Source organism: Myxine glutinosa, chromosome 5 (assembly GCF_964187855.1).
Source record: "Myxine glutinosa chromosome 5, kmMyxGlut1.1, whole genome shotgun sequence".
Lineage (NCBI taxonomy): Eukaryota > Metazoa > Chordata > Myxini > Myxiniformes > Myxinidae > Myxine > Myxine glutinosa.
In genome coordinates, this window is record NC_136265.1 from 210406605 (window position 1) to 210550783 (window position 144179).

General features: G+C 48.0%; 1 protein-coding gene across 7 annotated transcripts; it reads right to left on the minus strand.

The window, feature by feature from the left end:
• Positions 1 to 25751: 25751 nt before the first annotated feature.
• On the minus strand, positions 25752 to 87329 carry EPN2 (epsin 2). Of its 7 annotated transcripts, none has more exons than XM_068114977.2 (12): positions 87193 to 87329; positions 86283 to 86661; positions 78446 to 78812; positions 78087 to 78175; positions 77761 to 77832; positions 72907 to 72981; positions 65618 to 65701; positions 63498 to 63645; positions 60809 to 61069; positions 37451 to 37546; positions 33127 to 33345; positions 25752 to 28802 (listed from the first exon to the last, which is right to left on the minus strand). In XM_068114977.2, exons 2-12 carry the CDS (start codon positions 86508 to 86510, stop codon positions 28507 to 28509), a joined length of 1935 nt encoding a protein of 644 aa, XP_067971078.1. In that variant the 5' UTR covers positions 86511 to 86661; positions 87193 to 87329; the 3' UTR covers positions 25752 to 28506. The 7 variants fall into 7 exon arrangements, with proteins under 7 accessions (XP_067971078.1, XP_067971083.1, XP_067971079.1 ...); XM_068114982.2 differs by having other exon boundaries at positions 78446 to 78861; XM_068114978.2 differs by lacking the exon at positions 72907 to 72981.
• Between the last annotated feature and the right edge of the window lie 56850 nt (positions 87330 to 144179).

Consider the following 144179-nt stretch of genomic DNA (forward strand, 5'->3'; position numbering starts at 1 on the left):
CCAGGGGTCGCTTCGGCCGGGTCATCCGGACCCCCCTTAAATTGACCCTGCCGGTGCAGGTCGATTCTGGAGGGGCGTGTGTAGTGGTTACCGCTGGATGCACACAATCGCCTTGCACCGGCCAGAACACGGCCAGACGGGCCTCTCCCGGGCATGCCCGGACTCACTGTTCCCGGGCACGCCCGAACCTCCCGGGCACGCCCGGACTCACTGTTCCCGGGCACGCCCAAACCTCCCGGGCACGCCCGGTCTCGTCTTTCCCCGGCATGCCCGCTCTCGCCTTTCCAGGGCTCGCCCAGAGCGTCCGGGCATGCCCGCTATCGCCTTTCCAGGGCTTGCCCAGAGCGTCCGGGCATGCCCGCTATCGCCTTTCCAGGGCTCGCCCAGAGCGTCCGGGCATGCCCGCTATCGCCTTTCCAGTGCTCGACCAGAGCGCCCGGGCATGCCCAGCCTCGACTTGCCAGGCCGCAGCCAAACACGCCCGGGCAGGTCCAGACTCGCCTTTCCAAGGCTCGCCCTTGACACCCGGGCATGCCCGGTATAGCTTTTGCCGGGCAAACTTCCCGACATAAATGTGTATATATATTGCTGCCTGATAAACGGGCTTTTGGTCAGAATACCTGAGCTGTTTTGTTTCAATAAAGCAACTCGGACGAATTCCATCTTTGGTCGCGTCACTTCTTTCGACTCGCGTTGGAGCGCAGCTCCTTCACTATGATATATTTCGCTCACAAGGTTCAGACATACATGGAGGCGGCCATCTTGCATTTTGACGTGGCGACCCAATTTTCAATAGCGTTCTTCCTTATGCCTAGATACACCCACACACCAGATTAGAAGTTGGTACTTCGCTTATTTTTCAAGATATTCAGCTCACAAGGTTCAGACATACATGGCATCAGACATACATGGCGGCGGCCATCTTGGATTTTGACGTGGCGACGCAATTTTCTATAGCGTTCTTCTTTATGCGTAGATACACCTACACACCAGATTAGAAGTTAGTAGTTCGTTTATTTTTCGAGATATTTCGCTCACAAGGTTCAGACATATATATGGTGGAGGCCATCTTGGATTTTGACGTGGCGACCCAATTTTCAATAGCGTTCTTCCTTATGCCTAGATACACCCACACATCAGATTAGAAGTTGGTACTTCGCTTATTTTTCAAGATATTCCGCTCACAAGGTTCAGACATACATGGCGGTGGCCATATTGGATTTTGACATGGCGACCCAATTTTCAATAGCCTTCTTCCTTGTGCCTAGATACACCCACACCAGATTAGAAGTTGGTACTCCGCTTATTTTTCAAGATATTCCGCTCACAAGTTTCAGACATACATGGCGGCGGCCATCTTGGATTTTGACGTGGGTTGCACACCAAATTCGAATGCGGTCCTTCGCTTACGCACATACGCATGCACGCCCGCACGCATGGACGGACACACGGATGGAGGGGAAAACCATAGTCCCCCTTTTCGCTCCGCGGTGCGACGGGGGACAATAAACATCATTCGTATATAAACATCGTTAAAAGTAGATAATGACCTCGGCCAAAGTTCAAACGACGTTTAATCTCTACATGAGAGAATTCCACATAGCTATTTGGGCGGTTGTTCGGGTTGTTAGAGATTTGGTAGTTTTTACAATGAAGGAAACACGTATCGGGAGTACATACGACATAGGGAGTACTAACTGCACATGTCTCCAGTCTCAAGCTTGAGTCTCTCATGGCGAATCTGAAGAGCGGAATGCTTGGAGAAGTGGTGGGCTACTTCGGCATGGAGGATCAGTAACCTGTATTCCCACATCCTGCTGATACTTGCTCCCGCATGACGTTATTTTCCCGGGTGCCGCACAAACGGCTGCACTGATCGAGATTTAACGGATGTTTATATAAATCGTTTAAAATAAAAAAAGCCTTCAGTTTCTGATATTTTACCTTTTCATTTAGACCTCCCAATTGAAGCCCCGCCCGTAGAGCGAAAACCATTGCTAGTTCACCAAATGTACGTCCGTCCATCTGTCTGTCTGTCTGTCTGTCTGTTCGAAGGTACCGCAAAAACGGCTGAACCGATCGCAACAATATTTTGGGTGGGTAATCCGATGACCCCCTGGAGTAAAATAGGCTATATTGTTTTTCCACTTTTTCCAAGTTTTCCAATTTTTCCAAACATAATGGAATAATATTTACCGATATGAACAGTGATGTGGCTTTTATTGAAATTCTACAAATACTGTTTAGATGTTGATGAGAATTACGAACCTGCCGTGAACGCGGAAGTGGACAGATGACGGCAATGCGCGGGTTTGATAATATCCCAATACAACCGTCATTCAATCGTAATGTTAAATCGTTAAATGTTAATCGTGTTAATCGTTTTGTTAAAGTATCAATTGATGATTGGAATTGAGTGAATACAATTAAGATTTTGAATTCGTAATTGTGTTCACCCAACCATACAGAACTTCACATCAGGATTTAAATATTTGTTTATGTCACGAATGTTGTTAAATGTTTATTTTTTATATTAATGTTATTTAATTTGTGATTGGAGTTGTCTCTTTTTTCATTCCAAACAGCATATCGAGTTCAAGTGAATGACAGAATGCCGTGATGGTTTCTACTTTCTAAATGTGACATTCGTGGATCGCCATATGCAGATTCACCATTGACTGGGTATGGAACATACGTACCTCTTTTTTGCGAACGGGTACGTTTTTCGTGGAAGTCCTTCACGAACTTGCTGTCCATGTCTGACGTGCGACTGAAGGTGCTACAGGAATGTGGAATTTATTGGTTTCATGCTTTAGGTTTCGCCGTTTCTGCATTGTCTGTTTGCTTCTGGCCTCCCACCCGTGCGTAGCACTGGTATCTCACTAGTATTACTAATGTCAGTTTACGAAATTGTTTATGTGGTCATGACTCAATCTATTTGCTGTACCCTCTGCCACCACCACCAGGTGGCATTACAAGGTACACATAAAAAAAAATTAACAAGGTCGAACAAGGGCCACATCTGGGCCACAAGATGCGATGACATGGACATGTCATCGCAAGATGCGACGGGCCACGTCGCAAGATGCGACGGGCCACAGACATGGACAGCAAGTTCGTGAACGTGAACAAGGGCAAGGCCACATCTGTACATATGATTAGTGAGATGTTCGGAAACAATTTTTTCCAAGACATTTACTGACTGAAAAGCTTATCAATGACCTTCTTTCTTCTACAAATAACCAAACGCATTCGTATGCTGATGACTCAACATTACATTCCTCCATGTTTTTCCCAACTGCCCCATATTCCGTCACTCGATCTACATCTCGTTTGATCACAGTCACCTCTTTAAATTCAGATTGGCACAAGATTTCCCAGTGGGGCAAATGTAATCAGGTTAAGTTTAGGGGTTCTAAAACTCAATTTCTTCCTATCTCTCTGTCTAAAACTCCTCTCAACTCTCCAATCAAATTAAAGCTCTCAAAAATAGTGGATGCTGAATCACAAGGTTTGTGACTTTCGCATCCTGCGTCTCGATATCAGCCATGATCTTTCTTGGGCAGACCACATTTCAAAAGTGTCCTCCACAGCCAGACAACGACTGGGCATCTTCCATCCGACATCCATCATTCAAAGTCCTTCCTTGGCACACCTGAACTCCTATCCACCTACAAGGCCTTCATCCGCAGCTTGATGGAGTACTGCTCTCTCCCTGGGCTGGCTCCCCTGCCTCACATATTGCTCTGCTTGACGCTGTTGAAACCAAAGCATTCAGAATCATTGGAATCTCCCGCGATGACGCTATCTCCGAGGGCCTTTCATTTACTCACCGCAGGCAGGTTGGTGGTCTTTCCAACTTCTACCGACTCCTCTCCGGCCTTGCTCCCCCAGCTCTCTCTGGGCTCTGTCCCCCAAATATTCCTACAGGTCGCACAAGATCTGCCTGCAACCCTCTTATGGTTAAACTGCCAAAATCAAGACTCTCTGCTCACCTTCACTCCTCTTTTCTCCCGCCTCTGGAACAAACTCCCTCACTCTCTTCAATCCCACTCCTCCCTCCAGGTCTTTAAAACGGCTGTTCACCACCATCTCTTATCTTCCCCAATCCAAAACCTTGATCTTTTCTACCCCCACTAATTTCACCCCAAATCCACTTTTTTGAAATACCAACTTCTTTCCTGGAAGTCCTTGGTGTCCTTGCGTTTTATACCTATCCTGCCTCCCCCCAGGCCCTCTCCCTCCCACACATCTCCCGATGTCCCTGCTCTCAAATGTTATGTTTGTGTGCTTCCTCCCCTTCTCTCCCCATCTTGTCGACCGCTCCCATTTTTATATACTTTGTTTGCTTGTTTGTTTAATTTGTTTGTTTGATAAATGTTAGCTCTTTCACGAGCCTCGACTCTGTATACAAAACAAAAAAACAAAAAAAAAAACTCCTTCAAAAACTCCACAATTACATGTGATTCAATAAACCTACTAGGTATTACCCAAACATCAAATCTATCCTGTAATCCACACATTACACAAATAGCTGAGACTGCCTCGAAGAAACTATGAGTCCTGTTCATATGTCGAAGATTCTTCTCCTCTCAACAGTTGCTTCAACAATATAAAGGATTGATTCGTCCATGTATAGAGTACTGCTCTCACATCTGGGGCGGTACAAGCTCCACATACTTACTGGACAGAATTTAATCCAAAGTAATCTGACTTATCAACTCTCCCAATGTGACCTCAAAACTCGACCCGCTCTGATTATGTCACAAAGTTGCTTCTCTTTCTCTTTTCCACAGATATTACTTACTTTCTGCTCCCAAGAACTTGCTGCTTGTATACCTCCACCATTAGCGAGACCACGGAATACTCGACAAGCCACGACATCGCATTATTATTGTGTGGCCATTGGCAACTCAAGGGTGGGCTGTTATGTTTGTTTCTTCCCCTCCCCTGCCAAACTATGAAACTCTTTACCTTCCCATGACTTTCCAAACACTTACCTTTCCCTTTTCAAATATCAGATTTTTTACTTCTTCAAAATTCTTAAACTATTCTCTTTCTTTACTTTTCTCTTTTATTTAAGGCCTGGCCTCGATGAGGATGATGTAGTCCATGATTGGAACCTTCAACATAAAAAAAAAAAAATATATATATATTGTTGTGGTTTTGGAATAAAGGTTAATTCCCCCTCGTCGGTAGACGCACCACAACATGAAGCCTCGCGATAGTTCAGTTATTTCTTAGTGAATGTAAGCGTAGTCCTTTCCTGTGTTTAGTTTTGGTTTAAGTAGGCCGTTGAGTAGGTCGAGAGGACGACCCGCGCCGGGCCACAGACGTGCAATTTCCTCCTTCCTGCCTTTGCCTGCATACATGCCGTGGACATCGGAGAGCCATGCCGGACGAGCTGCTCCAGAGCGACTGACGGCGAACAAAGCCGAACATTCTTCTCTTCTTCTCCCCGTGTGCATGAGTGAGCCCGTGTCCGGGTATAAGTAAGATTGATTAAGCTCTGCTCTGTGTCCCCTTTCCTCCTTCATTCTGAATCATTGTACATTGTGAATAAATTGTGTTCTTACTCTGATTTGACCGTCCTGTCCCTTCCATCCATTGGCTTCGCATGGTACGAATAAAACCGCTCGAATCGGGTTCCAATAAAAGTAACAGCACGAGTCACGTGATACGCATACCGCTCGGGCGTTCTCAATTAAGCATGGCTTGTGCGAGGCTCGATCCCCGCTTTCGGGGCAGCGTGGGTTAAAGGTACGTGCAAATTTGTCCCGATACCCTTTTTCACGTTTGCCCGGAAGTGGCGATTCGGCCTCGCGGACCCGAAGACCCAGGGGGGAAAAAGGGGTTTAATCCCCCCTTTGTAACGGGAACAGGCTTCGGGAGATCCGCAACAATATATATATATATTGTTGCGGATCTGCCGCCGGCCTTCTCCCCTTACCAAGGGGGGATTAGTCCCCTTGTCTTTGACTGGCCTGGCGGGACCCGGGACCTATGACGTCCCTCCCGGACAGCGCGAAATAGGGTATTAGGACTAGAATTCACTATTACCTAATTACTCGCGCTGCCCTGAAACGAGGAAATAAGCCTCGCACGAACCACGTGTGTTGAGACGCCAAGCGGTGCGTACACGCGATCCGTGCCGTTTATATGGTGAACCTGGTTCTAGCGGTCTTATTCGCACCACGCTTAGTCAATGGCGATATAACAGAGGCGATCAAATTGGAAAAAGGAAGAACAGATGTATTTACACTATACAATGGTTCATGAAAAAGGGGACACAGTGCAGCCTTATACAGTCTTACTTAATACCCAGGACAAACGGGCCCGTCTCACACACACTCACACGGGGCTTGCAGCTGCAGGATGATGGTCCACGCGTCCAGGGATGGCTCTCATGCAGCTCCCTCCGGTCTCCGGCTCATCCCATGCAGATGGTAAGAGGAGAAGGCAGGAGCTCGCTGCGTGTCGTCCTGTACGCACAGGGTTATTACGGGGCGAACGGTAGGGTGTGGGCTCTGGCGGTTAATCACTGGCGGCCATGGCCGCGTTTACTCGCGTGGCTGAAGTAGGCTATATTCGCCACCGGCGCGTCTGGCTGCAGCCGTGTACTCGTATCGCCAACGCCTCTTCTTCTTCCCCTCTGGCGCGCACGTAATATGGCGAGTTTACAGTTCAATGCCTCCAAAGCGAGCGAGTCCTCAAATCCTCAAAGACCTCTCGCGCTAGGGATGCGAATCAAGTCCTCCTGCCGACAAGTCCTTCCTCTCTCCTCTGCGAGTCCTCTTCAAGGGCTTTGTGCACCGCATTATATAGGCACGCCCCGCGAACCTTCTCGAACTCACCAGACGCGCCTCTCCACGCCATGCCGCTAGAGCCCTGATTGGCTGGTGGCTCTTACCGTCATCGCCTCTGACGCTCCGATCTCAACGCCGCCCCCACCCCGACCCCGCGCTCCTCCTTCTCAGGCCTACCTCGTGTTACTCGACTAGTGAGCGAGCAAAGGGCAGCAAACTGAGCGGGCAGCCAAAGCGTAACAAACTGAGCGGGCAGCCAAATGGGGCGCGGGATCAATTACGCCCATAGAGGTGGAATTGGAGGGTGGACGCAAAATGAACGGGACCTAATCTCATGTCTTTACACAACGCAGATATAAATAGGGGAAATGGCCTATACTTACACATACTATGACATAACTAATACTACAAGTGGGCCTACGTGTTGCTCGTGGAACTAACTATGGGGGGCAACCATTTAACCTTTAATGATCAATATGTGCAAATCTCAAAACCGTAGCACTGCCCCCCTCCCTTGCCAGACTCGTCCCCGAGTCGAACCCACACAGGTGAGAACGACCGGTTTTGAGAAAGGTTTGGGACTAGTATTAAAATTACGTGTGACACTTAGATGTGGTTTCCCTCTGCATTTAATCTAACACCCTGTATGTGTCAGTTTTACAACACTAGATATGTCCCACCTACTGCGTTGTGTGACTAACTAACAGACTCACACCCACAGCTAACCGAATTGCGGAATCGATTCTCAAACTAAACATAAAGCAGGTGGGTTATTTACAACAACAACCTAATTATTTACATTTCTATAACCCAGGACCTGTTCTTTTGTGGAAAGAAATTTGGAGGGGAGAAAACACAGCAATACACCAATACACCAATACACCAATACACAAAAATGCACAGTTCACCATTTCAAATGTCATATTAAATGTCACATTTGCTGCTTGGCTGCTGCTTGGCTGCTTCTTCTTGCTTCCTGCTTCGTCTTCGGTGTGCCATAACAAAAACTTAAAGGTCTTCTTTCCTGACACACCAGAAAAAAAATGTACAAACCGTGTCCGTTTTTATTTCCAGCAGGCCAATCTTATGGTCCATCTGCATGACATTGACGCCACTTAAAGCCAGTGGTCCGCAGGTGCAAGGTTACGTTTGCAGCAAATGACCGCTCAGCAAAGATGCCAGGCCACAGAACGTGTGGTCCATAAGGTGTATTGGTGCAGCAAAAGGTAGCAGGAGTGCCGCACAAGTGCAGCCAGGCGCAGCTGCACAGTTCCAGATTCCTGCACACTTCCCTCCAAAATGGGTCCATGGGTGGGGAGGAAGACAAAGCACAGTTAGCAAAGGAAAGGACGCAAAGGTACACCAGAACACAAGGTAATGCAACATGAGGCAGCAGAGAGAGCGAGCAGAGCAAGCTCGTCCCTAGCCGTTCGTAACCCCCCATGTCAGCTACACTACCGTACCTTTACCCCTCCCTGTATTTACACTTTACAAATCCGTCACTACGTCTTGTCTCCCATATCCCCCTCTACTCCAAATTCGTCATCCAATCCCTCCCAAGAAGGAAGAGATGGAATTAACACACAATGTCACACTTCCACGTCATGATGCGTCTCACCCACTCAAATAGTTCACAAAACTTGGTGTGGAGTTCCGTCTCCTTGGTGAGTGGATGTGGATGGTGCGAAGAGATTTCTCATCCGACCTATCTTCTAATAACATTAACTCGGTTACACTACCCGGGGTATTGCCCTGCCAATTCAATTGGCCATCGTTACACTATGCGGTTCTAAAAACCAATTCCCATTGACCCACCCTGTGGTGCCTTCCAATTTGGGTCTCACTCCCCAATTTTTCACTACTGTGCCTTCGCACAATTTTGGGGCTGGGTCGTGTGGCTCCACTAGCAGGTCTACCTACCTGTGCGCCTCCGCCACTGAAGTCGCCACCCGAGCTTACCTTGCTCCTTGCGACTACCCTAAATCGGGTAAGGCCCCTCCTGGCTCTCTCACCCCTCTGATGCCCTCTCTGGCATTGGGCTACCCGGGTCCTTCTCCTGGATCCTCGGGCCCCACTGAACACTACTCTGACTGGCTCCCAGAGCCTACCTGCGGCCTCACCTGGCCGACAGACTACCAGTGGCGGAGTGCCCCAATAACCATACGCACCAACAAAACCCACACACCCAGCCATTTCCACAGATTCATGCACCCATCCAAGCACTTCGCTGCTACTTCCTGCACCACAGATGTCAATATCCAACAATTTACCTAAACCCCCTCCCTAACTTTAAACTACCCTCCCCGGGTATTCGTGAAGGGGTCCATCTTCCCCCATTCACTCCTTCGCACCATGCATTCCACACCAGTCATTCCACACACCAAGTCCTCTTGCACACTTCTTGTGCTCACATTCCTCTTTCCATACACTCCAACACAACTCCATCTGTCCACAATACACCACTCATACACCACCTCTGGTCATCCCCGACCAATGCCTCATTTGCTCAAGCCCAAGCACACGGTGGTTCCCATTCAATTCCTCATTTGCTCAAGCCCAAGATGCACCCAGCCATTCCACACTACTACACACACACAGCATCATCTAACGAACTACTTCCCTCTAATACTCGTGCTTTCCCATCTTCCCTTACACTAAGCACACCCTCGTCATTATCATCCTTCTAATCTCTCTACGTCCCCTCTACCTGTACAAAAGTCACTACTTAAATCTCATGTCTCCTATTGTCATCTCTAAATCCCTAACAATATCCTAGCCCGCCCTCGGCTAGTTTACACTGCCACCCCATAATCTATTGCTCATGTGCCCCAATTTGGGGAATGGTAAAACTTCCATTCCCCCATGCCAGGTACCATTCCCCAATACTACTGCCATTTGTCCACTATACTTCAGCCTCTCGGTGTGGAAATACATCGTCGTCACAGCTCGGCTGCGAAAAGCCGAGCAATGCATTCGGGTGGTTGGTCTCCTGTTGGTTGGGTCCGTCCGGCATTTTCGATTCAGGGGAGGAGGTTTTGTTAGACCAAGGTTCCAGGCGCCATCCCTACGCGGAGCCTTTTGGTCCCCAGCACGATGGCCCAACCGCCCATGGTCGGAGCACCGCGGCTGCCAGGGGGCGAAGCTCCGACCTCTTCTACCCCCCCCTCGAACCGTGCCGATTGCCTTTCCCGCCAAGGCGCGGCACCGACCATACAGGGCGGGGCCCAGCCCGAATTGTGCACGCCGCCGCGGCAACGATCCCCGCCGGTCCCCGCAGCACACAAAGCGCACCACGCACCGAGGGTTCGCGTCGGCTATCCGTCGCACTACGCGTTAACCCCCCGGTCTGGGTCGATGCTCGAGTCGCATTCTCACACCCACACGCGACCCGCTCCACTCTCGCAAAACGCGGCGCTCCAGCGCCTCTCATACACTACCTGCATTCCGTTACTACACTCGCTCTCCGCACACAGTCCGGTGTGCACTCGTTTTCCACACACTCTGGTGCACACTCGTTCCCCGCACACTCCGGTGCACACTCGTTCCCTGCACACTCCGGTGCACACCACTCAGGTGCATTCATGCCATTCGCACACTCCATCATCACACACCCTCACGCACATCCTGGCGCACTCGTACTACTCGCACACTCCGTTACACACTCGGCCATCGCACACCCTCACGCACTCTTTTGTTACACACTCCGTAACAACCATGGGTGTGTACTCTCCCGGTACACACCCATTCAGCGCACACTTACCCACGGGTGTGCACTCTCTTGTTGCACACCCAATCACGCGCTCTGGTGTCACTCCCGCACACACTCCTCAACATGCTCTGGTGTGCATTCTCGCACACTCTCTTCGGCCATCGCACACTCTGTTTCACACTCTTCGCACATACAATCCGTTGTGCATTCGCTCCCACTCTCTGTAACACACTCTCCCGTTACACACTCGTGCTCCGGCGCAGTTCGCACACGTGCGCCATTCACTCTCGTACACCTCCCCACGGACCTTCCACGAGCGCCCGGGTGACGTCGTGATCCCAAGCGCGCCAAAAATCTTTTCACGCCAAACATTTTCGCGCCATACACGCTCCTGCTCACCTTTGGGATTCTCTTCTCCGCCAGCACCTGCAAACTCTCATTGGGGTAAGACAGCACGACATCACGATGTGAACACAGACTTTGGGTGCATTCCATTTCCTTCTCCCGTAATTCATTTTCTAACTCTGCCGTCTCTTCAGCCCCAATAGTCAGGCAGATAGGTGTAACAATTGTGGGTTTATACGTACAAGCATGAAATTTGGCACAGTCATAGATAATAGTCTAATGAATAATTCCAGATATGGACCCACCGTGAAAACGTCCTATGGTAGCCGTGGCGGCCATTTTACAAAATGGCCGCTTTTAGTCTAGTGGCTAGATAGGGGTCTCGTGCACCTCCCCGAAATATACTTCTCATTGGTGTCTATAGATGGTTCAGATGTGACGTGCATGTCACGGATGGTTCAGATGTGACGTGCATTCGCGCACGCGACACCAGTCATCTTGCCCCATGTGACAATGAGGAGGCTGATATACGAATGATGATACATCTCGCGGATGCAGTCCGTGATGGATTTCAGAAAATTCTTCTGCGTACGGTGGATACAGATATAGTGGTATTGGCTGTGGCAGCAACAACCAAACTCAAAATCCAGGAGCTTTGGGTGGCCTTTGGGACAGGCCAGCACTTCAGGTATATTCCAGCACATGAAATTGCAGCATTCCTCGGACCAGATAAGTCACAGGCCCTCCCGATGTTCCATGCATACACAGGGTGTGACACAGTCTCGTCATTTAATACACGGGGCAAGAATACAGCCTGGGATACCTGGAAAGTATTTGACGAATTGATGCCAGCGTTAGTTCATCTCTCCACGGGGACAGCAGACATCTCTGATGACGTTGTGGCAGTGCTCGAGCGGTTCACCATTCTTCTCTACGATCGCACCAGCAATCTCGTCAGCATAGACGAAGCTCGACAGGCACTCTTCACGAAGAAAGGACGAGCCATGCAAGCTATTCCCCCTACCAGAGGAGCCCTGGTACAACAAATCAAGAGGGCTGTGTACACGGGTGGCCACTGCTGGGGAAACATGCTCAAGGTTGTTATGGATCTGCCCTCACCTGGGGATTGGGGATGGATCGATCCCCACAACTGGAAACCCCTGTGGTCCATGCTTCCTGAAGCCAGCATTTCATCAAGGGAGCTGATTTGTTGTAAATGCAAAAAGGGTTGCAAGGGACGATGCAAGTGCAAACAAGCTAGTTTGAAATGTACCGCTTTGTGCCAGTGTGGTGGAGAAAATTGTGACGTATAAACAAGATCAAACTGGAACTATCTAGTAATATAAGTTACCGTTACAGTGCTTGGTGGGTTAATTGACATTGCTGGCAACACAAATGCAAATTGTGGTCATTTGGAGAATACAATTATGGCATATATGTGTATCTAGAGTCATTTCATTAGAACATAAAGAAGCATTTGTGTCGTCTGGTAAAAAATAATCGCAGTCAAAACGGCCATTTTGTAAAATGGCCGCCATGGCTACCATAGGACGTTTTCGCGGTGGGTCCATATCTGGAATTATTCATTCGATTATTATCTATGACTGTGCCAAATTTCATGCTTGTACGTCTAAACCCACAATTCTTATGATGGATACACCTATCTGCCTGACTACAATTTCCATTATAATTATTTCATTGTCCTCGACGACCGCCGGCGCCAATAAAATTTCATTTTCCAGCTCGGCGGCCGTCGGCTTTTCCATACCCTGAGTCGCGATTTCTATACCCTCGGTCAACTTGGCTGTGCTCTGCCCAAGCTCGCTTTCCACGCGTTCCTCACACCGCGTTACCTTGTCGCATACCAATGCGACTTTCCTGCTCAACCTGCGCCTTATGTCCTCCCCAATCTTTTTTATTAATTCCCCTCGGGTGTCCATTTTGTTTTCCAGCCCGTTTTTCACCTCTTCCAATTGACTCCCCATCTGTTTTCTGTACCGGGCAGATTTGTCCCCCATTTCCTTCAATTGGCCCCCCATTTTGTTTTCCAACCCTTTTATTTCCCAGGTGGATTTGTCACTTTGGGTGTCCATTTTGTTTTCCAACCCCAATAACCCATCTTTCATTTCTTTCATTTCTGCCCTTGATTTGTCCCCCTCTACTTTCAATCGACTGCCCATTTTTTCTATGTCCCGAGTGGATTTGTCACTGTTACGCCTTGCTTCGTCCCTCTGCATTTCTATAGATGCTCGTAGTTGCTCTACCAGTACATACAGGTCCCAACCCGCTGGCACCGCGGGCTCGGCTCTCACCGCCATCTGCGAGGTGCCGCCATTTTCTACCCCTACTGCCGGCCCCTCATTAATGTTCTCCCCTTCTTCCCATTCGTCCCGGGGGTCCTGGGTTATTAATCCTTCTCCCTCTACCTCATCATTTACCCCCACCGGCATTCGACCGTCTTGGCTAGCCATGGCACGAATTTCATTTAGATGTTAATAACTAAATTTCGGTCGCTCGTAATTTTCGAGTGCGTTAAGCGCACTTCGGGTCCCAATCCAAACTCCTGACACCAATTGTTGCGGATCTGCCGCCGGCCTTCTCCCCTTACCAAGGGGGGATTAGTCTCCTCGTCTTTGACTGGCCTGGTGGGACCCGGGACCTATGACGTTCCTCCCAGACAGCGCAAAATAGGGTATTAGGACTAGAATTCGCTATTACCTAATTACTCGCGCTGCCCTGAAACGAGGAAATAAGCCCCGCACAAACCACGTGTGTTGAGACGCCGAGCGGTGCGTACACGTGATCCGTGCCGTTTATATGGTGAACCCGGTTCTAGCGGTCTTATTCGTACCACGCTTAGTCAATGGCGAAATCACAGAGGCGATCGAATTGGAAAAAGGAAGAACAGATTTATTTACACTATACAATGGTTCAAGAAAAAGGGGACACAGTGCAGCCTTATACAGTCTTACTTAATACCCAGGACAAACGGGCCCGTCTCACACACACACACACACTCACACGGGGCTTGCAGCTGCAGGATGATGGTCCGCGCGTCCAGGGATGGCTCTCATGCAGCTCCCTCCGGTCTCCGGCTCGTCCCGTGCAGATGGTAAGAGGAGAAGGCAGGAGCTCTCCACGTGTCGTCTTGTACGCACAGGGTTATTACGGGGCGAACGGTAGGGTGTGGGCTCTGGCGGTTAATCACTGGCGGCCATGGCCGTGTTTACTCGCGTGGCTGAAGTAGGCTATATTCACCACCGGCGCGTCTGGCTGCAGCCGTGTACTCGTATCGCCAACGCCTCTTCTTCTTCCCCTCTGGCGCGCACGTAACATGGCGAGTTTACAGTTCAATGCCTCCAAAGCGAGCGAGTCCTCAAATCCTCAAAGTCCTCTTGCGCTCGGGATGCGAGTCAAGTCCTCCTGCCGACAAGTCCTTTCTCTCTCCTCTGCGAGTCCTCTTCAAGGGCTTTGTGCACCGCGTTATATAGGCACGCCCCGCGAACCTACTCGAACTCACCAGACGTGCCTCTCCACGCCCTCTCACGCCATGCCGCTAGAGCCCTGATTGGCTGGTGGCTCTTACCGTCATCGCCTCTGACGCTCCGATCTCAACGCCACCCCCACCCCACGCTCCTCCTTCTCAGGCCTACCCCGTGTTACTCGACTAGTGAGCGAGCAAAGGGCAGCAAACTGAGCGGGCAGCCAAATGGGGCGCGGGATCAATTGCACGTTGACACACGTTCTATTTTCAAGTTGACACACGTTCTATTTTCACGTTGACACACGTTCTATTTTCACGTTGACACACGTTCTATTTTCACGTTGACACAAGTTCTATTTTCACGTTGACACATGTTCTATATTCACGTTGACACATGTTCTATTTTCACGTTGACACATGTTCTATTTTCACGTTGACACACGTTCTATTTTCACGTTGACACACGTTCTATTTTCACGTTGACACACGTTCTATTTTCACGTTGACACAAGTTCTATTTTCACGTTGACACACGTTCTATTTTCACGTTGACACACGTTCTATTTTCACGTTGACACACGTTCTATTTTCACGTTGACACACAGTCTATTTTCACGTTGACACACGTTCTATTTTCACGTTGACACACGTTCTATTTTCACTTGGACACACGTTCTATTTTCACGTTGACACATGTTCTATTTTCATGTTGACACATGTTCTATTTTCACGTATTTTCATTATTTTCATAATCGTTTGCACACATATTTTCACATGTTTTTGGAAATGTTGCTTTTGGAATGTCAATTTTGGAAATCTAGCACATATTGCTCTTGGCAATTTTGGACTTAATGGGGAGGATGTCATGTATGAAGCTGCAAATATTCACCGTTGTATCCCTACACCGTGACCGCTGGTTTATTTCGGTTTCCGGGAGTTAGGGCCCAGCTCGGATGGCGCTGGGGTGAATCGGGCCTGTATCTGCAGAGTGAATAAATGTGCAACAATCAATCGTAGTCTGTCGAGATACCTTACATACTTCATCACGCTGTGAGCACCACCCTTGCATACATTCCAGCAATTCCTCCCGTATTTCATTCCCCGTTTCACCTCGTCTCTTTTGAATATTACTAATATCATTCCCCACCTCCCCCATTTTTTCCTTAACTCCCATTATTTCCCGATGCGCCTCAGCGATCTCACCTTCCAATGTTACCTTCGTCGTCTCTATCTGTATTCTAATTTCTCGTTCCTTCGTTCCCATCGTCTCTATTACGTCCTCCACTCTCTTCGTCAGTCCTTTGTGTACCATTTTACATTCTTTCTTTGTTGTTACCCCTTCCCGTTTTAATTCCGACTGCGCTGACTTATAACATCGGCATTCCTACTCACACGTTCCCGTAATTCCTGTTGTCCTAGTGTCAGCTTTTCTACCTCCCGCGTCAGTCCTTCTATTCCCTCATTCAGTTTGGCAGTGCTCTCCTTCAGCTCTTGCTGGACGCGTATCTCACACCGCTTTACCTCGTCACGCACCACCGCGACCTCCTCGCTCATCCTACGCCCAATGTCCGCCCCAATGGTATCCATCCGATCACCCATCTTTTTCATTTCACAGCTCGACTCTTCCCTCATGATGTCCATTCGATCACCCATTCTATACATTTCCATGGTTGATTTCTCACTCATCTTATCCATTTGCACCTCCAAATATGCGCTGAATTGCATCATGAATAAATTCATGTTAAACCCCGTTTCCACAGCGTGTTCAACCGCCACCGGCGGCCCTGCGCACGAAGCGCCGCCATTATCTCCAACCCTTGCTGCGTCCTTATTAACTCCAAGGTCAATCTGCGCGTTCAGGTCCTGAGCCATTAATTCATCCTCATTCTCACTATTTACACTTTCTATACCCACCGGAACCTCATCGTCTTGGCCCGCCATCGTCCAATTCAATTTAAATAAATAAATTTGTTTTAAACTAAATTTCCATCACGCTCGTCATTTCACAGTACGTGAAGCGTACTCCAGGTCCGAATATCCCAAACTCCTGACACCAATTTTGTTGCGGATCCCGCATTCGTCGACGTACTAAGGGGGGTTATGACCCCGTTCCTTCTCAAACTCCGGGTCCACAGGCCGCCGACCGCGACTAAACTCGTGATCGACGGGTTGCGAAGCAACTTCAACCGCCAATCTTCCAGCCACGCGCCGAAGAGTTCACTGGTCAAGGAATCCCAAATACCTTCAAGACACGCAGCCGAAGAAATCGGGGGTTAAACTCTCGCTTTCCACACACCTTATTGCGTGCCGAGCAGTCTACACGGTGCGGAAAGTGGCGTTACCTTGCGTGATTGTCGGGCCTGATTCAAGCCAAATTCGGTCTCGGATGATGCTCGGCCAATGTAGAAAAGACGATCCGACCAGGTTTGAAAGAAACAACACATACAACCTTTTATTTACAAGATAAAGAGAAAGAAACAGAGAGGCAGTCTTATTAATTCTTACCGACCTCAACCCAACAGGCACCTTCACACACACAGGGGATGACACACGGGTTGATTCGTACCGATGTACGTGTCGACGCCGACTTGGGTGCGCCCACGGCACCTCAGGACGCACAGCTTGAAGGTCCACACAACGACGAACTTCAGGGCATGAAAGGCGAACCAGCACGTCGGACAGCCAGCTTCAGGATCAATCAACAGATTCAGCAGCGAGCCAGCGAGGAACATCCAGTCAGCGAGGATTCAGCAACGAGCGAGCCAGGAATCAGCAATGGGCCAGCCAGGAATCAGCAACCAAACAGCCAAGCCGAAATGCGATGGGCATCGGCTTATATTGGGTCGTAAAAGCTCCCGAGAATGTTCAGTCCAGACCTGATTGGCTGTTCTGCCCGTCCTCAATCTCTCATTGGTCAAAGTTTGCCGGAGCAAGTTGCTGAGTTAAAGTCCAGACCTGATTGGTTGTTCTGCCCGTCATCGATCTCTCATTGGTCAAAGTTTGCCAGCGCAAGTTGCTGAGGTAAAGTCCAGACCTGATTGGTTGTTCTGCCCATCCTCAATCTCTCATTGGTCCTGCGTGCCCACGACCTGTCATTGGCTGCTTGCTGGTGATGTGGGTGGTTCCTTTAGCCACGCCTACCTGCACATCGTTTGGATTCCTGCCTACTCAACACATTGGTGTAGATGACTAAACATTGCGAGGGGAGTTAATCTTTACATTTAAAAAGAAATAACGAACTACTGCAGGCTACATGTTGTCATGCAATTAACTATAGGGGGTTTGCCTTTATGGCAAAACCGCAACAATATATATATATATATACATATACACTTGCTCCATTATATATAAAAGAAGTTTAGTAGGGTATTACTAGCTGGTGAGTGGCACCAATTTTCTTTTCTGGCATTACTCCGCAGACCGGTAGCTTTCCTTCCACGGACCGGCAGTTAAGAATCTGTGCTGTATAGTACAAGTTCCATTTCATTTCAGTTACCAGTGCATTTGCAGTTTCCTATTCAAAAACCTCTAAATTCCCTTATCTTACACATCACGACATGGATATTCCCTCCCAGTAGGGGGTGCTACTCTCACAATTTACTCCACACACTCCTCACACCAGATTGCACACCAAAAATTTGGTCACTCATACAAATTTTCATTCACACACGTCAGCAACATTAATGCAGCACTCACTCATCCCAAATCCTGTTGGAGCAAGAGAAGGGAGGAGGAGGAAGGCACATCCTCAAACTACATCTTCCAAATCTCAATCAATTCAACCCATGTAACATTTCCAAAGTCTTAAATTTCCCACACCTTCCACAAATTCCTGAAAATGCCAATTTGCCCAAATAATCACACCACGTCCTCTGGGCTGTCCAGCTGTCCTGACAGGCTGCCCACTTTCTTCACCTCAAAAAGGGAATAGGGGACCAAGAGCAAGAGAAATAGGGGAACATGGCAGCGGAGCAACAGGGGCAAGCTCACCATATGCTTGTTAAAGTGGACATCTCTCTGGCCATTCTCAGAGAGCCTCCTCAGCGTCGACGAGTCTGGCATTTCACTTAGTCCAACTGGCACGGTCTTCAAGCAGCCAGAAATCATCTGGACTGGTCTCCCATTTCTACTACCTCTGACATCAACTCATCCTGGGAATTCTTCCAAAGTAAATTGCTCTCTCTCATGCACAAATTTATCCCATCCCGTCTTCAGTTGTCATACCCTTCCTCCCATCCATGGTACATGGAATCTTGTGGTGTGGCAGTTACCCTGAAACAAATTGCCTTCGCCTCCTGGAAGGCAAATCCAACTGAAGGCAATCGCATTTCCTTTCACAAAGCCCAGAACAAGTGTGTGTCCACCCTAAGGAGACCCATGAAGCACGATCTCTCGACTCTCAAGACTGAACTCTCAACCCTGTCTCCCTCTTCCAAATCCTGGTGGTGTCTTGTCAAATCTGTTTCTGGTGTTTGTTCCCCCTCTATCCCCTCCCTTACCTCAAACGGCTACACAGTTGACACCGCACGTGAAAAAGCTGAATGCCTCAACTCTGTTTGCTTCAAAATCTTGTGTCCCAAACCCGACTCTCTCTGTACTCACCGTACCCAGTCGTACCCACCTGCTCCTGGACTCTGTGTCCTTCTCTCCTGACAAGGTGGAGAAGTTTCTGTCAATCCTCGACTGATTCTGCAACTGGGCCAGACGGCATCAGCCCACGTGTCCTAAAATCCTGCTCTGCTGCTCTTTCACACCCTCTCTCTGTTCTCTTCACCCTCTCTTTTCCTCAAGGTCATCTACCATCAGCTTGGAAATCTGCCAACATTACCGCTTTACACAAAAAATGTGCAAAAACAGATCCTTGCAACTACAGACCAATCAGCCTGCTCCCAGTTGTCAGCAAAGTCATGGAATCCATCATTGCTTCGGATATCAAATCCTTCCTCTTCTCCAATGGCTTGATCTCTGATCATCAATTTGGATTTAGACCAGGTCACTCTACTCTGGACATGCTGCTTCTGCTGTCTCAACAATGGATGGAGGTCCTAAATGCCAAACAGGAAATTAGAGCTGTCTCCCTTGACATATCACATGCCTTCGATACGGTCTGGCACCCCGCTCTGCTCACCAAACTCTCCTCCTATGGTATCCATGGAAATCTCCACGCATGGCTTGCGGACTTACTCTCTGGTCGTAGTCAGCGTGTGGCCTTGAATGGATTTCTCTCATCTCCCCTTCCTGTTCAGGCTGGAGTTCCCCAAGGCAATGTTCTGGGCCCTGTGATTTTTCTGGTCTTCATCAATGATCTCTCCGACTCTCTGGAAAATCCTCTCTATATCTTTGCTGATGACTCCACTCTCTGCCGCTCCATACCTCATATCGGCAGTCTGCAGCCTCCTCTCTCTCTGCAGACCTGGACAAAATCACAGACTGGTCAAACAAGTGGAACATGTCTTTCAATCCTGACAAATCTCACACTCTCACTATGTCTCTCCGAAAAGACCATCTGGCCAACCCTCCCATCTACTTTCTCAACAATCATCTCCAATAAGTTCTGTCACTCAAGCTCTTGGGTCTCACTATCTGCCATGATCTTTCCTGGGAAAACCACATTTCCAAGCTGGCCTCCAAAGCCAGTCGCCAACTGGGCATCCTCTGTCGTGCAAAGTCCTTCCTTGGCACACCTGAGCTCCTCACCACATACAATAATAATAATAATAATTCATTTATTTTGTATAGCGCTTTTCCAGAAGCCCAAAGGCGCTTTGACAGAGTGGAAAACATAATGCATAACAATACATGAAAACAACAATTGCAAAAAGACAAGAATCAATGGGGAAATATGTAAAGCAAAAGGAGGGAGAAGGAGAAGAGATAGTCAGGGGTTAAATGCTGTGGGTTGAATGTTGAATGCAGTGTTGAACAGGTAGGTCTTTAGTGATGTTTTGAATGTGGTGAGTGAGGAGGAGTCTCTGATGGTGTGAGGTAGTGAGTTCCAGAGGGTGGGAGCAGCGATGGAGAAGGCCCTGTCCCCCCAGGATCTGAATTTGGTCCGGATGGGGGGGGGGGGGGGGGGGGGGTCAGGAGGTTGGTACCAGCAGAGCGGAGGTTGCGGGTGGGAGTGTGTCTGGAGAGGAGGTCAGCCAGGTAGGATGGGGCCAGGTTATGGAGGGCTTTGTATGTCAAGAGGAGGATTTTGTACTGGATTCTCTGGGGGATGGGGAGCCAGTGAAGCTTGTAAAGGACGGGGGTGATGTGGTCATGGGTCCGGGAATGGGTGAGTAGACGGGCAGCGGAGTTCTGAATGTATTGGAGTTTATTGGTGATTTTTTAGGGTGAACCATAGAGGAGGCTATTGCAGTAGTCCAGACGGGAGGTGATGAAGGCGTGGATGACGGTTTCTGCAGCCGTGGAGGAGAGGGATGAGCGGAGACGGGCAATGTTTTTCAGGTGAAAGAAGGCTGACTTTGTGATCTGTTTAGTGTATTTGTCGAAGGAAAGGGTTTGGTCAAAGATGACGCCAAAGATGATGCCAGGTTTTTGCCATTCCGGATGTGAGGGGAGGTGGATACTGGGATACCGTCGATGTTGAGGGCAAAGTTATGGGTGGATTTTGTGAGCGTTTTTGGGCCAATGATGATTATTTCAGATTTATCACAGTTAAGCTTGAGGAAGTTGATTTGAAGCCAGGATTTTATTTCAGTGATGCAGTTTGTCAGGATAGAGTGGGTGTCGGTGGAGACGGACTTGGTGGAGATGAAAAGCTGGATGTCAACGGCGAAGCAGTGGAATTGGAGACCATGACGGCGGATTAAGTGACCGAGGGGGGACAGGTAGAGGATGAAGAGGAGGGGGCCAAGAACTGAACCTTGGGGGACACCTTGGGGGAGGGGAGCAGTGGGGGATTTGCAGTTATTGATGGAGATGAACTGGCATCTGTCAGAGAGGTATGATTTAATCCAAGAGAGGGCAGTGCCGGTAACGTTAAAGGTGGTTTCAAGTCGGGTGAGGAGGATGGTGTGATCGATGGTGTCAAAGGCAGCGCTGAGGTCGAGGAGGACGAGAATGTTGAGGTTGCCAGCATCAGAGGAGAGGAGAAGGTCGTTGGTGATTTTGAGGAGAGCAGTTTCAGTGCTGTGGTTGGAGCGGAATCCGGATTGGAATGTTTCATACAGGTTATTGGCAGAGAGATGATGTTTGAGTTGAGTGGCTACAGCGCGTTCCAAAACTTTTGACAGAAAGGGTAGGTTGGAGATGGGTCTGAAGTTGTTTAGGGTGTCAGGGTTTAGACCAGGTTTTTTTAGAATGGGGGTAACAGCAGCAATTTTGAGGGAAGGTGGGACGATGCCTGTAGACAGGGAGGAGTTTATTGTTGCAATGATAAGTGGAGAGAGAGCAGGGAGGGAGGCCTTGACAAAGCTGGAGGGGATGGGGTCAAGGGTGCAGGTGGCAGTTTTCTTTCCTATGAGGAGTTCAGAGAGGTCAGTAGGGGAGATTGGGGAGAACCGAGACAGGGGATGGCAGGACAAGGGGGGGGCAGGTGGTTGGAAGAGGAGCGGGTGCGGCGGTGGTCAAGCTGTTGTAGATGTTGTCAATTTTGCGTTGGAAGAAAGAGAGGAAGGAGATGCAGTTGTCTACTGTGAATGACTGGGTGGTGGTGTTCAGGGGGCGGAGGAGTTTGTTTATTGTCGAGAAGAGTGCTTTTGGGTTTCCGGAGCCAGAGTGGATAATTTGAGAGTAGTAGGCGGAGCGGGCGCAGGAGAGGGCATCTTTGTAGTGCTGTAGGTGGTCCTTCTGGCTTGGGAGTGAACTGTGAGACCCGTTTTATTGCGGAGTCTTTCAAGTTGGCGAGCACGAGTTTTCATCAGGCGGAGTTCAGGGGTAAACCAGGGAGCAGAATGGGTGAAAGAAACTGTTTTGGTTTTTACAGGCGCAAGCTGGTCAAGGCAGGAGGAGAGTGTGGTTGTAGTAGTCAGTGAGGTCGGAAGGGGTGTGGAGGTCAATGAAGGGAGAAGTGGACATTTTTTCAGAGAGGGTGGATGAGAATGAGGTAGGTGAAAGAGCGTTTAGCTTACGGAAGTTGATAGTGCGATAATGCCTTGGTGCTGGGGCGGGGATGTTGATGGTCAGAGTGATGGCTAAGTGGTCAGAGAGGGTGAGGTCGGAGCTAGAGAGATGGTGCAAATTTAATCCAGTGGAGCAGACAAGATCCAAAATGTGACCACGGATATGGGTAGGAAAGTCGACATGTTGAGTGAGGTTAAAGCAGGTGAGTAAATCAGTGGTCAGTGGTTATTGTGGAGTCAGTGGAGTCCATGTGGATATTGAAATCACCAAGGAGGAGGATTGAGGGGGAGAGGGAACATAGCTGGGTCAGAAAGTAGGAGAAGTCAGACAGGAATGATGGGTGTGGTTTGGGAGGGCGGTAGACGACAGCCATGACTGACTGCGTGCGACCAGGGAGTTTAAAAGCCAGGTGTTCAAATGATGGAGCAGATGAGATGGAGATGAGGTTGGTCTTGATGTCTTGACGGTGGATAACGGCAATTCCACCACCTCGGCCCTCCGAGCGTGGTTTATTGACGTAGGAATATCCATTGGGTGTGGTGAGGTTGAGTGTGTAGTAGTCCAGAGGTTTTTGCCAGGTTTCGGTGAGACAGAGAAAGTCCAGTTTGTTATCCAGGATGTATTCGTTCAGGATGAGGCATTTGTTGTTGAGGGACCGGGTGTTGAACAGGGTGAGCTTGATGTTGTTTTGAACAGCAGGGATGAATTCAGGTGATGTAGCCAGGGTTCGTAGGCAGGAGGTGCGATCGTGTGCGTTGCTGTGACCAGGTGCGCTGGGACGAAGAGTGAGAGTGCGCTGAGCCGACCAGAGGACGGGGATGGAGTGACCCGATTGCAAATAAACAAACTTACGACCGGAGCCACGGTGAATGTACCTGGGTCGTCGGAGGAGTCCATTTGATTTGATGGCAGAGATGCTTGATGGGGTGGAGCGGGTATTGAGCAGAAGGAGCCTTGCGGCGGAGTACCGCAGAGCCATGCCAGGCAGGAGCAGAGAGACGAGACGAGGCCAAGGTTGAGGAGGTGAAACAATGGTCCCAACCCACGAGGGCGGGCCCGAGGAAACGAAGGAGCCAGGTAGGTGAAGGCAGGAGCAGAGCCGGGACCAAGCAGAGGGCAGGCAGGAGCAAAGAGACGATCACGAGGCCAAGGTTGATCACGGCAAAGCGGCAAATGCAGCGGAAATCGACCGCCGCCGCTACAAGTCTAGATCACGGCGGGAAACCGCCACCAAACCGCTGGATGGTCACAACCCACGAGAGCGCGCCCGAGGAAACGGCGAGCAGGCGAAGGAGCCGGGCAGGCGAAGCAGGGAGCAGAGCCGGGCAGGCGAAGCAGGGAGCAGAGCCGGGACTATGCGGAGGGCAGACTCAATGGCCAAAAAATCCGCACGACCACCAAAAAAGCAAGCAACTGACAGTGGCCCGGTCGAAGAAGCGGCGAGCATGTGACGCCTGCGTCCTCTTCATACCGGACCGGAAGCGGAAAGGAGTCTTTCATCAAATAGGTTTGAGTATCTGGATGGAACAATGACTGGGGATGGTAAGTCAGAGGCAGAGGTGTGTAGGAGGATTCAGGTGGGTGAAATGCATGGAAGAGGGTGGAAGGTGTAATGGCAGACAAATATTTCAAATAGACTGAAAGGGAAGGTTCTGACGGCGTGTGCAACAACAGCATACCTTTATGGTCTGGAGACTGTGGCAATGACAGCAACAGAGGCTGCAGGTTTGTGAGAACTGGGTCAAGAGGATTGCGGGAGTGAAGAGGGTGGACAGAGGGAGAATGGATGAAATGAGGATGGAGATTGGTGTGCAGACGAGCTTGGACGATACAAGACTTTCATCCGCAGCTCAATGGAATACTGCTCTCCCCTCTCGGCTGGTGCTCCTGCCTCACACCTAGCTCGGCTTCACGCTGTTGAAACCAAAGCTTTCAGAATCATTGGAATCTCCCATGATAAAACTAACTTTGAGGGCCTTTCAGTCACTCACCACAGGCAGGTTGGTGGTCTTTCTGTCTTCTACAGACTCCTCTCTGGCCTAGCCCCCCCAGCCCTGTCTGTGCTCTGTCCCCCCAAATACTCCTGTAGGTCGCACAAGATCTGCCAGCAACCCTCTTCTGGTGAAACTGCCAAAATCAAGACTCTCTATTCATCTTGACTCCTTCATTCCTCTTTTCTCCTGCCTCAGGAACAAACTCCCTCACTCTCTTCATTCCCAATCCTCCCTCCAGGTCTTTAAAACAGCTGTTCACCACCATCTCATCTTCCCCCATCCAAAACCTTGATCTTTTATACCCCCGCTAATTCACCCCAGATCCACTTTTCTGCAATACCGACTTCTTTCCTGGAAGTCCTAGCTGTGTCCATGTGTTTTTTTCCTCTCCCACCCCCACCCCCCTTCCCACGCCTCCTCCCCCAAAGCCCTCTCCCTCCCACAGATCTCCCGATGTCCCTGCTCTCAAATGTTGTACTTGTGTGCTTCCCCTTCTCTCCCCATCTTGTCTCCCGCTCCCTTTATTTTGTCTTTTGTATCCGTTTGTTTTTTTGTCATTAATGTTAGCTCTTACACGAGCCTCGATCTTGTATACAAAAAAATAAATAATAATAATACTTCACCCAACTTCATCCGCACTGCGCGCCACCTTCTGCAATGGTGAATGGGCTGGTGTTCTTTCTTTTCTGGTCACTTTTCCTCAGTTCACTCAGGGGTTCTCATGGGCTCTCCTGGTTCGCTTGCTAACGTCACCCATGGTTCAGTATGGGCGTTGCCAATTGACCACCACTGTTGCTGGGTAGAGCTGGCACCTGCCCACGGTCAGGTGGGGGAACCACTGCTCATCATTAGACGAGTAGCGATTCTTCGGCCAAGTCTGTTCCAATTGGTCTCACTCCACTGCCAAAAAGGATGGTGGTTGGTTCAACGGGTTCATGGGCAGCGTTCATTGATCAATTTCTCCCTACACTGCTTTTGCACGCATGTAGGAAATAAAGAAAGAATACACGAACAAAGGACATTTTACGAAAGAAATAATGATGAACATAATGATGGGGATTTTTTGCCGATGGGAAGTGGGAGATTAGCAAGGTGCTGGCTAAACACGTGATTCTGGTAGCCGCTACTTTGGGGCGAGTACACATTTAAGCTACCTGCAATTATGAAATAACTACCTAACCAATTAACCCATTCTAATCCCATATAGGCGAGTTTTGTAACAATACTTCAAAATGCAACAGCAGGTTCCTTTTTTAATGCCATCAATTGCTCAAATTTGCCAGAAAGACAAAAAGAGCACCTTTAAAGTTGAAAAAAAAAGAATAAATAACCAGCACAGCCAGGCATTGTCCTACAATGTACATTTTTATTTTACCATAACAAAACATGTGATGGGACAGTAACTGATATAATGGCAAATTAGTAGCAAGTTCAAATCAGCACAAGTATACCATGGTAAAATCAAATATAATGTAACAAAAATGTATACACTTTCATACAAGCTAGAGATCATTATGCAGTTACTTCGCTGTATTGCAAGGAAAAAACAAAAACAGAAAATAAAAAAAATAAAAATAAAAAGCCCCTGAATAGATGGATACATTAACCGTACAATAAAAAATCCTTTTAAGGTTATATAATTATATACACACACACGCACGTCTTACAAAGCAGACATGAATCCTTTGGCTGACACACAGCTAATGGCAAATCCTTTTGAAGACGAACACATCGGTACGTAGGCCGAGTTCATACACACAGAGCCGGGTACCACTTAGAAGAAAAAAAAATCTCTGAAATCCTAAATTGATTGGGTTGTCAACCTGCCAATGAACACAGCCATACAAGAAAGTGGTTTTTATCAGGTATAGGGGTGTATCAAGCTCTAAAACTAGAAGTTCAAATTAATCCCACTGGAAGTGAGCATCCCAATCACTGGGGATTGAGTGTCCATGGCACATCGTAAAGCAATTCCTGGGTTATCTGGGGAGAGCGGACAAATCTGATGGCACGGTTAAGACGGACGGGGATTACGATGCCAATTTGTGTCGTGGGATTAGTTAAGAGTTGTGGGTGTTGAATGGAATTTCAATGCCTCATGCAAGCATGCAAGGTCATTTAAACACTGTCACTTTCCAAACGAGGCCAAACCAACAATCTTTCCTCTCTGATCATTTCAAGCAACCCCTAATTTCTTTTAAAATTTAAAAAGAAAAGAAAAAAGTTAAGGTTGGTGAAAGTGGCATTCATTATTGGCCTATAAAATACAAAATGTAGATTTATCTAAAAATAATAAATTACATAAATAGCCAGTTACAGGTAGTTTGGATGGGAACAACGGCTGTGAGGGAAAGTGGAAAAGTCCGTACAGCGAGGAAAAATAAAATAAAAGGAACCGATTTGTTAAAGTTATTTCAAACTAAACGTATTTTCCCCTTTCTCCACCCTCCCAAAAGAAAGAATACGTATCGTACGGGTGTCTCAAACAGGGTGTCTCAAAATAGATGGAACCCATTAACATGATAATAATTTATTACTCAGACAAGAAACTCCAAAAAAGATTACATTTCCTGGAAGCCGATATGATAACAATTTAAAAACTGAAGATTTGAGGTCTCGAGCTCAAAGGATACATTTATTAGAGCACATGTTCCAAATGACCGCCTTTGCGCCTTAGACACACTTGAAGCCGACGAGCGAAGTTGTCAATCACCCTGACACACTCTTCCTTCCTGATGGCACGAATCTTCTGGGTGATGGCCACTTTCAGTTCAGAAATGGATTGAGGAGGATTCTCATACACATGGTCCTTCAAGAACCCCCAGAGATAAAAATCTGGGGGATTCAGATCGGGTGGATGCGGAGACCACTCGGGTTCGCGGCGCCTGCTGATCAGCCGATCAGGGAATCGGTGGTCCAGCCACTCCATCGTGATGTTGGCTGTATGTGGAGTTGCCCCATCTTGTTGGAACCTTTGCACATCTCGATTCATGCCACGACATCTCCCAAGTCCCCTCCAGAACTTGTTGAGCACCACAATGTAACGCTCCTTTGTGACAGTGACTGCCTCCTCAAACCAAAACGGCCCGATTATGCCATGTTTTGAGATGGCCACCCAGGCCGTGCATTTCACAGAGTGCAAGGGCCTCTGAAGCACCTTGTCTGTGACTTGTGTGCCCCAGAACACATTGTTCTTGCTATTGACATGCCCACAGAGCAAGAAGTGTGCTTCGTCGCTGAACCAAACATCATCAAGAAAGTCAGGATCCTCTTCGATCTTGTTCTCGAACCACCGGCACATCACAACACGTTTTGCCATGTCAGCTGGTGTGAGTTTATGCTTGATCTGGATCTTGTATGGGTACAGCTGAAGATCCTTGATCAAGATTCTTTGCACTGACGCACGTGAAAGACCCAGCTCTTGGCTACGTCTTCGGATGGACTTTTTCGGGCTCCTTCCGACAGAATGTCTCACCGCATTCACATTGTCAGGAGATCTTGCAGTCAGCTTCCTGCCAGAACTGGGTGTTTCTGCCTTCTTGTTGAGGTTGTTTACTGATCCAGTGGCTTGAAATTTGTGTGCCCAACGATAAATTTGGTTTTTCTGGGGATAGTTGTTGAAGTTGAACTTCCTGCGAAATTTTGCTTGCACCGTTTTGAATGATTTAGTCTCCAAATAAGTAGTGACGCAAAATATTTTTCCTCCTTTGTCCAAGGCATTTTGATTGATAATTATTAGTTGTTATGGTCTCCTCTCTTCAAATCTGAAAAAAAAAGAACAAGAACATTAATATTGGCAGAATTATTAGCAGTGACATGGGTTCCATGTATTTTGAGACACCCTGTATATGAACCACACAACAGTACTTCCTACTTGTTACAAAGCACCCAAATAAATCTGTGTAAGCTCGATCGCTCATGGAAAACTTTTCTGCAAAGTAAAGTATTACAGCAGCCACATCTGAATGTTAGCAGCAAAGGCAAAAGACCTTCCCACTGGTGGGCATCAGGGTGGACTCCATGACAGAGGGATGTGGCATGTCCCTCACAGGATGCTACATGGGCACATTTTCTGTGGACGAATGGCAGATCTCTCTTGGTTCAGAGCAGGAAAGGGTTGTTTGTGGCTTGTGCCTGTACCGTGTCTGGCATCAATGGCTGTGCCGCGGTGCTGGGAACAAGTCCTGCGCCGATTGTCCCTGGCGCCGTTACTCCCGGTAGGGAAACCTCGGGAACCGTGGCTTGTGCAAAGGAAGGTGCGGCCCCCACGGAGGCAGCAATGGGCTGCATGGTCGTCAAACCTGGGCTGGAGCGTAGCTGATTCAGTGTGAGGGAGGGTGCCTGACCTAGGTGGAATGGATTTGTGGGTGATGGAGCTGCCTGAGTTGTGGTTGTTGCTAGAAATGGGAAGCAGATGGGGAAGTTAGAAAGAGAAATTGAGCAAAATCAAAACTGCACACATAAAAAAAAAACCATGAGGAAAAATTGCTCAATATGATGCTGGAACTGCAGGGTTTGATGAAAACATGCTGATGTCCAACATCCAGTTACTTGTTTGTCCTTTGAACGAGTGGTCGATAACACTGAAAGTCAAAAACATTTTCTCATAATGCTGTTTTTATGTTGCAAAGGCAACTGTGCCATATTTTGATTGCACAGCAAACGCAGTGTGAGAGACTGACTGTGAAAAGGACACACCCATTTGAAGTAGAAGAACCCAAATAGTTTTACACAAAGTTCTCGCATAAATAAAAAGGTGGTTTTTTTGTCATTTCGTGCTTTCGTTTTAAGATATGAATGTTAATGAAGGACTTGCTGACAGTGGTAACATGTAACCCAGTGCTACCTGCTGCATGGTCGTGTTGTCAGCGACTAATCACAACACCTGACAAAGGGTGGATGAGCTCCCTTCGGGAGCCAACCGCCATTCGGTATGGAGATAGAGTCTCCTAAAAAAAACACCCAATGGGGGTAGCAAAATTAATTTTTCTGCCGTGCTTAGTTACCCCATCCAGCACATTGGTCCTGTGAAGAGGGTTTCCTTGTTTCAGGATGAGTGAAGGTTCTGCCAGTTTTTCCTCTTCTTCCTTTTCTTCGCAGCCCTTCACATTTAGTGGCTCTCAGCCTTGCTTAGGGTGAATTTAAAAAAAAATAACGAGAAAGAGCAATCAGAGATGGCAGACCTTCGCCAGGACATGTTTTTAGTGGTTTTTAAGGCTTTTGTGTTTAAACAAATATGGCGGCCGAACCACGTGACCAATGACGTCATCATCATTATATATTTTTTTTCTCCACCAATTTATTCCTTGATGATGCTCACGAAATTTCATCTTGATCGGATGAAGTTTTATACTTGTCGAATTATGATGTCATAATGGAGGTACCTATGACATCATCATTAACATGTGTTATTCCCCATGGAGAGTTCTTTACAATGAGCCATGTCTCAATTTTTTCTGTGCAACGCTTTCAGAGATATAGAGGTGCAAAGTTTTTCGGTATTTCCAAGATGACGCCCATACCACGGGACCTTTAACAAATCGTGGCCAAAAATATTGGCACCCTTGCACTTTTTTCAAACAACTCACAATTTTCTCTAAAAAATAAGTTGAAATTGACAAAAGTATTTGGTCTCCACAATTCTTTATTTCACTGTTCATATTACAGAACCTTTGCTTTTGATTCAGAACTTAATATATCCTTTTAAATCAGAAAATAAAAAGAAATGGAATTGACAAAATTATTGACACCTGAGAATGTAGTGGTCTGAGAGGGTCATTAACCAGTGTGGCAGCTACATTCAAATGTAAGGTGTGCACAGAGGGAGCTGCAGATGGAGGAAATGTTGAGTTGGATCTTGGAGACGGCATGAAGCTGGAAGGTGTGAAAACATTTTGCTACCTCGGAGACATGCTGAATGGAGAAGGTGGATCAGACTCGGCAACGGTTGCTCGAGTGAGATGTGCATGGAAGAGGTTTCGGGAACTGAGTGGCGTGCTGATGATTAGGGGAGTGTCGTTGACGCTGAAGGGAAAGGTGTATGCTGCATGTGTGAGAAGTGTTATGATTTATGGGAGCGAGAGACGGGTAATGAACGTAGAGCAGCAACGAAGGTTGGAAAGGGTGGAAATGCGAATGGTTCGAAGGATGTGCGGAGTATCGTTGAGAGAGAGGAAGACAAATGATGATGGGAATAGAGCCTGTGATTGATGCTGTGAAGAGGAACAGGTTGAGATGGTTTGGTCATGTGTTGAGGAAGGATGAAAGTGACTGGTTGAGAAGAGTGATGGAAATGAATGTAGAAGGAAGTAGAGGACGGGGAAGACCGAGAAAGACTTGGCTGAAGATGGTGGAAGAAGAAATGGGGGCAAGGGGGTTAACAAGGAGAGATGCAGAAAATATGGCAAAATGGAGAAGATTGTCATGGGGACCGCAAGGCTAACCCCCGCTCTTGCAGGGAAAATGGCCTTTTAAAATGCATGTTGTTGTTGTTGTATTGACACCTGAGACTTAATATTTGGGAGTACAGCCTTGAACAAATTAACTGCAGTCAAGCGCTGTCTATAGCCATGAATGAGCTTCCTACACCTCTCTACTGGCAGTTTGGCCCACTCTTCTTGTGAAAACTGCTCCAGTTCTCACAGATTTGAAGGGTGCCTTCTCCCACCTGCTGTTTTCAGATCTCCCTACAGGTGTACAATGGGATTTAGATCTGGACTCATTGCTGGCCACTTCAGAACAGTCCAGCGTTTTGTCTTGAACCATTCCTGGGTGCTTTTTGAAGTGTGTTTGGGGTCATTGTCCTGTTGCAAGACCCATGACCTTCGACAAAGATCTTACTGACACTGGGTTGAACATTGTGCTACGAAATGCCTGACAATGTTCTGATTTCATGATGCCATGCACACATTCAAGGCACCCAGTGCCAGAGGCAGCACAGCAAACCCAAAACAAAACTGAATCTCTTCCATGTTTGACTGTGGGGAAGGTGTTATTTTCTTTGAAAGCTTCATTTTGTTTTCTATAAACATAGAGAAGATGTGCTCAACGAAAAAGCTCTAATTTGGTGTCATCTGTCCACAGGACATTCTCCCAGGATTTTGGCTTGTTCATGTGTGTTTTGGCAAACTCCCGTCGGGCTTTCTTGTGTGTCTCTTGTCTCGTCACACTCGACACACACACACACTCGACACACACACACACACTCGACACACACACACACACTCGACACACACACACACACACACACTCGACACACACACACACACACACACACACACACACACACACACACACACACACACACACACACACACACACACACACACACACCATTGGGGTCCTCCATTGAACCCCCATTCATCGAGTTGGCGACGGATGGTGCAAGTTTAAACTGTCATACCTTGTGTCAGAAGGTCAGCTTAAATCTGTTTCACAGTTGATCAAGGTGCTTTCTCCACCATTAGAACAATCCTCCGCTGCAATCTTCCATCAAGTTTTCTCTTGTGGCCACGTCCAGGGAGGTTGGCTACAGTGTCATGGGCCTTAAACTTCCTGATAACATTTTGTACGGTGGACACAGGAACATCAAGGTCACTGGAGATGGACTTGTAGCCTTGAGATTGTCCATGCTTGGCTAAAATCTTGTGTCTGGCCTCCTCAGACAATTATCCGGTTTTCTTTCTTTTCTCCATGCCCATTGCGGTACACAGAGAGACACAAAACAGCAGAATGACTTTTCTTTATTCAAACTGGTTGAGTGAATTATATATTGCAGGCACCTGCAACTCGCCATAGGTGAGTTAACTTCCAAAGTGAAGGAGAATCACCTGCTTGAAATCTAATTATTTCTAACAACTTCTAAAAGGTGCCAATAATATTGTCCAGGCCATTTTAGGATTTCTGTGTGGAATAAGCTAAGATTTAGTAACTTTTTCTGCATTTATTGTTTTATTCCACTGCAATCCAAAGAAATACATATGTGGATACCTAAAGATTTTTTTATTTCAACAACGTTCTGGAAGAAATGGTGCATTATTTGAAAAAAGGGCAAGGGTGCCAATATATTTGGCCACGACTGTATGACGTCATAATTATCATTTAAAAAATTATACAGGCGGAGTTGCACCTTTGGTGAAAATTTCCTGTCAATTGGACCAACAGTTGCAGAGAAAATCATATTTATTCTGTGTGGACAAACAAACAAACAAACAAGCAGACAAACAGAAAAACAAACAAGAAATATGTTGTGCATAGCACGATACTTGTGAAATCCCTAAAATAAGTTGTTGGCCTATGATGACCTCAAAAATAGTTGGTGGTTGAATTCAGTGACCAGATATGCAAATCCTCGTAAAATTTCAAGTCAATCGGATGAAAATTGAGGATTTTAGAAATCTGACCTATGTTCACCTTTTAGCCGATATTGACCTGAAAAATAATTGGGGGTTGAATTCCGTGACCAGATTTGCAAATCGTCTTAAAATTTCAAGTCAATCGGATGAAAATCGAGGATTTTAGAAATTTGGCCTATGTTGACCTCAAAAACAGTTGGTGGTTGGATTCAGTGACCATATATGCAAATCTATCTGATCAATCGATACACATTTGACATGCATGTTGGTTATATGAATGTTTTTTTTTCATGACAATCATGAAACAAGGTCATGGCTATAAAGTGGCAAAAAAAGAAACCGATTTAAATTCAAGTAGACTTCCTACCGAGGAATGGATTTTTGGTGGGTGGCACTGGCTGGCAGGGTCTTGAGATCAGCGAATCAAGATTGACGAGAGCTGCGTTGGGTCCCAGAAATGACTCCGGCGTTTTGCGCGCTTCTGGGAGCATGCACATGCGTGGAAGCGAATCCGTCAAGCCGGACAACTCGAAGGCATTGGGGCTTTTACTCCCACCGTTTTCATATCCCAGGAGATCGACAACCCCTGCCGGCCGAGGTGGAAGAAAACAGGTTCAACATAACATGCTATCGTTTCAAGGTAAGAAAATATCCACCCAAAATGAAAATGAAGTTACAAATGCTAAAGGAATAGACTTTTCAAAGCTTCCGGATGTCGTTACAGCTGCCAGATCTTGGGACATAAATAACTTTAATGGCAGCCACTTGTACGAGGGTAATCCTGAAACATTCTATCATATCCCTGACACAACAAACTCGATTTATCTCACATTGATAAAATATTCTGGAATTCCGGATAAAGTCTTCTGGAGAAGATAAAATCTTCTCACTCAAATCTTCTGGAATCTCAATCTCCAATGCACTTCCTTCAGGAAGATTGGAAAACTAGTCATCATCATGAAGGCTAGGTGTAGCTCCGCATCGGCAAATAGGAATTACAATGGATGGAATAAACAGAATATTGAGAGAAGTATGCTAACCACCTTGGGAAGTAAGCAGAAACTAAGTTTTTCTGGCATTCACCTTTCATAGGAGCAAAAGAAGGACATGGGGAAAAGGGTGAAGGGTGATTGGGTGGGAGTGAGTCAAGGATAGCGTGTCAGAGCTATGTGAGGGATCGGGTTACACGTGAGGTGGGAATGACTCATTTTGCACCCCACAAAAAGGGTCCGTTCAGGAGTTGGGACTGGCATAGAAAAAAAAATAGGGGAACAAACAACAAAAAAAGAGAGGGGCAGAGAAAGAGGTAATAAATAAATAAATGGAGGGTAAAGCAAGATGAGAAAAAGGGAAGAGAAGAAGAATAAAAAGTAAAAGGACAGGAAGGTTAGACAAAATGAAAAAAAAACAAAAAACACTCAATCCTGTTGGGGACCAACGTGTCAATCCTTAAGAGGAGTCTTTTCTTTCTCCACACTTTCGACTGTTCATGACGCCAAAATGAAGAAAATTACTGTACGCTGTCTTGTGATTGAAAGAACGCCTGGGAAGATTGAAATGTCAATCAACTGGCTTGGAGAGATCTGTGCTGTTGGTTCACACATCAAGGAAGTATTCACCAAAGCGATAACCCAGTCCTTTCCCAGACTCAAATCTTCCGGACAAAAGACAAATCTTGCTGTGCATCTTCAGGAGCAGAATTGTTGGTTCCCCCAAATGATTAATGATTGCTTTTCGTTCCCTTGTATCCTTTACCCCTCCCCTCTCACTCCCGTCCTTAACTCCTCCCCTCTCACTCCCGTCCTTAACTCCTCCCCCCCTCTCACTCCTCCCTCCCTCTCACTCACTCCATTCCCTAACTCCTCCCCTCTCTCTCGTCCTTTACCTCTCCTCTCTCACTCCGGTCCTTAACCCATCCCCTCTCACTCCCGTCCTTAACCTCTCCCCTCTCACTCCCGTCCTTAACCCCTCCCCTCTCACTCCCGTCCTTAACCCCTCCCCTCTCACTCCCGTCATTTACATAACCCCTCCCATCTCAATCCCATCCTTTACCTCTCCTCTCTCAATCCCGTCCTTAACTCCTCCCCTCTCACTCCCGTCCTTAACCCATCCCCTCTCACTCCGGTCATTTACATATCCCCTCTCACTCCCGTCCTTAACCCCTCCCATCTCAATCCCATCCTTTACCTCTCCTCTCTCAATCCCGTCCTTTACCTCTCCCCTCTCAATCCTGCCCTTAACCCCGCCCCTCACCTCTTCTCTCTCACTCCCGTCCTTAACTCCTCCCCTCTCACTCCTGTCCTTTTCCTCTCCCCTCTCACCCCCGTCCCTTACATCTCCCCTCTCACTCCCACTCTTTACCTCTCCCCCTCACTCCTGTCATTTCCCACTACACTCCACTTTCCTTTTTTTTTTCTTTGTTAAGATGTTGCAGTTTATTGTCTCTCTTCGCACTCCACTTTTTATTTTATTTCCCTATTATTCACCCTTATCTCCAGTCCCAATCCCCTTGACTTTCAACTCTTGAATCCTGGCCTTCCCTTTGGTGGGGTATCATAATGAGTCATTTCCACTCTACATGCCCCCATATCCCTAATGTATCTCTTCGCACACACGTGATACTACCACCCAAACAATCAACCATGCACCCTGTACAGTCTTGTTATTTTGCAACGCGAAGGGATAACTCCTGAAATGTTAGTTGCTTGCTTCACGTGGCAGTTCGCACACAGTACTTTGATCAACATTCTATGGATTCCATCCACTTCACCCAGGAGTCAACAAACTTTTTCAAAGCAGCTATTAAGCCATCCCTCTGAAAAGTTATAAATACAGGAGACATAGCTGTGTTAAACTTTTCAGTGGTTGCAAGATGTCTTACCCTAAAATTGATGGAATTTTTTTTCTTTGTTTCTGAATTGCTTAGTTGATTTCATATTGTCTACACCGACCAAGTTCTTGGTACGAGAACCATTATTTTAATTGCCAAAACAAAAATATTGTTAAAAAAAAAAAATTGTTAAGTTTGTGGGGGTAGGGATACTTTAGTCCAGGTAGATTGGTATATAGACCAACATGCTCCGATTGTCATGAAGAAGAAGAACCACCATGTAATGAGTAGGGAATTTGTTTAGCCCGGGTGTCGTGTAAGGTGTGTCTTCGTCCCCATTACGAGGAGTGGGGTATGTTAATTAGCTCAGGGATTATGGGTAATTTATCCCTTGTATGTCGTTAGCTCTAATTTATTTCCTATGTCCCTTTTGGCACCACACCATAGACACTAGCAGAAATCGTGCATTTAAGCACTAATTAAAAAGCTAACCGGAAGCCAGGACATTGAACGCTGCCGCTAATGACATTGACTTTGGAAGCGCACAGGACAGGCAGGCCGAGGGTCGCACCCAGAAGGGCAGTGATTGGTCAGGGTTTTGATTGGCACAAGGCCGGGGTAAGATGGGACTTGCTGATTGGCGAAGCACCCCAGATGACGTCAGAGCCTGGATGATAAAAGAATGCGCGAGCGGACATTTTCTCTCTCTTCGCTCTCTTTTATTCGAGTCTTCGTGGCTTTACGCGCAAGCGGACATTCTCTGTTCTCTTCTCCTTGGCTCCTCGCTCTGACCGATTCCCTCTTGCGCCTGCTCGTATTGAACTTTGTTGGTGAACGATCGCATTTTCATATCTCTCCGCATCAACACCCCTCTGGTTCTTTTCTGATTTTGTATCTCATCGCGGGTGGCCGTGTGCCGATATCTTGCTGGTGGTCGTGACGAGGAAGAGCCACGGCTTTCCAAGCAAGAGCGACGGGTGGACGAGCGCTGCTGGCTCGCTGCAGTGCAACACACAGCGAGGCCTGGGTTCTCGCCAACGAGTGTGTGGTTCCCGCCTACGCCCCGGACGATTTTGACGACCCCCTGACGAGACCCCACCAGCCGATTTGAGTTGAGTCCCCTACATAAATTACACATTTGTTTTCCAGTTATTTTATCCCATTGTCTGTAGACGAGTCTGGTTGTGGGAGTGCTCCAAATTAGGAACTTAGTTCATCATGCATTTTTTTTGTTTGCTGGCATTTACTTTCATTAAACCTGTTATTTTCGTACATTTTAAACCTGGGTTGTTTGAGTCGATTTATTGCAGGGTTGAAGAAGTTGGGTGGAAGCCGTTCAGGTAAGGCTCCGGTTTCCTCTCCCTCTCTTGCTCCCCCACGCATATTATCCACTATTTCATTGAACGCCTCGGAGTAACAGCTCCTTTGGTCATCCGTGCTACCCTACGGTGTTTACCACACAAGGTAGTCCCACGACAATATTTAAGGCACGCGTAAATAATGACAGTGTACATGCAATTTTGCACTAAACCTTTTGCTTAAAAAGTTGCAGGTGGGGTGACAACTTCTGGGGATGCCACACATAACACAGACGGTCCGATTTCCAAATTATGGTGTCAGAATCTCTTACTGAGCTACTCCATCCTTCCACTGCCAATGTTACAAAGGAATCGAGCAGCATGGTTCTATGCATGGGTTTAACGGGAGTTAAGATCTTCAAAAGTTAAGATCTTTAAAATTAAGACAAATGCCCTCTTTTCTGAGATATTAAGGGCGATAAGGGATAAGGCATTTGAGATATGGCCGAGATATGATCAATCGCAGATCAAACGTTGCGCTACAATAACACTAACCAAAATACCTGAAGGGCAGTGAGGGGCTGAGGAACGCAGAGTATCGAAGGCCGAGAGATCGTCATCGGTTGATCCATTCACAGCAGAGAAGGGATCACCTTTGCCTGGAGAACACACAGGAAGTGGGGTGGAAAAATGTGGTGTATGAGTATAATCTTATAAGTTATGTAAATTGTGTTTTTCAGGCTTTTCCCCAGAATTCTGATGGAGAGTAATAGAGGGGTTCTGAATACATGTTCGGGTAGAATGTGGAGAGTAGAGTTGAGGAGTGGAATCGAGATGGCATGATCAGATTACTTTTAAGGCATCACATTTCATTTATTTTATACACTTTTGTACAAACTTCAGTTCTTCCACAATTAAGTGTTCCACTCAACTTAATGTAACCTCTGAGGCGGTTTAGGTCACATACCACAAAAATAGTCATTTACTTATCTCTATACATGAGCAAAGTGGTTGGGGAGGGTGGTGCGGCGGGGAGAGGTAAGGAGGCAAATAAACTGAGAAAAGGGAATGTGCAAAAAGGGAAGGGAAGAAGTAAAGTGCGGAAGGAGGAAACGATTATGGAAGTTGAGGAAAACAGGGAAGGGAGAAGTTTTGGAAGAGATCGGAGCAAAGGAAGGAGAGGAAGAAGGTAGATCTGGAATGTATGGGGATCAAAAGGTTTTCCACTTTTGCATACATGGCCTTTAACTACGAAAAGTGAGCGAATAAACCCATCCTAATGTGCAGGAGAAATGCCACTAGAATTGGTGGATTTAGGTACGACTTGTAGTACTCGTTCACACTGGGAGCGGTACTATGACATACATATTTACCCTGCGGATGGGGGTAAGCAATTGGTGTGCCGAGAATTGAACTCGAGTGTGCCCGCTGACAATTTATTTGCACATGGACTAGTAACCATTTCCCAACCACAGTAATGATAAATAAACACGTGAATAAAACAACCAAGGAAGAGGGTAAAATAAACAACTGTAACAGAGAAAACCTTTCTATGTGCTTAGGAATCAGCCAACATCACTGGGTTACATTAACAAGGTACAAAAACAGACCCCTCAACTACACACCCATAAGCTTACATCCAATCATCAGCAAGGTCATGGCATCCATAATATCAAGTCGACAAAAAATAATTATTTTTCTCCAACAACCTCATATCAGATCACCAATTTGGATTCAGACCAGGTCACTCCACCTTGGACATTAGGGTGGTCCAAAAAACATCGATCTCTCCGATTTTGATGCTCTACTGGATTATTGTTAGAAATGGTCTAAAACATTCACCCACCAAATATTTTCGCTCAATTCCATTCTAGAAACTCATACACACTTCAATTGAAATATGGCGTTTTTCACCAAATTTGGCTATTTTCGGCCCTCACTAGCAACAATCCAATAGCAACCTAGGTGGAAAAAGTACATGCACTATTGTACTAAGCCATTTTGTGGTTCATGACTTTTTGCATGCGCCTGTGAGACGTGAGTGTGAAATCATCATGGTCGAAACATGTTTGACAATGCTTGAAACATGTTTGAAACATGTTCATACATGTCTGACTCGTGTTTCGACCATGAGGACTTCACAGGGGTATGTACCATCAATGACATTATTTAGGAAAAAAATATTTCTAAAGTCTTTGTAAGCCTCTCAACATGGACGATTTTCATTAAAATTGACCAAAATAACTAACTTATATGTTGAGTGTGTATGAGTTTATAGATGACTCAGATGCAAAATATTTTTTGGGTGAATGATTTAGACCATTTCTAACAATAATCCAATAGAGCATCAAAATCCAGATAAAAAAGTTTTTTTTTTTGCATTTTTGGACCACCCTATTGGACATGCTGCTTCTACTTTCCCAACAATGGATGGAGGCACTCAATGTCAGATATGAGATCAGGGCCTCTCTCTAGACATATCTCAAGCTTTTGATACAGTTTCGTATCCCAGGTTGTACTCCAAACTCTCTGCCAATGGCATCCAAGGCCAACTGCACTCTTCGGTTAATAACTTCCTCCACTCTCGTAGCCAACGTGTGGATCTCAACAGAGTCTTTTCATCTCCTCTCCTTGCCAACCTGGCGTGCTCCAAATGCAGTGTTCTAGGCCCAATCCGATTTCTAATCTTCATCAACGATCTCTCTGGAATATCCCCTTTATCTATTGGCTGATGACTCCACCCTCTGTCTCTCTTTCCACGGACCGTATGGGCAAACCCTTCCATATACTTTAACAACCTTCTCAAAGAAGTTCAGTCACTCAAATATAGTGCCGAAAGGATGGCCCAGAGGTATGCGCACACTCACCACTAAGCTGTCCAGCCTGGGTTTGAATCCCGACCGAACAACAAACTGTCATATTGGTGTTTCACAGGCAGGATGATTCATCAATGTGTGCCATCTCTCGGATGGATGTTGAATGGGCATCCCATCTGCCAACATTCATTGGTGAATGTTAAATATTCCACGGGGTCCTTCACAAAGAGTAGGCAAGCTATCGCCAGCACCATGGCCAAATTCCAAATTCCTGCCTTAACCAGCAGGGGGCGTTGTTATCAGCGAGGTTGTCATCAGCGGCGCAGACATGCCCTCATCCAATGATGCTACCCCACAGCTTTTTGCCATGTATGAGCGACACCAACAACGAACGATTTATCATTTTGCTGACGACTCCACTCTGCCACTCCATATCTCAACCCTCAGATCGGTAGCCAGCAGCCTCTTCACTCGCTACCGACCTGGATAAAAATCACAAACTAGTTAAACAAGTGGAACATGTCTTTCAATCCTGACAAATCTCACACTCACTTTGTTTCTCCGAAAATACCGTCTGAAAAACCCTCCCATCTACTTTCTCAACAATCCTCTCAAAGTTCTGTCACTCAAGCTTTTGGATCTCACTATCTGCCATGATCTTTCCTGGGAAAACCACATTTCCAAGCTGGCCTCCAAAGCCAGTCGCTGACTGTGCATCCTCTGTCGTGCGAAGTCCTTTCTGGGCTCTTCTGAGCTCCTCACGACATACAAAGCTTTCACCCTCAGCTTGATGAATACTACTCTCTCCCCTCTGGCCTGGTGCTCCTGCCTCCCACCGATTCCTGAAATTCCGAGTAGTGTCCATTTGTTTTATACTGTGCACGCACCGGTCGCACCCCTCCCTCCTCCTCCACCAGCCCTCCCTTCCACAGATCTACCGCTGTCCCTATTTTATACTGTTGTTGTGCTTGGGTGATATCCTCTCTCTCCCCCTCTTATCTCCCGCTCCCCTTATTGTATGTTTTATGGGTCCGTGCATGTTTTCGTGTTTAATGTGTTAGCTCTTACATGAGGCTAGACTCTGTGTACAAAAAAGTCATTCAAACTCTTTCATCTCACTCTCAACTATGATCTTTCTTGGGCAAACCACATTTCAAAGTTGGCCTCCAAAGCCAGCTGCCAACTGGGCATCCTCAGTCATACAACGTTCTTCTTTGGCACACCTGAACTCCTGTCCACCTACGAGGCCTTCATCCACAGCTTGATGGAGAACTGTTCTCACCTCTGGGCTCGCTCCACTACCTTACATTTTACTTAGCTGGGCACCAATGGAAACCAAGGCTTTCAAAATTTTTGGAACCTCCCATGACAAAGCTGTCTATGGACCTATTACTTTTCCATTGCTGACATGTTTCCCTTTCCTCTTCCGCCTCCTTCCTGGTCTTGCACCCTCTGCCCTTTCTGTGCTTGTCCCTCCCCCCCCCCCCCCCATCCCAAGTGTGCAAGCAGTCCACCAGCACCCATCTTCTAGTGCAGGAGTTGGCAACACGTCGATCATGAACGACTGCCAATGAGTGGCTCAAAATAAAACGTGGAAGGGGAAAATGCATTTCTTTGGGAAAAAAAAAACGTTCCCAGAAATTAACGTTTTCATGGAGTCAAGGAACGAATATACTGTTGCGGATATGGGATTTGGCCTCCATCCATATCCGCTTGTAAATATTCCCCTATTTCCCCAATACTTCCCAACTATCCCCAATCCCCCATTCCCTAGTCCCATTTTCTGTAAACAGCACTCTGTAGAACCGACCTTCCCCTATTTCCCCCCTTAAATGTCGTGCCCAGGTTCACCGCATCTCACGTAGACAACTTTCGGACATCTTGCTAGTTATTCTTAGTCTATGTCAGTTAAGGACTCGTTTCCATTAATTCTGACTCTTCGTTGCACCAGAATGTGATTGTATGGCACCATTAGTAAGTTTAGGACCTCCCCAATACCTCCCCGCATCTCTTCCTCATGGAACAACAACACCAACAACAACAACAGCGGCAGCGGCGCGGCGGCGGCGCGGGGAGTGCGCGTCCTCACTCCGGCTTGGTGAGCCGCCATTGAACATGTGCTCCGACGGGGTTACCACGCAGGGGCTCGCTGTCAGCTCCTCGTCAAGGGCGGAGCCCGGTAACCCCCCCGCACCCAATAGGAGCGGCGGACCGATTCCATCTGGGGCGGAGCTAACGAGCCGAGGGCGTGTCACTCCCCGCTGAGCATGCGCAGAAAGGGGGAGGTGACGTCAGATGCGCGCTGGACTGCAAGGAAGAGAGACGCCACCAACCGAGCGCTGCGATACCTCCCCGCATCTCTGGACTGGACCGAGCTGTATTCTGCCCCTGAGCCAAGGTGCACCTTGAGCTATCGACTGCCTGTCCTTCCCTGCCATCAATCTTGTCCCGTTTGTCCCGTAAGTCAGTCTTGTCCCGTTTGTCTGTGGTCTGTCGGGGATAAGATAAGACCGTGTCTAAGTGCCCATCTTTCTGTGCTTTACCTCTTACCGTGTAATCTACCCGTTTCTGCATCACCAATATTATATCCTCCTCCGGAGGTCTTGAGAACTGTACCCCTTGTGTCGTTGCATTTATCCCAGCCGTTGTGTCCTTTCCTTCATTGATTTAGCATAGCGCGACTTAGTCAACGTTCGAGTGGAATCGGGTAAACTGTGCGGACGCGGTAATACCAAACCGCTCGGTAAACTAACATCTAAAACCGCGTCTGTAACAATACCACCCAATTATCAAACATTGCGTGGCTGTTTGATTTGGCATTTCTGAAAGATATGACGAAAATTGAACGTCCTGAACTGTGGATTGCAAGGGAAGCAGAAGACAATTGCCAACATAATTAGTGCAAAGTCAAAACTTAACCTTCTTATACAGAAAGCGAGTCCAGAAAAGGAAAATGCAACATTTATGCAACAAAATGCAAACACCAGCAGAAAATGAGACTGCAGTCAAAATTGTGCACATTGAAAGTACAGTGATTTCCTGACCAGTCTTGGCCAAGAGTTCAACGAAAGATTTAATGATTTTGAGGAGATAGAGCCCAGTGTGAACAATTTTCCTTCACTTTAAATATGTATTTTTAAAATCTAACTGTAACAACTAAATTGGTACCCTTATCGATTCAGATATTTCAATTTATGTTTCAGTAGCTCTTGAAATATTTCATGAATCAAAACTAACTCACATTGGGGAAAACGATTGGTGACCCCTGGTCTAATGAAACTCCCAAAATCCAGGATCACAGCTCACCTCCGTTCATTTGTTCCTCTTTCCGCCCCCTCCCCCCCCCCCCCCCCACCTGTGGAACCTTTATCAGAATGTTTTATAACGCTCAGTTTCATCTCCAATGTCAAGGTTCTGCATTTCTTCATTGCAGGAATATCACTGCAACATTTATCAGCCATAATTAGGTTCCGTTGTGGCTAAAACGGTAAAAGGTGTGGCACTATGAATGAAATGTGCGTAATGAAAATAGCTGTTCAAAGTACAGTACTGTACAGTACACTGGATAATGTAGACCATGTGACATCTCAGACTCTACATCTCACAGAAGAAAGATTAATGCTCTGCCTAACCAATGGGAAGGGTGGGTACAGAGAGTGAGAGGGACAAAAGACTTAGAAGCAAACACAGAATCGAGGTATTACACCTTCTCATGAACAAAGTCGGGTGGGGTGCCAAATCAGAAGGGAGGGATGGAAGGAGAAGAGCATACACCAGAGACAGACTTAAAGTGTCACCATTCGTTTGCAAGTCGTGCGAAGTCCTTCCTTGGCACACCTGAGCTCCTCACCACATACAAGGCTTTCATCCGCAGCTCAATGGAATACTGCTCTCCCCTCTGGGCTGGTGCTCCTGCCCCACACCTAGCTCGACTTCACGCTGTTGAAACCAAAGCATTCAGAATCATTGGAATCTTCCGCGATGAAGCTAACTCCAAGGGCCTCTCACTCACTCACCGCAGGCAGGTTGGTGGTCTTTCCGTCTTCTACCGACTCCTCTCTGGCCTTGCCCCCCCCCCCCCCCCCAGCTCTCTCTGGGCTCTGTCCCGCAAATATTCCTACAGGTCGCACAAGATCTGCCTGCAACCCTCTTATGGTTAAACTGCCAAAAACAAGACACTCTGCTCACCTTCACTCCTCTTTTCTCCCGCCTCTGGAACAAACTCCCTCACTCTCTTCAATCCCACTCCACCCTCCAGGTCTTTAAAACAGCTGTTCACCACCATCTCTCATCTTCCCCCATCCAAAACCTTGATCTTTTTTACCCCCGCTAATTTCACCCAAAATCCTACACTTTTTTTTTTTTTTTGGAAATACCAACTTCTGTCCTGGAAGTCCTTGGTGTCCTTGTTGCTTTCTACTTCTCCCACCCCCCCCCCCCCTTTCCCACGCCTCCTCCCCCCATGCCCTCTACCTCCCACACATCTCCCTGCTCTCAAATGTTATGTTTGTGTGCTTCCCCTTCTCTTGTCTTCCGCTCCCTCTTTTTATATATTTTGTTTGTCTGGTTGATTTGTTTGTGAAGTAAATGTTAGCTCTTTCACGAGCCTCGATTCAGTATTAAAAAAAGAAAAAAAAAAAAGAAGTACGAGCGGACATTCATATCTCAGACACTGAAAAAAAAAAAAAAAAAAAGACCGAAAATCTAACAGCAGTGTAGCCGGGCTTGTTTGATACTTTAGTTGAAGAGTATAGTATGACCTGGGAGGGGATACAAGTTCGCAAATAATGTAAGTATTAAATTATTTTGAAGTACTGCACGTCTCTAAGCTGTCTGTCACCATGGAGGTGAAGAGATTGCATTGAGACACTGGTTTATTCTATATGTTTTGAGTCAACAATGAACCAACCATACACCGCATCATTCCAGAATTTTGCAGTCACGACAAAGGGATTCCAATGAATGAATGAACGAATGATCGTTTTAAGGCAATTTTCCCCACTAGAGTGGGGTTAGCCTTGTGAGCCCCATGACGACCATGGTTCCCTGTTTGAGGCAATGTTTTTATGGCCGGATGCCCTTCCTGACGCTAACCCTTAGTCGCCTCTTACGATGCGCAGGGATACGGTGTACCTAGATTCTAAATCGGGGTACACACCGGAATCATTCATCCCAGCATGCTGGTACTTAATTTGCCGACCTCGGAGGGATGACAGGCTGAGTCAACCCCCCTGGCGTTAATTCAGCGATCGACCGGGATTCGAACTCAGGATCCTAGGATCCCAAGCTGGCACCCTAACCGCTAAGACAACACCAGGCCAACATCCAATGTTATGATTATATTTACTACATTACTATTAACGTTATTATGATAATGAAAACGATACTACTGTATTAAGAAACCTGGGCTAATTTGTCCAAAGCGGTCTGAAGGTGAGGCGTGAAGGCATGAAGCCTAAGGCCTATACACACTGTGTCGTTGGAAGACCCGTAACACGCCTATGCTTTTGATATTTGATGGTCATTTTAACAATCGGTTTGTTTGTGTTTCACACTAATAAAAACATCAAGGTAGAGCATGGCGATAAGACAGGTTCGACGATATTGTCGTGTCCCCGGGGTTAAGACATCAAGAGGACGAATGGCCGAAACGAGCTTTGCTCCGAGGTGTATACCCAACTTGGCGGTAGTAACACGCGCAGGAAGGTTTGAAGCCTTACCTGATCGGAAACACATGCAGGGGTTAATCCAAACCAACAAACACAAAGACGGGACAGCAAAATCAACAATACAAGGAAAGTAAAATTTGACAAATAATGATTTAATGAAAACTAGGGCATGCCCGTACTATATATAAGCTAGGACGTGCCCGTACGTGGGTGCCCGTTCCTTGCCAAAAAAAAAAAAAAAAAAAAATTTGTGTAGGGGTGTGTGTGTGTAAACATCCTAGGGCGTGCCCGTACGTGGGTGCAAAAAAACATGCGTGCAAACAACAACAACAAAAAAAAACTTTGAAACCACGTGGCAGTAACGACCACAGAACCCCCCCCCCCCTCTATTTACATGAATGGTTTGGTCCATTCGCAACGACCACAGAACCCCCCCCCCTCTATTTACATGCAATGGTTTGGTCCATTCGCAACGCCAAAGCGAACGGCGAACGGCTAAATCGCCATAGCTCGGTAAGTACTTGTCCGATTAATTTCAAACCTTGAAAAGGCACATCCTCGGGTCCCCAGCAATATACCTGGCAAGTTTAAAGTATATCGGACCCGTGGTTGTCGAGAAACAGCGGTCACAGACAAACAAACGTACAAACGTACAAACAAACAAACACACAGAGATTACTGGAATTATAGATAGATAAACGCAAGTAACAATGAAAGGTGAGGTAAAAACTAAAATTCCTAATTGAGACGTCTCCACTCAGACTCGTATACAAACAAGGGGAAAACGAAAGCAGAAGAAAATAAATAATGCTTTGATAAATTGACCGGCACTCAGCTTTGCATCCCCCAATTTTTATTTATTTATTTATTTATTTTTGTATACTGAATCGAGGCTCGTTAAAGAGCTAACATTTACTTCACAAACAAATCGACCAGACAAACAAAATACACAAAAAGAGGGAGCGGAAGACAAGATGGGGAGAAAAGGGGAAGCACACAAACACAACATCCGAGAGCAGGGAGATGTGTGGAAGGGAGAGGGCCCGGGGGGAGGAGGCATGGGAAGGGGGGGGGGGGGGAGAAGTATAAAGCACAAGGACACCAAGGACTTCCAGGACAGAAGTTGGTATTTCAAAAAGGGGAATTGGGGTGAAATTAGCGGGGGTAGAAAAGATCAAGGTTTTGGATGGGGGAAGATAAGAGATGGTGGTGAACAGCTGTTTTAAAGACTTGGAGGGTGGAGTGGGATTGAAGAGAGTGAGGGAGTTTGTTCCAGAGGCGGGAGAAAAGAGGAATGAAGGAGTGAAGGTGAGCAGAGAGTCTTGATTTTGGCAGTTTAACCAAAAGAGGGTTGCAGGCAGATCTTGTGCGACCTGTAGGAAAATTTGCGGGACAGAGCCCAGAGAGAGCTGGGGGGGGGGGGGGGGGGGGGGCAAGGCCAGAGAGGAGTCGGTAGAAGACGGAAAGACCACCAACCTGCCTGCGGTGAGTGAGTGAGAGGCCCTTGGAGTTAGCTTCATCGCGGGAGATTCCAATGATTACCTTCGCAAAAGCGGAAGGTTATGTTTTGATCGCTGTGTATTTATTTGTATGTCTGTGTGTGTGTGTGTGTGTGTATGTTATTCGCATAACTCAAAAAGTATTCAACCGAATTGCATGAAATTTGGTGGGATGATTGGTTATTATACGGGACACATTTGATTAGATTTTGGGAGCAATCGGGTCAAAGGTCAAGGTCAAGGTCACGAAAAGGTCAAAATCGTATTTTTACCATAGCGCGGTCAATTTTTATCCAATTGGCATGCAACTAATGCCAAAATGTTCAGAATTCAATGCCCGATCTTGTGATATACGACATGACCCAGTGAAGACATTACCCTTGTTAGCGGTTGGGGGTCAAAGGTCAGGGGGGTCACGACCTTGCAAAATGTGCGTTTTTTGTCATAACTCGGTCAATTCTTATCCGATTTGCATGAAATCAGCACCAAACTGTTCACTGTTCTGTTCCCTACACTCCCATGCCAAGTACAGAACAGTAGCTGCGGCGAAGGTATGCGCTCTACCGAGTGCCCGTTCTAGTTCTGAATGCTTTGGTTTCAACAGCGCAAAGGCGAGCTAGGTGTGAGGCAGGAGCACCAGCCCAGAGGGGAGAGCAGTATTCCATTGAGCTGCGGATGAAAGCCTTGTATGTGGTGAGGAGCTCAGGTGTGCCAAGGAAGGACTTCGCACGACGGAGGATGCCCAGTCGGCAACTGGCTTTAGAGGCCAGATTTGAAATGTGGTTTTTCCAGGAAAGATCATGGCAGATAGTGAGACCCAAAAGCTTGAGTGACAGAACTTCTTGGAGAGGATTATTCAGAAAGTGGATGGGAGGGTTGTCCAGTCGGTCTTTTCGGAGAGACATCGTAAGACTTGGCTGGTAAGACTTGCCGGTCCCTCGTCACCTCCAAACCACAGCACGGGAAACGCACCAAGTGGCACGTAGTCGCGCTCTTCGACGTCCAGAGGAAACTCGACGCAGACCCAGTCCACTGCCAACGTCGATACTGTGCCTTGTAGTTCTGACTGTCCCGAACCACTGTTTCTCACCAGCCCTTTCCCACGGGCGCACACGGACCAAAGACCACACGCCGGAGCAAGGAGGAAATGCGACTGCCCACTATCAATGATGATGTCGAGTCTCCTCGGGCAATGATGGCGTGTGTGCCATCATATTTCCTTTCTATGGCTGGTACACACGAGTAAGTGTGTGGTATAGACGGGGGGTTGGGGAGGGGGTCGCCACTCCTCTCCATCCCTCTGCTGGCCGTTGGGGAATTCACCCTCTTCCGCCCATGTTGTTGGAGTCGACTTGACTCTCATCCACCATATGTGCAGAGCCATTTGCCATTTAAACCGCATGGCTGCAGACCGTTACCCTGGTAAGGGGGCTGACAGGTACTACACCTTGCCCACAGGTGACCTGGGGTTATGCAAGGCAGGGGCATCCATCTCCCTAAGGTATCAGAAGACACCTGCATGCTATCAAAGCCAGGACCAGAAGAGCAAGATGGCGTGACAACTTCTCTTTTCCTTCAGCTATCCAATCTTCCACGATGACTCACACTCTGTCCAATCACCGAGCTCACGAATCACCGAGCTCTCCAATCTTCCACGACCAATCACGAAGTCCAGGCGTGGCCTCCTCCTTACGAGTCATTGGGGGCGGAGTCTAATCTCCGTTCGGGTGATGTCGAAGGCCGTGAGATGGGGCTTGCGTGCCGAAAGGGCAAACGTGCTGGGTGTTGGTTAGCCATGGCGGCGTTGAGCAAATGAGTCCATTTGCAGTGCGATCATTGTTTTACTTAGCCTTTGATTTCCTGGCTGGCCTAAAGTAATACACACAGGTCATGTGGTATTCCTAATATTACACAGTAAATTAGTAATACACACACACACACACACACACACACACACACACACACACACACACACACACACACACACACACACACACACACACACACACACACACACACACACACACACACACACACACACACACACACACACACACACACACACACACACACACACACACACATATATATAGTTACGGTTTTCAGAATCGTCACTTGTAAATAATAATCCCTTGTAAATAACTCCCTGTAAATATTCCCATTTGGTAAAGGTCAAAGGTCACACCCTAGTTAGTCCATATTGCAACATGTAGGGCACCATAGGAACTTCTCTAGTTATTTCATTAGTATGTGTTTCAGGTAAGGCTCTGTTTCCAATAGTTTGACTCTGCGTTGCATTAATCAAATAACATAGGCCCCTTTTTCAATCCCGTTCATTTTGCGGCTTAGCCCTCTCCAAATTGGATTACGCGCCTCTGCTCGCCCAGCAACGATCGCTGCCTGGCCCAAACGCCATTAACCATGCGGTCAGAGCGGGGAAAAAGGGGGAGGAGTTATCGGAGCGAGGCGTAGCCCTGTTAAGGGCGGAGTCGGTGAGCCCTCGCGACCAACCAGGGCCGAGGCGAGCTCACCGGTGGGTGTGTCCGAAAAGCACACGGCTTGATACGCGAGCGCGTAATATAAGCGCTCGCGTGGGACTACTTCGAGAGTCGGGGAGACGGAGCCAGCGTCGGAGTCTGAGAGTCGGAGTCTGAGTCTGCCGGGGAGAGTGGCACCATTGGAGAGTCACGAGGCACGAGACACGATTCCTCCAATTCACGGACGCAATTCCTCCCCGATATATGAACCCCCCGCATGTAAGGTCCGCTCGCGCCGACAATACCAACCGCGCTGCCTGCCGGGTTTCGCCACGGAACCGGAGCCTGAACCGAGGTGGAGCGTGGACCGGAGTGGAGCGTGAACCGGGGCCGGAGCCAACGCTGGCCCATCTGCTTGGACCATCCTTCCTGCTATTCCCCTTTTGTGTAAGTCTGTTTGTGTTGTCCTGGGCGTGTTAATTAAGACTGTATAAGGTTGCCCTGTGTCTGCTTCTTCTTATTCCCTTGTACATGCCCTTCTTTCGTTTCCTCTTCGGGTTTTTGTACGTAATTAATAAATCTCTGTTCTTCCTACCTTTTGGTTTCCTCTCCATCCGATCGTTTTAGTGATTTCTCAATTGAGTATATGTGGCACGATTAGAACCGCTCAGAATCGGGTTAGTCTTTTTGCTAACGGCTCGAATCGCAGATTGCTAAACCGCTCGGCAATTTCCACCTGTCCGTGTGGTTCGAGCGGGAGTTATTTCCCTGCTTCGCGGAGGGATTGGCACGCAGGTATTTGGGAATCCATCTTGACCAATCACCCTGGCCAATCTCGACCGCGGAGGAGCGTTGTAACTCACAGAGGATCGGGGGACGGCCAGCTTAAAAGACAAGGGGACTAACCCCCCCCTTGGTAAGGGGAGCACCGACCCCCGGATCCGTAAATATATATATATATATATATATATATATATATATATATATATATATATATATATATATATATATATATATATCTATAATTCCAGTAATCTCTGTGTGTTTGTTTGTACGTTTGTACGTTTGTTTGTCTGTGACCGCTGTTTCTCGACAACCACGGGTCCGATATACTTTAAACTTGCCAGGTATATTGCTGGGGACCCGAGGATGTGCCTTTTCAAGGTTTCATATTAATCGGACAATTACTTACCGAGCTATGTCCAAAAAACGATTCAACCAATCAGAGAGCAGCGAGCTATCGCGTGTGCCGAACGTGGCGGACACACTCTGCCTCGGATGGCACATTTGAGAGCGTATTCATTTATTTCACGTTTGCAAACTATGTTGGCGCTATGTTGGCGTTAAACTATGTTTTAAAACTAATTAAAACCCCGGGGGGATTGTCACTGTACTCGCAAGCCGTTCGCCGTTCGCTTTGGCGTTGCGAATGGACCAAAACATTTCATGCACCAAACCATTTCATGTAAAGCGTTCGCCGTTCGCTTTGGCGTTGCGAATGAACCAAAACATTTCATGAACCAAACCATTTCATGTAAATAGAGGGGGGGATATAATTTTAGATATAGATATAGTACGGGCATGCCCTAGTATATATAATATATATATATATATATTATATCCGTAAATATATATATTATATATATATATGTATATATATATATATATATATATATATATATATATGTATATATATATACGTATATATATATATATACACGTGTGTATATATATATATATACGTGTATATATATATATATACACGTGTATATATATATATATACACACGTGTATATATATATATATATACACGTGTATATATATATATACGTGTATATATATATATACGTGTATATATATATATATATATTGTTACGGCTCTCAACGTCGGCCTTTTTCCCCTTAAGAAGGGGGGATTAATCCCCTTGTGTGCGATATATATATTCGGGTGGTCCAAAAATGCAAAAAAAATCACTTTTTTATCTGGATTTTGATGCTCTATTGGATTATTGTTAGAAATGGTCTAAATCATTCACCCAAAAAATATTTTGCATCCGAGTCATCTATAAACTCATACATACTCAACATATAAATTAGTCATTTTGGTCAATTTTAATGAAAATCGTCCATGTTGAGAGGCTTACAAAGACTTTAGAAATATTTTTTTCCTAAATAATGTCATCGATGGTACATACCCCTGTGAAGTCCTCATGGTCGAAACACGAGTCAGACATGTATGAACATGTTTCAAACATGTTTCAAGCATTGTCAAACATGTTTCGACCATGATGATTTCACACTCACGTCTCACAGGCGCATGCAAAAAGTCATGAACCACAAGATGGCTGAGTAAAATCTGCTCGGGCAAGAATCCCTCGTCCTCAATGATCTTCTTCAATGTGGCAGGAAATTCCTCGGCGGCTACGGTGTCGGCAGCTGCGGCTTCGCCCTGAATCTTGACGTTGTGCAAGCTGAAGCTCCGTTTAAAGCGTGCAAACCATCCAGATCTTGCAACGAAGGTTGTGTCCTTATCCTCCGGGTACGTCTTCAGAAGATCCTGGAACAAAGACTTCGCCTTCTCCTGTATCAGCAGCTGGCTCGTTGGTATGCGTTCGTATTGGTATGCGTTGGTATTATGATGTAGGAGTGACGTAAAGTCGCACATAATGACGTTTGCTGAACTGAAATTTACTCTAGAAGAGTGGCGTAAAGTCGGATTTGATGTAGGTCGAAATGGCGTAAAACGGGGTACGACTGTATATATATATTGTTGTGGATATGAGGATTGTGTTTTTTTATTGTGTTTTATTATTATTGCTTTATTCTGGACCCTCCTGCCTCCAGTCTGTTGTATAAAGGTCAAAGGGCGTTCCCGTAGTTAATTCCATAAAGCATACACGAAGGACACCATATATCCCTGTTCAGTAGTTATATCCTTATTATGTGTATTAGTGTAAGGCTGTGTCTCCCATTAATTTTAATACTCCATTGCACTGCATTAAATAAGAGTAGATCCCCTTTCATTCACATTCCCCTTCCAACAATTGCCAACTGTTCCCTCCGCGACTCCATTCGCCACGAGGTCGGCTTGGAGAAGAAGGGGGAGGAGCTGCCGACTCCTGGGCGTACCCGCCCATCGTCATCAAGGGTGGAGCCAGAGGGCCGTGCCGACCAATCAGGGCCGAGGCGAGCTGACCGATGGGCGTGTCCTGGACACCAGCGGCCTGATCGCCTGAGGCGCTATATAGAGCGCGCGCGAAAGCAAGAGAGGGGTTGTTGTTGGACTAAGCAAGAGAGGAAGAGTGGGACAGAGTTGGACTAAGCAAGAGAGGAAGTTGTTGGACTGGGTTGGACTAAGAAAGAGAGAAAGAGTCCTGGAGTTTGTGAGAGAGGGAGAGAGAACCCGTCACGCCAGACCCCCCACCAGCAGCGTTGGCTCCACCAAGCAGCTCCGACCCGTTTCCCCGCGCACACGACAGGATCGGTGGCATCGGCGGCCGTCGAGGTCCAGCCCGACGTCCCGTGCGGGATCAAGCTCCAGCCAGCTCCGTGCCTTCCTCCCCCTCCAGCCACCCACCTCCTGTCATTCCTGCCTGCAATTTCCCCATTCGTGTACGTGAGTTTGTTCTGTGTGTCTTGTCCCTGGGTATTAATTAAGCCTGTTTAGATAAGCTAGCGATTTCACTGTGTCTCTGATTCTTCTGTAAATTATTTTATTATCCTTCCTTCTCCTTGGTTTCTTTGATTGTGTAAATAGTAGGAATAAATTTAGTAGCATATCAAACCTTTTTGTCTCCTTCTTCTTCACATCCGTGTCGCCTTTGTCTTTTCCCTATTGAATATCTGTGGCGCGATTTTGGCCAACGTTCAGGAATCGGGTTAGTCGGGGTAACTGTTAGGGCCGCGGCGCCATCCGCTCGGCAAATTAACATCTTATCCGCGGTCCGTATCAATATATATATATATATTAGGGTGGTCCAAAAAACATCGATCTCCGATTTTGATGCTCTACTGGATTATTGTTAGAAATGGTCTAAAACATTCACCCACCAAATATTTTCGCTCAATTCCATCTAGAAACTCATACACACTTCAATTGAAATATGGCGTTTTTCACCAAATTTGGCTATTTTCGTGCCTCACTAGCAACAATCCAATAGCAACCTAGGTGGAAAAAGTACATGCACTATTGTACTAAGCCATTTTGTGGTTCATGACTTTTTGCATGCGCCTGTGAGACGTGAGTGTGAAATCATCATGGTCGAAACATGTTTGACAATGCTTGAAACATGTTCATACATGTCTGACTCATGTTTCGACCATGAGGACTTCACAGGGGTATGTACCATCAATGACATTATTTAGGAAAAAAATATTTCTAAAGTCTTTGTAAGCCTCTCAACATGGACGATTTTCATTAAAATTGACCAAAATGACAAATTTATATGTTGAGTGTGTATGAGTTTATAGATGACTCAGATGCAAAATATTTTTTGGGTGAATGATTTAGACCATTTCTAACAATAATCCAATAGAGCATCAAAATCCAGATAAAAAAGTGATTTTTTTTGCATTTTTGGACCACCCTAATATACATTCTTGACAAATGTTTCAGTTACACATGTTTAACATGCCTAAAAATAGTATGGATACTTCCCAAGTGGAGAAGAACTTGAAAACAAATCATAACTACAACAGCACTCTTTGATGTCGCGAGGTCGACTGACAGGCCTCCACCCACATTATTACATCATTATAAATACTTGTACATCATTATAAAATAAAGATGATGGGAATCGAGCCTGTGATGGATGCGGTGAATAGAAACTGGTTGAGATGGTTTGTTCATGTGTTGAGGAAGGATGAAAGTGACTGGTTGAGAAGAATGATAGAAATGAATGTAGAAGGAAGTAGAGTATGAGGAAGACCAAGAAAGACTTGGCTAAAGGTGGTGGAAGAAGAAATGCGGGCAAGGGGGTGAACAAGGGGAGATGCAGATGCAGATGGGCAAAATGGAGAAGATCGTCATGGGGCCCGCAAGGCTAAACCCCGCTCTAGCAGGGAAAATGCCTTAAAATGCCTGTTGTTGTTGTTGTTTGTATAAATACTTGTACCACGTTTGATTTAAATACCTTCAGCCATTGTCAAGTATCACATTTTTACCTGACATAACCTCTGACCTTTGATGCCGAAATCTAATCAGTTCATCTTTTCATCATAATATCTACTTGTAACAGATTTGGTCAAAATCCCCATCACTGGTTCAAAAGTTAGCGCAGCAACAAAATTTTTACCTGACGGGACCTCTGACCTTCGGCCTCTTGACCCATTCATCTAATCCATTTAGCTTCAAAACATCAGACATACTTGTTCCAAGTTTAACTTAGGTCCCTTCAGCCTGAACCACCAAAAGTGGGGATTTTCTTTTTACTGGCTCAAACCTTCCAGTGAACTCCCTGAGTACAGCCACCAGTTTTCATCTCTTTCTGTCCCGCAGTTGAGTGCATGCATACAAGTGAAACAAAAAACACGCAAACAAGTGGACACCTCTCGGATTATAGACTGGACTGCTGGTAGCTTGTAACTGTTGCTGCGTTTTTGCCTGAGGAAAAACTGCTGAAATCTTTGTCCGGGTTCTTCCCAACATCTTTGTTCCTTTAACATTTCTTTCTACTTTTTCATATTTCTCTTTATTCATTCCAATTCTTGTTTCTTCTTTATTTCTCTCTTTCTTTATTTATCTGTCTGTCTTAGGAGAAGTGAATTCTTGCAGTATTTTTTCTGGAAAGTTCACCTACCTGCGCCTGGATGGGTTTGAGGGTAGAGGAGTAGCAGCTGAAACCCGAATCCTATCCAGGTTCCTCCTGATGACTCCATCTTTGCTCCTTACTTCTTCTGGTTCCTCCTGATGACTCCATCTTTGCTCTTTACTTCCTCTGGTTCCTTCTGATGACGCCGATGCAGTATTTGGTTTTCCTTTTCATCAGTTTACCCACCGTTCGGGTCGGTAGAATTTGTGAATTATGTGCTGAATAAGGCATTAAACGGATCTTCATCAAACTTTCAGATGTTCACCAGTAAGTGTCGGGGAGCGTTTTAGGCAAAATATATAAAAATAAATAAATAAAACTTTAATAAAAAATTGAATTTTTTGAATTAGAAATATATATATATTTTTTTGCTCTATCGTGCCTCGGCCATTGGAGCTATGTGAAAGTAATATTAAATGATCCCTGACCCCATTCCTTAGGGAGTGTATGAAAGTGTTTTAGGCCCCCACAAAAAAAATAAAACAAAAAACAAATTAGATTACTTCAAAATGCCAGCAGGATTAGAACAGCACTGGACAATGCCGGGTACCCCTGCTGGTATGCTATAAATGCATTACACGCATTTAAAATGATGCACCTTTTTTAGTGATTCAAAACATTAACATGCATAAATACCATGAAATCCAAGGAAATTTATGAAGCAGGGAATCCCAGGAAATGAATGAGGTAGGGAATCCCAGAAATTTAACGAGGCAAGAAATCCCAGGAATTGAATGAGGTAGGGAACACCAGCATGGTACAGTACTCGTATAAAACACCCACTCTTTATGGGAGAGTCATACCCCCACCCTCTGGCAGGTAGGGGGTGAGAGGGGTTATTTGTAAAGCACTTGCACAATGCCACGTGTACAGTGCAAAATTGCAAGTCATATCCATAGCAGACTTGTAATACCGTTCCACACCAACACAAGGTGGCGCTATACAGTATGCATCACGGTAATATCAAACAAACTAAAGCGCGGCGTTACGCGCGCTGCTTGCGAGCAAGGAGGAAGCGGACAAGCGGTAACTTATAAGCGTCTTTATTTCAGGAGCTCACTGTAACACTCGCGCGCTCCGGGCTGCGCGCCCGGTGTATATCATGAGGCCACGCCTACCCCTCGGGCGTGGCCACCGCCCACTTGGTGCGCGGAATTATGTCACCACGCCAGTGGGCTTTTGTGTCCGCCACACGCGCCCCCCCAGAATTCCCGCGCACCTGGAGGGCCAGTTTGCGGGGCAGACGAATGACCCGGCCGAAGCGCCCCCTGGCGATCGGCGGCGTCCGGGGTGCAGGGATGCCAGGTGGGATGCCCCTGGCTGCCCCTGGGATGGGTGCAGGACCGGGGGGCGGCGTGGCGGCGGGGCTGGGCGGTGCCGGGGGTCCGTCCGCAGCGGGGCGGCCCCGACGTGGGAGTCGGGCCACTGGCGGTGGATGGTCCACGTCGAGGTGGGCCGGCTTGAGGCGGTCTACCGAAACGCGGTCAGGAGTACCGCCGATGTCCAGGGTGAAGTGCTTCGCCCCGGTCTCCATCACGCGGAAAGGCCCGTCGTACGGGGGCCGCAGTGGTGTCCGGTGGGCATCGTGGCTGACGAAGACGTACTCCGCCGTGCGAAGCTCCGGGGCGACGTGCGTCGGTGGGTGCCCGTGGCATGCCGTTGGCACCGGGGCGAACCTCTGGGCGGTCTGTTGCAGAGCGGAGCGCTGCTGTGCCGCGGACCATGGTGCCGTGGAGTCGGGGAGGAACTCGCCCGGCACCCGCAGCGGTTGCCCGAAGACCAACTCCGCCGCGGATGCGCGCAGGTCCTCCTTGGGCGCCGTCCGGAGGCCCAGCAGGACCCAGGGGAGCCTGTTGACCCAGCCGCCGTCGCGGAGGGTGGCCCGGAGCGCGGCCTTCAATGAGCGGTGAAATCGCTCACAGGCCGTTAGCCTGGGGGTGGTAGGCCGTGGTTCGGTGCAGCCGGACCCCGAGCCCCTGCGCGACCGCCCCCCAGAGCTCCGAGGTGAACTGGGGGCCGCGGTCGGACGAGATGTCTGAGGGGGCGCCGAACCGGGCGACCCAGGTGGTGATGAAAGCCTGCGCGACATCGGCCGCCGTTGTCGACGCCAAGGGCACAGCCTCCGGCCACCGGGTGGTGCGGTCCACCATGGTGAGGACGTAGGTGAAACCCCGCGAGGGGGGCAGAGGTCCCACCAGGTCCACGTGAACGTGGTCAAACCGGCGTTCCGGCACCGTGAACGGGGCCAACGGGGCCTGGGTGTGCCGGTGCACCTTGGCGCGCTGGCACGCGAGGCACGTCCTGGCCCAGCCGCGGACGGCCTTCCGGAGGCCATGCCAGACGAACTTGTCGGCGATCAGCCTTTGGGAGGCCCTCGCGCCCGGGTGGGACAGGCCGTGGATGGCGTCAAATACCTGGCGCTGCCAGCCCGCGGGCACGGTGGGGCGAGGACGCCCGAGGGAGACGTCGCACAAGAGGGCCGCGCCCGCGCCGTCGAACGGCACCTCGGTGACGCGGAGGCCCGTGACGGCGGTCCGCAAGGCCTGGACGTCAGGGTCAGCGGCCTGGTCCGCTGCCATCCGGGCATAGTCGATGCCGAGGTGGACTGCGTGGGCGACGGCCCGGGAAAGGCAATCCGCCACAAGGTTGTCCTTCCCCGCGACGTGCTGGATGTCCGTCGTGTACTCGGACACGGCCGAGAGGTGACGCTGCTGCCGGGCCGACCACGGCTCGGTGACCTTGCCCATCGCGAAGATCAGCGGCTTGTGGTCGACGAAGGCAGTGAACGCACGGCCCTCGAGCAGATGGCGGAAGTGCCTGACCGCCAAGTGAAGCCCGAGCAACTCGCGGTCGAAGGTACTGTAACGTTGTTCGGGCGGGCGAAGCTGCCGGCTAAAGAACGCCAGCGGTTGCCAAGCTCCACGCACCCATTGCTCGTGCACCGTGCCCACCGCGTAGTCCGAGGCATCGGGGGTGAGGGCGATCGGTGCATCAGGCGCCGGGTGCGCGAGCATGGTGGCGTTAGCCAAGGCGAGCTTCGCGCCCGTGAACGCCGTGTCCATCTGCTCGGTCCAGGTAACGTCGCCTTTGCCCGGCTTACCTCGGAGAGCTTCGTGCAGGGGGCGCAGGAGCTGGGCGATACGGGGCAGGAACCGATGGTAAAAGTTCACCATGCCCAGGAACTCCTGCAGCCCTCTGATCGTGCGGGGGCGCGGAAACCCCTTCACCGCCTCCACCTTGGCCGGCAGGGGGACGGCTCCGTGCCTGGTAATACGGTGCCCCAGAAAATCGATTATGGCGGCGCCGAACCGGCACTTTGCGGGGTTCACAATCAGGCCATGCTGGCCCAGGCGTTCGAAGAGCGTGCGGAGGTGGCGTAGGTGCTCTTCGCGGGACGCGCTGGCGACGAGGATATCGTCCAGGTAGACGTAGACAAAATCCAAGTCGCGCAGGATGCTGTCCATCAGTCGCTAGAACGCCTGAGCCGCATTCTTCAGACCGAAGGGCATGCGCAGGAACTCGAAGAGTCCGAATGGCGTGATGACCGCCGTCTTCGGGACGTCCTCCGGCCTGACAGGGACCTGATGGTAGCCACGTATGAGGTCCACCTTCGAGAAGGACCTGCCCGCCAAACGGGCGGAAAAGTCCTGAATGTGGGGGACGGGGTAGCGGTCGGGAGTCGTGGCGTCATTGAGACGGCGATAGTCCCCGCACGGTCGCCATCCCCCGCCGGGCTTCGGCACGATGTGCAGCGGCGACGCCCAAGCGCTCTCTGAGCGCCGATCGATGCCGAGTCGCTCCAGGGTAGCGAACTCCGCTTTTGCCACCGCCAGCTTCGTCGGCTCGAGGCGGCGTGCCCGGGCGTAGACCGGTGGCCCAACGGTGGGGATGTGATGGGCCACCCCGTGCTTGACGGCCCCCGCCGAGAAGGTGGGCCGCGTGAGGGCCGGGAAGCCGGCGAGGAGGCGGGTGAATGCGTCCGCTGCCGGAAGCGTACAGACCAACGTGGCCGGAACCGAACCGTTCGGCAAGCCGCTTGGCAAGCCGCTCGTTGAGCTGGGCAACGCACAAGCGAGCGAGCTGAACGTCTCGGCCTGGACAAGACGTCTGCGCTTGACGTCGACCAGGAGCCCATTAGCGCACAGGAAGTCCACGCCAAGCAGTGCCATGGGCACGTCGGCGGTGACGAACGTCCATCGGAAAACCTGCCATCCGAACCGCAGAGAGAGGCAGCGTTTTCCGTACGTACGGATGGGCGTCCCGTTCGCGGCAAGCAGCGCGGGGCCCCCACCCGCGGCGTGCTTGTCTGACGTGCCGGCGGGAACGACACACACCTGCGCTCCCGTGTCGCACAGGTAACGGCGCCCGGAGAAGGTGTCCGTTATGAACAGCAGGCTGCTCGAACGGCCGGCGCTCATCGCCACTATTGAGCGCCGGCCCGGGCGTTTCCCGACCTGTTGAAGGAGCATGGCGGATGACACTGCCGAGCTTCGTGGCCGAACTTGGCGTGGAACCAGCACCAGGTGGTGGAGCTGGAGGAGCGCGGCTGGCTCTGCCAGGCCGGTGGAGTTGGCGGGTTTCCCCGCGGTGGCGGTTTTCGCCGCGGCGGTGGGCGGGGCGTGACGGTGGTCACGAGGTGCGTATCAGCATGCTGCGTATGCTGTACAAGCTGATGCTGTGGAACAGCAGCATCAGCAGCATCAGCAGCATCAGCCTCGAGGGCCGTGACGGCCACGCCGACTCTCGCCCGCGTGTCCGAAGCGGCGAAGTACTTGTCCGCCTCGGCTGCCAATGCTCGGGGTTCCGTTAGCCCAGTCCCGGCCAACGCGAGGCGAACCTGCGCTGGAAGTTGGCGACGGAAAAGCGCCCGGAATAGAGAACCGGGGGCTTCGTCGCCCAACAGTGACAGCATATGGTCCATTCGGACCGACGGGCGCGTGTCACCGAGCTCGGGGAGATCCAGGAGGCGGTCGGCCCGTGCGTCGTCCGTGAGGCCGAACGTGGCTAGGAGTAGCCGCTTGAGTGCCTCGTACTTGTGGCCGTCCGGTGGGTGGCGAAGGACGGACACAACTCGAGCGGCCGTGCCGGGCCCGAGGGAGGCGACGACGTGGCAATAGCGCGTGTCATCGCCGGTGAGGCGCCGAAGCTGAAATTGGGCTTCGGCCTGGACGAACCAGACTTCGGCCTGAGCCTCCCAAAATTCGGGAAGTTTGATGAAGTTGGCCATGGCAATGGCGTCGCGTGTGGAAGGATCGCTCCGGCAGATCCAACGTCGAGGGGGTCACCAGTAAAGCGCAGCGTTACGCGCGCTGCTTGCGAGCAAGGAGGAAGCGGACAAGCGGTAACTTATAAGCGTCTTTATTTCAGGAGCTCACTGTAACACTCGCGCGCTCCGGGCTGCGCGCCCGGTGTATATCATGAGGCCAGGCCTATCCCTCGGGCGTGGCCACCGCCCACTTGGTGTGCGGAATTATGTCACCACGCCAGTGGGCTTTTGTGTCCGCCACAAAACCATGTTTTTTGGTTTTATTTTGTGAGGTTATACCATTCGGCAGAGCAAGTAACAAGTCAGAGCCAAGTTTTTTTTTTTTTTTTCCCATCACAATGGACAAAGAGACCCGTATCAATGTGAACAAAATCCAACACTCACCACCAGCTTTGGATGCAGGAGCCCAAGGGTCTGTGGTAGCTTTGCTGGGCTCTGACATAGTTGTCGATGCGGCAGGGGCCCATGGATCCACCACGTTTCCTAGGGTCTGCAAACTTGGTGAGGACTCTGTCCAGGGGTCAGACACTTTGGGTACTTGCATGGTGGCAGCAGGAGAGGTTTCCCAAGGGTCCACTGCCTTTGCAGACAAAGATGGATCCCATGGATCCAAATGCTTATCAAATGACGCCGCAGAAGGAGTAGCTGGGTGGCAGAGAAAAAAGTAGAGGTTTAAGCAGGTTTTTAAATGCTGAGATCACACTCTTCATGAAGTCTGTTTTGCAGTGAGGAATACTTTCTGGATAACTTGCATTATAAATAGGAAAGGGGGATAGGGGGGTATCGTGTAATGAGTTTCTCCCGTGGGTGTTTTTCTATACGCTGGTAAAGAAAGGAAATAATAGAACAAACATCTTTGAACTTCCGGTTCTGGGTGTGAGCAGGTTGAACGTTGGTTCTTACCTGCCTCCTTGAACCTCAACCAAGCTGAGTTTTGCATACGAGTTACGTCTCGTCTTTCCATTGTAAATTCATCAATGTGTTGCTAATCATTTTCATCCCATTTCCGTACCTTAATCATACCTTTTTGGGGCGTATTATCGAATTTCATGTCCTGAGTGTTGAGCCTCCACCCCAAGCCCTCAGCAAACGATTGTGCCCTTTCACTGATCTGACACGTGCCTCATTCGGCTTTCTTTCCCTGTCATGCTCAATGTTCTATTTTATTTCCCACTCATTGCTTCAAAATGTCATTTCAAACTAGAACAGCAAACACACTATGACGTCACGACGTCGACAAATGCACCTCTGCCCACATTATTAAATAATCACAAACTTGTAACAATTTTGATTGAAATCCCTTCAGCTGTTCTCAGGTAACACATTTTTACATGACATGACCTCTGACCTCTGACACTGAAATATAGTCAGTTCATCTTTGCAGCATAAGATATACTTGTAGCAAGTTTGGTCAAAATCCCATCACTTTGTCCACAGGTTAGTGAGGTAACATAATTTTATCAAACGGGACCTCTGACCTTTGCCCTCTTGACCCCATGATCTAATCAGTTCATCTTTGCATCCTTCTACATACTGGTACCAGGTTTGTCTTAGATCCCTTCAGCCATTCCTATGTTATCGTGGTAAGGCAAACCTATCATGGATGGAGGGCAGCCGGAAGAAACACAATATCATAGCCATGTGGCGAGAAATAAACCATTATTTGCCAAATGTCAAAAAATTATGCATGTGCACAGCATGTCTGGACTGTAACCCATTTTGATGTTACAGTCTCCTTCACTAATTTTGGCATTGCCTTGCAGCTTAACGACATGATGATGGGACCCGGCAGGCCATAGTCTCGTATGAATCCTTTCCATTTTGTACGAGACTCATACGATTTGCCTTTTGATTGGGTCAGAAGGTGTGCATTTTGGCCACTTTGCGCCCGCTGTCTCAACAGTCCCGATAGATTTGAGCACGATATCACCTGGTAAAGCTCACTCAACTCCTATATAAACAGCCCTAAAACAAATTCCCGATAAAAGCACTTTATGGCAATCCAACAGACTATAGCATAGCCGTATAGGCTGAGCAGATCATCGTAATAGCTTCACATGGCTGCATTCCATCAACTAGGAAGGCCGAGCCTTTATCTCCCTCCATAAATAAATTTAAACTTGAGCAAAGTCGATGATGCGCCGTCGCAAATCCACATGCTTGCCACCTAAAACAAAGTTAAAAGATTGCATAAAATTCCACCAGAAATGAGCAAATGTCAAATTTTAAGTTAAAATTTTTCCAGTTTTGACCCCTGTGACACGAGGTCCCAAGTGAAACATCGACCCCAGTGAAAACAAATCCCCAAAAAATCGTTATATATTTGACACATCCCCCAATGTTGAGTTCATACACAAAGTTTACTTTTAAACCGATTAAAATGTGTCCATCATTGCATTTTTCGTATTTGACCTTTTGACCTCGCCCCAGGGTGCAAGGCCAAAAATGATAGTGCTCTTGCACCTTATTTCCAAAAATGGTGGATTTCTGCACCGACGTGAGCACAACCTTTCAGGAGGAGATTGTGTGACGGACAGACAGCCAATTAGAATACTCCCCCGATATTTTTCAAAAAGCATGGAGATAAAAACCGTCAATGAAACCATCACACAAGGCAGAGTTCATTGCTGCGATTGCGATGTTTGGAACTGGAGCCAGATTATCTGGAACACAATTTTCAGCCATAACCGGCAGGCGCAACCAACTACTTGCAATGAAAAGCACTTGCTGCTAAGAGATTAAAATATTACAAAGTTTGGCCAAGGACACTGCCTCTCCAGTGAAAAACATTTTAGGGCTCTCACTGTTGCCATAATGTTATCACTTATCAGCATTAGTTCCAAGGCCGACGACACCTGAAAATAGCTCTGCTTTCCTTCAGTGTCTGGAACACATGTGGCGACCAGCACGGCAGTTGTTTCCACTAAAATTCGGTTCCATCAAGTTTTTGCCAGGCTCAGAATGCCGTGCTGGTGAAACGTTTTCTTCTTTAAAATGTCCATCAATTACGAAATAAGATCTGCTTTTATAATGCTGTGCAAAGCGGAGGGTAAGAAATGAAAGGACGTCTTACATCCTTGCCAAGGATCCGACTCCGGAACGGCAGAAGAACCACCCCAAGGGTCGGGCTGCACAATTGGTACACCCCATGGATCTGCGCCGACCGTTGCGGTTCCACCTCCAACAGGGCGGAATGCCTCCGCAATCTCGAGCAGTGAACTCTGCATGAAATAACAATTTACAAAACAACTCGTCACACGACATATTCGAGTTCTTTCAGGAGTCTAAATGCTTCACAAACGTCCAACCATACAAATTAACATCTTACGATACAAATATATGAAAATAAAAGACCAAATACTGCATTGGAATCATCAGGAGGAACCAAAGATGGAGTCATCAGGAGTATACAAAATGCACCAGTCAGCTTGCTTTGCAAAATGCGACAAATGCAAGCTGGTTGACTTGCCGAAACAAAACAAATTCTGAATGACATGTCAGCACTGTGCTAGATGTTCAAAAAACAACAGCCGAGAGATTGAGAGGACTGCATTGTGTTGGAAATAAAAATGCCAGCATCCCTGACAATTGAATCCGCAACTCTCCTCTCCCCAAGTACATAATTTCTTCCGCAGAACTACGTGAAACATGCTTCCGGTACGCCTGATAAGGTGTCCGCATGAACGTGCATAACATGAACCGTGATGCATATATTGAAGGGGGTGGGGGGAGGGTAAATGCACCTACACAGTTGGATGGAAAAGGTGAGTGAAATTTTCAACTTGATCTTCAAATTTTCAGCTAAACGATTCATCCCAACAACCCAAGCTTTTCCCTTCTGCAGTCAAAATTCCACCGATTGTTACCTTATCTCGCAGCCTTTGCGCATCATGATGGCAACACCTCAATTTGAACACAGCTAAAGAAGGCCTAATCACAGCTACTTTCAGATTACCCAGAAAAATATTATTTTGAATGAGGCCTTCAAGCATAACTAGTTTAGAAAAAAACAAGACTAACAAGTACAAAAAGTTTTAATTAAAACAAAAGCCGCGTCGATGTTACACAATGCCTAGATGCAGCTGTGCCTATAACGTCGATGTTATAGGCACAGGACATTCCTATTGATTCGATTACTTGATGTTATTTTTGTGCAAAGTGAAAATATATCTCGGCAATTTCCCGTGTGTGGCGACGAATTTTTAATATATCTCGGCATTTTCCCGTCTGTTATTTCAGGCGGTGTATGACTGACCATGCCGCGATTTAAAAAATATATATCTCGGAAATTTCCCGTGTGTGGCGAAACGTGAACGAAGCTATGCTCCTCTCTCCACATTATTGTGACGACGTATAAATTAAATATTTCATCGTGACGATTGTCATCAAATGGACGAATTTTTAATATATCTCGGCATTTTCCCGTCTGTTATTTCAGGCGGTGTATGACTGACCATGCCGCGATTTAAAAAAAATATATCTCGGCAATTTCCCGTATGTGGCGACACGTGAACGAAGCTATGCTCCTCTCTCCACATTATTGCGACGACGTATAAATTAAATATTTCATCGTGACGATTGTCATCAAATGGACGAATTTTTAATATATCTCGGCATTTTCCCGTCTCTTATTTCGGGCGGTGTATGACTGACCATGCCGCGATTTAAAGAAAATATATCTCAATGGACTTGAAGTTACAGGCCTTTGAGAATTCATTTAGTTCTATAAAGGGCAACTTTCATCGGATTTTCTTCCCGTTTTTTTTCAACCGAGTCTAAAACTATGTTAGCGACTGTGAAAAATGAAATGATATATCGAATTTGATTTGAAATAAAACTGTGTGAGAGAGGAAGACACCACGGGCCTACAAAACAGGCCTCAAAGCTATGCGAGTTAATAAAATGGTGGATATTTGTTTATATGAAGCCTCTCCCACAATGGGTGGAGCTATGGTTCCCAGAATGGGTGGAGCTTTGAGGTTTTGTCTTCTCTGCAAGAACAAGAAGAAGAAGAACAACAACAACAACAGCAGAGGGCACTCTATTAGCAGCGTCTGCGACGCGGCTAAAAATCCTTGTTAAAAAAAAAAAAGAAGCAATCGGTCAAATCGCAAAGGTTACCAATTATACGAAACACGAGAAGTTGAAAAATGCTTTGCACACAGTGGCGCACACTCGAGAACAGAACCGCACCTCGTCTTTCGATCGGTCGTTCCTGCTGCTTTCCTCAAGAGCCATCTGCAGACGAAGGTCGTCCCCACGCCTTAGACGCTCCTCCTAGGATAAGCCAGGGAAGGTGTCAGTCTGGGGAGCAAGAGCCAATGTGCGCAAATTATGGAGGCCGCCCGTTGCCTCCGCTGCTCAAGCCCAAGAAGATGGAAAGAAATTTAATAACAGGTTCTTCTTGATCTTACTCTGTGGTTAGTTGAGCCACTGGTTAGGCTTAACTAGCTAGATACTAGATAAAATTTCAAAGGAAAAACCTACAATTGATTATGCAACCTATTATTTGTTTTTTTCCCCTATGTGCCAGGTTTTTTTTTGGGTGAAAAACTAGGGAAGCGAGACCAGTACCTCACAAACAAATCCCTAAAGGTGCTCAAAATGTCGTAAAAAAGAAGTGTAGAAAAGTAAAAAAGAAATAAATAAAAAGCTATAAAGAATGGTACAAAATGAACAATACACCTAATGAGGGTAGTGTTGATAGCCTCGTTAGCATCTCAAGTGCATTAAGAAATGGGTTTCAAATTGATCGACATGGGATGGTGCACGTGCCAAACAGAAGGGCAGCAAACGAATGGTGCTTGGCAGAAGTGAAGTTTCATATCCAAATTTCCACTTCCTTTGCTCCATCTCGTGTACTCTCCATTGTTCATCATTTGTGTGCAAAGTTTGTATGAATACTAACGCACGAGGGCCATCTCAAAAGCTGTACAAATTTCCCTACAAAACGGATGTGGCATGCATACGCTAGTTAAAGTGCACGTGCTTGGAATGCACTTCCTCCGGCAAGTTATTCACACCAGCACAGAACCCTTCACACCAAAGTGTTTTTGGTGAACCGGGCATTGGTTGTTGGAGTTCCATTTCCGGGTTCCTTAGCGGTTATACGCATCTTCTCTGCTCTGAGAGGCTTTCTCTTAAGGCTGAGGTTACCTGCTCTGGAATGTTCTTATTACCCAACATTCGGTTGCAAACGTGTGGCGTGTCTGCATTAAAAAAAAAATATTTTCTCGGCAACCATTGGTCCGATTGACACGAAATTTTTATCACAACCCGCCTGTATAATTTTTCTATTCATAAGTATGATATGGTCACGTGGTATGGACGCCATCTTGGAAAAACGTTACCTATATATCTCCTTAACAGCCCAATGGAAAAACTTAAAACAAGGCTTATTGTCAAGGACTCCCCATGGGGAATAAGATATGTTAATGATGTCATCGGTGCCTTCGTTATGACATCATAAATCGACAAGTGTAACGCTACATTTGATCAGTATTAAAAAAAATTCTCTGCAACCGTTAGTCTGATGGCCAAAATTTGACAATAGGAGTGCCTCCTCTGGTAGAATTTTTTTTAATGACAATTTTTTTTTATGACGTCATCGGTCACGTGGTACCAGCATCAACTAGGAAAAATCGAAAAACATTGCACTTCTTAGATCTCCGAAACCGCTCCATGGAAAAAATTGAAACGTGGCTCAATGTAAAGAACTCCATATGGGGAATACGTGTTTTTAACGACGACGTCATTGGTGCCTTAAGTCTGACGTCATAATTCAACAGTGACAATGCTTAGTCTGATCAGTTTGAAATTTATTGAGCGTGATCTACGCAACAATTATATTAGAGAATATAAATTTATGATGTCATCGCTCATGTGGTCTGGCAGCCATATTGGATAAAATAAAAAACCCCTTCAAAAACAGAAGGGTTGGCTCACACAAAGTTGACTGCACTCCAAGTTTTGGGTAAGTATTATATGAATAGCATCTAGTTTAAGTCTGTTAATTTACGGTGTTAACTTGTTGAGTTCCTTGGCATGTGCTTTGGTGCTGGGTTTGTGTCCTTGTCTGTGTCGGATGCTTTTGTAGACCTCTTTTTGGTCAATTGCTGCATTTACTCCCTCATCTCCTCTTTGTTCATCTGCTCTGCTTGTTGTCCCACTCAGCATGCTGTCTTGTCCTTTTTCTTGACTTGCTCTTCAATGAGCCTCAATTTCACAAAGGGAGACGGAGGAATCATCTGATGTGTGCAAAGGTTTTTCCCATTGGAAAAAAACCCAACTGTTGTAATCAAGTGTCAAAACCCAAATCCCATTTGGCTGTGAGGAAAATTGAAGGGCATATACAGTGCATTCAGAAAGTATTCAGACCCCTTCACTTTTTTCACATTTTGTTATGTTGCAGCCTTATGCTGAAATCGTTTAAATTCATTTTTTCCCTCATCAATCTACACTCAATACCCCATAATGACAAAGAGAAAACAGGATTTTAGAAAGTTTTGCAAATTTATTAAAAATAAAAAACTGAAATATCACATTGAAATATGTATTCATACCCTTTGCTATGACACTTGAAATTTCTGGTCTGGCCACTCTGTCATAAAGCCCAGATCGGTGGAGTGTTGCAGTGTTGGTTGTCCTTCTGGAAGTTTCTTCCATCTCCACACAGGATCTCTGGAGCTCAGCCAGAGTGACCATCGGGTTCTTGGTCACCTCTCTTACCAAGGCCCTTCTCCCCCGATTGCTCAGTTTGGCCGGGCGGCCAGCTCTAGGAAGAGTCCTGGTTGTTCCAAACTTCTTCCATTTAAGAATTATGGAGGTCACTGTGCTCTTGGGAACCTTCAATGCAGCAGAGATTTTTTTTGTAGGCTTCCCCAGATATGTGCCTCGACACAATCCTGTCTCTGAGCTCTGTAGGCAGTTCCTTCGACTTCATGGGTTGGTTTTTGCTCTGATATGCATTGTCAGCTGTGAGACCTTATATAGACAGGTGTGTGCCTTTCCAAATCATGTCCAATCAATTGAATTTACCACAGGTGGACTCCAATCAAGGTGGCACCTGAGCTAAATTTCAAGTGTCATAGCAAAGGGTATGAATACTTATGCCAATGTGATATTTCAGTTTTTTCTTTTAAATAAATTTGCAAAACTTTCTAAAATCCTGTTTTCTCTTTGTCATTATGGGGTATTGAGTGGAGATTGATGAGGGAAAAAATGAATTTAAACGACTTCAACATAAGGCTGCAACATAACAAAATGTGAAAAAAGTGAAGGGGTCTGAATACTTACTGAATGCACTGTATATGCCATCGAGGCTTGGGAATGGGCCATTTTTGAATTTTTATGTGTTGTATTCAAGGACACACAATCTGCACACATTCCCCTCGAAAAAAGAAAAATAAAATACTCATTTTGCATTAGCACATCAAATCAATAAAGCCACATTCGATTCGCCGAGACACTTTTTGCACTGCAAGCGGACCCGTGCCATGCTAAATTCAATGTCTGATCTGAGAAGAGGTACAGTTTCTCGTCATCAAATATCACGCAACAATGACTAGAGAGATTTGTGGGGGAGAATCTACAGATAATGTGGTGGAAAAATTAACAACCAAAGACTCCATAGCACATCTTACACCCCCGTGCAGTAATGAGAAACAAGGACATGACTGGTGTCTGCGAGCGACAAATTTGATTGGTCGTGACGAAGCAAGATGCCGTAATATTTTATCCAAGTAATGCTAAACGGGGAAGGGTTTTTGGAAGTGGCAAAGGGTGATTTGTGTTCTACAGTGTTCAAGTACAGTCACGTGAAAAATTAAGTACACCCCATGTAAAGTTTTGACTTTTTCAACATATTTCAACATACAGCTATTTGATCTTCATTTCAACAATATTGATAGATAAAGGTGATATAATATAACAAATATCATGAAACATTTCCATTTTGTAGTCCATTGTATAATTTAAATAAACATAAATGCAAATTTTGCATGTGGAAAAAGTAAGTACACTCTTGGCTCTAATAGGTGGTATTGCCCCCTTTGGCAGAAACAACCTCAAGTAGGCATTTCTTATAACTGTCTACCAGTCTCTGACATCGACTGGGAGAAATTTTTGCCCACTCCTCCATGCAGAATTCTTTCAGCTGTGCGATGTTTGAGGGGTTTCTTGCATGCACAGCTCGTTTCAAATCCCCCCACAACATCTCGATGGGATTTAGATCCGGGCTTTGACTTGGCCATTCCAGAACCCTCCATTTCTTTCTTTTCAGCCATTCCTTGGTGGATTTACTGGTATATTTAGGGTCATTGTCATGTTGCAAGGTCCACCTTCGGTTGAGCTTCAACTTTCCGACAGATGGCCTCACATTATCCTCAAGCACCCTCTGGTACAATGAAGAATTCGTAGTGGATTCTATGATGGTGAGCTGCCCAGGCCCTGATGCAGCAAAGCTGCCCCAAACCATAATATTTCCACCACCATGCTTTACAGTTGGTATCAGGTTCTTGTGGTCAAATACTGTCTTTGGTTTTCGCCAAACATGTCTTCTGGTACTGTGGCCAAATAGCTCTACGTTTGACTCATCTGTCCAGAGCACATTGTTCCAGAAGTGCTGGTCTTTGCCTCGGTGTTCATTGGCAAACTTTAGTCTTGCCCTGATGTTCTTTCTGGACAGCAAATGTTTCCTCCTGGCACACCTCCCATGTAGATCAAATTTGTGCAGCCTCTTTCTAATGGTAGACTCGTGCACTTTGCACCTGAGCTGGTGCACCCGATTCTAATTTTAGGTATTTGAAGTAGTGATAAATGTAGGGGTGTACAGTGAAACCTTGACTTACGAGTTTAATTCGTTCTGTGACCGAGCTTGTAACTCAATTTGCTCGTTTCTCAAATTAAATTTCCCCATTAAAATGAATTGAAATGCTATTGATCCGTTCCAGCCCCCCAAAAACCACCCCAATTTTTTTTGAAATATATATATAAATATCTCGCGCTTTATATTTCACCTGTATGCAGCATTCAAGTTGGCAGGATGGCCTGGACTGGAGGTACGCACACTTGACTCTAAACTGTCCAGCCTGGGTTTGAATCCCGACCCAGCTATAACCTGTCATGTCGGTGTTTCACAGGCAGGGTGATTCATCAATGTGTGTACCGCTAAACTGGGCGCCCCGTTTGCGTCCCATTAGTTGTTGGATGTTAAGGATCTCACCGTGTCTTCCACAAAGAGAAGGCGAGCTATCGCCGGCACTCTGAACAAGTTGTGGCCTGGCATGCTCTTCTGCTCTGCCGTTATATACGTCCTCCTCGGCATCTTTTTCCAGAAGAGCCCTGTCTCGTCACAGTTGAAGATTTGCTGGGGGATGTATCCTTCGGCTTCTATCAGTTCGGCAAAAGTTATAATAAAATCTTCAGCTGCCTTCACATCCGAGCTTGCTGCCTCACCATGCCTGACGATGGAGTGAATGCCGGTCCTCTTCTTAAAATTATCAAACCATCCCCGACTGGCTTTGAATGACTTCCGATGCCTCGTCCGTTGATGTTCCCGCCGTCTGCTGCACCAAATCCCCGTAAATGTCTCGTGCCTTCTCACAGATGATGCTCTCGGTCACGGTATCTCCTGCGAGCTGCTTCTCCGTCAACCACACAAACAACAACTTCTCCATCTCTTCATGGACAGAGGTCCGGAGCTTTGAAATAATCTTAACGCCCTTGGCTGGCGTTATAGCCTTTATCGACTCCTTCTGCTTCAAAATCGTACATATCATAGAAGTACTACGATCGTACTGCCTCGCCAAGTCGACAACACGCACACCTCGCTCATGTTTTTCGACGATTACGTGTTTTATATCCAAGCTCGCTCGCTCGTAACTCAGATCTCGGCTCGCATCACAAAGCAAAAAACCGACCGAGCGACGGCTCATATCTCGGAAAACTCGTAATTTGGTGCACTCGTAAGTCAAGGTTTCACTGTACTTACTTTTTCCACATGCGAAATTTGCATTTATGTTCATTTAAATTATCCAATGGACTACAAAATGTAATGTTTCATGATATTTGTGATATTATATCACCTTTATCTATCAATATTGTTGAAATGAAGATCAAATAGCTGTATGTTGAAATATGTTGAAAAAGTCAAAACTTTACATGGGGTGTACTTACTTTTTCACGTGACTGTACATATAATTCAATTGAAACAAAATGAAGGTTTTAAAGGTGGTACAAAAAAAAAATTCCGGACATTTACAGCTGTTGATGCAGCATCTTTTACACTAACTTATTTAGCACGCCACATTAGTTATTCATGCCTGTTGTTTGTAGCCTTTATTAAGTCACTAAAAACAGCAAGTTTCCTGTTTGGAATGATTTTAAATTTTGTTCAACTGCCAGACAGGCCAAAAAATATTATCTCACTCCTCTCTTGCACACGCAATTGGCACAAATTCTGAGCCAAAGCACAGTACTGCTAAACTACAGGTTCGTTTTCTGATTCGCGCTCAAAATACAACATTAAATTGAAATCAAGTTGTTCTTCGATCATAAACGGACTTGTAGACAGACGAACAAAGCAAACCGATTGCTTAGAATCGCTTTTTGTTTCGTGAGCGCAGGGTAATCACGACGAAAGAGTACCAGATTCGGTGGCGTAATGGTTCGAGCGTCCGCTCTGATCTGAGCATGCGAGGTCGGCGGTTCAAACCCCAGCCGATCATACAAAAGACAAAAAATGGTACGTGCTGCTTGGTATCAAAACAAAGGAGGAATATAGTAACCTTTGTTTGAGATGGCCCTCAGTATCAGATAAAACGTTAAAAAAAATTAATTGGTGGGTGACAATTTGCTTCCTGGTTGAAAAGGGTTTGTAATGCAATCTTAGTAAGCCGAATAGTCAATGGTTGTTATTACATTTTTGCCAATACGTTATGTCACATTGTTGATAAAGAGCAAAATACAATTTAACTGGAATCCTAGTTTACCGCACTCAGGACGGTGTAATTACCACAAGTTTCATATCATCTCGTGCAGAGAAAAAGAAAGACAGAATCTTTGCCGTTGAATTTAAAACTCAACTTTTCAACTCAAATCACAACACTCAAGCAAACAAATTGATTTTTGACCGAAAACGCTGCCGGTGGATTAAACTTTGGATCGCAAATATAAAATTATTCAAAATCAATTGTACCATTCCCAACCGGAATTTTAACCCAACCAAACTTTGGAAAAAGGCAGCATGGATTGCCAGAACTCAAAATGCAGCAACATCTTTCCGGCAATTGTTTTTAAAAACATCACACACAGTACACAGCACAAAACAAATCGCATAAAAGGAACGACGTACTCCATGGGGAGGAAGCGACAGAAGAAAAAGAATAGGAGGAAGATAAAAAATGAGTAATCGGCATGATTCGGGCATTTGATTGGGTTATGGTGGAAAAGCGAGTCCATGAATCAGCGAAATAGAGATCTACCTTTGCATGCTCCTCCTTGCTCAAACTGAGTGCAAGCTGGAGCTGCAGGTCGTCCTCTCTCTTGGCCTTCGGATGCTATAAAAGCATTGGAAATGCATTAGCGTGCCAGGGAAGGAGTAGAGGAAGGGAGAGAAGAAGAGGGGGCTGGGGAGGGGGAAGGAAAGAAAAAGAAATACCAAGCAACCCTCTATTTGGGACTTTTCATCAACTTGGGAGTAGAACCCACAAAAACACCAAAGGAGATAACCCACCACAGAGCATTCAAGTGCACCACAAACCGAAGGTGGCTGGTGTGCAATGGCCAAGCAGATTTCGACAGGTTTATATTCCCACATTAATCACCTTTACCCTAATATTAACACCCCAAATATGAAGACAAGAAATGTTCGTTTGCTTTTTTTAACATAACTGGCAGCAGAAATGTAATCAGCTGCTTGTATCTCAAATGTAACCCCTTCCACGAAATAAAAAGGTCCTGCCCCAAGGTCAATAAAAGCAAAGCCAGGACCGATGTCGAGTTTCACTCGACACAATTCCATTCGCACAAGGATGCAATCAACGGCAATTCTCAGGACGAACAAATGCATTTAAAGGCCACGTCTCTTTGGTGGGTAAGCCTTCCACAAAACAACTTGCTTGCTTTTAGGAAACTAACCTCGACAGAATTGCCTTCTCGATAATAAAATAAACAAGGCACACGGGCAACAAGGCTCAAGTGCAAATGGCATGATAAATACGGGTACTTCCCATTTAGATAAGACCAATATTTAAGCTTGAGAAAAAGATACATTACCAATTTGGTGTGAAAATGTGAAGGAAAATGCATGGTTTCCTTAGCTAAGCAAAAAGCTGTTAGTTGTAAAATATCCATCCCCAAGCATCAATAGTTTTTGAAATGTCTTTACTCGAGGCTGGCCTAAAGGTATGCACACTCACCTCCAAGCTATCTGATTGTTTGAATCCAAGCTGTTGGAATTTTGACCAAGCTATAAACTATCACCCTGGTGTTTCACATGCAGAGCGATGCATCGGATGTGTGTGTTGCCCATCGGATACAAACAACAACACAACATGCATTTTAAGGCCATTTTCCCTGCAAGAGCAGGGGTTAGCCTTGCAGTCCCCATGACAATCTTCTCCATTTTGCCCTATTTTCTGCATCTCTCCTTGTTAACCCCCTTGCCCGCATGTCTTCTTCCACCGTCTTTAGCCAAGTCTTTCTCGGTCTTCCCTGTCCTCTACTTCCTTCTACATTCATTTCCATCACTCTTCTCAAACAGTCACTTTCATCCTTCCTCAACACATGACCAAACCATCTCAACCTGTTCCTCTTCACAGCATCAATCACAGGCTCTATTCCCATCATCTTTCGCAATTCATCATTTGTCTTCCTCTCTCTCAGCGACACTCCGCACATCCACCGAACCATTCGCATTTCCACCCTTTCCAGCCTTCGTTGCTGCTCTACATTCATGACCCATGTCTCGCTCCCATAAATCATAACACTTCTCACACATGCAGCATACACCTTTCCCTTCAGCTTCAACGACACTCCCCTCATCAGCACGCCACTCAGTTCCCGAAACTTCTTCCATGCACATCTCACTCGAGCAACCGTTGCCGAGTCTGATCCACCTTCTCCATTCAGCATGTCTCCGAGATAGCAAAATGTTTTCACACCTTCCAGCTTCACGCCGTCTCCAAGATCCAACTCAACATTTCCTCCATCTGCAGCTCCCTCTGTGCACACCTTACATTTGAATGTAGCTGCCACACTGGATAATGGCCCTCTCAGACCACTACATTTTTGATGAACCCACTCAGCGCACATTGTACATTGAATGGAGTTCACTCCGACACCCTTCCTGCACACAGCACAGGGCCACTTCCCAGTTCTTTCCACCTCACCACATGCTTTACCACTTGCCATCACCTTCGTCTTTCCTATATTCACCTTCAGACCTTTTGTCTCCATACTTTCCTTCCACTTGTTCATCTTTTCCTTCAGTCCATCCATACTTTCCGCAATCAACACCAGATAATCTGCATACAACAACTCCCACGGTAAACCCTCCTTTACGGTCTGAGCCAGCACCTCCATCACAGCTACAAATAGTAGTGGACTTAGTACCGACCCCTGATGCTCAAACTCACCACTGTTCCCGTCCTTCGTCCTTACAGCTGTGCGCACTCTTTTGTACATTGCCATCACAACTCTGATCAACCATTCCTCCACTTCTAACTTCCTCAATGCCCATGTCAATACTTTGCATGGACCAATTTTGACCAAGCTATAAACTATCACCCTGGTGTTTCACATGCAGAGCGATGCATCGGATGTGTGTGTTGCCCATCGGATGGACGTCAAATATCCCATGGTGCCCTTCACAAAGAGTAGGCGAGCTATCGCCAAGACCATGCATATATTACAAATTCATACACCCTCGACGAAGTATCCTGCGTTGGAGTGGTGACTATTGTAACCCCGAGCAACGAAACTGCTTTGGCAGAACAGACGCTCTGTATAGAGAATTTGCTTCACGTCATTTCACGAGCGATACTTAAGGGTTTACTGGAGCAAAGGGTGGGGGGATTAAATCTCTACAACCTCAATCGTGTGACCCGAAGCCCTCCTGTCAAGTTTGGTAGGGATTGGATAAGTTCATTACTGAATGCATCTCAGACAGACAGACAGAAGATGGTCAGATAATCAAGTTGCATATTTTAAGTACGATCGCGGTCAACCTCTTATGTACAAATTTAGTTCCTGTGGCGTATAATTTCGACCAATCGCGGTTTTCGAGATGAGTTGTGCCAGTTATCTTGCACCACAAGCCTTTTTGTTATTTCTCACGCACCGTTACGAGTGTAAAACAATGGGAAAAAAGTGATTTGTGTTAACCGTTTCAACTTTACACATATAATTGTAAATCATCGGCACTACTGCAGTGCAGGTGGCAACTGAGACACGCAGTGCATATTGTACTGTACCAGTCTCCGTGTCAACAACACGTTCCATTGAATCGTAATCACTTCCCTCGTTTTCGGTAATTATTGCCCTTGATGAAACCATGGATCCCAACAGGAAAACTTGCTAGTGGTGAATCAAGCGCAAAAAAGTCGAGGAAAGTGACGTCTGTTACTCAAAGTGGAGGTTTTTGACAAGAGTGCGAGGCAAAAGGGCATTTATTTCATGCAAAATCGAAGATTTTTCCAAGTATATTGGTCGGTTGCGTTTGTTATTCTGTTTGTCTGTCTCTCGCCTACAGGTCACAATTCCAAACTGATCGTGATGAAACTTCACCAAGTTGTAGATGTCGTCACAACTGAGAAGCCTATTGATTGAGGTCAAAGGTCATCTGGAGGTCCGATTTCTAAAATCGTCATTTTTAATCCGATTGACTTGAAAATAGAACAGCACTTGCACATTGATTCAATAAATAGAGAAACCAACTATTTTTGAGGTCAAATTATCAAAGTTCAACTCAAGGTCAAACTTCCAAAATCATCAATTCTCATCTGAAAAACTATTTTCATGCTATAGACTTGAAAATAGAACAGCATTTGCACATCGTCACTAAATAGGGAAACCAACTATTTGAGGGCAAAAGGTCAAAGGTCAACTCAAGGTCAAACTTCCAAAATCAAATTTCATCTGAAAAAAATCGTCACTTTTCATCCTATTGACCTGAACTTTGATCAAGATCAAGAACAGCAGACTTCATCAAAAAGCCAATTTATATTTATTTTACATGTTATTTCAATTGTGATGTTTATTTTTGGCTGCCGCCAACCTTCCTCCATATTTTCTCAAAGCCCAGGAACCTAACCCCTTTACTATCATACTAACTTGGTTTGAATGATAGCAGTTTTCAATATCAAGGCATCTACAAGGAACGTAACCCCCACAATGCTTAAAGGGTTTACTGTACTACAAACTAATGCACATGCATGTGAAATAACATTTGTAACTAAGAACCAACTGCATTTTACCAAATGCTCAAATAGGTTAAAGTCACACAATACAATGTAATGGTAAACCAGGTTGTGCTGGAGATTACAGTAATTGTGGCAAGAAATAATAATTGGAAACTACAGCACTTACAGCTACGTAAACATTAAAAACTAGAGGTTCCAGGGAACCTGAACTCAACTGGTCTATATCAATATGGTTAGAATATGCATAATAGAACCACAAACTATATAGTTTATATGTGCGTTTATATGTGTGTTTTCAAATATCTTTAAGTGGCAAAAGGCACAAGTTTCATCAAATTTTATCAGTATTTGTGACTTTTAGAGCTAGGAAGTCATCCAAACTGATGTTTATGGGTCAAGTCATGTCATAGGTCATGACGAGGTCATTTTTCGGACATCGTCAAAACCTGTAATATATGTGTTGAGGTTTGTTACATACTGTCTACACAGGTTCAGCCTTCTAGCTACATTAGGAAGTACCAGATTGACAAAAATTGATTTTTCAACATGGCCGCCCTGTCGCGCCCATTTTTGGGCATGCAACGCCCAAATGCAATCCCAAACTAGTTTATGTCTTAAAGATGCTGCATAACAAGTTCCATCCAATTTGATCAATATTTGTGACTTTTAGAGCGTAGACGTCGAATTGTTTAGACGACAGACAGACAGACAGACGACGGACACTGGGTGTCGACAAAAACTCAGCTGGACATAGTCCAGTTGAGTTAATAATCAAGTTTTACAAAAAGAATTTTAAAAATATATATTTTAAAAATCAGGCTTGAGATGAGAGAGAGAGCGAGACAGCGAGAGAGAGAGAAAAAAAGTTAGACAAAAACTAGGCCATCTTGGCAGAATGAATACAGAAACACATGCCTGCTTCTTGCTGGCATTGAAGCTTGGCTTTTTCTCCACCTTTGGCTCTTCTTGGCTCGAGGAAGGAAGAGTCTGCAAGTTAAGGCCACACTTCAGTTTCCAAACACAACGGCACAGTAACAACACGATAGTCTGCAGAACTGGACAACAGCATATTGATCAACATGCAGTCACACATAACAAGGAAGCGAAGCATTAAAGAATTGCATCATCTGAAATTCGACATCCTGAGACACCAAGCAAATAGGCATTGCGAGGATGAAGGAATGTGCGATTGAGATCGGAAGGGAGATAGGTGACGACCCACTAATGAGAGATCACTTTACCTGCTCTGCCTCCTCACGACTCATGGCAAGCGCAAGCTGAAGCTGCAGCTCCTCTTCACCACTCGTCTGGGGTCGGGCCTGCTCCAAATCTGAGGAGATGGGAGAGGTAGCTGCAGGAAGGTTGCAGGTAGGAAGCGATAGGGTAGGAACAGAATCTCCAGATAATGCAACCCGAGGAGAAATTTACGACGGCACATTTTTGAACCCGAGATGAACTTCGACACACAGACTGCTTAAAAGAGCAAAAACACAATTTACAATCAAGACAGTCTTCAGCCGAAAATTGTTTTTTGTTTCCTTCATTTGTTTGGCAAGCACACAAACACGGCGGCAACAGTTTGCTGTCACACATGACTCACAGCCATGGTAGGATGCCGGCGAGCCACCAGCCTTCCCATACTCGTCTGAGTAGCTGGTTGAAAGGTTCGGCTGGCTCGATCCACGACCAAAGGTCACTCGATTGTTGCTGCCCATGCCCGTCGCACCTTGTGCAAGGCGTTCCTTAGTTTTCATGGCGTGTTCCCGTTCCGAGCGCAGACGCTCCTCATCTCGGAGGAGTGCCACGAGTTGCTTGGACTTCTCACGCACGTTGACGCCTTGGTCCTTGCTATCTCGATCAACGTACTGGAAGTCTTTGAGAGTCTGGATCGCATATATGTTTTCCTTGCATTGCTGTGCAACGCGATCCGAGCCTGTCTTGATGAGGTAATCCAGCAGCGTTAAGGCCTGGGAGGCACGTAGAGTCATACTTGCTGAGCCACTTCAGCTACGAGAGCTGCAAAATCCAGAACACCTTTTACAGTTTTACATGCTAATATAAATTTACCTTATTCAACAAAAAGACAGAACATAGTTCTTGAAAAAATGATAACCATGTCAATATTTTCAGCTCTCAAAAAAACATAGTATGATGTCATGTCATTGTACCGATTCTCTTGTGTAAGAAAAGGTGTGGTGGAGGTGGGTGAGGAACTTCAGAACTTTTGAATTGATATCTGTGGGTTTAAGCCCGAAAACGAATATATCTATATTATAATAGGCTATGGTGATTCTGTCTGTCTGTCTGTCTGGGGGTGTGGCTTCCTCCGTTTACAGAGTAGCTCCACCCATTCTTGGAGAGGCTTCATGTAAACAAATATCCACCATTTTATTAACTCGAATAGCTTTGAGGCCTGTTTTGTTAGGCCCGTGCTGTCTTTCTCTCTCACACAGGTTTATTTCAACTCTAATTCGATATATCATTTCATTTTTAACAGTCGCTAACATAGTTTTAGACTGGTTGAAAAAAAACGGGAGGAGAATCCCATGAAAGTTTCCATTTATGGAACGAAATGATTTCTCAAAGGCCTGTAAACTAAAGCCCATTCATTGAGTCACCTTCACGATTTTATCTCAAATTCACCATCTGATTTTATTTTTATCGATGGTTTTAGACTCGGTGTCAGAAATAATTGAGAACATTCACGCACACACGGGAAAATGCAGAGATATATTTTTTAAAATCGCGCCACGATGACACACGAAAATACACCGCCTAAAATAACAGTCGGGGAAAATGTCGACATATATTAAAAATTCGCTTTTTCTTTTCCGTTAAGATATATTACTTTTACTTTTGATGACAGTCGTCATAAAACGACATATATTTCTTCGTTCTTATTTCATTCAACATTATTATCCGGAAGTAAAAACTAAAATATGTTTCAGGAAATTACCGAGAGATATTTCTTAGTTTTTTTATTAGTTATGTGCGCATACACTTTAAATAGGTTTATTTGAAATCTTTAATTTTCACAATGTAATTTACTTTCCATTTGTCATTTGAAGATTATGAGACACTTCCTCTTGAGGATCGTGACAATTCATGCGTTGCGTGGAAACTTCCATTTCCAAAATGAATGAGACGGGAGAGGAGCGAGCAGCGAGGCGTTGGAGAGTGGGGAACGAGGGGTTGGAGAGCGAGGAGCTCGGGGTTGGAGAGCAAGGAGCGAGGGGTTGGAGAGCAAGGAGCGAGGGGTTGGAGAGTGAGGAGCGAGGGGTTGGAGAGCGAGGAGTTGGAGAGCGAGGAGTTAGGGGTTGGACAGCGAGGAGCTAGGGGTTGGAGAGCGAGGAGCTAGGGGTTGGAGAGCGAGGAGCTAGGGGTTGGAGAGGAGCGAGGAGCTAGGGGTTGGAGAGGAGCGAGAAATTGGAGTGAGGAGTTGGAGAGTGAGGAGAGAGGGGTTGGAGTGTGAGGGGCGAGGAGCGAGGGGTTGGAGAGCTCGGAGCTCGGGGTTGGAGAGCTCGGAGCTCGGGGTTGGAGAGCAAGGAGCTCGGGGTTGGAGAGCAAGGAGCTCGGGGTTGGAGAGCAAGGAGCTCGGGGTTGGAGAGCAAGGAGCTCGGGGTTGGAGAGCAAGGAGCTCGGGGTTGGAGAGCAAGGAGCTCGGAGTTGGAGAGCGAGGAGTTGGAGAGTGAGGAGCGAGGAGTGGATAGCGAGGAGTTCGGGGTTGGAGAGCGAGGGGTTGGAGAGCGAGGGGTTGGAGAGCGAGGGGTTGGAGAGCGAGGGGTTGGAGAGCGAGGGGTTGGAGAGCGAGGGGTTGGAGAGCGAGGGGTTGGAGAGCGAGGGGTTGGAGAGCGAGGGGTTGGAGAGCGAGGAGCTCGGCGTTGGAGAGCAAGGTGCGAGAAGTTGGAGAGCAAGGAGCGAGGGGTTGGAGAGCGAGGAACGAGGGGTTGGAGAGCGTGGAGCGAGGGGTTGGAGAGCGTGGAGCGAGGGGTTGGAGAGCGAGGAGCGATGGGGTTGGAGAGTGAGGGGCGAGGGGTTGGAGAGCGAGGGGCGAGGGGTTGGAGAGTGAGGAGCGAGGAGTTGGAGAGCGCGGAGCTAGGGGTTGGAGAGCGAGGAGCTAGGGGTTGGAGAGCGAGGAGCTAGGGGTTGGAGAGCGAGGATCTAGGGGTTGGGGAGTGAGGAGCTAGGGATTGGAGAGTGAGGGGCTCGGGGTTGGAGAGGCGCGAGAAATTGGAGAGGAGTGAGGGGTTGGAGAGTGAGGAGCGAGGGGTTGGAGAGCGAGGAGTCAGAGTGAGGAGCTAGGGGTTGGAGAGGAGCGAGAAATTGGAGAGCGAGGAGTTGGAGAGCGAGGAGTTGGAGAGCGAGGAGTGAGGGGTTGGAGAGTGAGGAGCGAGGGGTTGGAGTGTGAGGGGCGAGGGGTTGGAGAGTGAGGAGAGAGGGGGTGGAGAGACGGGTTGGAGAGTGAGGAGTTGGAGAGCGAGGAGCGTGGGGTTGGATAGCGTGGAGCTAGGGGTTGGATAGCGTGGAGCTAGGGGTTGGAGAGCGTGAAGCTAGGGGTTGGAGAGCGAGGAGCTCGGGGTTGAAGAGCGAGGAGCTAGGGGTTGGAGAGCGAGGGGCTAGAGGTTGGAGAGCGAGAAGCTAAGGGTTGGAGAGCGAGGAGCTAGGGGTTGGAGAGCGAGGAGCTAGGGGTTGGAGAGCGAGGAGCTAGGGGTTGGAGAGCGAGGAGCTAGGGGTTGGAGAGCGAGGAGCTAGGGGTTGGAGAGCGAGGAGCTAGGGGTTGGAGAGCGAGGAGCTAGGGGTTGGAGAGTGAGGAGCAAGGAGTTGGAGAGTGAGGGACGATTGGAGTGGAGATTGAGGAGCGATTGGAGAGGAGAGTGAGGAGCGATTGGAGCGGAGTGTGAGGGATTGGAGAGGAGTGTGAGGGATTGGAGAGGAGTGTGAGGGATTGGAGAGGAGTGTGAGGGATTGGAGAGGAGTGTGAGGGATTGGAGAGGAGTGTGAGGGATTGGAGAGGAGTGTGAGGGATTGGAGAGGAGTGTGAGGAAGTATTGGAGAGGAGTGTGAGGAAGTATTGGGGAGGAGTGTGAGGAGGTATTGGAGGGGAGTGTGAGGAGTAGTGGGATTGGAGAGGTGTGAGGGTGGAGAAAGGAGAGTGTCAGGTGGGGAGGAGTGAGGAGTCACATATGCGAAATAAATAAATTGTGTTCATTACACCATTTCTGGATCTGATGAATTCCCAGTAACCATTTTGTAAAATTTAATGTGCAGCATCTAAATCAAGATGCCCAAATGTCACACACGTCCATGCCCGTGGGATTCCCATGGGTGACCCCACTAGTAATCTCTATAAGAGCAGAGTACAATAGGGATCTAGAGCAAAGTAGTTGGCACGCCATTGTAAATCCCCATGCTCCCCACCTAAACCACTGTTCAAAGATAGGAAAATGTTCCGCTAGGAGTGACCCAATATTTTCTAGTATTTAACCTCTTGACCTTGTCCCAGGGGGAAGGGATAAAATGATACCGCCCCCACACCTTCTTGCCATGTGGTGATCATTTGGTCTGTTGAGGCCAAATAAAAGCAAGCCTTTCACTTCATCGACAAGCTGTATAATTACCTCTGCCACGGAAGGTGGATGGAAGTTATGTTTTCACCGCTGTCTGTCTGTTTGTTACTTGCAAAATCGAAGATTTTTCAAGTATATTGGTCGGTTGTGTTTGTTATTCTGTCTGTCAGTTTGTTTGACACCGGCCTACAGGTCACAATTCTAAACCGAGCGCCGTTAAACTTCACCAAGCTGTAGAGGGCGTCACAATTGAGAAGCCTATTGATTGAGGGGTTATCTGGAGGTCAAATTTCTTAAATCGCCATTTTAAAATCTGATTCATCATTCATATTTCATTCATATTCATTCATATTCATCAATCATAATCATATCATATTCATCATTGATTCATATTCATTTTAATCTAATTGATTTGAAAATGGAACAGCATTTGTATATCGAGTCAATAAATTGGGAAATTAACTATTTGAGGTCAAAAGGTCACAGGGCAACTCAAGGTCAAATTTCCAAAATCATCAATTTTCATCTGAAAAAAACCCATCAATTTTCATCCAATTGACTTGGAAATTGAACAGCATTTGCACATCGAGTCACTAAATTGGGAAACCAACTATTTTTGAGGTAAAAAGATCAAACGTCAACTCAAGGTCAAACTTCCAAAATCATCAATTTTAATCTAAAAATCATCACTTTTCATCCTATTTACCCGAGCTTTGATCAAGATCGTCAATTTTTGTCTTGATGAAATGGACAATTTGATGGATCAATAGCAACCTTTTTCTTGGGGGGGGGGGGGGGGGGAATTTTGCAAGTATCGTGCTCTGCATGACGTCTTCTTGTTACTTGTATGTTGGTTGGTTGGTGTGTCTGTCTGTTTGTTTGTTTGTGCGCAGTACTACGTCTATATCGTTGCACATAGCATCGCCATACTTTACACACATATTTGCCTTGCCCTGGAATAGACTGTGCCCAATTTTTAACTCTAGGCCCAAGGCCTCAATTATAACCACCTTTAGAGGCCATTTTCCCCCGCTAAGCGGGGGTTGGCCTTTTTCAGGCACCGTGGTTGTTGTTGTTTTTTGGTCCCCTTTTTGAAGCAATGTTTTACGGCCGGATGCCCTTCCTGCCGCCAACCCTGTTTGTCGACTTTTACGACAAACAGGGAATTACCAGTGCACTGGTACTCAATTAGCCGACCTCGGAAGGATGACAGGCTGAGTCAACCCCCTGGCGTTAATTCAGTGATCGACCGGGATTCGAACCCAGGATCCTAAGCCGGTACCCTCGCAGCTAGCCCAACACCAAGGCCTCAATTATGATGTCATAATTCGATAATTCAACAAGTACAAAACTTCATCCAATCAAGATGCAATTTCTTGAGCGCCATGTCGACAAACTGGTGGAGAAAAAAAATTAATGATGACGTCGTTGGTCACGTGGTTCGGCCGCCATCTTGGAAAAACCGAAAAACATGATCCAAAAAGGCCGATAAAAAGTACATTCCGGCAAGTCCTTGGTCTCTGGCCGATTTTTCATTTGTTTGTCTGACTGTGAACAAGATATCTCAAAAAGTTGTGGATGGCTTCGGGCGAAATTTGGCAGAGAGGTAGTGTACGTGACAAGGACGAAATGATTCGATTTTGGTGAAGGTCCAGATTCGGATCCAGCTAGTAGAATTTTAAAATGATTCTTCACCATTGGGAGATGGGGCCAAATATGATACATAGCAGGATATCTCAAAAAGTTGGACGGATTTGGACAAAACCTGGTGGACAGTTTGTGTGTATGACAAGGACAAATAGATTCCATTTTGGTGAAGATCTAAATATGGATTTGCATGCGAGAGTTATTTAATTTTTAAGTGATTCTTCACCATTGAGATATGGGGTGCAAAGCGATATATAGCACGACATTAAAAAAAGTTATGGACGAGTTATGACTAAACTTGGTGGATGAGTTTGTCAGGTGACAAGAACAAGCCGATTAGATTTTGGTTCAGGTCAAAATCCAGATCCGGCCTATCAGGGGGATATACATCGTAAACTGTTCAGCCTGGAGGAGGTATGCGCTCCACTGAGTGCAGTTCTAGTTTCAGCTGTATTTGGACTCGAGGGTTATCTATCACGGCGGTTGCAAAAACACACGTGTGCACGCACACTTTAGGAAGCAAAGGTTAACATCAAATCACAGGAATCAAAGGTTAAATGATAAGAACTAGAAACAGCTGACTTGCCCAAACCTACGAGGTAATCACAAACATGACACGTCTCACTTTTCGAATAATGAACACTCTTGTTCCAAGACGTTTTACACCTACACTAATTAACATGACGTTATAGTGGCATGCACAAAAAAATGATCTCATGGGAACAATTAGTCAGTCAACGGCTCCGGGAGGTGCTTCTATTTCTGAAATGCATCTCGGAAAGAACAAAAGTAGAGAACGAAGGAAGGTGGGCATGGGGCCAGACCAAAACAAACATTCTGAAAAAGACGACAGATAATTGAGGGCGTGTGGAGGCATTACAAAAGCGAGGGGCGTATGGGGGCATTACAAAAGCGAGTTTCACCACCGGTAAGCCGAAATCGGTAAGCACATCGTCGCTGAGCTCCAGGATGTCTGCAAATTGAAAACGGAAATCACTCAATTATAAAAACAAAAACCAATGGTTATAATGCATCGTTGTACAGGAAATCATTCAGTTGGTGGTTATCACTAATCAAGTGTATCTTCATTTCAGCTTTGGGAGAGTTCGCGGCACGATGCCAAGCTGTGAGTTGGAGGGGAAGGTGGGGTTCACTTCGACGTTACCCTCCCTCCAATCACCTGAATCGTTCCATCAGACTCGGCGGTGTCACAGTTAGAGCGTCCATTCTGATTCTGGGAAGTCGGCGGTTCAAATTCCAGCTGAGTCATTCCAAAGACTGAAAAATGGTACTGCTGCTTCCGCTGCTTCCTAGCTCGATGCTCGGCATTTAAAAGCACAAGAGCATTCACAATCCCCATTGGTTGGTATCCATGGGGGAGGATGACATTCAGCCTTGGAGTGCAGCAATAAAGATGTCGCTGGTACGCAGACTACCCTGGAGAGTGACTGCACTTCCCCCAAGCTCAGTGGGGGTGTCTGTCTTGTTTAACAGTTTTGCGCTCGAGTATTTGTCGGTATGACCGTGTGCGTGTGTGCGTGTGTGTGTGTGTGAGCTCCACGACGAAGCTTACTTAGATCCTGTAATAAATTAAAATAAAAAAAGGACTGTGTATGTATATATGAGTGAATGTGTGTATATATGTATAAAGGTATATACAAGTATGTATGAATGTATGTATTTTTTGTATGTATGTGTATATATATATATATATATGCAAGTTTGTATGTAGTATTATGATGCATTGTATTGATTTTCTAATCCGAAACAACGTCGATATGACCGGTGGCAATCAGAACCAAGAAATGCCAACGACACCTTTTCATTTTAGCATCGAACACACAACACCCGATTCTAAACACGAGTATGTCACGCCAGAACATGCACAGATTGCTCATCTTAAAGAGATTTGCAGTCCAAAAGGTCAAAGTTCATACATTTTGGAAATTGCAGAATTGGCCACGTTCAAGACACATAATATACAATTTTCAATACACACACACACACACACACACACACACACACACACACACACACACACACACACACACACACACACACACACACACACACACACACACACACACACACACACACACACACACACACACACACACACACACACCCTACACACCTACACACACACCCCTACACACCTACACACACACACACACACACCCCTCCCTACACACACACACCCCTACACACACACACCACCCCTACCTTGTAAACATGTCGCCAATTCTTCCCATGGTCATTCAAACGTTTCCAGATCATGCTCATAATTTCAGAAAAGGCCACGTTGTTGTAAGTGAGGTCGGCGATCTCTGACATGAGCGAACTCGAAGGTCCCCAAGGGTCGTTTGACGTCGCCTCGCGAACTTTCACCTCGGCCTCCGAGAAGTTATTGACGATGTTCTTCATCTGACGACGCAACGACGAAGTAGCCATGGTGGCGGTGGTGGAAGTTACACGACCTCAGAGCAAGACCTCGCAGTGAACGTCGGTCAGCCGAAGGTGTGGCGCCCCGGAACCCTCCACAGCGGGCGACCTTCTCGCACCGACGCCTTCTCGGTCGCCACCAAGGTGCTCGGGTTACCAACTGTGACGCAAGGAAATCACACGTCACAAGGAAGTCACACGTCACACCTTCACACTCCCAACTTTAGGCAATTGCAAGAACTTGCATATAAACACACAAACTTCACACGAATGGGAGCACAGGCCTATCTGATGGGTTAGACCTTTTCAGGTTTCCAGCAAGAACAGTAAATCTGCTATTTGGTTCTTCTTTAGAAATGACAGCAGACTAACTGACAGCTAAGAAGAAGAAGCAGAAGAGGAAGAAGAAAAATCTCAACTAATCCGAAGCAAGTTACTCGTAAAAGTGGAACCTAAGACTCTAAATATAAGATGAGGTATTTTATGAAGGCAGTAACGATCTATTACTGTTAGTATGAGCATCGACCTTGGACATCGTTTACCAAGAGACGTGTCGATCGGGAGATACAAAAAGAAGCAACGAAGCGCCCGGGCCAAAGCAGGCCTGAGGTATCTGAGCACCCGAGGACACGCACTATGGGACAGAAAACGAGCCCTTGTTGAAAGAAGCGATAAAAGGGGGGTCTCAAACCTCTTCATCACTTGCAGGCGCTCAGCACCTCTGAAACAGCAAGCAACCGGGCGGCGGCGGATCGCGCAAGATGGCGGCCGGCCGTCCCCATGGTGTCTTCAACTGGGCGGTGTATAGGGGGAGGAAAAATCTTATGGAGTTTTGAAAAAGGTAAAACGATGACTCACAAACCCTTGGTATCACTTCAGGTGAATGTATTACGATTAAAATTCATGACATCACATGACATTTGGCTTTCTTTCAATTGGTCTTCTGTTGAAACGTAAGAATCCGCTGTGTCGTTCCACAAACTCCCCCCTTCCCTCACGGCTCATTTGGTTCATTCCGAGATTCTTCTTCATCCTCGGCCAATAATCACACCCTTCCTTAATGCAAATGATGTAAGACGGATCAAACCGCACTTCCTGAACTTTAAAAATCAGGATTTTAATAAAGTTTTCCGTGGATTGTATCTGCAATGGTATTTTCGCTGGAATAAATGTTGTATTCGAATTAACAGTATCGATCGTCCGCCAGGAGGCTTTAAATCCCCACAAGACTAAAGCAATTCCAGACAGAAAAACGATTCTATCCACCTCAGAACTATGGAAGCTCCTGCCATGATTTGGGGTCTACGGAGCTCACACGATGAAAACAAATCCCATAGTCCCGGTCCTCGTGATTCTGATCAGTGACGTAAGTCGTAACGCCATTCGTGACGCAATTCGATTGTGATCGCATAAGATCGAAATTATGACGTAATATAAAACCGCCTCGTATCAGATAACATCGGATTGGATAATGAAGAACCAAGCCGTTCATTTCCAAGGCCGGGGATTTAAAACGCCAACTTTGAAAACAAAACTCAGGCACCGTTAACCCATGAATGCCTGGATTGGAGAAGAGTGCGACAACGTACGCACGTCAGACGGCGTTCATTTAACATGTGCGGATTTTTCTAGCCGGCAAAACAGCATATAGCGTATACAATACCGTAATATATTACAATAAAAAATTGCATTTGAAAAAAATTTTTGGTTTGTTTTGGTGACGTGCAACATTTGGTGGTGACGTCACAAATGTTCGTAATCCAATGGGGTCGAGAGGAAATCTTCGCATTCGTCTCAACCACAACACACGTGTCAATTGATGTCATTATCGTTGCAACACTGGATCGAATGAGATGCAAGAAAAACGATAAGTGAAAGTGGAAAATGGGCAAATTAGGAAATTTATGAATGAGTGTTTCTGCATCATCTTTAAATATAAAGGAAACAGTTGGGTCATTGCAAGGAAACCCTAAAGTGCAAACTATATTAGCAATTCCACATTTTATGGAAATAGTGTTAAAACTAGCTGAAACCCGTGGAACATCCACGGAAGGGAGGATGTGGTGTATGGATCTAGTGTACCATTATGGATGGCATAGGGGATAGATGGTAAATCCATTAGTGCCGTGGGCATCGGGTCACTGGGTGGCGGGTGCGGCGTAAAAGGGATAACATTAACAAAGTCGAGTCCTTACGCTATTATTATATAGATACTCCCCGTCGATGTGCTTCTGTGGTAATCGCGAATATGACTCACATACACGGTCACAGTGCCTGACGCCACTGTGACCGTGTTTTGATTAATAAATCTACGAGTCACAAAACACGAACCGAACTCACCTCAAGCAGTAAAAAGGTGCAAATCGCTCCTAGAAACCACCTCATCTCTTCAGACCTCAACACACCTCGATAAGTGACGGCAGCGCTCATGGGATCTTCTTCTTCCGTTAAGCTCCAATTTTTTCTCTTTAAGTTAAGTCCAATCAGTCCTCTCTGCTCGAAGTGCTCAGGCCATGCCTTCCCGCTCTCATACTTTTATTTCCTTCGGTGTAGAAAGAGATTGACATATCGTTCGTCTGTTTTCAGCTCGTTATCTTTAAGCTTCCTTACGTCTCGCCACCTGCTACACCTCTCTGAGTTACGAGGATTTATGCAACGCACCCCGAGTATCGCAACGTCACTCCATTTAACTTTATTAAAATGACGATAAAGACGTTTCCTTATATATCCTAATTTAAAATGTTCAAGGGAATAAAAAGACCATTTGGTTCACACCACCCATGTTCACACCACTCGACTGTCCAATCAGCCGACGGCTCGCTTCGCCTTCGTCCAGCAGACGCCAATACGATGGCGTCGTAAGATGGCGTCGTATCGGCAGTTAATCGGATGCTTTTGGGCCCCAACGTCGACTAATTCAGATTTTTCGAGTATGTCTATACGTGATAAACAAAGAGCGCGGTTCGTAGATTGTAAATTCATTAGTGCCGTGGGCATCGGGTCACTGGGTGCGGCGTAAAAGGGATAACAAAGTCGAGTCCATACGGTATTATTATATAGATAATAATGACGTAAATAAATGAGCATTCCAAGAAAATTACGTTTCCATTAGGATTTCAGGTTTTTCATCGTCACAAACGAGTTCAAGCGTCGTCAATAGGTACAAGTCAAACACGTAACCAAAATGTGACGTCATACCGAACAAGCTTACACAATCCAGAGTGATCAGTCAGACTACAGACATGTTAAACAGGTAAAATGTGAGCAATGTTTCATCCTTCCACCAGCTCCTCACATCATCCTTCCCATTCTCCTGCTCTGCAATACATTTCACTGCATTCACGTGTCCCAACTTTTTTTCCTTCTTTCCTCTCCCCCACCCTGTGCTTTGTCCACATAATCTATACCATAACAGATTGTTATGCCGTTTGTCTGTCTGTGTGTCACCATTTTTCTCAGATGGCCCAATGGAACTGGGTCAAACTTTCAGAGGTTCATCAATGAGTACGTGGAAGTGTTTTGGGCAAAAAAAAAGTTTTGAAATTTTAGAAAATAAGGGGAGTGGCTTTTGTGCTAATTAATTATAGGGCTTATGGTTAATAATCCCCAGTGTGTAATTGCCCCGGTGATTTTTCCCTTCATTTTTATTTCATCAAAAAGGGCCGCCATTACAACAGCCATAATCGCCTGACAGTAGAACCAGACGTTACGATCAGCAAATGGAACCCCGTCATCCGAACATTCCCAAAGATTTGGTTGTGGATCTGACCACCATTCCCAAAGAGATTAGACTCCGCCCCCCGACGACTCGTGATGGGGAGGCCACGCCTCGACCTTCATCATTGGGCGTCAAGCAAGGCCGTGAAGCCACGCCCCGAAGACGACGGTTTGTCGTGGTGATGGACTGATGTAATGGGATGTCGGTGATTGGACAGAGTGTGATGTCAGCGATGGAACATTCAAGAACTAGGAGAGAAAAAAGAAGCCGTCTCGCCATCTTGGTCTCCGGTGGTGCTGGCATTCATCGAAGGCGGTCGTGCTCTATTCTGGTCCTGGTGTTCGTTGGAGGCGGTCACATTTTTCCTTTGTGCTGGCTTTCGAAGAGAACGGCTGTGGTTGCCTTTTGCTCTTGTCCTGGTTTTGATCGCGGCGGTCGCTTGGTTGTTTTGTGTGGGAGGACGACAGGCGCTCGTCTGTGTGCGCCAGAGAGATCATCAGAGCCATGTTAGCGAAGAAGGGCTGCCTGCACGGATTACATCACGGTTGGGGTGCAACAAAAAAGCGACTCCGCGCCACTTGTGCATTTCCCACACGATGGTTTGAGGCGACGACCACCAGGCCCTGCGTTGCGACCAGAGCTAAGTGGCTGCACAACCAACATTATTTTCTTTTATCATTCCCTTGTCTGTATATGAATCGGAGTGGAGGATCCTCAAGCTAGGAATTTTAGTTTACCTCACCTTTCGTTGTGTTTTGTATTACTGTAAATACATTTATATTTGTTGAATTTTACTTGTGTGTCTTGTTTCGTTTCTTTGTTCTGTGGGTTCAGATAAACCCCGTGTATTCCCGATTGGAGAAGGCTCAAATATTTGTGAAATCGTACCAAACTTCTGGTATTTTTGCTTAAAACACTCCCAGGCACTCACTGATAAACCTCTGAAAGTTTGACGAAGATCCGTTCAGCCATCTCTGAGAAAAATGGCGACACACTGACAGACCAACGGCTCTCTTATAGAGTAGATCTACATATCTGGGCAGTGTCTGTGTTGTCACTGAACTACTCCCTCAAACTTTTGTTGTTAAGTTGTAAAGTGTTTTAAATTGTAAAGTTGGTTTGGTTGTAAAGTTGTAAAGTATTGGTTGCAAAGTGTTTTAAATTGTAAAGTTGGTTTGGTTGTAAAGTATTGGTTGTAAAGTATTTTAAATTGCGTGGTGGTGAGGTGTTTTGAATTTATTGGTGGTGAGGTGTTTTTAATTACTCGGTGGTGAGGTGTTTTGAATTACTTGGTGGTGAGGTGTTTTGAATTACATGGTGGTGGTGTGTTTTGAATTACATGGTGAGGTGTTTTGAATTATGTGGTGGTGAGGTGTTTTAAATTACGTGGTGGTGAGGTGTTTTAAATTATGTGGTGGTGAGGTGTTTTGAATTACATTGTGGTGAGGTGTTTTGAATTACGTGGTGGTGAGGTGTTTTTTATTTCGTGGTGGTGAGGTGTTTTTACGTGGTGGTGAGATGTTTTCAATTACGTGGTGGTGAGGTGTAATTGTCCCAAACTTCCAGTCTGCACCCACCCCTCCCGTATGTGTGCTGAGGGGTTTCTTTTTGAATTTCATATATTTTTTCAACCTAAATCTTCAACCTAAATTGCTTATAAAAATGTAATATCACAAACACTACAAATAAATTTGTGCAAAATTATTGTTTGTATTATGATTGGTGTAAATCATGACAACACAGCAACTCAGGTACAGTCATTATCCTCAGCTAAAACAAGCCCGTTCCTCTGTAACGACGCATGGTGAGGCAAGCAAAGCTATATATACTAGCTATATATACTATATATACTAGCTAGCTATATATACTATATATAGCTCGTATATAGCGATATATATATATATATATATTGTTGCGGATCTCAAAACGTCGGCTCTCCCCTTATCAAGAGGGGGTTAAATCCCCTTGTCCTCTTATCTGGCCGCCGCGACCCTGGAAGTTATAACGTTCCTTCCGGTCGGTGGTAAATAGGGTTGTTGGTCGATTTTTAGTCCTATTACCTAATTACTACCACCGACCGTAAAGCAAGGGAATAACTCCCGCCCGAATCACGGATATGGATGGAAACGCCGAGCAGATAGCGATCCGAGCTGTTAACAAGTGACTAGACCCGATTGTAGCGGTTCCGAATCGTGCCACGCTTACCCAATTGAGAAAACACTAGGACGATCGAATTAAGAGGAAACCAGGAAAATAGGAAGAACAGATGGGTTTATTAATTATGTACAAAGAAGAAGAGGAAACGAAAGAAATGTACAAGAAAGAAAGAGGAAGGAAAAGTACACAGGGCAGCCTTAACTACAGACTTAACTTATTCCCTGGACAAACGGGCCAGTCACATACAGACACTCACACGGGGATTGCAGATGGTAGGGTGGAAGGTCCGGCGATGGGGTCAGGGCTCCAGTCCGGCTCCGGTCCAGCAGAAGAAACCCGGCAGGCAGCTCTCCATGTAGAGTAACGCGAGCAGACAATTTATAATGACGGGGGAAGGCTGGTATAATGGCGTACTTAATATGCGCACTACTCGCTCCAAATGCACCCTCCCCAATGTCCTGCACGCTGCAGTTCGTGGCATGCGTGCCGCGCACTTGCCCTTAGTACAGCGGGTTGCCACAGCGCGTCGCTTTGGAATACCAATGCCAGCAAGTCCTCTTTGATCAAGCGCATAAGTCCTTATAGTTGCGAGTCCTCCGTAATCGCATCAGCGCTTTCCACAACGATCAGTCCTTTTACCAAGCGCGATTCCTTGCAGTCCTCTCAAGCCCTTCAAATCGCATCAGTCCTCATGAGGGCTTTGCGTTCACGCTTTTATAATTAAGCCAGCGAACGCTCTCGAAGCCCAAAAGCCACGCCTGTCAGGCGATGTCACTCCAGCCCTGGTTGGCTGGTTATGGCTTACCGGCCCCGCCCTGACGGCTGGGTGACATGGCCACACCTTCTTCCTGGCGCTCCGCCCCCTTTTTCCGGGCTTCACCTCATGGCTTATGGTGGCGTTGAGCGAGCTCAAGGGCAGCGAAGGCTTGTTTGGGCGGAAGCCCAGCGAGGTTGCAAACGCCGCTGGCCCTAAAGGGCGAGGGCGATGGCTAGCGCTTAATGGCGTCACTTGGAGGGGAGGCTGGCAAAATGAACGGATGGGGACCTACTCTTATTTGATTGACGCAACGCAGATTCAACTATTGGGAAAATGGCCTTATCTAACACATATTATGAAATAACTGATGTCCTATGGTGACCTACGTGTTGCTTGTGGCCTATCTATGGGGTGCTACCTTTAACCTTTAATGATGTTATATTTATTTACAAGTGTGGGTTCTCAAAACCGCAACACTGCACCCCTCCTTTTGGCAGGCTCCGCCTGAGCCGATCCGAGACCTGGGTCAGGACTATCTTTTAACAATTTCTGTGACACTTAGGTGTAGTTACCCTCTACTTTTAACCTACTACCCTGAGTGCGACAGTTTTAACACTAGATATGTCCCCCCTGCTGCGTTGTGTCCTACTTAACTGACTCTCGCCCACAATTAACCGAATTACGGAATTATTCTCAAACTAAACATTTAAGCTGGTGGGGAGCATTATTTACAAGACACTAATTAATTATTTACAAAACTAGAACCCAGGACCTGTCTTTTGTGGGAAAAACAGAACTTTTGAAAAGAGGAAATGCCAATTGCAATGCACTGCACCGATACACCATACACCCATATGCACCTAAATAATAAAATGCACACAAACACCATCATCCAAAATGCACAAAAACAAACATTTTAGAAATGAATAAATGATGACGTCTTGTGCTTGTCTGCTGGGCCGATGGATCTTGGCTTGATCTTCTTACTTGATGTTTTAATTAATAAAAAAAGGGCACAAACCACGTCCGCTTTTTTATTTATGGCCAGCAGGGCCAACTCAGGTGGTCCGCCTGCATGGCATCGATGCCACTTAAAACAGTGGTCCGCAAGCCAGATACTGCTGGCAGCAATGGTCTGTCCCAGCAGAGGTGCCAGGCCACAGAACGTGTGGTCCAAAGGTGCCAGGCCACAGAACGTGTGGTCCATATGGTGTATCAGTGCAGGCAGGCAGGCAGGCAGCAAGAGTGCGGCCGCACCACTCAGGGCACCTGCACACTCCCCTCGCACAAAAGACCATAGTCCATGAGTGGGGAGGCAGACAAAGCAGAGGTTAGCGGGGGGCAAGGGCGCAAGGGTACACATCAAAACAAGGCAATGCGACATGAAGGGCGCGGGAGAGCGAGATGAGAAAGCTCGTCCCTACTCGTACGTCACCCCCCATGTCAGCCTACACGACCCTTGCCTTTCCCCGTATTTACACAATTTACAAATTTACCAATTCGTCTCTACTGTCTCGTCCCCCATATCTCCCCTAAACCAAATTCGTCCCCAATCCCTCCCAAGAAGGAAGGGATGGAATAAACACAATGTTAAACTCCGTCATGATGCGTCTCACATTCCCAACATTTGCCAAAACCTGGTGTGGAGTCCTATCACCTTCGTGACTGGATGCGGATGGTGCGAAGAGACTTTAATCCTAGCTACACTTCTAATTGACATTAACACTTTAATTACCGGGGTCTTGTCCTGCCAATCCATTGGCCATCTATACTCTATGTGGTTCTAAAAACCAATTCCCATTGCCCCTACTGTGGTGCCCTTCCAATATTGGGGTCTCACTCCCCCCATTTTTCGATCCGTGCCCTCGCACAATTTCGGGGCTGGGTCGTGTGGCTCTCCCAGCAGGTCTACTTACCTGCGCACCTCCGCCAGTGAACGTCGCCACCCGAGCTTGCCTAGCTCCTCACTACCCTAACCTGGGGCAGGCCCTCCCTGGCACTTACCCGCTCTATGCCCCCTCTGGCATTGGGCTACCCGGGTCCTCTCCTGGGATCCTTGGGCCCCGCTGAACACTACTGAACTCTACCTGGCTCCCAGGGCTTACCTGCGGCCTCACCTGGCCGACAGACTACCAGTGGCGGAGTGCTCATTTAACCACACGCACTAATAGGCTCACACACCCAGCCATTCCACTTCACTTATGCACCCCTCTAAGCACTTCATTGCTACTACACGCACAACAGATGTCAATATCCAACAAATTTACCTACTCCCTCTACCTAACTTTAAACTACCCTCCCCGGATATTGGTGAAGGGGTCCATCCTTCCCCCATACACTCCTTCGCACCATACACTCCACGCCACGTATTCCACACTACTCACTCCACACCATTCATTCCAGACCATTTATTCCAGACCATTTATTCATTTGCACCCTGTGCAAGGCAATCACTCAATACACAATGACACACATCCTCAATACTCCACTCAGACACTTTCACACACACACACATCCCTCTCGAGCATTGCCTCATTTGCTCACCAGAACTACCAAGACTCTCATGCATGCGGTGGTTCCCACAATTACACACACACATCCTTCTCGAGCATTGCCTCTCAATTCCTCATTTGCTCACCAGCACTACCAAGACTCTCATGCACGCGGTGGTTCCCACAATTACACACACACATCCTTCTCGAGCATTGCCTCATTTCCGCCTAAACCTCAAGCTCGTACACACAGCACCATCTAGCTATCTACTCCCTTCTATTACTAGTGCTTCCCGTCATCCCTTATACTAAGCACTCTCTCGTCATTATCATCCATCTAATCTCTCTACGTCCCCACTACTTGTACAATGACACTACTTAAATCTCAAGTCTCCTAAAGTCATCTCTAGATCCCTAACGATTATCCTAACCTGCCCTCGGCAAGCTTACACTGCCAAACCCCATAAAACTACTGCTCTGCTGCCCCAAAATGAATGGTACAACTACCATTCCTATCACTATTGCTAGCTGTCCATTATACTCGAGCCTCTCGTGCGGGAATACATTTTTACTGCTCGGCTTCGAAAAGCCAGTAATGCCTGCGGATGGTCAGTCTCCTGTAGGTTGGGTCCGTCCGGCATTTTCGATTCTGGGGAGGAGGCATACTCGGGCTGAGATTCCAGGGTCCATCCCGGCACAGAGCCTTTCGGTCTCCGGCCCGATGATCCAACCCCCCCGGTCGGAGCACCGCCCCCGCCAGGGGGCGAAGGTCCGACCTGGCCTTTCTCCCCCAGAATCGTGCCGGTCGCCGCTACGACGCGGCACCGACCATACAATGCGGAGCCCGGCCCGAATTGTGCACGGCGCTCCTTGCGAGAGCGCCGCCGCAATGATCCCCGCCGGCCCCCGCAACACACAAAGAACAACACGCCCCGATAGCTCACGTCGGCTATACGTCGGCCTAAACGCTGCCCCGGTCAGCGTCGATGCTCGAGTCGCATTCTCACATCCACACGCGACTCTTCCCATACTCACAAAACGCGGCGCTCCAGCGCCTCCCATACATCCCGCACATTTCGTTAATTCTGCCACCGCACGATCTTGTGCACACTCTCGCGCACATTCTTGCGCACTCATTCCTTCCACAAACTCCATTACGCACTCCTCTCGCGCACACCCCGGCGCACATTCTCCCGTTACGTACTCCGTAACCACCACGGGTGTGCACTCTTGCATCCAGCCACTCAGCGCACACCTACCCACGGGTTTGCAATCTCCCACTGCACACCCAATCACGCGCTCTGGTGTACATCCCCACACATGCTCCTCATCCATCTCCGGTGTGCATCCTCGCACACTCTCTCCATCCATCTCACACTCTTGATCACACTCACTCCCACTTTCACACTCTGTAACACACTCGTGCTTCGGCGCACACCTTTTCCTCACACGCGCGTAATTTCCATTCACACAGCGCACCACAGACCTTCCACAAGCACCCGGGTGACGCCGGGATCCCAAGCGCGCGAAAAATCTTTTCGCGCCAAACGTTTTCGCACTATATACAATCCTGCTTACCTTCGGGATCCTCCTCTCCACACGCAGCTGCAAACTTTCATTTGGGTTAACAAGTACGGCATCATGATGTGAACACAGACTTTGTACATTTTCCATTTCTTCCTCCCGCGATTGCCCTTCTATGTCTGCCGTCTTCATAATCCCAATTTCCACTATAATTATTTCATTTTCCTTTCCCTCGACGACCGCTGGAGCTAATAAAATTTTCTTTCCTACTTCGGCGGTCGTCGGCTTTTCCATACCCCGTGTCGCGATTTCTACCCCGGTCCACTTAACTTCGCTCCAACTCGCTTTCCCCGTGCTTCTCAAGTCGCGCTACCCCGTCGCATACCATTGTGCCTTTCCCGCTCGACATGCGGTCTATGTTCTCCCCAAATTTTTGTATGCGGTCACCCATTCTGTTTCCAAATTTACTTAACCCGTCTCTCAATCCCCCAATTTGGTTTTCCATATTACCTAACCCTTCTTTCATTTCCCTCATTTCATTACTTTGCACCTTTGTATCCATGGAAATCTCCATGCATGGCTTGCGGACTTCCTCTCTGGTCGTAGTCAACTTGTGGCCCTGAATGGATTTCTCTCATCTCCCCTTCCTGTCCAGGCTGGAGTTCCCCAAGGCAGTGTTCTGGGCCCTGTGCTTTTTCTGGTCTTTATCAATGATCTTTCCGACTCTCTGGAAAATCGTCTCTATCTCTTTGCTGATGACTCCACTCTCTGCCGCTCCATTCCTCTTCCCTCAGATCGGCAGTCTGCAGCCTCCTCACTCTCTGAAGACCTGGACAAAATCACAGTCTGGTCAAACAAGTGGAACATGTCTTTCAATCCTGACAAATCTCACACTCTTACTATGTCTCTCCGAAAAGATCGACTGGACAACCCTCCCATCTACTTTCTCAACAATCCTCTCCAAGAAGTTCTGTCGCTCAAGCTTTTGGGTCTCACTATCTGCCATGATCTTTCTTGGGAAAACCACATTTCCAAGCTGGCCTCCAAAGCCAGTCGCCGACTGGGCATCCTCCGTCGTGCGAAGTCCTTCCTCGGCACACCTGAGCTCCTCACCACATACAAGGCTTTCATCCGCAGCTCAATGGAATACTGTTCTCCCCTATGGGCCGGTGCTCCTGCCTCACACCTAGCTCGGCTACACGCTGTTGAAACCAAAGCTTTCAGAATCATTGGAATCTCCCGTGATGAAGCTATCTCCGAGGGCCTTTCACTCACTCACCGCAGACAGGTAGGTGGTCTTTCTATCTTGTACCGACTCCTCTCCGGCCTTGCTCCCCCAGCTCTCTCTGTGCTTTGTCCCCCAAATATTCCTACAGGTCGCACAAGATCTGCCAGCAACCCTCTGATGGTTAAACTGCCGAAATCTCGGCTCTCTGCTCACCTTCACTCTTTCATTCCTCTTTTCTCCCGCCTCTGGAACAAACTCCCACACTCCCTTCAATCCCACTCCTCCCTCCAGGTCTTTAAAACAGCTGTTCACCACCATCTCTTATCTTTCCCCATCCAAAACGTTGATATTTTCTACCCCCACTAATTCACCCCAGATCCACCTTGTTTGAAATTCCAACTTCTTTCCTGGAAGTCCTGGCAGTATCCATATGTTTTATACCTCTCCCACCCCCCTCCCTTCCCATGCCTCCCCCCCCCCCAAAGCCCTCTCCCTCCCACAGATCTCTCGATGTCCCTGCTCTCAGATGTTGTGTTTGTGTTCCTCCCCCTCTCCCCCCATCTTGTCTACCGCTCCCCATGTTATATGTTTTATGTGTCGGTTTGTCTTTCTGTGTGATTAATGTTAGCTCTTTCACGAGCCTCGATCTTGTTTACAAAAACAAACAAACAAACAAACAAAAAAACCTCAAAGCACGCTTTCATTTGCGCCATTAAGGTGCCCAGATCCATTGGCGCCGCGGGCTCGGCTACCGCGGCCATGTGCACGGCGCCGCCATTTTGTTCCTCTGCCACCCCTACTGCTGCATCCTCTTCAGTCTCCTCTTCCATTCCTCCCAATTGTTCCACTTCTTCCCGGGGGTCCTGGGTTAATTCTAACTCCTCTTCATCTACCCCCACCGGCATCCGATCGCCTTGGCTATCCATGGCACGATTTAATTTAGATGATAAATAAAATTTCGGCCGCTCGTAATTTGGAGTGCGCTAGGCACACTTCGGGTCCAAATCCCACTCCCAGACACCAATTGTTGCGGATCTCAAAACGTCGGCTCTCCCCTTATCAAGAGGGGTTTAATCCCCCTGTCCTCTTATCTGGCCGACGCGACCCTGGAAGTTATAACGTTCCTTCCGGTCGGTGGTAAATAAGGTTGTTGGTCGATTTTTAGTTATATTACCTAATTACTACCACCGACCATAAAGCAAGGGAATAACTCTCGCCCGAATCACGGATATGGATGGAAACACCGAGCGGATAGCGATCCACGATCCGAGCTGTTAACAAGTGACTAGACCCGATTGTAGCGGTTCCGAATCGTGCCATGCTTACCCAATTGAGAAAACAATAGGACGATCGAATTAAGAGGAAACCAGGAAAATAGGAAGAACAGATGGGTTTATTAATTATGTACAAAGAAGAAGAGGAAACGAAAGAAATGTACAAGAAAGAAAGAGGAAGGAAAAGTACACAGGGCAGCCTTAACTACAGTCTTAACTTATTCCCTGGACAAACGGGCCCGTCTCACATACAGACACTCACACGGGGATTGCAGATGGTAGGGTGGAAGGTCCGGCGATGGGGTCCAGGCTCCAGTCCGGCTCGGGTCCAGCAGACGAAACCCGGCAGGCAGCTCTCCGTGTAGCGTAATGCGAGCAGAAAATTTATAATGACGGGGGAAGGCTGGTATAATGGCGTACGTAACAGTCGTAACATGCACACTACTCGCTCCAAGCGCACCCTCCCCAATGTCCTGCACGCTGCAGTTCGTGGCAATGCGTGCCGCGCACTCGCCCTTGGTACAGCGGGTTGCCACAGCGCGTCTCTTTGGAATAGCAATGCCAGCAAGTCCTCTTTGATCAAGCGCATAAGTCCTTATAGTCGCGAGTCCTCCGTAATCGCATCAGCGCTTTCCACAACGATCAGTCCTTTTACCAAGCGCGATTCCTTGCAGTCCCCTCAAGCCCTTCAAATCGCATCAGTCCTCATGAGGGCTTTGCATTCGCGCTTTTATAATTAAGCCAGCGAACGCTCTCGAAGCCCAAAAGCCACGCCTGTCAGGCGATGTCACTCCAGCCCTGGTTGGCTGGTTATGGCTTACCGGCCCCACCCTGACGGCTGGGTGCCGTGGCCACACCTTCTCCCTGGTGCTCCGCCCCCTTTTTCCGGGCTTCACCTCGTGGCTTATGGCGGCGTTGAGCGAGCTCATGGGCAGCGAAGGCTGGTTTGGGTGGAAGCCCAGCGAGGTTGCAAACGCCGCTGGCCCTAAAGGGCGAGGGCGATGGCTAGCGCTTAATGGCGTCGCTTGGAGGGGAGGCTGGCAAAATGAATGGATAGGGACCTACTCTTATTTGATTGACGCAACGCAGATTCAACTATTGGGAAAATGGCCTTATCTAACACATATTATGAAATAACTGATGTCCTATGGTGACCTACATGTTGCTTGTGGCCTATGGGGTGCTACCTTTAACTTTTAATGATGTTATATTTATTTACAAGTGTGGGTTCTCAAAACCGCAACAATACATATATTGTTACGGGGTCCTCTGCAATCTCCTGGTCTCGGTAACCTCCGAACCCTGAGAGGAACCCCGACAGAAAGATATAGATGTTATTCCGTGTCGAAATCAATCACTAATGAAACCATCCATGAAACCATCAAAGGAAACAATCCAAATCAATAAGGAAACCACACCCTTGGTTGTCAATGCACAAATATTATATTAAAAGCACACAAAAAGAACCATACAACAATGGTGGCAATCAACACTACAATCAATATCTTAAGATGGTAACCCCAAACTCACGGCACTCCCAGGAAATGGAACCGAGCCCTCCTCAATGTCTCTATAACCCTCCAAGGCGAAGTTGATGCGCTCCGGCGATTGTTGGAACAATGTCCAATCAAGAGCAACCGAGGCGTAGATGGTCGAAGCGACACAGAAGTCACGTGGTCCAACACCCAGGAAACTTGCGGTAGAAAGGGAACTCCCAAAGACGCGATCCAGACGTGCACCTGCACCGTTCAATCAGAGAACCGCAGTGCAATCTTCAGACGCCGCTTTATTGCACAGCTGTCCCAGGCAAACCACCGGAGGATAAGCCCAACCGACGTGACAAAAACCTTTTCCGATGAAGGTAGCGCGCGGGGCGAAATGGCGGACGGCTCTCACTCGAGCCAATCGCCGGAACCTCACGCCTGTACCTGGCTTCGCAGGCTTTTCCACAATTCCAGCGATAACACCGATCGCCCGAGATTCCTTTCAAGGACTCAAATATCCCTCGCCATGTACGCTCGACCACGCTAGGTCCGGAGCTTTTTCGAATCCCTCGTTTTTCAAATGTCTTTTTACGCCTTCTTCTTCCTCGCTCTTTTCTCTTCCGGGTCACGATCCGATTTCCTGTCTCATTTTTACCATGAGCACTTTTAACCTTTTAACCACAATAACCATTCCCTTAAACAACAATACCCCTAATACTTAGAATCCACAATAATAATAATAACAGCAATAATAATAATAAGTGCCGAATCCGTAACAATATATATAGCTATATAGCTATATATAGTATATATATATATATATAGTATATATATTGATACGGTTTTGAGATTGTAAATATGACATCATTAAAGGTTAAAGGTTTGCCCCCCATAGTTAGTCCACAAGCAACACGTAGGCCCACGTAGAGTATTAGTTATGTCATAGTATGTGTAAGAGTAGGCCATTTCCCGAGTAACATCTGCGTTGTGTAAAGAAATGAGCTTAGGTCCCTTTCATTTTGCGGCCACCCTCCAATTACATCATGGGCATACTCGATCCCACGCCCCATTTGGCATCCCTCAGGTTTGTTACGCTTTGGCTGCCAGCAGCGTTCGCTGCCCTTGGTTTGCTCGAAACTAGCCCAGTAACACGAGGTAGGCCTAAGAAGAGGGAGGAGCGCGAGGGTCGAGGTGTGGCCGCGTCAAGCAGCGCGTCAGAAGGCGATGACGGTAAGGGCTACCAGCCAACCAGGGGTGAGAGGGCATGGTGTGATAGGGCATGGCAAGACACGTCTAGTACGTTCCAGAGGGTTCGCTGGGCAAGGCTATATAAGCGTGTGCACAAAGCCCTTGAACAGGACTGATAAGGACTCGCAAAGGACTTATGCAAGAGGACTTGCTGGAGAGCACTGATGAGGATTGGTTGTTGGAGAACTCACGAGGACGCGCGTGCACACGACAGTATCGAGGACTTGGAAGCGCATTGTTCGCGTTTATTGAACTATTACGTACGTGGCCACAGCTGCAAGTGTAACCGCGAAAGCCCAGCCCTACTGTTCGCCCCGTGTTATCCCGTGCGCACCAACGACACGCGGAGAGCTCCTGGCCGCTGTATTCATCTTCTTCGCGGTGCGAGTTGGGGACCGGAGAGCGAGCTGCCTGGACGCCATTCCTGGACGTGCTGACCTGTTCATCTGCAATCCCCATGTGAGTGTCTGTGTGTGAACGGGCCTGTTTGTCCAGGGAATAAGTTAAGACTGTACTTAAGGACTGCACTGTGTCTTTTTCTGTTGATCATTGTACATTGTGTAAATAAACCTTGTTATTCCTTTTCTTCCAAATTCGACCGTTTCCGTGATTTCCTCCATTGGGTAAGCGTGGCACGATTAAGAACCGCTTGGATCAGGATCTAGTCCTTGATAACGGCTCGGGTCACGGGTTCGCTACCGCTCGGCGTGTCTACCCACACCCGTTATTCGGGCGAGGCTTGTCTCCTCGTTTCAGGGTAGCGTTAGTACTTAGGTAATAGCGAATCTGGTCCTACAACCCATATTTAACGCTGCCCGGAAAGGACGTCATAGGCCTCGGGTCCCGTCGGTCAGTCAAAGACAAGGGGACTAATCCCCCCTTGGTAAGGGGAAAAGGCCGGCGCGGAGATCCGCAACAATATATAGTATATATATATAGTATTGTTGCGGTTTTGAAATAAAGGTTAATTTCCCCTCTTAGTTAGTTACACCACAACATGAAGCCTCGCTATAGTTCAGTTATTTATTCGTAAATGTAAGCGTAGTCCTTTCCTGTGTTTAGTTTTGCGTTGAATAGGCCAGTAAGATTTGGTGTCCTTGTGGCGCTTTGCTTCGATGCTTTTGGTTTGGCGCTGAAATACCACGTGGCAGGCCTGAACAAGTCGACCGAGGCCGAAGGAAGGCGGGGCAGGAGGAGTGGGAGTGGCCGGTAAGCACGAGCCGCCAATCAGGGCTCGAGGGGATTGGCTTACCACTGTGGCAGGAGGCGGGGTTTGGAACATTCGAGTCGGGTGGGGGCGGAGCCATATACCCCCGCTCCGAGCCCCCCCACGGCAGAAGAGTTGAGAGATGAGAACGCGCGTCAGATGAGACGGAGACAAGAGGAGACGGCGGAACAGGAGCGCACGAGATCAAGAGAACGAACGGCACGAGAAGGCAGAACGAATTGAATTGCCTCGTTGTACACAAACTTTGCCCTGTTCCCCATGCTCTGCGCAGTATTAATCGCGCGCTGTAAAGGACGACCCACGCCGGGCCACAGACGCGAAATTTTCCTCCTGCCTGCCTTCGCCTGGATAAGTGCCGTGACCGCCAGAGGGCCACGCCGGGTGAGCTGTCGCGGAGCGACCGAAGCAGGCGCGCGAACTCCCCTTCCTCCATCTCCCCGTGTATGAGTGGGCCCATTGCCTGGGTTTTAAGTCCACCGTTTGCCCTTCACGTGACTCGTGGTGGTCCCTCTCGGCTCTCCCCCCGTTGGTATTTTTGTGCACATAAGATTGTTCACGGTTCTGTTTAAATATTATTTAAATATGTATAACCTTTCCCCTTCAGTGTTTTACTCAGTGGTATTTTACAACACGCTGTTTTTCTTCCTATTTAAAAGGCTTTTCTCAATTTCCTCTCCAACTCATTCCACCTCAAAAAAAAGAAATTCAATATCTTATACGTCTCCCTCACTACATGGTCTAAATTCACATTCATTCCATCCCTCCTCCATCATTCTGAACCGGATTGCTAACTTGAAAATCACAACAAACCCAATTTGTTTTCAATGTTCGTCTTTCATTAATCATCCACTTTCTAAACTCCCCTCTTGCCCCTCCCATCCAAATCCCTCCCCTTGCACCTACACTCCTAAACTCCCCCCTTGCCCCGCCACTCTTAAACTCCCCCCCTACCCCTCCACTCCTGAACTCCCCCCTTGCCCTTCCACTCCTGAACTCCCCCCTTGCCCTTCCCCTCCTAAACTCCCCCCTCACTCCTCCCCTTCAAAACTCCCCCCCAACCCCTCCCATTCAAATCTCCCCCCATACCATTCCTCTCCAATTCTCCCTCCTCCCCCCTCCTCCTCAAAGCTGCCTCCTCCCCACTTCGTCTCCCTTCTATCTCATACCTCCACCCCCCCCAACCTTCTTCTTTCCTCTGCCCCCCCTCAAACAACCCCTCTCTGTACCTCATCCCTTCACCTTCAAACCTTTCATCCTCCTCATCCTTCCCTTTCTTGGAACTCTTCTGCAATCGCTGACACACTAACAACTGCTCTCCCTACCTCCCCCTCTCATCCTTCATCTTACCCTACTCCTTCCCTCCCCTGTCCTGTACCCGATGCTCCCCCTCTCTCTTCATTAACGGTATGGACCTCAAACATCCGGGGCCTTCGCTCAAACCTGACTGATCTCTCCATACAGGTTGCTTCTGACAATCCAGACTTGATCTGCTTAACAGAGACTTTCCTCCTTCAAGATGTCTCTGATTCCTAAATATCTCTTCCTGGTTACTCCCTCCTCCGGTATGATAGACCTGAGCCTCGGCCTGGTGGTGGGGTAGCTATCTTTATCAAAAACTCTCTTCCTCACTCTCCTTGCACTGCCCTCTCTCCTCCTCACCCCCAGGAGTACCTCTGGCTACGGCTTCCTCTCCGTTCCCACCTTTTGTTCATATGTGTTCTGTACCGTCCCCCAAACAGTGATGACTCCATCTACATTTCACTGTCTGACAACATGGACCAACTTCTATCCACTCATCCCAACTCTCTCTTCCTCATATGTGGTGACTTCAATTGTCATCATGCCACCTGGTTGGGTGTGGGTTCCTCTCTCACCAGTCATGGCACCTCAGCAAAGGACTTCTGTGACTCACTGGGATTGACACAATCTGTCAATTTCTCGACCCGGATCTCAGCCAATGGAGTATCTTCTCTTCTAGACTTGGTTATGACTAACTTCCCTGCTAATGTCTGCTGCTCTTCTTCTGCTCCAATCGGTTCTTCTGATCATGTGCTTGTCAAAGTGGACATCTCTCTGGCCATTCTCAGAGAGCCTCCTCAGCGTCGACGAGTCTGGCATTTCACTCAGGCCGACTGGGACGGTCTTCAAGCAGCCATCAATCGTCTGGATTGGTCTCCCATCTCCACTGCCTCTGACATCAATTCTTCCTGGGAATTCTTCCAAAGCAAACTGATCTCTCTCATGCACAGATTTATCCCATCTCGCCTTCAGTTGTCTTACCCTTCCTCCCGTCCATGGTACACTGAATCTTGTGGTGAGGCAGTTGCCCTGAAACAACTTGCCTTTGCCTCTTGGAAGGCTAATCCAACTGAAGGAAATCTCAGTTCCTTCCACCAAGCTCGGAACAAGTGTGTGTCTACCCTCAGGAGTGCCAGGAAGCACTATCTCTCCTCACTCAAGAATGAACTCTCAAACCTGTCTCCTTCCTCCAAATCCTGGTGGCGTCTGGTCAAATCCGTTTCTGGTGTTTGTTCCCCCTCCATCCCCTCCCTTACCTCAAATGGCCACACAGTTGACATCGCACGTGACAAAGCCGAATGCCTCAACTCTGTGTTTGCCTCAAAATCCTTAGTCCCAAACCCATCTCTCTCTGTTCCCACCTTTCCCAGTCGAACCAAACTGCTCCTGGACTCTGTGACCTTCTCTCCTGACAAGGTGGAGGAGTTTTTGTCAAACCTCGACTCTGATTCTGCAACTGGACCAGATGGCATCAGCCCACGGGTCCTAAAATCCTGCTCTGCCGCTCTATCTCACCCTCTCTCTGTTCTTTTCACCCTATCCTTTGCTCAAGGTCATCTGCCAGCATCCTGGAAATCAGCAAACATTACCGCTTTACACAAAAAAGGTGCAAAAACAGATCCTTGCAACTACAGACCAATCAGCCTGCTCCCAATTATCAGCAAAGTCATGGAATCCATCATTGCTTCGGATATGAAATCTTTCCTCTTCTCCAATGGCTTGATCTCTGATCATCAATTTGGTTTCAGACCAGGTCACTCTACTCTGGACATGCTGCTTCTGCTGTCTCAACATTGGATGGAGGTCCTCAATGCCAAACAGGAAATCAGAGCTGTCTCCCTTGACATATCACGTGCCTTCGATACGGTCTGGCACCCAGCTCTGCTCACCAAACTCTCCTCCTATGGTATCCATGGAAATCTCCATGCATGGCTTGCGGACTTCCTCTCTGGTCGTAGTCAACGTGTGGCCCTGAATGGATTTCTCTCATCTCCCCTTCCCGTTCAGGCTGGAGTTCCCCAAGGCAGTGTGCCGGGCCCTGTGCTTTTTCTGGTCTTTATCAATGATCTCTCCGACTCTCTGGAAAATCCTCTGTATCTCTTTGCTGATGACTCCACTCTCTGCCGCTCCATTCCTCTTCCCTCAGATCGGCAGTCTGCAGCCTCCTCACTCTCTGAAGACCTGGACAAAATCACAGACTGGTCAAACATGTGGAACATGTCTTTCAATCCTGACAAATCTCACACTCTTACTATGTCTCTCCGAAAAGATCGACTGGACAACCCTCCCATCTACTTTCTCAACAATCCTCTCCAAGAAGTTCTGTCGCTCAAGCTTTTGGGTCTCACCATCTGCCATGATCTTTCTTGGGAAAACCACATTTCCAAGCTGGCCTCCAAAGCCAGTCGCCGACTGGGCATCCTCCGTCGTGCGAAGTCCTTCCTAGGCACACCTGAGCTCCTCACCACATACAAGGCTTTCATCCGCAGCTCAATGGAATACTGTTCTCCCCTATGGGCTGGTGCTCCTGCCTCACACCTGGCTCGGCTTCACGCTGTTGAATCCAAAGCTTTCAGAATCATTGGAATCTCCCGCGATGAAGCTATCTCTGAGGGCCTTTCACTCACTCACCGCAGGCAGGTAGGTGGTCTTTCTGTCTTCTACCGACTCCTCTCCGGCCTTGCTCCCCCAGCTCTCTCTGTGCTCTGTCCCCCAAATATTCCTACAGGTCGCACAAGATCTGCCAGCCACCCTCTGATGGTTAAACTGCCGAAATCTCGGCTCTCTGCTCACCTTCACTCTTTCATTCCTCTTTTCTCCCGCCTCTGGAACAAACTCCCACACTCACTTCAATCACACTCCTCCCTCCAGGTCTTCAAAACAGCTGTTCACCACCATCTCTTATCTTCCCCCATCCAAAACCTTGATCTTTTCTACCCCCACTAATTCACCCCAGATCCACCTTGTTTGAAATTCCAACTTTTTTCCTGGAAGTCTTGGCAGTGTCCATATGTTTTATACCTCTCCCACCCCCCCCCCCTTCCCATGCCTCCCCCCCAAAGCCCTCTCCCTCCCACAGTTCTCTCGATGTCTCCATGTCTCTCGGTCCCTGCTCTCAAATGTTGTGTTTGTGTCCTTCCCCCTCTCTCCCCATCTTGTCTACCGCTCCCGATGTTATTTGTTTTGTGTTTCTGTTTGTCTTTCTGTGTGATTAATGTTCGCTCTTTCACGAGCCTCGATCTTGTATACAAAAAAAAAAAAAAAAAAAAAAAAAGTAAGACTGACTAAGCTCTGCCCTGTGTCCCTTTCCTTCTACAAATCATTGTGCATAGTGTAAATAAATCCTGTTCTTTCTTCTGATTTGACCATCCTGTCTTTTCCATCATTGGCTTCGCATGGTACCAATAAAACCGCTTTAATCGGGTTCAAATAGAAAAGTAACAGCACGAGTCACGTGATACGCATTCCGCTCGGGCGTACTCGATTAAGCGTGGCTCGTGCGAGGCCCGATCCCCGCTTCCGATGCGGCATGGGTACCAAAGGTACGTGCGAATTCGTCCCGAAACCCTTTTTCACGTTTGCCCCGGAAGTGGCGACTCGGTCTCGCGGACCCGAAGACCCAGGAGGGGAAAAAGGTGCTTAATCTCCCCCTTTGTAACGGGAACGGGCTTCGGGGGATCCGCAACAATTTTGGTGTCAGGAGTGGGATTAGAACCCTAAATTAGCACGCGTCACGTGCTCCAAATTACGAGCGGACGAAATTTAGTTTAAAATCCAAATTATATTCGTACCATGGCTGGCCAAGGCGGTCGAATGCCGTTGGGGGTAGAAGAAGAGGAATTGATGACCCAGGACCCACAGGAAGAGCTGGTAGACGAAGGGAGAATTGATGAGGGTGCGGTAGTTGGCGAAGAAAATGGCGGCGCCTCGCACGTGGCGGCGGAAGCCGAGCCCGCGATGCCTGGGTACATGCGATTATTTATGGTCCAAATAATTGCAAAAATGGACACCCAAGAGAATAAATTGAAAGAAATGGGGGACAAATCCACCCGGGAATTGGGAGAAATGAAAAATGGGTTGGAAAACAAAATGGACACCCAGAGAGATGAAGCCAGGTGTGATATGGAAAAAATGAAGGCAGCATCAAAGGGGGAGATAAAAAAAATGGGGGACATTGGACGCAGGTTGAGCGAGAAGGTAGCAGTGGTACGCAGTGTGGGGAACGCGTGTAGAGCGAGGTAGAGCAGAGGACAGCTAAATTGACCGGGGCTATGGGAGTCGCGACACGAGGTGTAGAAAAGCCGACGATCGGCGAATTGGACAAATACATTTCGGGGGCGCCGGCGAGGGTTGAGTTGGAAGAGGAAATTTCATGGGTGCCGGCGGTCGTCAAAGCAAAATAAATAATTGGGACTGAAGAGACGGGAGAGCCAGAGAATAAGTCGCGGGAGAAAGAGATGGATTGCGCACAAAGTTTGTATTTGCACAGTGATGCCGGGCTTGCTAACTCAATGGAAAGTTTGCAGGTGCAGCCGGGGAAGGATGTCCCCGAGGTGAGTTGCGAAAATGACGTGAATGTGTTTGGCGCGAACGGGTTTTCGGCGCGCTTGGGAGAAAGGCGAGACCCGGGCGTTCGCGGTTGGGCCATTGTGCGGTGTACGAGTGAGGGAGGCAAGATTTGCGAAGGGCCCATTGTGCGGTGTACGAGGGCGACTGGCACGGAGTATGAGAGGGCGTGCGTGGAGCGCGAGTGTGTGAGAGAAAAGTGTGCGCCGAAGTGTGCAGGAAAAGAGTGTGTTATGGAGTGTGTACCGAGGGCGTGCGCACCTGGGGGTGTGGAAAAAGAGTGTGCGACGGCCAAGTGTGTTACGGAGTGTGTAACGGGAGAGTGTAGAAAAAGAGTGTGCGATGGCCGAGGAGTGTGAGCGAGAATGCACAACGAAGTGTGTGGGGGGTGCGTGTGCGCCTGTGTGTGCGAGTGAGGAGTGGGTCGCAAGTGGAGAGGACGCGGCTCAAGCATCGACACCGATCGGGGTAGCGTTTAGCGGGACGGATAGCAGACGCGAGTCCCCGGTGAGTTGTGTGCTGCAGGGACCGGAGGGAATCCGTGCTGCGTCGGTCTCACAAGGACCGGCGTGCACGATTCGTACCGGCCCCCGCACTGTATAGTTGGTGCCGTGCCGTGGCGGCAAAGCCAATCGGCGAGGTTCAAGGGGAGGTAGGAGTTTTTGGATCCGCGCGCCTTGTTGGGTGCGGTGCTCCGACCGTGGCCAGTTGGGTCATCGTGCGTGGGACCGCGAGGCCCCGCGCAGGGATGGATCCCTGCACCTCGGCCCATCCATACCTCCCCCCCCTTGGATCGAAAATGCTGGACGGACACCACATACAGGCGACAAACCACCCGCATGGATCGCTCGGCCCTTCGAGGTCGGGCCGTAACAAGAAACATCCACATGGAGAGGCTCGTAGCGTAGCGGACTGGAGAGTAGTGTACCCCCCCCACGTGGGGGAATGGTGGTGCCACCATTCCTCACACGGACAGGGCCCATGAGCATTAGTTTAGGGGGATGGCAGTGATAGGCACATGGGGGTGCCAGCAATGGTTGCCTCCATGGGGCACCAAAGCTAGCCGAGGGAGGACTAGGATAATGTTAGGGATTTAGAAGACAGTAGGGACAAGATTTAAGTAGTGACACCTGTACTGTAGAGGGGACGTAGGTAGCTTAGATTGATGATAAAGAAAAAGGAGTGCATAGTGTAAAGGGACGACGGGGAAGCACGAGTTTGAGGGGAAAGTAGTTAGCAAGATGCTGCTGTGTGCTTGGTGAGGACTTGTGTTGAGACAAATGGAATTGTGTTGAGGTGTATGGGAAGTGGTGTGTGAGATAAACGGTGTGTGAGATAAGTGGTGTGGAATACTTGGTGTGGAATAAAAGGTGTGGAATGCATGGTGCGAAGGAGTGAATGGGGGGAGTGGAACCCATTCACGAAAGCCCGGGGTGGGTAGTGTAAAGCCAGGTAGAGGGCATTGGCAAATTTGCATGGCTATTGACACCTGTGGTGCGGGTAGTGGAAAAGTAGTGTTTTGTTGGGTGCATGAGTCAGTGAATGGCTGGGCGTGTGGCTTAATTGGTGCGTATGGTTATTGGGGCACTCTGCCACTGGTAGTTTGTCGGCCAGGTGAGGCCGCAGGTAGGCTCTGGGAGCCGGTTAGTTATAGTGAAGTTTGTTGAGTGGGGCCCGAGGATCCCAGGAGAGGACCCGGGTTGCCCGATGCCAAGGTGGGCACAGAGGGGGTAAGCGCCAGGAAGGGCCTTGCCCAGTTAGGGTAGTTGTGAGTTGTTGAGTGGGGCCCAAGGATCCCCGGAGAGGACCCGGGTTGCCCAATGCCAAGGTGGGCATCAGGGGGTAAGTGCCAGCGAGGGCCTTCCCCAGTTAGGTAGTCGCGAGGAGCAGGTAAGTTCGGGTGGCGGCTTCAGTGGCAGAGGTGCGCAGGTAGGTAGACCTGCTAGTGGAGCCACACGACCCAGCCCCGAAATTGTGCGAGGGCACAGAGTGAAAATTTGTGAGGGTGAGACCCAAATTCAGAGGGCACCAGGTGAGCAATGGGAATTTGGGTTCTTAGAACCACACAGTTTAAAGAGGCCGATTGGCAGGGTACAACCCCAGGTAGTTCAAAAGTAAATGTCAGTAGTGTAGTTAGGATGAAAGAAATCCCTTCGCACCATCCACAGCCAGCCACCGAGGAGGACGAGCTCCACACCGAGGCTCTGTGAACTGTTTGCGTAGTGAGACGCATCACGACGTAAAGGAGACATTGTGTTTGTTCCATCCCTTCCTTCCTGGGGGGGATTGGGAGACGAATTTGGTAGAGGGGGATATGAGAGACAAGACGTAGAGACGGATTGTAAATACAAGGGGGGCTAGGGCAGTAAGGCAGTGTAGCCAATGGTGGGGAGTACGGACGGCTGGGGACGAGCCTGCTCTGCTCGCTCTTCCGCATCCCTCGCGTCGCATTACCTTGTTTTCTATGTGCCACTGTGTGCTTTCCGCTTTGCTTGCTGTGCCTTGTCTCTCCCCCCGCCCCAGGACCATTTTGGAGGCCAAAATGTGCAGCACCATCGACCTGTGCAGCATCCATTCTGCACCTTGCTACACCTGTGCAGCCGACCTGTGCAGCACTTTGCTGCCACAAACCACTTTGCTGCAACTTGTTACACTCACACTTATGGATCACAAGCCTTGTGGCCTTGCACCTCTGCTGTGCAGCATTTTGCTGCAAAATCATCTTGCACTTCGGACCACTTGTTTGAGTGGCGTTAATGCCACGCAGCCGGACCACGTGAGAACGGCCCTGCTGGCAAAATAAAAGCATTTTTGTGCATTTTATTATTGTGTGCTAGGCATAAGAAGATGTGCAAGTTTAGATGGCCCTGAAGTTTAAAATGGCCTGTATGCCGGTCAGGGGGCCAGCCGGTTTGATATATGCACACAGAAGAAGCAAGAAGCAAGAAGCAAGCAGCAAGTGCCATTTATGAGTGTATTTGCTGTGTTTTCTCTCCCCTCCAATCTTCTCTTCCAAAAAGAACAGGTCCTGGGTCATAGAATTGTAAATATACGTGCTTGTAAATATAAGAATGCTGCCCACCGGCTATGTGTTTAGTTTGAAAATTCCGGAAATACTCGGGTCGTTGTGGGCATGAAACTGTTAGGTAGCTGCTCAACGCAATAGGAGGGACATATTTAGTGCTAAAACTGTCGCACACACGAGTCAGAGTAAATGTTAGGGGGAACCACACCAATGTGTCACATTTAAAAGTAAGGTTAATTTTGCATGTCACTCTCTACCGGTCGTTCCATTGGTGGTTTCGACTCGGGGACGAGTCTGACGAGAGAGGGGTGTCGTGTTGCGGTTTTGAAATAAAGGTTAATTTCCTCTCTTAGTTAGTTACACCACAACATGAAGCCTCGCGATAGCTCAGTTATTTCTTAGTAAATGTAAGCGTAGTCCTTTCCTGTGTTTAGTTTTGTGTTGAGTAGGCCAGTAAAATTAGGTGTCCTTGTGGCGCTTTGCTTCGATGCGTTTGGTTTGGCGCTGAAATACCACGCGGCAGGCCTGAACAAGTCGACCGAGGCCGACAAAGGCGGGGCAGGAGGAGTGGGAGTGGCCGGTAAGCACGAGCCGAAAAATCAGGGCTCGAGGGGAGTGGCTTACCACTGCGGCAGGAGGCGGGGTTTGTAACATTAGAGTCGGGCCGGGGCGGAGCCATATAACCCCGCTCCGAGCCCCCCTCCCACGGCAGATGAGTTGAGAGATGAGAACACGCGTCAGATGAGACGGAGACGAGAGGAGAAGGCGGATCAGGAGCACACGAGATCAAGAGAACGAATGGCACAAGAAGGCAGAACGAATTGAATTGCCTCGTTGCACACAAACTTTGCCCTGTTCCCCGTGCTCTGCGCAGTATTAATCGCGCGCTGTAAAGGACGACCCGTGCCGGGCCACAGACGCGCAATTTTCCTCCTGCCTGCCTTCGCCTGGATACGTGCCGTGACCGCCATAGGGCCACGTCGGGTGAGCTGTCCCGGAGCGACCGAAGCAGGCGTGCTTGGCACGCGAACTCCTCTTCATCCATCTCCCCGTGTATGTGAGTGGGCCCATTGTCTGGGGTTTTGGGAATAATCTGGGAACAAGACTGACTAAGCTCTGCACTGTGGCCCTTTCCTTCTACAAATCATTGTGCATAGTGTAAATAAATCCTGTTCTTTCTTCTGATTTGACCGTCCTGTCTTTTCCATCATTGGCTTCGCATGGTACGAATAAAACCGCTCTAATCGGGTTCCAATAGAAAAGTAACAGCACGAGTCATGTGATACGCATTCCGTTTGGGCGTACTCGATTAAGCGTGGCTCGTGCGAGGCTCGATCCCCGCTTCCGTTGCGGCGTGTGTACCAAAGGTACGCGCGAAATCGTCCCGAAACCCTTTTTCACGTTTGCCCAGAAGTGGCGACTCGGTCTCGCGGACCCGAAGACCCAGGGGGGAAAAAAGGGGCTTAATCTCCCCTTTGTAACGGGAACGGGCTTCGGGGGATCCGCAACAGTATATATACAGTCACCTGAAAAAGTAAGTACACCCCATGTAAAGTTTTGACTTTTGCAATATATTTCAACATACAGCTATTTGATCTTCATTTCAACAATATTGATAGATAAAGGTGATATAATATAACAAATATCCTGAAACATTTACATTTTGTAGTCCATTGTATAATTTAAATAAACATAAATGCAAATTTCGCATGTGGAAAAAGTAAGTACACCCTTGGCTCCAATAGGTGGTATTGTCCCCTTTGGCAGAAACAACCTCAAGTAGGCGTTTTTTATAACTGTCTACCAGTCTCTGACATCGACTGGGAGAAATTTTTGCCCACTCCTCCATGCAGAATTCTTTCAGCTGTGCGATGTTTGAGGGGTTTCTTGCATGCACAGCTCGTTTCAAATCCCCCCACAACATCTCGATGGGATTTAGATCCGGGCTTTGACTTGGCCATTCCAGAACCCTCCATTTCTTTCTTTCCAGCCATTCCTTGGTGGATTTACTGATATGTTTAAGGTCATTGTCATGTTGCAAGGTCCACCTTCGGTTGAGCTTCAACTTTCCGACAGATGGCCTCACATTATCCTCAAGCACCCTCTGGTACAATGAAGAATTCATAGTGGATTCTATGATGGTGAGCTGCCCAGGCTCTGATGCAGCAAAGCCGCCCCAAACCATAATATTTCCACCACCATGCTTTACAGTTGGTATCAGGTTCTTGTGGTCAAATGCTGTCTTTGGTTTTCGCCAAACATGTCTTCTGGTACTGTGGCCAAATAGCTCTCCTTTGACTCATCTGTCCAGAGCACATTGTTCCAGAAGTGCTGGTCTTTGCCTAGGTGTTCATTGGCAAACTTTAGTCTTGCCCTGATGTTCTTTCTGGACAGCAAAGGTTTTCTCCTGGCACACCTCCCATGTAGATCAAATTTGTGCAGCCTCTTTCCAATGGTAGACCTGTGCACTTTGACATCAACATTGGCAAGAGCTACCTGTAGGTCCCGTGATGACATTCTGGGGTCCTTTGATACTTCTTTCAGCATCTTGCGGTCTGCTCTCGGGCTGATCTTGCTGGGGCGGCCTGGCCTGAACAAGTTGGCAGTTGTTTGGAATCTTCTCCACTTGTAGATGATCTTCCGCACAGTCGAATGATTGATTTCAAATTGTTTGGAGATCTTTTTAAATCCCTTCCCAGACTCATCGGCATCTATAACCTTCTTTCTGAAGGCCCCAGAGAGCTATTTTGATCTAGGCATGGTAACGCCGCACACTTCAACAACAAAGAGCAAACCAAACTAAATGTCTGAGGTTTAAATAAGACAGGTTCCTCCAAGATCCTCTCTAACGATGTTCTGATCATTTGCACCTGAGCTGGTGCACCTGATTCAAATTTTAGGTATTTGAAGTAGTGATAAATGTAGGGGTGTACTTTTTTTTTTTTTTTTTTTGTATACAAGATCGAGGCTCGTGAAAGAGCGAACATTAATCACACAGAAAAGACAAACAGACACACAAAACAAATAACATCGGGAGCGGTAGACAAGATGGGGAGAGAGGGGGAAGGACACAAACACAACATTTGAGAGCAGGGACCGAGAGACATGGAGACATCGAGAGAACTGTGGGAGGGAGAGGGCTTTGGGGGGAAGGCATGGGAAGGGGGGGTGGGGGTGGGAGAGGTATAAAACATATGGACACTGCCAAGACTTCCAGGAAAGAAGTTGGAATTTCAAACAAGGTGGATCTGGGGTGAATTAGTGGGGGTAGAAAAGATCAAGGTTTTGGATGGGGGAAGATAAGAGATGGTGGTGAACAGCTGTTTTGAAGACCTGGAGGGAGGAGTGTGATTGAAGTGAGTGTGGGAGTTTGTTCCAGAGGCGGGAGAAAAGAGGAATGAAAGAGTGAAGGTGAGCAGAGAGCCGAGATTTCGGCAGTTTAACCATCAGAGGGTGGCTGGCAGATCTTGTGCGACCTGTAGGAATATTTGGGGGACAGAGCACAGAGAGAGCTGGGGGAGCAAGGCCGGAGAGGAGTCGGTAGAAGATGGAAAGACCACCAAACCTGCCTGCGGTGAGTGAGTGAAAGGCCCTCAGAGATAGCTTCATCGCGGGAGATTCCAATGATTCTGAAAGCTTTGGATTCAACAGCGTGAAGCCGAGCCAGGTGTGAGGCAGGAGCACCAGCCCATAGGGGAGAACAGTATTCCATTGAGCTGCGGATGAAAGCCTTGTATGTGGTGAGGAGCTCAGGTGTGCCTAGGAAGGACTTCACACGACGGAGGATGCCCAGTCGGCGACTGGCTTTGGAGGCCAGCTTGGAAGCTTACTTTTTCCACATGCGAAATTTGCATTTATGTTTATTTAAATTATACAATGGACTACAAAATGTAAATGTTTCATGATATTTGTTATATTATATCACCTTTATCTATCAATATTGTTGAAATGATTTGCTTCTGCGCATGCGCAAGATTGGAGGTCTCGTCTCTTCAAAGCTGTCAATGCACGCTCGCTTTTGAAGTTAAGTAACTTTTCACAATTGTGTTTTTGTCGAAACTGGTCTTGTATGTACCTATTGGGGTGTCTTTAATAGTATTCTTGGCGTTGGTTTTTCATACCTGTGTACAGAATCGTCGGGCTTTCTCATCGTGTATTCTGAGGCCTAAGTGTAGTACTACTACTAGGCTACTGTGTCCAACCTTGGCTTTAGGCTTTGTTTTTGTCTCAGCGGTTCTCTGATCGCGCTGCAATTTTTTCCCGGTCTCTGTTTTTCACGGTCTTTTCATCCCATACTTCCTTGTTTTAAAATCTCAAAAAAAAAAAAAAAAACCCAAAAACATTTCCTTCCGTTTTTATTCGTTTATTCGTTCTTAGTTGTTCGTTCGTTCATTCTTCGACCACGCTGTTTGTGATGACGTTGTTAAAAAATGTCTCATCTGAACCCTGAAGACCTGTATTCTGTCATATTCTATAACACCTTTTTCTTCTTCTTCTATAAAAGGATGCTTTCGACTTGCTCACCAAATCCATTCATTCCAAAAAAAAATTCCATCTCTTATAGTGCATCTTTCATTCATTCCCTAAACTCTCCAGCACTCCATCCTCCCTCCAGCGTCCTCAAACGTATTTTTGACTCAAATGTCTCAAGAAACTCATTTTGCAATAAATGTTCGTTTCCCATTAATCGTACATTTTTCAAAATCCCATCACCCCAAAATCCCATTTCCCATCACCCCTCCCCTCTAAATCTACCCCCTTGCCCATCCCCTCCAAATCATCCCCATCACCCATCTCTTTCAAATCTTCCCCCTTGCCCCTCCCCTCCAAATCTTCCCAATCACCCATTCCTTTCAAATCTCCCCCCACACCCCTACCCTCCGAGACTCTCCCTCGCTCCTCCCCTCCTAGACTTCCCTCTCACCCCTCCCCCTCAAAGCGTCCTCCCAGCTTCTTCCCCCTTCCAACTTTCACCTTCATCTCCCTCAACCTTCTGCCTCGCTCTTCCCCCTCGTCAAATAACACCTCACTGTGCCTCTCCCAATCACCATCAAACCTTTTGTCTGCCCCATCCTTCCCTTTCTCCGAGCTATTCTGTAATCTCTGACACACCTTCAACAGCTCTCCCTACCTCTTCCTCCTCTTCCACATCTAACCCTACCGCTCCCCCCCCCCTGTTCTGTATCCGATGCTCCCCCTTCCTCTTCCTTAACAGTATGGACCTCAAACATCCGGGGCCTTCGCTCAAACATGTCTGATCTCTCCATACAGGTTGCTTCTGACAAACCAGACGTGATCTGCTTAACAGAAACTTTCCTCCTTCATGATGTCTCTGATTCCTTGGTATCTCTCCCAGGTTACTCCCTACTACGGTATGATAGACCTGAGCCTCGTCCTGGAGGTGGGGTTGCTATCTTTATAAAAAACTCTCTTCCTCACTCGCCCTGCACTGCCCTCTCTCCACCTCACCCCCAGGAATACCTTTGGCTACGGCTTCCCCTTCGCTCCCACCTTTTGTTCATATGTGTGTTGTACCGTCCACCAAACAGTGATGACTCCATCTACATCTCGCTGTCTGAGAATATGGACCAACTTCTATCTACCCATCCCAACTCTCTCTTCCTCATATGTGGTGATTTCAACTGTCACCATGCCAGTTGGCTGGGTGTGGGTACCTCTCTCACCAGCCATGGCTCTTCAGCAAAGGACTTCTGTGACTCACTGGGACTGACACAATCTGTCAGTTTCCCGACCCGGATTTCAGTCAACGGAGCATCTTCTCTTCTGGACTTGGTTATGACTAACTTCCCTGAAAATGTCTTCTGCTCTTCTTCTGCTCCAATCGGCTCTTCTGATCATGTGCTTGTTAAAGTGGACATCTCTCTGACCATTCTCAGAGAGCATCCTCAGCGTCGACGAGTCTGGCATTTCACTCAGGCCAACTGGCACGGTCTTCAAGCAGCCATCAATCATCTGGACTGGTCTCCCATCTCTACTGCCTCTGACATAAATTCTTCCTGGGAATTCTTCTAAAGCAAACTGCTCTCTCTCATGCACAGATTTATCCCATCTCGTCTTCTGTTGTCATACCCTTCCTCCCGTCCATGGTACACGGAATCTTGTGGTGAGGTTATTGCCCAGAAACAACTTGCTTTCGTATCCTGGAAAGCAAATCCAACAGAAGGAAATCTCATTTCCTTTCACAAAGCCCGAAACAAGTGTGTGTCCACCCTCAGGAGAGCCAGGAAACAATATCTCTCTGTTCTCAGGACCGAACTCTCTTATCTGTCTCCCTCTTCCAAATCCTGGTGGCGTCTGGTCAAATCTGTTTCTGGTGTTTGTTCCCCCTCCATCCCCTCCCTCACCTCAAATGGCCACACGGCTGACTCCGCACGTGAAAAAGCTGAATGCCTCAACTCTGTGTTTGCCTCTAAATCTTGTGTCCCAAACCCATCCCTCTCTGTACCCACCGTACCCAGTCGTACCCAGCTGCTCCTGGACTCTGTGTCCTTTCCTCCTGACAAGGTGGAAAAGTTTCTGTCAACCCTCGACTCGGATTCTGCAACTGGACCTGACGGCATCAGCCCACGGGTCCTAAAATCCTGTTCTTTCGCTCTTTCACTCCCTCTCTCTGTTCTCTTCACCCTCTCTTTTGCTCAAGGTCATCTTCCATCTGCTTGGAAATCTGCCAACATCACCGCTTTGCACAAAAAAGGTGCAAAAACAGATCCCAGCAACTACAGACCAATCAGCCTTCTCCCAATTATCAGCAAAGTCATGGAATCCATCATTGCTTCAGATATGAAATCTTTCCTCTTCTCCAATGGCTTGATCTCTGATCATCAATTTGGTTTCAGACCTGGACACTCTACTCTGGACATGCTGCTTCTGCTTTCTCAACAATGGATGGAGGTCCTCAATGCCAAACAGGAAATTAGAGCAGTCTCCCTTGACATATCACGTGCCTTCGATATGGTCTGGCACCCTGCTCTGCTCACCAAACTCTCCTCTTTTGGAATCCATGGAAATCTCCACGCATGGCTGGCGGACTTCCTCTCTAGTCGTAGTCAACGTGTGGCCCTGAATGGGTTTCTCTCATCTCCTCTTCCTGTTCAGGCTGGAGTTCCACAAGGCAGTGTTCTCGGCCCTGTGCTTTTTCTGGTCTTCATCAATGATCTCTCTGACTCTCTTGAAAATCCTCTGTATCTCTTTGCTGATGACTCTACTCTCTGTCGCTCCATTCTTCATCCCTCAGATCGGCAGTCTGCTGCCTCCTCACTCTCTGCAGACCTGGACAAAATCACAGACTGGGCAAACAAGTGGAACATGTCTTTCAATCCTGACAAATCTCACACTCTTACGATGTCTCTCCGAAAAGACCGACTGGACAACCCTCCCATCCACTTTCTGAATAATCCTCTCCAAGAAGTTCTGTCACTCAAGCTTTTGGGTCTCACTATCTGCCATGATCTTTCCTGGGAAAACCACATTTCAAATCTGGCCTCCAAAGCCAGTCGCCGACTGGGCATCCTCCGTCGTGCGAAGTCCTTCCTTGGCACACCTGAGCTCCTCACCACATACAAGGCTTTCATCCGCAGCTCAATGGAATACTGCTCTCCCCTCTGGGCTGGTGCTCCTGCCTCACACCTAGCTCGTCTTCACGCTGTTGAAACCAAAGCATTCAGAATCATTGGAATCTCCCGCGATGAAGCTAACTCCAAGGGCCTCTCACTCACTCACCGCAGGCAGGTTTGGTGGTCTTTCCATCTTCTACCGACTCCTCTCTGGCCTTGCCCCCCCCAGCTCTCTCTGGGCTCTGTCCCGCAAATATTCCTACAGGTCGCACAAGATCTGCCTGCAACCCTCTTATGGTCAAACTGCCAAAATCAAGACTCTCTGCTCACCTTCACTCCTCTTTTCTCCCGCCTCTGGAACAAAGTCCCTCACGCTCTTCAATCCCACTCCACCCTCCAGGTCTTTAAAACAGCTGTTCACCACCATCTCTTATCTTCCCCCATCCAAAACCTTGATCTTTTCTACCCCCGCTAATTTCACCCCAATTCCACTTTTTTGAAATACCAACTTCTGTCCTGGAAGTCATTGGTGTCCTTGTGTTTTATACTTCTCCCTCCACCCCCCCCCCCTTCCCATGCCTCCTCCCCCCAAGCCCTCTCCCTTCCACACATCTCCCTGCTCTCAAATGTTGTTTGTGTGCTTCCCCTTCTCTCCCCATCTTGTTTTCCGCTGCCGCTTTTTGTGTGTTTTGTTTGTCTGGTTGATTTGTTTGTGAAGTAAATGTTAGCTCTTTCACGAGCCTCGATTCAGTATACAAAAAAAAAAAAAAAAATGAAGATCAAATAGCTGTATGTTGAAATATGTTGAAAAAGTCATAAACTTTACATCGGGTGTACTTACTTTTTCACGTGACTGTATATATAGTATTGTTGCGGTTTTGAGAGTGTACATATACCATCATTAAAGGTTAAAGGTTTGCCCCCATAGTTAGTCCACAAGCAACACGTAGGCCCACTTAGGATATTAGTTATGTCATAGTATTTGTGAGGATAAGGCCATTTCCCTAGTATCATCTGCGTTGTGTAAAAGAAATAAGATAGGCTCCGTTCATTTTGCCTCCACCCTCCAAATCTACCTCGTTGGGCGGAATCCATCCCACGCCCCATTTTGGCTATTGCACCTCGCATTAGGAAGCTCACTAGTCAAGGGACACGAGGTAGGCCTGAGAGAGGGTGGGGCCGGCATTGAGGTCGGGGAGCGGCAGCCGGAGACGGTAAGAGCCACCAGCCAATCAGGGCTCTAAGGGCATGGCGTGAGGGGCGGGGTAAGGGCGTGCCTATAAAAGCCAGCGCACAAAGCCCTTGGAAGGACTGGCCAGGAAGGACTTATGCGAGAGGACCGTGCTGGGAGGACTTGCACGTTTTGCGCTTTGTACTGAAGAGACTCGTGTTGGGAGAGCGCACTGTAAAGGGCTTGCATTGGGAGCGCTATCGAATTTGTATTGGGGGCGCATATGAACTGTACTGGGAGCGCATATAGCGCCGGTTCATCTATTACGTACGCGACCGTGGTCACAAGTAATCGCCCAGCCAGCCCTACCTTTCACCCTGCATTTAATCCCGTGTGCGCCAATGACCCGGGGGAGTTCCTGCCGTCTGACCATCTTCTTCGCGGTGCGAGTCGGAGACCGGAGTGAACTGCCTGGACGCCATCATCCCTGGACCATCACCCTGACCATATGCAATCCCCGTGTGAGTGTCTGAGTGTGAAACGGGCCTGTGCCCTGGGCTTTGTTAAGACTGTATTAAGCTGCACTGTGTCTTCTTCTGATCATTCATTGTACATAGTGGAATAAACCAATCTGTTCTTCCGGTCTTTCCTAATTCGACCGTTTCCGTGATTTCCCCCATTGGGTATGCGTGGCACGATCAGAACCGCTTGGATCGGGTTTAGTCATTGCTAACGGCTCGGGTCACGGTTTCGCTACCGCTTGGCGTATCCACCAACACCCGTGATTCGGGCGGGGCTTATTTCCTCGTTTCCGGTCAGCGCGAGTAATTCGGTATTAGTGATTAGTCCTACGACCCTATTTCGCGCTGTCCGGGAAGGACGTCATCGGTCCCGGGTCCCGTCGGCTAATCATAGACAAGGGGACTAATCCCCCCCTTGGTAAGGGGAAAAGGTCGGCACTGAGATCCGCAACAATATATACATATATATTGTTGCAGATCTCAACGTCGGCCTTTCCCCTTACCAATGGGGGGATTAGTCTCCTCGTCTTTTTGCTAGCCGACGCGATCCGGGGCTTTGACGTTCCTTCCGGTCAGCGTTGGGTGGGGTCATAGGCCGAATTCCTAATACCTAATTAACAAGGCCTCCCAGGAAGCAAGGAAATAACCTCGCCCGAATCACGGTTGTAGTGGAAAGGCCGAGCGATAGCAGGCCATGATCCGAGCTGTTAACAGAACTAAAACCCGATTTGAGTGGTTCCAAATCGTGCCACGCTTACCCAATGGAGGAAAGGACTGATACGGTCGAATCAGGAGAGACAGGAAGAACAGATTGGTTTATTAATAATTTGTACAGGAAGGAGAAGAACACACAGTGAAGTTTATACAGTCTTAACTTATCCCTGGACAAACGGGCCCGTCACACACAGACACACTCACACGGGGTTGCAGATGAACAGGTCGATGGTCCAGGAATGTGTCCAGGCAGTCGTTCCGGTCCCCGGCTCGTACTGCGAAGCAGATGGTCAGAGTTTTTTTTTTTTTTTTTTTTGTTTGTATACAAGATCGAGGCTCGTGAAAGAGCGAACATTAATCACACAGAAAGACAAACCGACACATAAAACATATAACATCGGGAGCGGTAGACAAGATGGGGAGAGAGGGGGAAGGACACAAACACAACATTTGAGAGCAGGGACCGAGAGACATGGAGACATCGAGAGATCTGAGAGAGGGCGAGGGCTTTGGGGGGGGGGGGGGCATGGGAAGGGGGTGGTGGGAGAGGTATAAAACATATGGACACTGCCAGGACTTCCAGGAAAGAAGTTGGAATTTCAAACAAGGTGGATCTGGGGTGAATTAGCGGGGGTAGAGAAGATCAAGGTTTTTGATGGGGGAAGATAAGAGATGGTGGTGAACAGCTGTTTTAAAGACCTGGAGGGAGGAGTGGGATTGAAGGGAGTGAGGGAGTTTGTTCCAGAGGCGGGAGAAAAGAGGAATGAAAGAGTGAAGGTGAGCAGAGAGCCGAGATTTCGGCAGTTTAACCATCAGAGGGTTGCTGGCAGATCTTGTGCGACCTGTAGGAATATTTGGGGGACAGAGCACAGAGAGAGCTGGGGGTGCAAGGCCGGAGAGGAGTCGGTAGAAGACAGAAAGACCACCTACCTGCCTGCGGTGAGTGAGTGAAAGGCCCTCAGAGATAGCTTCATCGCGGGAGATTCCAATAATTCTGAAAGCTTTGGTTTCAACAGCGTGAAGCCGAGCTAGGTGTGAGGCAGGAGCACCGGCCCATAGGGGAGAACAGTATTCCATTGAGCTGGGGATGAAAGCCCTGTATGTGGTGAGGAGCTTAGGTGTGCCGAGGAAGGACTTCGCACGACGGAGGATGCCCAGTCGGCGACTGGCTTTGGAGGCCAGCTTGGAAATGTGGTTTTCCCAAGAAAGATCATGGCAGATAGTGAGACCCAAAAGCTTGAGCGACAGAACTTCTTGGAGAGGATTGTTGAGAAAGTAGATGGGAGGGTTGTCCAGTCGATCTTTTCGGAGAGACATAGTAAGAGTGTGAGATTTGTCAGGATTGAAAGACATGTTCCACTTGTTTGACCAGTCTGTGATTTTGTCCAAGTCTTCAGAGAGTGAGGAGGCTGCAGACTGCCGATCTGAGGGAAGAGGAATGGAGCGGCAGAGAGTGGAGTCATCAGCAAAGAGATAGAGAGGATTTTCAAGAGAGTCAGAGAGATCATTGATGAAGACCAGAAAAAGCACGGGGCCCAGAACACTGCCTTGGGGAACTCCAGCCTGAACAGGAAGAGGAGATGAGAGAAACCCATTCAGGGCCACACGTTGACGACGACTAGAGAGGAAGTCCGCCAGCCATGTGTGGAGATTTCCATGGATACCAAAGGAGGAGAGTTTGGTGAGCAGAGCGGGGTGCCAGACCGTGTCGAAGGCACGTGATATGTCGAGGGAGACAGCTCTAATTTCCTGTTTGGCATTGAGGACGTCCATCCATTGTTGAGACAGCAGAAGCAGCATGTCCAGAGTAGAGTGACCTGGTCTGAAACCAAATTGATGATCAGAGATCAAGCCATTGGAGAAGAGGAAAGATTTCATATCCGAAGCAATGATGGATTCCATGACTTTGCTGATAATTGGGAGAAGGCTGATTGGTCTGTAGTTGCTGGGATCTGTTTTTGCACCTTTTTTGTGCAAAGCGGTGATGTTGGCTGATTTCCAAGCAGATGGCAGTTGACCTTGAGCAAAAGAGAGGGTGAAGAGAACAGAGAGAGGGTGAGATAGAGCAGCAGAGCAGGATTTTAGGACCCGTGGGCTGATGCCGTCGGGTCCAGTTGCAGAATCAGAGTCGAGGGTTGACAGAAACTTTTCCACCTTGTCAGGAGGGAAGGACACGGAGTCCAGGAGCAGCAGGGTACGACTGGGTATGGTGGGTACAGAGAGGGATGGGTTTGGGACACAAGATTTAGAGGCAAACACAGAGTTGAGGCATTCAGCTTTTTCACGTGCGGAGTCAGCTGTGTAGCCGTTTGAGGTAAGGGAGGGGATGGAGGGGGAACAAACACCAGAAACGGATTTGACCAGACGCCACCAGGATTTGGAAGAGGGAGACAGATAAGAGAGTTCGGTCTTGAGAACGGAGAGATATTGTTTCCTGGCTCTCCTGAGGGTGGACACACACTTGTTTCGGGCTTTGTGAAAGGAAATGAGATTTCCTTCCATTGGATTTGCTTTCCAGGAGACGAAGGCAAGTTGTTTCTGGGCAACAGCCTCACCACAAGATTCCGTGTACCATGGACGGGAGGAAGGGTATGACAACTGAAGACGAGATGGGATAAATCTGTGCATGAGAGAGAGCAATTTACTTTGGAAGAATTCCCAGGATGAGTTGATGTCAGAGGTGGTAGAGATGGGAGACCAGTCCAGATGATTGATGGCTGCTTGAAGACCGTGCCAGTTGGCCTGAGTGAAATGCCAGACTCGTCGACGCTGAGCAGGCTCCCTGAGGATGGTCAGAGAGATGTCCACTTTAACAAGGACATGATCAGATGATCCGATTGGAGCAGAAGAAGAGCAGCAGACATTTTCAGGGAAGTTAGTCATAACCAAGTCCAGAAGAGAAGATGTTCCGTTGACTGAGATCCGGGTCGGGAAATTGACAGATTGTGTCAGTCCCAGTGAGTCGCAGAAGTCCTTTGCTGAGGAGCCATGGCTGGTGAGAGAGGTACCCACACCCAGCCAACTGGCATGATGACAGTTGAAATCACCACATATGAGGAAGAGAGTGTTGGGATGAGTAGATAGAAGTTGGTCCATATTATCAGACAGCGAGATGTAGATGGAGTCATCACTGTTTGGTGGACGGTACAACACACATATGAACAAGAGGTGTGAGCGAAGGGGAAGCCATAGCCAGAAGTATTCCTGGGGGTGAGGTGGAGAGAGTGCAGTGCAGGGCGAGTGAGGAAGAGAGTTTTTGATAAAGATAGCAACCCCGCCTCCAGGACGAGGCTCAGGTCTATCATACTGGAGGAGGGAGTAGCCCGGGAGAGATACTAAGGAATCAGAGACATCATAAAGGAGGAAAGTTTCTGTTAAGCAGATCACGTCTGTTTTGACAGAAGCAACCCGTATGGAGAGATCAGTTAAGTTTGAACGAAGGCCCCGGATGTTTGAGGTCCATACCGTTAATGAAGAGGAAGGGGGAGCATCAGATACAGAACAGGGGGGAGGAGGGGTAGGGTAAGATGTGGAAGAGGTGGAAGAGGTAGGGAGAGCTGTTGAAGGTGTGTCAGAGATTTCAGAATAGCTCGGAGAAAGGGAAGGATGGGGTGGACAAAAGGTTTGATGGTGATTGGGTGAGGCACAATGAGGTGTTATTTGAGGAGGGGGAAGAGCGAGGCAGAAGGTTGGGGGAGATGGAGGTGAGAGTTGGAAGGGGGAAGAAGCGGGGAGGACGCTTTGAGGAGGGGGAGTGAGAGGGGGGAAATTGAGAAGCAATGAGGGTGGGGAGATTTGAAGGGGAGGGGTGAGGGGGGAGTTTGGGAGGGAAGGGACAAGGGGAGGGATTTGAAAGGGATGGGATATGGGGGAGATTTGGAGGGGAGGGGTGAGGCAGGAGTCTAGGAGGGGAGGGGTGAGGGGGCGTCTTGGCAGGGAGGGGTGAGGGGTAGTTTAGGAGGGAGGGGGCAAGGGGGGAGATTTGAAAGGGATGGGTGATGGGGAAGATTTGGAGGGGAGGGGTGATGGGGAATATTTGGAGGGGAGGGGTTATGGGGAAGATTTGGAGGGGAGGGGTGAGATTGGATTTTAGAAAGTGTACGATTGATGGGAAACGAACATTTATTGCAAAATGAGTTTCTTGTGACCTTCGAGTTAAAAATACGTTTAAGGACGCTGCATGGAGGATGGAGTGCAGGAGAGTTTAGGGAATGTAGAAAAAAGGCACTATAGGAGATGGATATTTTTTTGGGGATGAATTGATTTGGTGAGCAAGTCGAAAGCAGCCTTTTAAAGAAGAAGAAGAAAAAGGTGTTATAAAATATGACGGAATACATAACTTGAGGGGAAAGTGTAAACATTGAAGGTTAATAACAGTGAAAACTATCTGGGGAAATGGGGGAGAAACACGTGGTCGAAGAACGAACGAACGAATAAGAATGAATAAACGAATGAGAACAGAGAAGGAAATGTTTTTTTTTTTGTTTTTTTTGAGTTGAGATTTACACAAGGAAGTAGGCTATGGGTGAAAAGACTGGGAATACAGAGAACGAAAGTTATTGGATCACAAACGACGGACCGCTGAGAGAAAAACAAAGCCTCAAGGTTGTACAGTGTACACTGTACAAGGCCTCAAGACACGACACGAATTAACACGATTTTCAATACAGGTATGAAAGATTTGCACCGAAAAATCTTCGTCGGGACACAATATACGTACAACACCATAAATAAATACAGTTTTAACGAAAATACAAATGGGAACAATCACTTAACTTCGATTTCAAATCGTTCGCGACGCGGCAAAGGCCTTGCTCGCGACACGGCAAACAGACGATCAATTTATGAAAGATAAACACCGAGAAACAACCAAAGTTGCACACAATAACTTCACACACCGAAAGATAAATACAGTTTCGACAAAATACAATTGTGAACAGACTTAACTTCGAAAAACGTGGAGACCGTGTGGAGCTTCGAAAATCCCTCCCACCGTCTCCGAGATCTCGCGAGACTCTCAGTCCTTTCGCACGAGTGCAGAGTGGCAGAAGCTCCCCGCGGGTCGTTTACGCGGAGCGGACAGTTACAGGGCGAAAGGCACGGCTGGCTGGCGGTTACTGGCCACCACGGTCGCGTACGTATTAAATGCACTCGCGCTATATGCGCTCCCAATACCGCTCAATAGGCGCTCCCTAATGCAAGTCCAATAGCATGCGTGCTCTTTCAAAGCGCGTATCCGCTGCAGTCCTCTCCCAACGCGCTTTCCTCACGAGGCCTTTGCAAGCTCTCATACAACGATTCCTTCTGGCCAGTCCTGTTATACAGTTCTCTCACAAGGGCAGTCCTTTCGCATGAGTGCAGTTGCGTCAGTCCTCTTTACAAAGCCCCTCGCTCATCAGTCCTCTCGCATCAGTCCTGTCGAGGGCTTTGTGCGCGCGTTTATATAGCGCCGCCCAGCGAACCCTCTGGGACTTGCCAGCCGCGCTCTTACCACGCCCCTCACGCCCTTTCACCCGAGCCCTGGTTGGTTGTTGGCTCTTACCATTTCGCTGCCGCTCCCCGACCTCAACGCCGGCTCCACCCTCTCTCAGGCCTACCTCGTGGCATTTGGCTGGTTTTGAGCGAAAACCCTTGCCAGCAGCTTGCCAGCAGCGAAAGCTGCTGGCAAAGGAGAAGGATTAGCTGAATCAGGGCGCGGGATGGATGCTGCCCAACGGGGTCGATTTGGAGGGTGGGCCACAAAATGATCGGGACCTAAGCTTATTTCTTTTACACAACGCAGGTATCACTAATGGGAATGGCTTTATTCTACACACATACTATGACGTAACTAATGTTCTAAGGTGGCCTACGTGTTGCATGTGGACTATGGGGGCAAACCTTTAACCTTTAATGATCATGAATGAATTGGTTCATTTGCACATGCGCAAGATTGGAGGTCACATTTTTCGAAGCTGTTCCATGCGCTCACGCTTTCGAAGCTAAGTAATTTTTTCACAATTGTGTTTTTGTCGAGATTGTATCTATCTTTCGGTGTGTGTACCTATAGCGTGTCTTTAGGAAGATTTTCGGTGTTAATTTTTCATACATGTATACACAATCGTCGGTTAATTTGTGTCGCGTATTCTGAGGCCTAGTACTAGTACGAGTAGGCTTAGGCTACCGTCTCCGACCTTGTGGTTTTGTTTTCTCTCAGCGGTTCGTCGAATGCGCTGCAATTACTTTCGTTCTCTGTTTCGTCCCAGTCGTTCACCCCATACTTCCTTGTTTAATATCTCAACTAAAAAAAAAAACCCCCAAAAATATTTCCTTCTCAGTTCTTATTCGTTTATTTGTTGTTCTTATTTGTTTGTTCGTTCTTCGTTCACGTTGTTCGTGATCACGCGATCACGTGGTTAGAAATGTTTAATCTTTCCCCTGAAGAACTGTATTCTGTCATATATTATAACACCTTTATCTTCTTCTCCTATAAAAGGATGCTTTCGTCTTGCTCACCAAATCTATTCATTCCAAAAAAAAATACCATCTCTTACAGTTCCTCTTTTCTACATTCGCGAAACTCTCCAGCACTCCACCCCTCCTTCAGCGTCCTCAAACATATTTTTGACTCGAAGGTCTCAAACTCATTTTGCAAAAAATGTTCGTTTCCCATGAATCGTACACTTTTCAAAATCCAATCTCACCCCTCCCCTCCAAATCTTCCCCATCCCCCCTTCCCTCCAAAACTTCCCCATCACCCCTCCCCTCCAAAACTTCCCCATCTCCCCTTCCCTCCAAATCTACCCCCTTGCTCCTCTCCTCCAAATCTTCCCCATCACCCATCTCTTTCAATTCTTCCCCCTTGCCCCTCCGGTCCAATTCTTCCCCATCACCCATCCCCTTCAAATCTTCCCCCTTGCCCCTCCCCATCAAATATTCCCCATCACCCCTTCCCTCCAAAACTTCCCCATCACCCCTCCCCTCCAAATCTACCCCCTTGCCCCTCCCCTCCAAATCTTCCCCATCACCTATCTCTTTCAAATCTTCCCCCTTGCCCCTCCCCTCCAAATCTTCCCCATCACCCATCCCTTTCAAATCTCCCCCCTTGCCCCTTCCCTCCCCTCCCTCCTAAACTCCCCCCACACCCCTCCCCTCCGAGACTCTCCCTCGCTCCTCCCCTCCTAGACTCCCCTCTCACCCCTCCTCCTCAAAGCGTCCTCCCTGCTTCTTCCCCCTTCCAACTTTCACCTTCATCTCCCCCAACCTTCTGCCTCGCTCTTCCCCCTCCTCAAATAACACCTCACTGTGCCTCACCCAATCTCCATCAAACCTTTGGTCCGCACCATTCTTCCCTTTCTCCAAGCTATTCTGAAATCTCTGAAATCTCTGACACACCTTCAACAGCTCTCCGTACCTCTTCCACATCTTACCCTAACCCTCCGCCCCCTGTTCTGTATCCGATGCTCCCCCTTCATCTTCATTAACGGTATGGACCTCAAACATCCGGGGCCTTCGCTCAAACTTGACTGATCTCTCCATACAGGTTGCTTCTGACAAACCAGATGTGATCTGCTTAACAGAAACTTTCCTCCTTCGTGATGTCTCTGATTCCTTGGTATCTCTCCCAGGTTACTCCCTCCTCTGGTATGATAGACCTGAGCCTCGTCCTGGAGGTGGGGTTGCTATCTTTATAAAAAAACTCTTCCTCACTCGCCTTCCACTGCCCTCTCTCCACCTCACCCCCAGGCATACCTTTGGCTACGGCTTCCCCTTCGCTCCCACCTTTTGTTCATATGTGTGTTGTACCGTCCACCAAACAGTGATGACTCCATCTACATCTCGCTGTCTGATAATATGGACCAACTTCTATATACCCATCCCAACTCTCTCTTCCTCATGTGGTGATTTCAATTGTCACCATGCCAGTTGGCTGGGTGTGGGTACCTTTCTCACCAGCCATGGCTCTTCAGCAAAGGACTTCTGCGACTCACTGGGACTGACACAATCTGTCAATTTCCCGACCCGGATCTCAGTCAACGGAGCATCTTCTCTTCTGGACTTGGTTAGGACTAATTTCCCTGAAAATGTCTGCTGCTCTTCTTCTGCTCCAATCGGCTCATCTGATCATGTGCTTGTTAAAGTGGACATTTCTCTGACCATTCTCAGAGAGCCTCCTCAGCGTCGACGAGGCTGGCATTTCACTCAGGCCAACTGGCACGGTCTTCAAGCAGCCATCAATCATCTGGACTGGTCTCCCATCTCTACCGCCTCTGACATCAACTCATCCTGGGAATTCTTCGAAAGTAAATTGCTCTCTCTCATGCACAGATTTATCCCATCTCATCTTCAGTTGTCATACCCTTCCTCCCGTCCATGGTACACGGAATCTTGTGGTGAGGCTGTTGCCCAGAAACAACTTGCTTTCGTCTCCTGGAAAGCAAATCCAACGGAAGGAAATCTCATTTCCTTTCACAAAGCCCGAAACAAGTGTGTGTCCACCCTCAGGAGAGCCAGGAAACAATATCTCAACGTTCTCAAGACCGAACTCTCTTATCTGTCTCCCTCTTCCAAATCCTGGTGGCGTCTGGTCAAATCTGTTTCTGTTGTTTGTTCCCCCTCCATCCCCTCCCTCACCTCAAACGGCTACATGGCTGACTCCGCAGTCCGCACGTGAAAAAGCTGAATGCCTCAACTCTGTGTATGCCTCTAAATCTTGTGTCCCAAACCCATCTCTCTCTGTACCCACCATACCCAGTCATACCCAGCTGCTCCTGGACTCTGTGTCCTTTCCTCCTGACAAGGTGGAAAAGTTTCTGTCAACCCTCGACTCTGATTCTGCAACTGGTCCTGACGGCATCAGCCCACGGGTCCTAAAATCATGTTCTTCCGCTCTTTCACTCCCTCTCTCTGTTCTCTTCACCCTCTCCTTTGCTCAAGGTCATCTGCCATCTGCTTGGAAATCAGCCAACATCACCGCTTTACACAAAAAAGGTGCAAAAACAGATCCTAGCAACTACAGACCAATCAGCCTTCTCCCAATTATCAGCAAAGTCATGGAATCCATCATTGCTTCAGATATGAAATCTTTCCTCTTCTCCAATGGCTTGATCTCTGACCATCAATTTGGTTTCAGACCTGGTCAGTCTACTCTGGACATGCTGTTTCTGCTTTCTCAACAATGGATGGAGGTCCTCAACGCCAAACAGGAAATTAGAGCTGTCTCCCTTGACATTTCACGTGCCTTCGATACGGTCTGGCACCCCGCTCTGCTCACCAAACTCTCCTCCTTTGGTATCCATAGAAATCTCCACGCATGGCTGGCGGACTTACTCTCTAGTCGTCGTCAACGTGTGGCCCTGAATGGGTTTCTCTCATCTCCTCTTCCTGTTCAGGCTGGAGTTCCCCAAGGCAGTGTTCTGGGCCCTGTGCTTTTTCTGGTCTTCATCAATGATCTCTCTGACTCTCTTGAAAATCCTCTCTATCTCTTTGCTGACGACTCCACTCTCTGTCGCTCCATTCCTAATCCCTCATATCGGCAGTCTGCAGCCTCCTCACTCTCTGCAGACCTGGACAAAATCACAGACTGGGCAAACAAGTGGAACATGTCTTTCAATCCTGACAAATCTCACACTCTTACGATGTCTCTCCGAAAAGACCGACTGGACAACCCTCCCATCCACTTTCTGAATAATCCTCTCCAAGAAGTTCTGTCACTCAAGCTTTTGGGTCTCACTATCTGCCATGATCTTTCCTGGGAAAACCACATTTCAAATCTGGCCTCCAAAGCCAGTCGCCGACTTGGGCATCCTCCGTCGTGCGAAGTCCTTCCTTGGCGCACCTGAGCTCCTCACCACATACACGGCTTTCATCCGCAGCTCTATGGAATACTGCTCTCCCCTCTGGTCTGGTGCTCCTGCCTCACACCTAGCTCGTCTTCACGCTGTTGAAACCAAAGCGTTCAGAATCATTGGAATCTCCCGCGATGAAGCTAACTCCAAGGGCCTCTCACTCACTCACCACAGGCAGGTTGGTGGTCTTTCCGTCTTCTACTGACTCCTCTCTGGCCTTGCCCCCCCAGCTCTCTCTGGGCTCTGTCCCCCACATATTCCTACAGGTCGCACAAGATCTGCCTGCAACCCTCTTATGGTTAAACTGCCAAAATCAAGCCTTTCTGCTCACCTTCACTCCTTCATTCCTCTTTTCTCCCGCCTCTGGAACAAACTCCCTCACTCTCTTCAATCCCACTCCACCCTCCAGGTCTTTAAAACAGCTGTTCACCACCATCTCTTATCTTCCCCCATCCAAAACCTTGATCTTTTCTTCCCCTGCTAATTTCACCCCAAATCCTACACTTTTTTGAAATACCAACTTCTGTCCTGGAAGTCCTTGGTCTCCTTTTGTTTTATACCTCTCCCCCCCCCCCCCCATTCCCACGCCTCCTCCCCCCAAGCCCTCTCCCTCCCTTAGCTCTTTCACGAGCCTCGATTCAGTATACAAAAAAAAAAGGAAAAAAAAAAAAGTACATTCTCAGAACCGCAACAATATATATACATATTGTTGCGGTTTTGAGTTTTGTACGGTCAGTATAATAAAGGTTTTGTTAGTTATGTTAGTTCTGCGTTGAGTAGAGTCAGGAGAATAGGTCCTACTTCTACTGACCCTCCAGCCTCCCTAGCCTCATGCCCCTTTGCGCTGACTTTGGTTCATTTTGGGCGAATTAACACGAGGCAGGCCTAGGAGGGTCGGGGCGGAGTCGAATGAGGGGCGGCAGAGGAGCTGACGGTAAGCACGAGCCGCCAATCAGGGCTCAGAGGTTGTGGCGGCAGCTCTGCGTCACATGGCGTGGTTGGAAGGTTGGAGAGGGTTCAAGAAGGTTCGGGGCGTATCTATATAACCCATCGCGCAAAGCCCCCAGGAGGACTAGTGCGGGAGGACGGGTTGACTCGCAAGGAGTAAGAGCGTCAAGGACTAGCGTGGGAGGACTGAGCGTCAGAGGACTAGCGTGGGAGGACTGGCTGATTAACTGAAGGATTGATGAGAGGACTCGTTGACGAGCAGGAATTGAGAGATACGCGGGTGAAGAAAGACGCGCATGAACCGGAATACCTTTGCGCAATAAAACCCTTTGCGCGAGGCCCCCACCTCAGTTATGAGAAGGGAGAGGCGCTCGTCAGTTGCAGTTCCTGAGTTATGAGAAGGGAGAGGCGCTGGTGAGTCGAGAGAGTTGCGCGCAGACCAGAGTTACGGGAGAGGTGCGCTGAAGTGACTTCTGAGTACGGAGAAAGGAGACGCGCTTGACGGGAATGACCCGCGCTGAATGAACTTTGTTACGTGGAATACCCACGCGGTTCGGCCAAAGCGAGTGAACGCGGCGGAGTAACCACCAGACACGCACAGTCCGCCCTCTACCGTTCGCCCCGAGATTATCCGCTTTGTTCGAGCGACACGATACGCGGTCCTGCTTTCGCCTCCCTTCATCTTCGTGGAATGTGCCGGGGACCGTGGAGAGAGAGCCGGGGCCGATCCTGTACGACCACCGCGGAGCTGGTGAACATCATCCTGCTCATCTGCAATCCACGTGTGAGTGTGTGTGAGACGGGCCCGTTTGTCCTGGGGTATTAAGAGTAAGACTGCTTCAGGATTTCCCTGTGTCTCTTCGTCCTGAGCTGTAAATACGTGCAATCATAATTAAACATATTTGTTCTTCCTTGTCTTCCAATTTGATCGCCTTTGTGATTTCTCCATTGACTAAGCGTGGTACGAATAAGATCGCTCCAATCGCGTATCGTAACTAATAATAGCGCGGATCACGTGTACGCAACCCGCTTGGCGTATCACCATCACACGTGGTTCGTGCGAGGCTTATTCCCTCACTTCCAGGGCAGCGCTAGTACTTAGGTAACAGCGAATTTGGTCCTGAAACTCCATTTAGCGCTGTCTGGAAGGGACGGAATAGGTCTCGGGTCGCGCAAGGTCAGGAAAGACAAGGGGATTAATCCCCCATTGATAAGGGGAGAAGGCCGGCGGCAGATCCACAACAATATATATATATATTGTTGCGGAAACGGAGTATGGCACTCCCCTTAGGGGGGGGGGGGGGTTAGTCCCCCTTCTATTTTCACTGGCCGTCTCCGCTCCTGAAGCTGCTCAGCTCCCTCCTGGGGAGGCAGGTGAGCAACCACGTTCGCGACCGCGGACAAGATGTTAATTGCCGAGCGGATTAGCAGCCGCGGCACGAACCATTAGCAAGCAACTAGACCCGATTCTTAACGTTGGCCAAATCGTGCCACAGGTATCCAATGGGGAAATCACTAAAACGAAACGGATGTAAAGGAAAGAAGGCAAGGTAGGAAGAACAGGATTTATTACTAACTATTATGTACAAGACCAAAAGTAACCAAGGAGAAGGAAAGATACGAAAATAAAAACAGAAGGTTGGAAGGACCAGAAGACACAGTGCAACACTAGCTTATCTAAACAGGCTTAACTTATACCCCAGGACAACACAGAAGACGGACGACAGTTAGACTTACACGGGGCGATGATGATAGGGATGAATAGCACGAATGGCTGGAAGGGGAGGAAGGTTCAGGTGGTCCACAGAGCTGGAAGGATGCGGGTGGTGGGTGTGATCCCGGCTCGAGTTGAGCAGCCGCCGACTCTCCCCAATCGCCTCCGCACGGCGACGTTGCTTCGTGGCCGCAACTACCGTCACCGCTGTCGACGCTCAAAGCTGCGGTGGTTAAAACTGCGGTTTGTTCAAAGCTGCGGTTTGTTCAAAGCTGCGGTTGACTCCTTTAGGTGAACTCATCGCTTCTCTCCTGTGGGGGCGTCACGTGATGGGTTATATAGGGCCACACCCTCGAATCTTCGCGAACCTCCCCGATCGTTCTTTCTCCGCCCTCTCAAGCCAAACCCCTCGTGCTTGGTTGGTTGATCGGGGCTGGCTCACTCCTTCCGATGACGAGGGGCAGAGACATGCCTTTCTTCTCCGGACTGACCGTGTGCTCAATGGAGGGCGAATGCAGTTGGCAATACGGTTGGAAATGGAGGCTTTGGGAATGGAGGCTTTGGGAAGGGAGGCTTTGAGGGAATTTAAAAGGGGATCTATCTTATTTCAATTTGATGCAATGCAGAGTCAACTAATGGGAAACACAGCCTTAAACTAATACACATAATAAGGAAATAACTATTTAGAAGGGTATATGGTGTCTTACATGCATGTATATGGACTGAGGACGACCTTTGACCTTTACACACAAAACGGAGATTTTTTTTTTTGGTATTTTTGTATACAAGATCGAGGCTCGTGAAAGAGCTAACATTAATCACACAAAACACAAAAAACAAGGGGAGCGGCAGACAAGATGGGGAGAGAGGAGGAAGGACACAAAAGAGAGGGGGAAGAGGGGGAAGGACACAAACACAACATTTGAGAGCAGGGACATCGGGAGGACTTGGGGGGAGGTGGGAGAGGAATAAACATATGAACACTGCAAGGACTCTAGGGTGAATTACCGGGGGTAGAAAAGATCAAGGTTTTCGATGGGGGAAGATAAGAGATGGTGGTGAACAGCTGTTTTAAAGACCTGGAGGGAGGAGTGGGATTGAAGGGAGTGGGGGAGTTTGTTCCAGAGGCGGGAGAAAAGGGGAATGAAAGAGTGAAGGTGAGCAGAGAGCCTAGACTTTGGCAGTTTAACCATAAGAGGGTTGCAGGCAGATCTTGTGCGACCTGAAGGAATATTGGGGGGACAGAGCACAGAGAGAGCTGGGGGAGCAAGGCCGGAGAGGAGTCGGTAGAAGACAGAAAGACCACCAACCTGCCTGCGGTGAGTGAGTGAAAGGCCCTCGGTGTTGACTACATCGCAGGAGATTCCAATGATTCTGAAAGCTTTGGCCTCAACAGCGTGAAGCCGAGCAAGGTGTGTGGCAGGAGCACCAGCCCAGAGGGGGGAACAGTATTCCATTGAGCTGCGGATGAAAGCCTTGTATGTGGTGAGGAGCTCAGGTGTGCCAAGGAAGGACTTCGCACGACGGAGGATGCCCAGTCGGCGACTGGCTTTGGAGGCCAGCTTGGAAATGTGGTTTTCCCAAGAAAGATCATGGCAGATAGTGAGACCCAAAAGCTTGAGCGACAGAACTTCTTGGAGAGGATTGTTGAGAAAGTAGATGGGAGGGTTGTCCAGTCGGTCCTTTCGGAGAGACATTGTAAGAGTGTGAGATTTGTCAGGATTGAAAGACATGTTCCACTTGTTTGACCAGTCTGTGATTTTGTCCAGGTCTGCAGAGAGTGAGGAGGCTGCAGACTGCCGATCTGAGGGATGAGGAATGGAGCGACAGAGAGTAGAGTCGTCAGCAAAGAGATAGAGGATTTTCAAGAGAGTCAGAGAGATCATTGATGAAGACCAGAAAAAGCACAGGGCCCAGAACACTACCTTGGGGAACTCCAGCCTGAACAGGAAGAGGAGATGAGAGAAACCCATTCAGGGCCACACGTTGACTACGACCAGAGAGGAAGTCCGCCAGCCATGCGTGGAGATTTCCATGGATACCAAAGGAGGAGAGTTTGGTGAGCAGAGCAGGGTGCCAGACCGTATCGAAGGCACGTGAAATGTCAAGGGAGACAGCTCTAATTTCCTGTTTGGCGTTGAGGACCTCCATCCATTGTTGAGAAAGCAGAAGCAGCATGTCCAGAGTAGAGTGACCAGATCTGAAACCAAATTGATGATCAGAGATCAAGCCATTGGAGAAGAGGAAAGATTTAATATCTGAAGCAATGATGGATTCCATGACTTTGCTGATAATTGGGAGAAGGCTGATTGGTCTGTAGTTGCTGGGATCTGTTATTGCACCTTTTTTGTGCAAACCGGTGATGTTGGCTGATTTCCAAGCAGATGGCAGATGACCTTGAGCAAAAGAGAGGGTGAAGAGAACAGAGAGAGGGAGTGAAAGAGCGGAAGAACATGATTTTAGGACCCGTGGGCTGATGCCGTCAGGACCAGTTGCAGAATCAGAGTCGAGGGTTGACAGAAACTTTTCCACCTTGTCAGGAGGAAAGGACACAGAGTCCAGGAGCAGCTGGGTACGACTGGGTACGGTGGGTACAGAGAGGGATGGGTTTGGGACACAAGATCTAGAGGCAAACACAGAGTTGAGGCATTCAGCTTTTTCACGTGCGGAGTCAGCCGTTAAGCCGTTTGAGGTGAGGGAGGGGATGGAGGGGGAACAAACACCAGAAACAGATTTGACCAGATGCCACCAGGATTTGGAAGAGGGAGACAGATAAGAGAGTTCGGTCTTGAGAATGGTGAGAAATTGTTTTCTGGCTCTCCTGAGGGTGGACACACACTTGTTTACAAGGAATTTACAAGGAATCATTACACTTTACAGAGGGTGATATTTACAACAATTCTCAAATCCACAACACTGCACCCTCATCCTCCAAGGCGCGTCCCGGGCCTATAAAACTTTACTTAGTGTGACACGTAGGTGTAATTCCCTCTACAATTAACCTGACCCTGAGTGTGACAGTTTTACAACACAAATAAGTATGTCCTCCTGCTGCATTGCACCCTATCTAACTGATTCACGCCCACAGGATAACCGAATTGCGGAATGGTTCTCAAACTATACATGAACGGTGGGGAGCATTATTTACAAGTGACGCTGATTGTATTTACAAAACGCAACCCAGGACCTGTGATTGTTCTTTTGCGGGGGGGGGGGGGGGGGGGGGGGGGGGGAGACAGCCTGCACTGCGTCGACGCACCAGCACCTATAAAGAGCACCATAAAGCACCATAATGCACAGTCGCCACAGTTCATAATAAAAAAAACAAACCCTGCTGGTGGTCTTGCTCTTCTATGCCCTCTGCTGGCCAATGTTCTTCCAGATGTTGTCTTTCTTCATCTTCTTGCTGGCGGCCTATTTGCAATAATAAAAAGCACAAAACGTGTCCACTTTTTATTTATGGCCCACAGGGGCCGACTAGGGGTGGTTCACCTGTGTGGCATAGGTGCCACGTCACCGAGGTCCGCAAGCAAGATCCTGGGCCATCGTGGCCGGTTCCAGCAGAGGGGCCATGCCCCAACCCATGGGGTCCATGAGTGGTGCTCAGCCACAGACATGTGGTCCATAAGTGGTGCATCGATGCAGGCAACGGGTTGCGGGGGTTCGGGCACACAATGGCGGACTCCCGCACGCTCCCCTTAGTGCCCAGAGAGCACGATCCATGGGTCGGGGAAGGAAGACAGAGAGGGCAGGTTAGCGAGGGGTAAGGGCGCAAGGGTACACATCAATAAAGGCAATGTAAGGTGAGGTGCGCCTGGAGACCGAGCGGAGAAAAGCTCGTCCCTATCGTACGTCACCCCAACCGTCACCTGTTCTACCCTTGCCCTTACCCATAATTACAAAAACCTACACATTTACAAATCCGTCACTATGTCTCGTCCTCCCTATATTTCCCCTATACCAAATTCGTCACAATCCCATTAATCCAAAATTTGCCATCATCAATTCATCATCAATCCTCATAAGGAGGGAGAGATGGAACAACAACACAATGTCACACCCACGTCATGATGCGTCTCACAATCCAAACATTTGCACAACAAAAATAACCAAAACAAACCATGGCATGGTGTGGAGTTCCGTCACCTCAGGTGAGTGGAAGTAGATGGTGCGAGGAGATTTCAATCCTAACTACCTTCTAAATGACTTTAATACACTTTACACTACCCGGGGTCTTTCCCTGCCAAACCATTGGCCATCTTACACTCTATGCGGTTTTAAGAACCAAATTCCCATTGACCAAACTGTGGTGCTTCATCAATTTGGGGTCTCACTCCCCGATTCAACTCCCTGTGCCTTTGCACAATTTCAGGACTGGGTCGTGTGGCTCTCCCAGCAGGTCTACCCACCTGCACACCTCCATCACCACTGCAGTTGCCTTCGAGCTTACCTGCTCCTTACCCTAACCTATCTACCTGGGGAAGGCCCTCTGGCGCTCTCCCCACTCGGTGCCCTCTCTGGCACTGGGCTACCCGGGTCCGTCCTCCGGATCCTCGGGCCCCATCCACAACAACTCTACCGGCTCCCAGAGCCCACCTGCGGCCTCACCTGGCCGACATCCTCACAGTGGCGGAGTGCCCATTTAACTACACACACTAACAGGCCACACGCCCAGCGATTTCCGCAACACTAATGCACCCATCCAAACACCATTCTTCCACACGCACCACAGATGCCAATATCCAACCACAATTTACCTACTCCCTCCACCTAACTCTTAAACTACCCTCCCCGGGTATTCGTGATGGGGTCCATCCTCCCCATACACACCTTCGCACCATCCACTCCACTCCACAGTTTCCACCATACTCACTCCATACCATCCATTCCATACCATTTATTCCACACAACCATGCTCCATACACCTGTATTTGCACACCTGTGCCATCACACCTGGTGCTTCCTGCACCCTCCTTCCTCCCAGGCTTCTTCAATCATTCCATACAATGCACAACCACAATTGTTCCTCATGCACTGCTCCATACACTTCCACGCTCAATACACGGCACCATTCACGAGCTGTACACGGGCATTCACGAGCTGTACACGAGCAATACACGGTACCATTCCATGTGCCCCCCCTAGCAATTCCTCATTTGCTCGATACTAAGACTCTCACACACACGGCATCATCTGATCTACCTGGTGCCCTGCAAAAACTCGCGCTTCCCCGTCGCACCTTACATTATTGCGCTCCCTCGTCATTATCATCCATTCTAACCTCTCTATGTCCCCGACTACCTGTCCAATGTCGCTACTTACCTCTACCGTTACCTATGGTCAATCTTCTCTAGATCCCTATTATTTTATCCTAACCCTCCCTCGGCGAGCTTACACTGCCATAAACCCCATAAAACTATAGCTCATGTGCCCCGTTGGGAGGGATGGCAGAGTTGCCATCCCACCACATCGGGCATGTCCCACTATTAATTTTGCCATCAAATTTCAGCCAATCAAAAATTTTCCAATCACAAATTCCCTATCCCTACCAAATGTCTTTTAACTTGAGTCTCGGTGCGTCTTTACATTTTCAAAGCCCGGCTTCGCGGAGCCGAGCAATGAATGTGGGTGGTTTGTTGCCGGCGGTTGGGTCCGTCCGGCATTCGGTGCAGGGAAGGTTTACTCGGGCCGGGATCGCACGCACCATCTCGGCACGGAACCGTCCGATGCCCCCATCTCGTCCGGCCAGAGCGCTGGAACCACAAGGGGTCGCCGTGCCGACCCTTCCCCCTGTCCTCGAACCGGGCCGCCCGCTCCGCTTAGCGGAGCACGGACGCGACCGTGCAGAGCGAGGCCCGGCGGAGATCCCGCATGGCGGTTCTTTCGAAACCGCCGTGGTTACGATCCCCGCTGGCTCCCGCTGCACACAAAGCCCGGCACGGACCGAGGGCTCACTTCGGCTACAAGTCGATCTAACCGCTGCTCCGTTTAGCGTCGATGCTTCACTTGCATGCTCACACCCCGCGTTCCGTTCCTTGCTCACACATCCAGCTGTCTCCATACTCTCCGTCATTGCACCTTCTCTTACACACCCCCCAGGTCCACTCATAGACTTCGTCACACACCTGACCACTGCACACCTCGGCACACACTCGTAATTCGTACACCTCACCAACACACCTCCTCGTGCCCACTCCTCGATCACATCCTCTGTGACAACCACGGGTGTGCACTCACCTGCACACCCAATCACGTGCCTCACTACCAACTCAAGTGTGCATTCCCACACGCGCTCGTCCATTCCAGGTGTGCATCCTTTCATTCCAGGTGTACATTCTCTCCCACCTGTCACAACCAACTAGTGCTCCGTGTCACTCTCACTACTCTCACCACCACACTCGGTCACGCATTCACCCTTACTCTCGACAGCACACTCTGTAATCATGCACTCCTCTGTTACACACCTTTTTCGTGCATCCTCTTGCGCACACTCTCCCGTTACGCCCTCCGTAACACTCACCACAGGTGTGCATTCTTCCGTTACATCCCCTGTAACACCCCCCATCATGCGCTTCCATGTGCCCCCCCGCACACGCGCCACGACCAACTCACTCTCGACAGCACACTCACTCCTCGGCGCGCACTTTTTCCTCACACACCCCATAGTCGGACATCCTCGCACACCTCCTCCTTCACACTCTGTACCTGTCGCACACCTCACCATTGGTCTCTCACGAACACCCGGGTCTAAACCAACACCCAAGCCGACTGAATCTCCCCTCACACCATATACATTTCCGAGTATATCGCCACTCACCTCGGCACCTCTTCTTCGCTCCTCCTTCGCCACCTGCAAACTCTTTATTTGGTTAGTAAGCACATCATCACGATTTGAGCACAGACCTTGTACATATTCCATCACCTCCTCCTTTATCTCTCTCTTAGTTTCCCTCCGTCTCTTCTTAATTTCACTCTCCCCCTCTTCCACTTCCTCTAACTTTTGCTTCACCTCTTTCATTTCCCGGTGCGCCCCCTCAATTTCTTCCTCTAATGCCACTTTGGTCGTTTCTATGTGCGTCCTTACTTCCCGTTCTTTCGTCTCCATTGCCTCCGTTACCTCGTCCAACCTCTTTATCAACCCCTCATGTACCATCTGACATTCCCTCTTTGTCGCTATAAGTCCCTTTTTTATCTCCTTCTGAGCCGCCTTTAACCCCACGATTACCGCAGTGTTCTTTTCCACTTGCTCCACTAATTCCTTTTGTCCCACCGTCAGTTGCTCTACTCCCCTCGTCAGATCTTCTATGCCCCCCTGTAACCTAGCCGTCCTATTTCTCACCTCTTTCTCCATACGCTCCTCACCTCGCTTTACCTCTTCGCGTACCCCCGAGCCCTCCTCGCTCACACCTCGTCTGATCTCCTCCCCCATTTCTCCCATCTCTTTGGTAGATGCTGCCCTCATCTGTTCCAAATCATTCCTCTGGGCATCCAATTTTGTTTCTAACCCGATTTTCACCTCCTCTATCCGATCTCCCATCTGTTTAATTTCCCGGGCGGATTGCTCCCCTATTTCCCTCAATTTGCCTTCCATCTTGTCTTCTCGCCCTGTTAACCCATTCTTCACCCCTTTCATCCCGTTGTCTAACCCCTCAAATATTTTGTCTAAACCCTCAAATTTGTTGTCTAAACTCTCAAATTTGGCTTCTAGCCCCCCGATTTGATTTTCTAATCGCTCCCCCATCCTTTGTTCTAGACTACCCAACCCGTCTCTCAACCCCCCGATTTGATTGCCCATATCATTCCTCAAATTGTTTAACCCATCTTCCATCTGGCCACCCATTTCTCTTCGCTCTCGGGTGGATTTATCACTTTGGGCATCCATTTTTGCCATCATTTGAACCATAAAGACTCGCATGTACTCTGGCATCTCGGGCTCGGCTGCCGCAACCACGTGCGAAGCGCCGCCATTTTGTGCACCTGATACCCCCGCAACTACATCCTCATTTCTCTCCTCCTCCATTATTACTCCCACCTCCTCCATGGGGTCCTGGGTCGCTTCTACCCCCCCTTCTAACTCACCCACCAGCATCCGATCGCCTTGAGCATCCATGGCACGATTTTTTAAATTTGGATGTTATAAAGTAAAATTTTGGGCCACTCGTAATTTGAGTGCGTTAAGCGCACTTCTGGTCCGAATCTCGCTCCTGACACCAATTGTTGCGGAAACGGAGTATGGCACTCCCCTTAGGGGGGGGGGGGGGGGTTAGTCCCCCTTCTATTTTCACTGGCCGTCTCCGCTCCTGAAGCTGCTCAGCTCCCTCCTGGGCTCCTGGGGAGGCAGGTGAGCAACCTCGTTCGCGACCGCGGACAAGATGTTAATTGCCGAGCGGATTAGCAGCCGCGGCACGAACCATTAGCAAGCAACTAGACCCGATTCTTAACGTTGGCCAAATCGTGCCACAGGTATCCAATGGGGAAATCACTAAAACGAAACGGTTGTAAAGGAAAGAAGGCAAGGTAGGAAGAACAGGATTTATTACTAACTATTATGTACAAGACCAAAAGTAACCAAGGAGAAGGAAAGATACGAAAATAAAGACAGAAGGATGGAAGGACCAGAAGACACAGTGCAACACAAGCTTATCTAAACAGGCTTAACTTATACCCCAGGACAACACAGAAGAGGGACGACAGTCAGACTTACATGGGGGGATGATGATAGGGATGAATGGCACGAATGGCTGGAAGGGGAGGAAGGTTCAGGTGGCCCACAGAGCTGGAAGGATGCGGGTGGTGGGTGTGATCCCAGCTCGAGTTCAGCAGCCACCGACTCTCCCCAATCGCCTCCGCACGGCAACGTTGCTTCGTGGCCGCAACTGCCGTCACCGCTGTCGACGCTCAAAGCTGCAGTGGTTAAAACTGCGGTTTGTTCAAAGCTGCGGTTTGTTCAAAGCTGCGGTTGACTCCTTTAGGTGAACTCATCCCTTCTCTCCTGTGGGGGCGTCGCGTGACGGGTTATATAGGGCCACACCCTCGAATCTTCGCGAACCTCCCCGATCGTTCTTTCTCCGCCCTCTCAAGCCAAACCCCTCGTGCTTGGTTGGTTGATCGGGGCTGGGTCACTCCTCCTTCCGATGACGAGGGGCGGAGACACACCTATCTTCTCCAGACTGACCGCGTGCTCAATGGAGGGCGAATGCAGTTGGCAA

Excerpts from the sequence above, each read along its gene's own strand:
- EPN2 (XM_068114977.2), bottom strand. The coding sequence starts at position 86,510 with ATGGCTACTTCGTCGTTGCGTCGTCAGATGAAGAACATCGTCAATAAC. Across the intron at positions 37,547-60,808 it reads TCCTGCATCCAAAGCTGGTG|GCAAAGGTGATCCCTTCTCT; the intron begins GTGAGTGTTGGA and ends TGTGTTCTCCAG. Across the intron at positions 28,803-33,126 it reads CACCAAAAATCCATTCCTCG|CAACAACCACAACTCAGGCA; the intron begins GTAGGAAGTCTA and ends TCCCATTTCTAG.